Here is a 144,179-nt window from a genome sequence, read left to right on the forward strand (position 1 = left end):
CTTAAATAAGTCTCAAACCAGGACAAATTATAGCAATATGTTTAGTAGTTAAAATTTGATTTACAGTTATGAAATTTCATCATCTTTTATCTTACATCCTAAGAAGAAGCTGGTTTTTTTTTAAAAAAAAAAAAAGTATCACATTCATTTTGCACGAACGTGGTTGGAGGCCAGTAAATTTCCAGTAGTCTCCCTCCTGGAGGTGAAGAGTAAGCCCTGGTGCAATCACAGAGCAATGAATGCTTCCAACTGGCTGTGTTTCAGTGTCAAAAAATAAGCTTGCCTTCAGGGACACAAGCAGACAATAAATCAAGTAGGAAAAATTCCACTTGGTACAGAGGGAAACATGCAATTAAAATGACTGAGACTACACCAACCAGGCAACACATACTAGCTATCTGAGGTCCCCAACACATATACGCAGAGGATCTGCCTGGTCTGGCCTCAGTGAGAGAAGCGGCAACTAAACCTGGAGAGACTTGAGGCACGAGGAAATGGGGAGGTCTAGTGTGGTGGGGTAGGGAGTGAAATGGAGACATCTTCAGGGAGGCAGACGTGAGGAGGAATGGGATGAGTCATTATCAGAGGGTGGACCAGGAGGGGGATAATGACTGGACTGTAAAAAGAAATTGAAGATAATAATAATAATAATAATAATAATAATAATAATAACAATTAAAATAAATTTTCGTGATCTACATGAAAACACCGAGAGCTCTTAATTTTGCACTCTCAGATCCCCAATATTGAGAATAATTAGGATCCCTGGCTGTTGGAATTCCCTGATTGGGATTCTCAATCCTATTCTCCCTCCAGTGACATACTCTCATTGTATACATTACTAACTTTCTTCCAGTCCATTATCCCAGCCATTGATGATGAAGACCTCTCCAGTGCCTCTCTGTTACCTCTGTCATCTGACTAAAACCACCTGTTAGCGTTCCCCCCAGCCCACAGCTCCAGACACATTCACACACTGTGCGAGTCACTCATTTAAAGTATCATCCTTGATAGTCTGTCTGCGATTTCAGGGGTGTACAGCCCACTGTGAACAGTTTTGATCCTGGAAAGAACTCCATTAGCAATGACCCTTCGTCTCTTCCCAAGCCAGCCCTAGGCAAACACTTTCTAGTTCTGCATATACATTTATCCATCCCACCTCTTGTTTTTTTGTTGTTTTGCTTGCTTTGTTTTCCTTTTTGAAACAAGGTCTTTTAGCCTCCAATTTACCGTTTCGAGGTCAACCTATGCTGTAGCTTTGATCAGTATTTTGCTTTTTATTATTGACTAAAAGTCCATTGCATTGATGTACTACACGTTCTTTACCACCACTCATCAGTTGATACACATTTTACTTAAAGTTGTTTTTTAGTTATTATATAATTGTTACTTCTTGACCTTATGACTAAGATCATATATGTTATAAGTAAAACTATAACCAACATATTGTTCAAGTTTCTGCTTCTGGATGTTTTGTTTTGTTTTTATGTGCTTGAGTGCCCTATCTGCATAAACACCGACAGGCTAGAAGAGGGCATCAAATCACACTCTAGATGGTTGTGAGCCACTGTGTGGTTGCTAGGGATTGAACTGGAGACCTCTAGAAGAGCAGACAGTGCTCTTAACTGCTAAGTCATCTCTCCCTCTCCTTTGTTCAAATTTTTGAGTGAGAGACTTTCATTTCTCTTAAACATATTACCTAAGTGTTGGGCTGTATCAGAACTCTTTTGATGTGCTGACAAACCGCCAGAGAGGCCATACCATTTTCTATGTCCATGAGCAGTGCATGAGGGTAGAACATCTCCACGTCTTTGTCCACACTTGCTAATGTCTGTTTTATTTTAGCCATATTAATGTGTGTTTGAAATGCTGTTATTACAGCTTCTGAAGGTTAATAATATTGAGGGGGTGTGTGTGTGTGTGTGTGTGTGTGTGTGTGTGTGTGTGTATACTGCTTTGATGTTCATTTATATATATTCAGAATATTTGTCCATTTTACATTTGGCCAGTCTTTTTTTTAATGAGGTTTCTGGAGTTCTAGAATTCTTTATATATAGCATATTAAGCTCTTCTACAAACAGCTTATTCCAATTTTATAGGTAGCCTTTCCATTCTGTTTCCATTTTGTGTCCTTGAAGCATGAGTGTTTAAATTTGTATTAAGTTAGATTTTTTCTTCTTGAGTTTTTGTTATCAAATAATTTTCCAATGAGGTTTCAGAGATTTAAATTTATATTCTTGAAGGGTTTGGTCATTTTAACCCTTACATTTAAGTCTTTGACCCAACTTGAGTTCATTTTTACATATGTTTTAAGGCAAGAGTCCAGCTTCATTACTTGGATAGCATGGGCTATCCAGTTGTCCCAGTACCATCTGTTAAAAAGATGATTCTGTTATCTCTGATACCAAATAGTCAGCCCTGAGACCATATACATACAAATAACTTTACACAGACTCAGTTGGTATGTATATATTTAAGAAGATAGATAGATAGATAGATAATAGATAGATAGAGGGATATGTAATAATTAAATAGAAGCCATGAGTTTGAGAAAGAATAAGAGGGTGCATAAGTATAGTTTGAGGGAGAAAAAAAAAACAGAACACAATGTAATTATATTTCTATTTCAAAAAATAAAAAAAAAACTATTTTTAAAGACAATAATTTTCCCAGTGAATTGCCACCCTTATTAAAAAGCAGTTGCTTGGAAAGATAACATTTATGTTTGGATGTTGGTTTCATTCTGTTGAATAATATGTCTACGCACTTGCTTGTGTTACAGTGTCTCGATGTTTGAAGCTTTGTGTATGCTTTTAGAAGCAAGGGTCCTTGGATTGACTGATTGACTTATAGCTTGTCAATGTTTGCAAAGTCAGTTGTAATCTTGGGGTGGGGTTATTATACCTGTAGATTAACTTGGAGTAAGTGATGGTTTTCGCTAATTATCAACTTGACAGGATCTAGAATCTCCTAAAAAAAAAAATCTGTGTATAGGCATGCTTATAGAGGACCATCTGTATACATTAACTGATGGAGGCAGACACATCTTAACTGTGGGCAGGGCCATTACCTGGGCAGGAGATCATGGACTTGAAAAAACGGTGAAAGTAGGCTGAACATGCATCCACTCTTCCATTCTCTGATTGTGGATGCCACATGGCCCACTCACTGCTCCACACTCCTACTGCCTGCTCCATGCCACCACCATAATGCCCTGTACCCTGAACTACAAGCTAAAACAATAACAACAACAACCCCTTCTCTTTTCCCCTTAAGTTCCTTTTGTCAAGGCATTGTATCATAGCAACAAGAAAAGAAACTAAGATAGAGGATGCTGTGCCTTTAACAATGTTAATATTTCAACTGAGTGTCTTTCAACCATATTGCAAAGTTTTCAGTGTCTTACATTGAGTTCATGAAGGATATCCTTAAGTACTTCCTTTTTATGATATTTCAAATGTTCATCTTCTTAATATCATAATCTTAATATGATATTCTTAATGTCATCTTCAAATTGTTCATGGTAAGCATATACAAAGAACTGAATTTCTTATATAATCTGATTGTAAATTCCAATAGGATTTACTGTTCTATTAGATTTCCTACACAGCAGGTCATATCATCTGCAAAGAATTAGATTTTATTACTTTCAATCTGAGTATCTTTTGTTTCATTTTCTTGCTCAATTAGGTGGAAACTGGCCCACGAGGTATCTTTTCCTTTTTCTATCTTAGTAGGAAAAGCTTTAGATTTTAACTACAAAGAATCATATCATTTATTGGTTTTTACTAGGTGACTTAACCTGACCAACTAATTCCCTTCTATTCTTAGTTTTGTGGTATATTTTTATCCATGAATAAGTGTCGAATTTTATCAAATGCTTTGTTTTATTTCCTTTAGACAACTGATATGGCATGTTACATGCTCAATCTTCATATGCTAAATATGCCTTCTATTCCTGGGATAAATTCTTAGATTAAAATTCTCATCTTGATATTGAATACATTTTGTATATTGCTGTAATCAATTTGTTAATATTTTTAAAGGATTTTTTATCTATATTTATAGCAAATACTTATCGATAGTAACTTATTTTGCTGTGTGTGTGTGTGCGTGCACACACACTTGAAAAGTACTCATCTCCCAGAATAAACTGTGAGATATACCTCCTCTTAAATTTTGCAGAACACTTTAACATTGGTGCTCAAGGTCTGCTAGAATTACGCTGGGCAGAGAAGCGCATAATCTTAACCTCAGCACTGGGGAGGCAGAGGCAGGTGGATCGCTGGGAATTCAAGTCCAGCCAGAACTACAGAGTGAGATCCAGGACAGCCAGGACAGAGAAAGCCTGTCTAGGGAAACAAACAAACAAACAATGTCTGCTAGAATTCCCTTGTGAAATCATCTGGTCCTGGGCTCTTCTGCAGGGCACTGTCTTCATTGCTCTTTCAATTATTATTATGTGTTATGATATTTTTTGTTTTATTTGGAGGGCAGGATTTTTGGTTGTTTTGGGGAAAAGACAGCATCTCTTTCTGTATCCTGGGTAGGTTTGGAACTTATGTAGCCAAGAGTAGCTTCACAGTTATGGTGCATCCTTCTCAGTCTCAGTCACTGAATGCAGAGTGTCCAGGCACCAGTCACCATGATCTACATAATTACTCAGAAGTCTATTTCTTTTGACTAAACTTGGTAGCCTGTGGATTCCTAAGAATTTTTACATTTTTACAGGTTTGCTAGAATGCAGTTATTAGTGGTATTCCCTTATAATCTTTATAATTTCTGGAATGTTTGGTAATAATGTGTCATTGTCCTTTCATCACTGATTTTAGAATCCTATTTTTTGATTGGTCAATCTAGCTAATGGTTTTAAAAATTTTGCTGACCCTCTCAAAGAACCAACTTTTGAACTCATTGATTTTTCTCTATTATTTCTCTATTTTTCCATTTCAATAATTTCAACCATAATCCTTATTTTTTCTTCTTTACGTTACTGTGGGTTTGGTCTGCTCTTCCTTCTCAGGAGTCTAAGGTTGGAAGGGTAGGATACTGACTGTGAATTCTTCCTCAGTGTTCTATAATTAAAGATATAAAGTGTCCTCTGGACAGCGTCTCCTCACTGTGTTCCACAGGTTGTAGTGAGACGTCTGTTTCATTCAGTTCACGGAATTTCAGTTTCCTGGGGCATTTCCAGCATTTCTCTGTTCTTTGATTACGAGTTATTCTTGGGGCATGAACCTATGTGGGAAACCTCTGTTGTTGAATTCTAAGTTCAACTCTGTTTCCAGAGGATATCCGTTGTACTGTTTGATTCCTCGTAAATGTATGGTAGTTGTTTTATGGTCTTCCTTGTTGCCTAAAAGGAATGTGTACAGCTTAAGTTGGATGACGCATCCCTGAGGTATCTGTTAGCTCTTAGTAGTTCATAAATAGTACTGGTCTGCTTGTTTGGCTTATTGATCTGCCTATTGATCAACTATCTCTGAAAATGAGTTGTTGATATCCCTGTCTCAATTAGTGTTTCTATTGCTACAAAACACCATAACCAAAAAGCAAGTTGGGAAGGAGAGGGTTTATCTAGTTTATATTTCCACGTTGCTGCTTATCACTGAAGGAAATCAGGACAGGAACTCAAGCAGGGCTGGAATCTGGTGCAGAGGCCATGGAATGATGTTTCTTACTGTCTTGCTTCACATGGTTTGCTCAGCCTGATTTTTTTTTTAAAACCCAGGACCATCAGCCAGGGACCGCACCACCCATAATGGGTTGGACCCTCCCACACTGATCACTAATTGAGAAGATGTCTTACAGCTGGATCTCATGGAAGGATTTCCTCCACTGAGGCTTCTTCCCCTCTGATGATTCTAGCTTATGTCAAGTTGACACAAATCCAGCCAGTACAATCTCTAAAACTTTTTTTCCATTTTTTCCTTTAAAAAAAAAGATTCATTTTATTCTATGTGTATGAATGTGTTGCCTGCAGTATGTACGTGCACCATTTTCATGCCTGGTGCCTGAGGAAGTCGGAAGTGGGTGCTAGATTCTTCCCTTACAGCTGGAATTACAGGTGATTGTGAACCACCATATGGATGCTGGGAATCGAGCCTTGGTATTCTACAAGAGCAACATGTACTCTAAACTTCTGAGTCATCTTTCCAGCTCCTTTACTTTAAAAAAAAATATTGGGGACATGAACCTTATGAATATTAGGCCAGCATTCTACCATTGAGCCACATTTTCCTTCCATGTGTCTTGGATTTCTCTTGCCGGACACATGCTTTCATAATGGTTATATATTTCTTATAGATTAAATTTGTACAACAAATAAGGAGGGAGCTTTACCACTATAAAAGATCAATCTTTTTTTCTATAGAAAAATTGCTTTAATGTCTCGTTCCTAAGATTGTATGGCCACTCCAGCTTCCTGCCTTCTTCCTGTCCTTTCTTCCTCCTCTTCTTCCTTCCTTCCTTCTTTTCTTTCTTTCTTTCTTTCTTTCTTTTGCTCATGAATGTAAACATATATACTTTATCTATCTTTTAATATATTTGTGTCTCTGATCCTAACATGTGTTTCCTGTGGACAACATATAACCTTCTTTTTTCCTATCCAGTCTGACATCTGTCTCTTGAGTGGGTTATTTCATCTAGATCGCTTAATTTTGTCATCCATGGACTTGGATTCCTATTAAATACATATTTTCTTCACGTAATATCTTATTTCCCTTAATAATACTCTTAAATAAGCCTATGAACTTAGGGTTGTTCTTGGCCTTACCACCTATGGACATTGTCATTTTCCAAACTCTGGGTTTGTGTCTTAGTTGCTATTCTATTGCTGGAAGAGAAACCACGACCAAGGCAACTAATAAAGGAAGTCATTTCCTTGGGGGCTTGCTTTCAGAACGTTAGTCCATGAACATCATGGTGGGAACTGTGGCAGCAAACAGTAGGACAGCACTGGACCAGTAGCTAAGAGTTTTATTTAATGATCAGCAGGCATCAGGCAGAGAGTGATTCTGGACCTGTCCTTGCTTTTGAAATGCAAAAGCCCACGCACAGTGATACCCTTTTTCCAACAAGGCCCCCTTTACAACAGTTCCACTGACTAGGAACTAAGTGTTCACATGTATGAGCCTATAGGGAATGTCTTAGTCAGTGTTCTATTGCTGTGAAGAGATACCACGGCAACTCTCATAAGGAGAGCATTTAACTGAGGCTTACTTGCACCTTCAGAGGTTTAATCCACTGTCATCATGGCAGGAAGAATGGAGTCATGCAGGCATAGACACGGTGCTGGAGAAGCAGCTCGACAGTTCTACATTTAAGGATCCCACAGGCAACAGGAAGTGAGAGAGCCATTGGGCCTGGTTTGAGCATTTGAAACCCCAAAGCCTACCCCCAACGACATTCCCTTCATCAAGACCATGCCCACTCCAACAAGGACACAGTTCTTCATAATCCCTGTCAAAGAGCTCCACTCACTAACGACCAAGCATTCAACTACATGAGCCGATGGGGGCCATTCCCATTCAAACCCCACAGTTAGATCTATACTAAATTTCAATTATATAAACAATTGTTGTGTATTTATATGTCCACTTACTCTTCTTTCTGTAATTTTGCTTTTATGTGCATTGCAATCATATATATTAAATCCAGAAATACATTGCTACAATTATTATGTATCATAATTTTGTGTGCATTAAGCATGAAATGGAGGACAAGTACATGTTCATATTTTGTGACTTTAATATTTTCATTGCTGTCGTTTTGTTTTGAGACAGAGTCTCATATAGCCCAGGCTGACCTCTAATTCAGATCTTCTGTCTCCGGCCACCTAGTGCTGTGACTATCGGAATGCAATACTATGCTTTATAGGGTGCTGGGAATCAATTCTAGGGCCTCATGGATTTAGACTAGCACCGTACCAACTGAACAACATCCCCAGCCCTAGTTCAACCATTATTTATCATTTCTTGTCCTCTTCACTTGTTCTGGTAAAGTCAAGGCTCAGCCTATGATGACTTCGTTGTTTCACAGCTCCCTTCCTACCCAGTCCTATTGTGCTATACCAGGTGTATTATCTCTCCTTATCTTTTAGGTGACAGTATAAAAATACACATGTTCTTAGATATGGTTTCCATTTACTTTTAAATTGGTGAAGAGTGGAAATAGGTAAATTATCTGTTTGTACTGTTTGGGGGTATATGAATATCTCAGTAGTACAGAGCCGTTGCTGCCTTTGCAGATGACTTGGGTTGGGTTCCCGGCCATGTCAGGTAGCTCACAACTGCCTGTCACTCTAGTCCTCCAGGTTTCAATGCACCCGTATGGGCTCCTGAGTAAACAAAAAGTTAAAAATCATGGTACTGAGGTCCAGCCTCAGCATGAGGAGGGTCCTGAGAGCGGGGATGTGGGGGTGGGAATGGGAGCAGCGCTGATTCGCAATGACTGGGAGTCAGTAGTGGACGCATCTGTCAGTTCGAGTGCTCTCTCTTTGCCCAACGATTCTCACCATCCTTCTTCTCATTCCTCGTTCTGACCTGAGAGCCTGACTCTAGTCTTATATTCACTGAAGCTACCCCATCAAGGCTTTGACCATATTGATCATTTTTCTTTAGAAATCCTTTAATTTACATAAATTTTAAAACTCTTGGATCATTAATCCCAACCCCCACTTCCTTAAGACAGAAACTAAACATTTCCTTATCGTCTCTGTTCTTCACGCCTGTTCTTCATGGGTATCTGGGTACAACTCTTGCGGTTTCCTGGTACAGCAGACAGTGCCTTTAGTAACTGTTTTCATGTAAGAACAGAAAGGTGACAGACTACTAAGGTTAAAATAATTTCTTACAAAGTTTTAAAATGTATGCAAGTAAAGCAGCCAGCTCTCTCTAATACTTCTCTAGGCATTGCTGTCTCCCAAACCTTCGAGGACCTAGGAGAATGAAGTACTAACTTCACATGTTTGTACATCATCTCTTCATTCTGACAACTGCTCTATGAACGTCAATTCACTAGCCCACCATTCTTTTCCATTAAACCATACTCTCCTTCTATACTATTTGTTTCTAGATCATATACATGCACCCCTCCTATAAGATAAACCCATCTGGTGTTTGCTTGTTTTCCATACATTCTTCCTTCTTTTCCTATTCATGCTTTTTCTTCTTGAGACATTTTAACTCTCTATCCATGATGTCCCTATACTGACTAGTTTTGTGTGTCAACTTGACACAAGCTGGAGTTATCACAGAAAAGGAACCTTAGTTGTGCAAATGCCTTCATGAGACCAAGTTGTAAGGCATTTTCTCAACTAGTGGTCAATGGGGGAGGACCCAGCCCATTGTGGGTGGTGCTGTCCCTGGGCTGGTGGTCTTGGGTTCTATAAGAAAGCAAGCTGAGCAAGCCAGTAAGTAACATCCCTCCATGGCCTCTGCATCAGCTCCTGCTTCCTGACCTGCTTGAGTTCCAGTCCTGACTTCCTTTGGTGATGAAATAGCAACGTAGAAGTAAGCTGAATAAACCCTTTCCTCCCCAACTTGCTTCTTGGTCATGATGTTTGTGCAGGAATAAAAACCCTGACTAAAACAGTCTCCAAGTTCACCCTGGCTAATAAATGCAGCAGTCATTGGACCAGAGGGTACACATATCTCCTCATGTAATTCAAGGTCAAGTCTCAAAATGAGCAATTTCTATAAAGAGACGTGTAGGATTGTATGGCCCTGGTGGCTATGTTGTCTAAATCCTTTCCCATGGTCCTAAGTGCCAAGCAGAAGGCCTGCTCCTCTTCCCCCACAGCCTCATGACCTGAAAACCCCATCTGTTTCATTTATTATGGAGTGATTAGTTCTGAGTAATGGGGGTGGGGTATATTCTCCAGGAAGAGATATTGAAAGTAAAACACACAGATAAGACAGCAGATCAGTTCCAGGCCAACAGCAGTCATCAGCACGCATGGGGAATCAACGGCCTGGCAATGCTTGAGAGGCAGGAACTGTGTCACACCTCCCGTTAAGCAGTCATGCCAGACCCGGCACCCTAGGTCCTACAGCTTCCGGGATACAGGAAGAGAGACACCCAAGCACCCACCCCAGGCTCTGTGGTCAGCCTCCACTAAGGTGAGAGAATGTGTGATGGAGAAATGGGGAGAAGGTAGCACATAGTAGGAAGAGGAGAGAGAAAGTGAAGCCAAGCAGTTCTGTACTGTAGAGGAAGGTGGAACTGGAGATGGACCGGCAGTGAGGAAAAGATGGATAAGAGAAATCTTTGCAACCACTTGGGGCCATAGTGATGTCTAGACATGGGCTACACCAAAGGCCATGTCTGGGTCCATGGCCATGACCCATGTAGCCATTGAAAGTCATCCAGATGTCAGTCGTTTGCGCTGCTGCCTGAGACCATGTTGATGTCCAAAAGCTGTACTGATGCTGGAGGCCAAACATCTGAGTGACCTGTGCTGCCACCTGAGACCACAATGATGTTCTGGCCTAGACTGGTGCTAAGGGCCATGTCTGCGTCCATGGTTCTGCTGCAGCTGGGATCTGTGTTGATATCTGTGGCTCCAGATACCACCAAAGATCATGAGGATGTCAGTGGTCTGGGCCGCTACCTGAGGCCATGATGAGAGGCAGGACTATACGAGGGGCCATCTCTGAGTCCGTTGTCTTTTGGCAGCCAGGGTCTGTGTTGATGTCCAAGGGCCTTGTTATCACCAAAGGCCATGTGGATGGCCATCGTTTGGGTTGCCCCTTGAGGCTATGTTGATATGCAAGGGCTGTGCAGACTTGGTCCCCTCTCTCAATGGCTGTAGCACTTGGGATAGCAGTTCCTCTGCCTCTCCTGGGCAGCACAGTAAAGCTGACACTGGTAGCCGGAGCAGAAAAGAGATGCCCCAGCTACTCTTCTTCAGAGCAGTGGTATGGGTGAGACAGAAATGCTCTCCCTCACCTCACCCCTCATCACACAGGCGGGAGAGATAGTCTTGAGGGCATGAGGGCTTGAGAGCTGTCCCTACCCCTTCCATCTGCAGCATTCGGGAGATCAGGCCCTGTATCTCTCCTGGGCAGCACCAGCTGGCCTTGGTGGCTTGGGCATGGGAGAAACAGCCCTGAGGGCATCAGAGTGGGAGAGCTGGCCAGGACCCTTACTTGAGCAAATCAAGACATTTGCTTGAGCAAAGGACAGGAAAGCCAGCCCTGTTGGCACAGGCATAGGAGAGCTGATGGACTGACCAACTCAGCTTCTGTCCAGCCCCAGATCCAGGGCTCACCCAAACAACCACCTCATCTATGTCCTGCTGGAGCTTGTGAAGGGGCCGGTCCTGCAGATGCAAAACTTCAGGATCTCCATGGCACAGGGCAACAACAGGATATCCAAGAGGAGTCCTGGTGAGGATCCAGTGTTGATTGAGTAGCAGAACCAAAGGCCTCCAACCAGACCAATGACTCACTGCAATGAACATTTGCAAGTAAAGCTGCTTGGGAGAAAGGGCATACGCTATGACACACTGTGACAAACCGCAGTTTCCATGGTGAAACTTGTTTTCTTTTGGTTTTGTTGTTGTTGCTATTTTTTTTTCTTTTCTGGGGGGAGGTTGTAAGGGCAGGAGGCAGATATGGAGGGATGGGGAAATGAGTGGGACTGGGGTACGTGATGTGAAATCCACAAAGAATCAATAAAAAGTAGATAAAGAGGGCTGGAGAGATGGACCACCGGTTAAGAGTATTGACTGCTCTTCCAGAGGTCCTGAGTTCAGTTCCCAGCAACCACACGGTGGCTCACAACCATCTGTAATGAAATCTGATGCCCTCTTCTGGTGTGTTTTTAAGACAGTGACAATGTACTCAAATATATAAAATAAATACATCTTTTTTAAAAAAAAGTAAATAAATACAATTTTAAATTTTAAATCATTTATATTGTCTTTTACAATTTCACAATTTTATTTTAAAATATCTCTGTATGGTTTTAGAGACAGTGTCTATCAGTCCTTAACCTCTCTGTGTAACAAAGGATGACCTTGAACTCCTGATCCTCTTGATTCTAACTCCCAGCACCGAGATCGTTAGTGAGCACCACCACTCTATTCTATGCTACTGATTGAACCCAGAGCTTTGCGCATGCTAGGCAACTGCTCTATGAACTAAGCTATACCCTGTGATCATTTACATGATTGACTTTGCCTGCATCTATTTCTTTGATTTGGTGAGAACTAATATTACTTTCTCTTGCCTTTGGTCTAAATTTTTTTTTCAATTGTTTCTATTAAGAAATGTCAGGCTGGAGAGATGGCTCAGCAGTTATGAGAACTGACTGCTCTTCCAGAGGTCCTGAGTTCAACTCCCACCACCACATGGTGGTTCGCAACCATCTGTAATGGGATCCGATGCTCCCTTCTGGTGTATCTGAAGACAGTGACAGTGTACTCAAATATATAAAGTAAATCTTTTTTTACAAAAGGAAATGTCTGAGAGAACAAATGCTTTCCATCTGTGTTTTCACACAGATGTCTTTATTTTGCTCTAATTTGTAAAAGATAGCTTTACTGGGCAAAAGATTCTTGGCTGGCTGTTCCCTTGACACCCTAATCACTCATTCCACCACACTGTGCTTCTGGCTCCACCGTTCTAACAAGAGGTTAGAGCTACGACTCTGTACGGTTACTGTATATGTAGGGGTTTCCTTCTCCTCCTACCACTTTCAGTATTTTCTTGTCTTTTGATTTTTTTAATTATATTTACCTGTGTGTGTGGGTGTGTGCAGAAGTGCATGTATGTGTGCTATTGCCCACACAGAGTGACCCCAGGACAGTGGTGGGAGTCAGTTCTCTCCTACTGTGAGGTTCCCAGGGATCGAACTCAGATCGTCAGGCTTAGTGGCAAGCACCCTTAACTCTTTGGTCCTCTTCTTGTCATTTACTTAAACGTTTTTAATGTGATGTATCACTTTGTCAAGCTCTTTGTTTCACTGTATTGACTCATCTAGATCGGCCATCATCAAATTCGATATATTTCCAACCACCGTATTTCAGGCATCTTCTCCTTCTCAGGTTATTTCCCCTCCCCTTCTGGTATTCCTGTCCTTCCTGTGTTCACATACACAATGCTGCTCCTGACTACGAGGCCATTGTGGAAAGCCTTTGGCAGTTGCTGCTACCCTGGGATGGTGGCAGCTTGAGTAGACCTCTTTGTCCCCTTCCCTGACTCTGTTTCTTCTTCCCTATTACCTCACAGCCCAGCTGTTGGGCTCCACCAACTGCCTGATGACTGTTCTCTTCTTTCCAACAATTCCCTAGGACATAAATTGCACCACAATTTGACCTAATTAAATTCAAGCAAGGTATTTTTTTTTTTAGGCCAGCCCCTTGAGAGGAGATTTTTTTCCCCCTCTACTTTAGGAAATGTCCTTAATTGTTATCTTTGACTAGTAGATTAGCTGGCCTGGGGTTTTAACTCGTCACTCACAAACATTGCTGTTTCCCTCCTCATTTCTTACCAATTCTCCATTGTTTTAGAGAAAAGCACGAACTTTTCCTTACTGTGTCAAACAAATCCATTTTGTGAGAGGAGAACATTACATCCTCTATCCCTCCTGGCTGCTTTTCCTCTGACACTGAGGTTGCTGGACAGTGTCCTTTCTCTCTTGGAGGGACACCTTTGCTTTATGAGCACAGATCTGAATGGTTCTCTTGCTTATGAGTAGGGACTGAATCAAGGTGCGGATCCCGATCTCCTGTCCGCACTAATCAGGAAACCAGTAAGACTCTGTGAATTAAGATTGTTGGGGATTTGAAATGTCTCCTCCAGGAGACACTGCATCCCTGGACTGAAGCCCAGGTCACTTTGTCTCTTGGCCATAACACCCTGTGTAGAGTTTTAATTAAGAGTCACTGATGCTTGCTGATCATGGATTTTGTTGAATAAATATTTGTTAGCTCATTGTGCATTCTTTGAACAATCTATGAAAGGTTCAAGTGGTTGTATTTTTACCCTTTCCAGCAGTTATGGCCGTTGCACTGGACAGTGGGTCTGTAAATCTCTTCGTACCTTCCCAGGGATCTCGAAAACAGCAAATTCCAAAAGTTACATCACTACCATCGCCTCCATTGTCCCCACTGTGCAGGTTAAGGTGCGGCATCAAGACTAGTTCATTTACATAATGCCACACAGTGCAGCCAGTGGTGGAGGTTGGCTCTGAACCGTGCATTTGAGTTTCCAGGGAACCTCTCCCATACATAAAACGTCATCTTTTTAATCCAAAGTGCATAGAGAGCCAGGTGTGATGTTGCAGGCCTATGCTCTCAGCTACTTAGGAAACTGAGACAGAAAGATCGAAGATTGATGATCTGAGTGCAGAGTGACTCGAAGCCCATAGGAAAAAGAAAATTCATGGAGGCTATGATGTCATTGACTAGTACAGAGCTTGCTTCGTGTGAGTGCGGCCCTACCTTCAATCCTCAGGACAGACAGACAGACACAGAGACACAAACAGCTAGACACACACACAAAGAGTAGAGATATACAGAAAAACAAACATACACACACATACAGAGAGAGAGAGAGAGAGAATTCCTAAGAGTGATGCTTTATAAAATTTTCCTTTTTTTAAAAGCTGAGGGTGAAACGTGAGGCCTTTTAAATTTTCATTTACTTACTATTATTACTATTACAGGGTATCTGTGTAGTAAGAGTAAAGAAATGGTCAATGCTAGTACTGTTTCGTGTTCTTGAGCACTAAGTGTCCACTTGAAGTGAAAGACATATTTAAAATAGAACTTTGTAGTTAAAGGAAAAATAGGCATGAAACTTGATTGTTCAATTAAGTACAGAAACCAAATACTGACCTTTTAGGATAATAGTAGGCCCCTCCTCCCAGAGTGGAAAATAACTGCTCGGGAATCAAATCCTGATGTGTGAACTATCCCCTCAAAGGAGGATATTCCAAAGATGTCCAAAGCTTTCACAGGCAGGATAAAGACATCTCTGTTTTTCACTCAGAAGTTACCATTGCTAATGAGAAGCACAACTTTCATGAGAAGTGCAAGTTTCAAGAAGCAATGCTCCTCCATGCCTACCACTGCATGAAAGGACCAGACCGTATTTGCAAGGTGTAAGGAAACTTCATACGAAACAACTCTGCATAAAACAACCGTGCACAGAAGTATCTGGAGAGCAGATTTTTAATCAATGCCAGAACAAGCCTGTATTCCATTAATAAAAATGTAGAACATATGCCTCCACGTCTGTTGGCTCAGCCACAAAATGAGCAGAGCGTTCGCCTCTGCGAGAGCGGAAGGTAAGTTTCATGAAGACGAAGCTGTTTCTGCCATGCCGTGGCCGCATGGTGACAAGACCTGGGAAACTCAGACCATTGGTCAGCTTGCACCTGGCCAAGAAGGAACATCAAAATAATAACTGTAACATCCACCAACTAACAGCAAACTACTTATGGCTACGATCCCCACTTCACTAGAGGACTCTTCAGAACACCGAGCAAATAGAACTGGCTTGCCTCCTCTCAAAGTCAAAGACTGTGTTTAGGTGTCAAGCCACCCTTGCAGTGTCTGTGGCTCACAGGATCAGACATTGTTCTCTCTTAGACCCACTTTCTGGACGCAGGATTTTTAAGAATGCCCTTGGTATGGGAGGCAGGACATAGAAGCTTTAAGATGTACAGAGTTAAGAGTTTCCCACTAGAGCTGGAGAGATTAAAGCCCCAACTCACAAGCCTGTTGACCTGATGATGCTTCTCCCTAGTTTCCTCTTATAGCAGGAGAGAAAAGACTCCTCCCCAAAGTTGTCCTCCAACTTCCACTAGCAAGCCTACACACTCTCTCACACACAAACTAACAAAATTAATAACTAAATAAATACCTAAGAAATCATTTGACCCATGCTCAGTGGCACATGTGAGCCCTGCAGGAGGGAAACAGGCAGGAAAATCAAAAGTTCAAAGCTCTTGGGATACCTAGTGAAAGCCTGTCTCAAAAGAAGAAACGAAACTTCACTAAAGCCAGGTATGTGTCACTGACCGAGAGTCCAGCACTCCGAAGGCAGATGAAGGAGGGTTACAGTGACTTTGAGGCCAGCTTAGTCCATACAGTGGATTGCTGGCCGGCTGGGGCTACAAAGGGAGACGCTGTCAAAAGCTGACAGAAAGGAAAGCAAACCATCAGTTGAAATTATCAGACGTGCAATTGGAACAGAGAAACTAAGAAGGCCTCTGTACACCCAGCATGGTCTGCCCTGATGTCTCATTGGTATAAGATTGGGTTCAGACTACAGGGTCGAGTTGCAGACGCACGCACACGCACACATGCGCATGCCCACAGAGACACACAGCCATCTGCTACTGGGCCTAGACTCCTTGAAAGCACGGCCATCTACCCTCCTACGGATGCCCCTTCACCAGCCATGGGTTGCTTTCTATCAACTCTACATGAGCTTTAATGACCGTTAAGACTGAAAATGATCTAGAACTCAGTGACAGCAGCTGATGAGAGGCAGTACTGTGCGGTGGTCTTGGTAGCAGGGACGGGATAGATGTGTTTGAAAGGTATGAAAACAGTTTATAGTAAATCAGGAACTTACCCATCTAACTACACAATAAGTCATCCATATTTTCAGAGTATATGCAGTCTTTTTCAAAAACTCAACTAAAACCAAGCAAGGCTGTCTTTAAGAGTCAAGGCAAAGATTTTTACCACCAGTCGCAACAGAACAGTTCTCGAAGTTTGGCAGCTGCTGAGACACCTTGAAACAATCTTTTTATTTTTCCATCTTTCAAAGAGTTCGGCCCCATTGAAATTGGGGGATTTCTTTCAGGCCACAACACAAGATAATCACAAAACCGGGGACCAGAACCCAACTTTCCTGTTTTATAGGACTTGATCCCTCTACATGGCTCTTTAACTGGTAAAACCAGCTTTGGGGCTGGAGAGATGGCTCAGTGGTTAAGAGCACTGAGTGCTCTTCCAGAGGTCCTGAGTTCAAATCCAGCAACCACATGGTGGCTCACAACCATCTGTAATGAGATACGATGTCCTCTTCTGGTGTGTCTGAAGACAGCGACAGTGTACTTATATAGAATAAATAAATAAATCTTAAAAAAACAGCTTCTGCTTTCATGTTCAATTCAATAAAAAGCAGAGACAATGCAGTGACTGATCACGGCGGCTAAATGGTTAAGGGAGAGTGTGTCTCATAAACAGGGTAATGGCGTGGTCTCTGCCCTTGGTGACTCATGATCAAATGGGAAGGGAAGGGCCCTTTACACACCCAAGTAACATGTTTTGGTGTAAAAGTTTATCTTGAGAAATAGCAAATTTTTTTTGAAAATTTCTGACTCATTAACTTGTGGCCACCCTTCCCTTCTCTGCCACCCTCATGAGAGCTAACATATATAATTACCAGGTTGTCTGGTATAGGAATCACTGGGGAGAAATAAAAATAAAAAAGTCCTCCCTCTGGAGGATGCTTTTCAATGATTAAAAGTACGAAAATGAGAAGAAATGCTTTAGCGCTCCTTTGTACAAAATCCAGTCCGGGAACTGTGCAGCATGGGCATATAAACTTGTAGTACTCACACCAAGCAAGAAAGACTATTAATAAGTAAATGCATATCATTGTTAATCCACCAATGTTTCACATCGTACCACAGTAACCAAAGAATAGACATAGGAAAACTATAATGGATATTCGCAATTGAGAACAGGGACTTTTTTTGCTGGCCACTGGGAAAGTGTGAGTTTTCAAAAACATTCTATGAGGGAGGGCTGGAGAGATGACTTCGTGGTTAAGAGCACTTACTACTCCTACAGAGGACCTGGGCTCCAATCCTGGCACTCACATGGTGGCCCTAAAGGAACAGAACTTATTGACTGAATACATGTATTAAAAGACAATTTATTAGGCTGGCTTACAGCATGCAATCACAATAGTTCAATAAGACTTTCTCACACTGAAGAGATTGAGAACCCAGAAGTTGCTCAGCGAGGCTGGACATGAGGCTGGACATTTTAGCAGTCCCAATCTGGCCCTATAGACCTGGATGATGTCTGGGGAAAATGCTCCTCGTTCAATCTACATTGGAAGCTGGAAGCAATAACAACAGCGAAATGATACTGCAGCAACAAGCTTGAGGGACTCCCAGAGAGAGTGAGGCCAACTAGGCCACGAGACAATTTTCTTTCTTCCATGCCCGTTTATCTGGGCTGCCAGAGAAGGTCTGTCCACACTGAAGACTGCTTTTCCTGCTTCAATCAGATGAAAACCTCCCACTCGGTAGAGGGTGTCAGTGGCCTGAGTTTTAGTTGATTTCGGTTCCAAGGGCTCCAACACCCTCTTCTGGCCTTTCCGGGTACTGCACACACGGTTGTGGTCCACATACCTACATGTGGGTAAAGCACTCATACACAAGGGATAAACATTAAAAATCACAATATTAGTGAGTGGGAGGGAGCAACAAATGGGAGAAGGAAAGAAGAGACAGAAAGAACGAAGGGAAAGGAAGAAATGATGGTTACTTGAAACCTGAAAGGTCCACACTGACGCAGGTGTCTGAGTGGAGTCTACACTCCGGCGAAATGCTCGCAAAGAGGAAACAGCCAGCAGCCTGAGGTCCTGCTTCTTTAAAGTCACGTAGCATAGGTTGTGCACCAGTGCTGATGTTTCCTTTAGCCCCTAGAAAGTGCTGGACGCACGGGCTGCAGCAGCCCCAAGGAGCAGCCAGACTGTCAAAGCGATTGCATAGTAGGAATGCCTTCTGAGCACCCCTACAGTTTGTTAATTATGATTAATTTGGATGATTAAATTTTTCCTGCAGATTATAATTCATGCAGAAGTAAGGGGCAATTTACCATTCTGGAAATAAAATATTCAAGTTTAAATCATTTAAAAGGGGGTTGGGGATTTAGCTCAGTGGTAGAGTGCTTGCCTAGGAAGCGCAAGGCCCTGGGTTCGGTCCCCAGCTCCGAAAAAAAGATCCAAAAAAAAAAAATCATTTAAAAGATTTGATTTGATTCTATAACCCTATGTGTGTGAAGGAGAAAACGAGCTAGAGGAGAGAGGGAGAGAGGAAGCCCAAGTGTCATCCGTGTGTGTGGAGGTCAAAGGATGACTTTCTTGGGTTGGTTCTCTCCTTTCATCTTTACCTGGATTCTAGGGATTGAACTGGGGTCACCAGGCTCAGTAAAAGGCTTCCCTGAGCTACAGTTCCACTTCCTTAGCTGGGCGACCTCTAGTTCTTTTGTCCCCTTCACGAGTTCACCTCAGCACCTACACATAGAATGTAAGTAATAAATGCTGGGTGGATTTTTAGTTACTTATTTCACATTGAGTTGTTCATGTGTACACAAGAAAATGCACACATAAAGTATGTAGCAGAGAGCCAGGCACACAATGGTTAGTGACCAGACAATGAGGCCACATGGGGAATGAGCCACAAGATGGCAGATGTGGAATCTCAGCACCTATGAGGCAGACACAGGAGGATGGCTGTGTTTGAGGCCTGTCTGGGATCCACAGATAGTTTGAGGCGAGTCAAGACTGTGTAATGAGACTATGTCTCAAACAGAAAAACAGATTTAAAAAAAAAAAGGTGAAAGGGAGGGAAGGAGGGAGAGAGGTTGGGAGGCTTCTCATAGTTGTTGGGATGGAAATACGTCAGTTTGTCACTTATGACGTGTGAATAGGTGGTCTCATTCACTGAAGGACAACAATGAAAGGTAGGTCACACCTAGCGCTTGTGAGCCCACTGCAGCAGCAGGGACACCTCAGACAGACAGAGAGCTTGCCATTGCTGTAGGGGCTGACATGACATCCAGTGGGTGGAGATCAGAAACCTTCAGCGTGCAGCGCAGTGTTGGACAGTCATATACAAAATGCTTCTCATGTGCTGCCCGGTTCACACACAGTCTTTAAGGTGCCATCTACAGTATCTTATCCTTTAAGTAGCCTTCAAGGTACAGCACCCGCAACAGTGTGGCTATTCAAACGTAACTGCAAGCGAATTCTCATTTACCTCCATTTTGTTCCGTCACAAATATGCAGAAAAATAAACATCAGGTTCCACCACGGTATAAAATAGGTTCAATTAAAATATCCTTATAGGGCCAGTGGGACACTTCAGTGAGTACCGTGGTGTAGCAGACTGACAGAATGAAAGATAAAAACAATACAATCAGCAGTCATCTCAACAAATTTCACAAAACTGAAACCCTTTCAAGATTGAAAAATAAACAAACAAAAAACAACCCTGGAGGGGCTGGAGAGCCAGCATGGTGGGTACAAACACTTCCTGCTCTTCCCAGAACCCATGTTAGGTGGCTCCCAGTGGCCATCTCAAGGAGCTCTGTCAGCCTCTTCTGGCCTCCACAGTACACATATACACACATAAATATTACAGGATAAATGTTTTTAAAAACACAAACTCTAACAAGAACACGAAGTATAGAAAGACTATGCTCTACACTCTAAAGACTTTGGGACAGAAGCCCACAGCTAATGGTGAATACTAGACACTTTCCTCTAAGACCTAGAGCAAGGTATGAATACTGGAGAGATTAAGAAAGGGAAAGAAGGTACCAAGAAGGAAAGACAAAATGAAATGTCACTGTTTGCTGCTCACATAAACCTAGATAGGGAAAGCGGTGATAAATATACATGTATGTGCACATGCATACATGGACACATGCCTGCATGTAAACACATGTGCACATACATGCATAATTAGAACATGCATAATTAATGAATAAACATAGTAAAACTGAAGGCTACACATTAACAGTGCTGTTTCTACACTAGCCATAAACTATCAAAAAAATATAAAAAGCCTCATTTATGACAATTACAAAAACAAAATGCTCAGCAATAAATTTACCCTAGGATATAAAAACCACTGATGAAGGAAGACAAAGACACAAATAAATGGTGATATTTCATGTCTATAGAAGTGTATTCATAGCTCAAATGTTCATGCTACTAAAATTGATGTCATGTGTGTTTTCTCATTCCCTAAGATTGATGGCTTTCTTTTGTGATTGATTCAAAGAGTGGTGTGTTTGTTTGAAAAGTGGTATTAGAATTTTGATGGGCATTTGTACACACACACACACACACACACACACACACACACACACACGATACACAAACACATCGCTGGGCCATCACATTACCCTTTAAACTATACTGCAAAGCTATGAATATTTAGTATATTCATATCAACCAACGGAACAGAACAGAAACCCAGAAATAAATGCATGCATATGTGGTCAATAGATTTCCAGCAAATATACCAGGAACACAGAATGACAGCCTCTTCAGTACATGGTAGTGAAAACTGGAATTCTACATGCAGAAGAATGAGAGAGGACTTACCAGTTCACACCATATGTAAAATTCAACTCAAGTCAGAATGAATTAAAGACTTAGAAGTCCGGAAACTGAAAGCACATCAGGAAACAGGAAAGAGGAGCTCACATGACACAGGTGTGAGCAATGATTTGTTTTTTTAAGACTACAAGAAACAAAAGCAGAACAAAAGAAAACCAAAACAAGGGTTGGGGATTTAGCTCAGAGGAAGAGCGCTTGCCTAGGAAGTGCAAGGCCCTGGGTTCGATCCCCAGCTCCGAAAAAAAAAACCAAAAAAAAAAAAAAAAAAAAGAAAACCAAAACAAACCAAACAAACTCAAACTCAAATACACACGTGGGATTAATAAAAGTGAAATGTCTCTTCACAGAAAAGGAAATTCAAAGAAACAGCCAATGGACTGGGAGAAAACATCTAAACAAGCCCTTTATGTGTCCAAAATACATAAAGGACTCAAACAATAATAGTAAAAAAAACAAAAACCCAACAACTTCAGAGCTGGTGGACCTAAGCCAATATTTGTCAATGTAAGATAGGCAAACTGTCAACAGATCTAAGAAAAAAATAGCCACTAAACTTTAAGGAAATGCAAATCAAAGTCATAGTAAGACAACATACCTGTTAGGCTGTCTAGTTACCAAACGGACAAGGCCAGTGCTGGCAGGAATGTGGGGTAAAGAGGGAAGGGAAATGACCTAGTGCACAAGGAACCGAGCCCAGGTCCTCAGGACTCATGCCAAAAGGCAGCCTTGGCTGTAGACACCTGCAGCACCAGTGCTGATGGTAGAGACAGGCAGGTCTGGGTCCCACTGATCAATCACTCTAACCAGAACAGTGAGCACCATGTCAGTGTCAAGAAAATGCCACCATGTCCAAGAATTGCTCCCGATTTCCAAGAAACTGCATATAGGCCAACCTGATGAAGCAATTCTTTAATTAATATTCCCTCTTCCTAGGGGGCCCAAGTTTGCATCAAGTTAACAAAAACTAACCACAGAGCCTTCAACTACTTTAGCTCTTCTTTAAAAGTTCTTTCAATTCTCTCTTCACAGTTTCTAAGTTTTAGGTCAATATTGCTGTACTTGATTTCTATAAGATTATATTCTTCTGCCAAGTATAAATAATTCCTGCAAGGTCTTGAAGTGAAGAATATGAATTGTCACCTCAAGGAATAAATAATTGGTCTGGCAAGATGGTTCTGTGGCTAAATATCCTGGCCACCAAGTCTTTGATCCCTAGAACCACCATGGTAGAAGAAACTATAAGTCATTCTCTAACAGGTCCACACACACACACACACACACACACACACACACACACACACACACACACAGAAACACACATACACACACACACAGAAACACACAGAAGCACACACACATGCGCACATGGGCTGAAATCAACAAAATAGAAACAAACAAACAAACAAACAAAAAACTATACAAAGAATCAACAAAACCAGGAGCTGGTTCTTTGAGAAATTCAACAGGATAGATAAACCCTTAGCCAGACTAACTAGAGGACACAGAGAGTGTGTCCAAATTAACAAAATCAGAAATGAAAAGGGACACTAACAACAGAAACCCTAGAAATTAAAAAATTATCAGATCCTACTACAAAAGCCTATACTCAACAAAACTGGAAAATCTAGATGAAATAACAATTTTCTAGACAGATACCAGGTACCAAAGTTAAATCAGAATCAGATAAACCATCTAAACTATCCCATAACTCCTAAAGAAATAGAAGCAGTCATTAAAAGTCTCCCAACCAAAAAAAAAAAAAAAAAAAGGCCCAGGAGCACATGGGTTTAGTGCAGAATTCTAGCAGACCTTCCAAGAAGACCTAATACCAATACTGTCCAAACTATTCCACAAAATAGAAACAGAGGGAACACTACCCAATTCGTTCTATGAAGCCACAATTACACTTATACCTAAACCACACAAAGACCCAACAAAGAAAGAGAACTTCAGACCAATTTCCCTTATGAATATTGATGCAAAAATATTCAATAAAATTCTCGCAAACCAAATCTAAGAGAACATCAAAATGGGCTCAATCCATCATGATCAAATAGGCTTCATTCCAGGGATGCAGGGATAGTTCAATATATGAAATTTCATCAATGTGATCCATGATATAAACAAACTCAAAGAAAAAAAACACATGATCATCTCATTAGATGCTAAGAAAGCTTTTGACGAAATTCAACACCTCTTCATGATAAATGTCTTGGAAAGATCAGAAATTCAATCAAGGCCCATACCTAAACATAGTGAAAGCAACATACAGCAAACCAGTAGCTAACATCAAACTAAATGGAGAGAAACTTGAAGCAATCCCACTACAATCAGGGACCAGACAAGGCTGCCCACTCTCTTTCTACTTATTCAATATAGTACTCGAAGTCCTAGCCAGAGCAGCTAGACAACAAAAGGAGGTCAAAGGGATACAAGGAAGGAAGAAGTCAAAATATCAATATTTGGAGATGATATGATAGTACACTTAAATAAGCCAAAAAATTCCACCAGAGAACTCCTAGACCTGATAAACAACTTCAGCAAAATAGCTGGATGTAAAATTAACTCAAACAAACCAGTAGCCTTCCTCTACTCAAAGGATAAACAGGCTGAGAAAGAAATTAAGGAAATGACACCCTTCACAATAACCCTAAATAATATAAAATACTTGGTGTGACTCTCACCAAGCTAGGGAAAGATCTGTATGATAAGAACTTCAAGTCTCTGAAGAAAGAAATTGAAGATCTCAGAAGATGGAAAGATCTTCCATGCTCATGGATTGGCAGGATTAATATAGTAAAAATGGCCATCTTGCCAAAAGCAATCTACAGATTCAATGCAAACCCCATCAAAATTCCAACTCGATTCTTCATAGAGTTAGAAGAATTTGCAAATTCATTTAGAATAACAAAAAACTGAGGATAGAGAAAACTATTCTCAACAATAAAAGAACTTCTGAGTGAATCATCCCTGACCTCAAGCAGTATTACAGAGCAATAGTGATAAAAACTGCATGGTATTAGTACAGAGACAGACAGATAGACCAATGGAATAGAATTGAAGACCCAGAAATGAACCCACAAACCTATGGTCACTTGATTTTTGACAAATGAGGTAAAATCATCCAGTGGAAAAAAGACAGCATTTTCAACAAATGGTGCTGGTTCAAACTGGCAGGCAGCATGTAGAAGAATGCAAATCAATCCATTCTTATCTGTGCAAAGCTCAAATTCAAGTAGATCAAGGACCTCCACATAAAACCCGATACACTGAAACTACTAGAAGAGAAAGTGGGGAAGAGCCTTGAACACATGGGTACAGGGGAAATTTTCCTGAACAGAACACCAATGGCTTATGCTCTTAGATCAAAAATGGACAAATGGGACCTCATAAAATTACAAAGCTTCTGTAAGGCAAAGGACACTGTCAATAGGACAAAATGGCAATTAACAGATTAGGAAAAGATCTCTACCAATCCTACATCCGATAGAAGGCTAATATCCAATATACACTCAAGAAGTTAAGACTCCAGAGAATCAAATAACTCTATTAAAAATGGGGTACAGAGCTAAACAAAGAATTCTCAACTGAGGAATATTGAATGGCTGAGACGGACCTAAAGAAATATTCAACATCCTTAGTAATTAGGGAAATGTAAATCAAAACAACCCTGAGATTCCACCTCACACCCGTTAGAATGGCTAAGATCAAAAACTCAGGTGACAGCAGATGCTGGCGGAGATGAAAAGAAAGAGGAACACTCCTCCATTGTTGGTGGGATTGCAAGTTGGTACAACCACTCTGGAAATCAGTCTGGCGATTCCTCAGAAAATTGGACATAATACTACCTGAGGACCCAGCTATACCACTCCTGGGCATATACCCATAAGATGCTCCAACTTATAACAAGGACACATGCTCTACTATGTTCATAGCAGCCTTATTTATAATAGCCAGAAGCTGGAAAGAACCCAGATAGATGCCCTTCAACAGAGGAATGGATACAGAAAATGTGGTAGATTTACACAAAGGAGAACTACTCAGCTATCAAAAACAATGACTTTATGAAATTCATAGGCAAGTGGAATGAACTAGAAAATATCCTGAGTGAGGTAACCAATCACAGAAAACCCAATCACACACTTGGTATGTACTCACTGATAAGTGGATATCAGCCCAAAAGCTTAGAATACACAAGATACAATTTACAGACCACATGAAGCTCAAGTAGAAGGAAGACCAAAGTGTGGATGCGTCAGTCCTTCTTAGAAGGGGAACAAAAATACTCACAGGAGGAAGTATACAGACAAAGTGTAGAGCAGAGACTGAAGGAAAGGCCATCCAGAGACTGCCCGACCTGGGGATCCATCCCATATGCAGCCACCAAACCCACTATTGGGAATGCCAAGAGGTGCATTCTGACAGGAGCCTGATATATTTGTCTCCTGAGAGGCTCTGCCAGAGCCTGACAAATACAGAGGTGGATGCTCACAGCCAACCATTGGACTGAGAACGGGATCCCCAATGGAGGAGTTAGAAAAAGGACTGAGGTAACTGAGGGGGTTTGTAACCCCGTAGGAACAACAACAATATTAACCAACCAGACCCTTTCCCCCCCCTCCCCCCGAGTTCCCAGGGACTAAACCACCAACCAAAGAGTACACATGGGACGACCCAAGATTCCAGCCGCATATGTAGCAGAGGATGGCCTTGTTGGACATCAATGGGAGGAGAGGCCCTTGGTTCTGTGAAGGCTTGATGCCCCAGTATAGGAGAATGCCAGGGCAGGAGGGAGGGGGTGGGTGAGTGGGGGAGAATCCTCATGGAGCAGGAGGTGGTGAGATGGGATGTGGGATTTCCAGAGGGGAAACTGGGAAAAGGGATAACATTTGATATGTAAATAAAGAAAATATCCAATAAAAGAAAAGAAAGAAAAAAGAATTTCTATATATCTTTTATCGAATTTTCCCCATTGTTAGCAACTTAAATTTCAACAGTATGTTTATCAAATCTAAGAAATTAAATTACTTAGTCCACACAGGTAGCTGCAGCAAATACAACAAGCTGGGTAACTTATAAACAATGAAACTAAAAATTTCCCACTGTGGATACTGGGGGATTCAAGACCAAGGTGCCAGGCAGGTTTTGTGTCTGACAAGAGCCTACTTCCTGGCTAATGGGTGGGGCCTTCTTCCTGAGCCTCCATAGCCCAAGCAGCAGCTAACTTCCTGGGGTCCCTCAAAGGGCTGAGCCCATGGGGATTCAACGCTCACGCCCTAATCACATCCCAAAGTTCCTGCTTGTTTTAAAGCATCATCATCTAGGAGGGAGCAGGATTTAATAATCAAATTTCCAGGTGGCACTGACTCTGCAGCCATAGCAGCAACAGGGGTACATCCAAGAAATTCTCGAACAGACTTGATTTTCAAATGCTTTCCCACTAAAGTCCTTTTCCTCTAGCAGGATCCACACCAGAAACAAACTGTATTGTTCTTACTCTACTGTAATTCCATTTCCTCCCTGCCCCCTTGTTCTTGTAGCAGCATTGAAAATGAACCTGCATCCAATTAGGTTTCTGTTTCCTCTTTAGACAAAACAGACTCAGAACAGGAGTTTTGTCTCCAAACAGAAGTGGTTTCTCTAACATCACAGTATGGAAGACACTTCAATTTTTTCTAGAGATTTATATATTTTTATCTTATGTATGGCTATTTTGCCTTCATGTATGTATGTGCACCACACGCGTGCAATGCCTGGTCAGAACTGGAGTTGCAGACAGGCATGAGCAATCATGTGTGTACTGTGACCTGAAGCCAGGTTGTCTGCGCCATTTCTCCAAACCCCATGAGAGGCACACAAATCCGTCTTACCACTGTTGTTTGCCATGGATGTGTGGTATCTGCCAGCATTCTGTATGGTGGACGGTTTTTTTGTTTTGTTTTGGTTTTGTTTTTTTGTTTTTTTGTTTTTTGTTTTTTGTTTTTTTTGGAGCTGAGGACCGAACCCAGGGCCTTGTGCTTGCTAGGCAAGTGCTCTACCACTGAGCAAAATCCCCAACCCCTGTATGGTGGAGTTAATATTTTTCCTTTTCCATATTTTATTCCTTGGAAGCAAGTCACTAGTGCTAGGCTAAAGTCGGTGGTGCCCAGCAGTTGAGAACTCTGAAACAGTTGTATGCGAGCACACATTTGACCTGAAGGGACAATGCAAACGGCAGACAGGAGATAAGCAGGAGGCAGCGGGGAAACTTATGGCCGTCTAGTTTTTCCCAGCAAGGATCTTGGTGCATTTGGATTACAACTGCCCTTTCAAGCCGTCTGTGAGACACTGATGACAATAGCTAGCCTTTCTTCTTCTTTTACAAAAAAACATCCAAACAAGAATGATAAACAAAACTGTAAATGTTAATTTCCCAGAAACAAAGAAAAAATGTGAAACTCCAACCCTCAGCCTCCAAGGATGGGCTGCCAAGTCCACAGAAGGAAAATGGCACCCACACCACTGAGTGGATGGCCAGCATGGCTGCTCTAGTTCAGCAAGAGGAAGAAGTCACACAAAAGGAGAAAATAGAAAATCACATGTATAAAAAGCCATAAAATTACCATTGTGTATAGAATAACGCCTTTGAGCAGCACAAATGAGCAACCGGTACAGCGGCCAGGCACAAAGCTAGCATAAGGAACAGAATAATCACACAGTGAGAGAGAGACGATTGTTGGTTATGAGCCTTAGCCATCTCTCCAGCCCATGGCTCAGTGGTTAAGAGCACTGACTGCTCTCCCAGAGGTCCTGAGTTCAAATCCCAGCAACCACATGGTGGCTCACAACCATCTGTAATGAGATCTGATTCCCTCTTCTGGTGTGTCTGGAGATAGCTACCGTGTACTTATATATAATAAATAAATAAATCTTTAAAATAACAGAGAGAGAGAGAGAGAGAGAGAGAGAGAGAGAGAGAGAGAGGGAGGGAGAGAGGTGTCGTTAGAATCTCTTCTGCCAGGGCTGGAGTGCAGCCATTCTCAACCCGTGGGCTGTGATCTCTTTGACAGTATGGTGAGGGTGTGGCTGACCTTTTCACCAGGGTCATGTAAGACCACTAGAAAACAGTTATTAATGATTTATAGCAGTAGCAAAATTACAGTTCTGAAGTAGCAACAAAAATAATCTTATGGAATAAGATTCCATGAAAATAATCCAAAATATAATCCAAAAATAGTCACATGGAACTGTATTAAAGGGTCTCGAAATTAGGAAGGTTAAAAACCACAGCTGTGGTAAAAGTGCCTGAGAAAAATAAATTGATACTTATTAAAAGGTAAAATTATAGCTAAAAAAATTAAGCCGTGGTAATTTATTAAAAGGTAAGAACACAGAGATAGAAAATTGGTCACTGGTAATTGGGGGTGAAGGGCATTTTGAGGGTGACTGGGCTGTGATGGCAGAATGTCATCTAAGTATCTGTTAAAGCTAAGAACTACTAGGAATTAATTTTATATATGTAAATTACAAGCTCAAAAAAATTGTTGGAGCTAAGGCTGAAAAGCAGAAAACAAATGGATCCAGCATGTCAAAACTTACACAGCAGACAGATGTAGTCTAAAAACACACCAGAATTTGTAAAGAAATTTAACAGGCAAATCTGAAATCCAGAAAGACTTAGTTCTCTTATGTTTTGTGATTTATTTACTTATTTTATTTATGAGTACACTGTAGCTGTCTTCAGACACACCAGAAGAGGGCATCTGATCCTATTACAGATGGTTGTGAGCCACCATGTGGTTGCTGGGAATTGAACCCAGGACCTCTGGAAGAGTAGTCAGTGCTCTTAACTGCTGAGCCATCTCTCCAGCCCCCAAAGACGTAAGTTCTTAATATGCTGTTCTGGGTAGCGTTCTGGAAGCAAAGAAAAACTGGACCTCTGTCTACTTTTCATCACAGTGAGTTCAAGGTAAATCCTTTCTAGATTAAAGAATGGAAACACTTAAAACATATTCTAAAACAAGAGACTTCTTCTAGAACCACAGAATTCTAAACCTTCTTACTATGACAGAAGACTTGAAGTATAAAAACAAACAACTTCTGCAAGTGTGTATGTATCGTCTGCTTTCATGAGTTTAAAAGTCTCCCGTGTGTATGGACAGACGTGTGTGTACATGATGAACTCCAAACAAGACACTTAAGAAATGCCTCTGGGGAAGGAGACTGAGAAACACTCAAGTTTGTACTGACCATGTATGATTAACTGTTTTTAAATCTAGAAATAATTTTTTTAATTGTCTACTTTGAATCAGTAGTATAACTTGTGGCCCACCAAGAAGGGTCTGATTCTCACAAATCACCCAGATAAGAATCAGAGTTACACAGACGGATCCAAGTCTTAGTACTGTATGTGCTGCCTAGGAGGGCCTTATGATAGCAGCGGGATATACAGCAGCAGGCCATGGCAGAAGTAATTGTTTTGCAATGTCAAGTCCCAGGGGCTATATAAAGGTGTTATTTGCACACTAAGATATAAAAATTCCCATTTTTCAAAACTAATTGAAGTTGGCCACCATTTAATTAATTTGAATTCGTAAGGGTCATTTAGGTGGATAAATACCTGATCACAGACCTAAATGTGGTGGTACACTCACTCGGCAGGCCAGATGATCTTGGAGTTCAGGCCCAGCCTGATCTATGCAGTGAGACCCCAGCTCCGGTCAGCAGCTCCTGACCACACGTCCTTTGTACTCACAGTTGAGGTCGAGTTCGCTGCACACGGCCTTCCTTGAAGGTGTTGTTCCTAACCTCATCTCCATCTACCGAAGTGCCCGGATACTGGCACAGTTCAAATCCCACTCATTTCAAAGCCCTCTGCAAATGCAACCTGGCATATCGGATAAACATGCTCAGGAAAGTAACAAAGGATAAAGAAAAACAAAGGCAGACTTAAAAAAGTTATTTACTAAACAAGTTAAATACAACTAAAAGTACATTTAAAAGTCCAGCATTGTTGGATCCCTTTTGAAATATTTATTCTGAGATCAAGAATTGAGTCAAACATTTAGTAACAAAAGAAATGATAAAACTGAATAGATATGAAAATATTTTTTAACACCAGAACCTGGGAAATTCAGAAAACCAAAAGCCAAAAAACAAAACCAAAACATACAACCACACAAACTGTTAAACTATGAACCCAAAGCATGGCACATGTGTTTTAAACTGCTGCTGGTCTACTCCAGTGTGGGCCAAATCAGCTGTGTCCAAGCTAGGAAACAACAAATAAAGACACTTTTTCAAAGTATCATGTTTTGTTATGTAGAGTGACTTTGTCATTTTGCTTTTGTGATACAGATTTTCATGTGTCTCAGGCAGGCCTTGAATGATCCTGACCTCTATCTCCCATCTGCTGGAATTACAGGCATGCACAACCACACCTGCCTTATATACAAAGTCATTTCAGAGAGAATATGTGTTATGTGTATAAACTGTCCACATTCAGCAAAACATATTTTACATCTGGACACATTCACCTGCATTTAATGGAAGACAAAACAAAACATAATTTAACATCTTGATTTGAGAATAATGTTGGATCTGCTACATTGCAATATCATAATCACCAAATGTACTATCAAAAGATAGTTACTTTAAATTGTTTAAAAAATAATTTCTTTCAAAACTTTTTGTATTTTAGGGTAAAAAGAACTATAGGATTCTTCACTCATAAATGATGGTGCTTAGTTTCAATGGCTAACACAAAAAGCAGTCGAGAGGGATTGGGCCCTACAGAAAAGCTTCTCTCCAGCAATTCCAAGTGGTGCTGTTTAGCACTTCATGGAAACGCTGGCTACCACAGATCTGGCAGTTGCTTTTGCTGACAATGTCCTCCTGTCCATCCAAGGCTGTCAAGCACACCTGACTTTGGCAGTCCATAGGAGACCAACATCTAAATAGGCCTGCAGTGGATACGAAGGCTTTTATAAACAGTCACTCTGTGTTTTCAGGAAGAACTGGGGGGGAACAGTTCCTCCAGAACCAACACACTCATTCCTATTTAAATCCCAGTTATACAAACACAGCCATCAAATGGGGACTTCAAGCATCCTCTTCAGCCTCGCCATAGTCCCTGCTGTGTCTCTGCACAGAGGACTGCGGAGCAGGCTTCAGTCTGAGAGTGAGGGGGAGCGCACAGACCTGCCACTGGCAGGGCTGGAGAAGGTGAAGGGCTCCTTATCCTTGTCCTTGTCCTTGCCGTCATGTTTGTGCTTGTGCTTGTGCTTGTGTTTGTGCTTCTTCTTCTTCTTCTTGTGCTCATGGTGATGGTGGTGGTGGTGCTCGCTGTGCCGGGCAGAGGACAGAGCCTCCTTAGCAAACACGGAGAGTGGGGCCGCCACAGGATGCACACCCATCTCCAATGACTGCTCTTTACCTTCAGGGTGAAAACAGAGTGAGTTTCTGTTGCTGGTAGGAAAGACAGCTTTCCTCAGAGGAAGCTCATGATAGTCTCACAGAGTATACGACAGCTAACTACTTTAACAGAACTGCCACCACCTTGGCCAGAAGTCAACTACTTTAGGTTCCTCTGGCCTATAAAAAATTATAACATGTGCTGTGCTAACGTATTAGCAAACTGTCCTTTGAATATTAATGTTCTGTAAATATTATGATTCAACAATCACTTCCTATGCGCTATACACTAAGATCTATACTGGCCAATGAAAAGAAAGCTCCTTCAAATACTGCTCTGCCCTGAGGAGAGGGCAGTACTTTATTGGGTTACTTAGAAAATTATTCATACACAAATATACTCTGCTAGTTAATGGTATCTTAGTGAAAATTAAATGCTCCTTTGGCTTCTTAGATGACTTCTGGGAATAGACAGGTAAAGGTAAACTCTCTGGAAGACTCTGTACACACAGTAAAGACTTGGAAGGGCAGAGGCTGTGAAGGCCAATGTTCCCAAAGGCAAGAGTCACGTCAGTAGAAAGGACAGGAACTGAAGCTTGTGAGCCCATGTTCTAGATCGCACTGTCCGCTGAGCCTCCAGTATAAAGTGTACTGTGTCTAAAAAGTGCCTCAATGTCCTCAAGGGCTCTCTTCAGTTCTAATGACCTGATGACCAAGGAAACTAACAAAATGTGCTATTATATGATCTTAATTTCCATCTCAAATGCCTAAATATGCTCCCCAGCTAGAAGTATAGAAAACCAGACTCATATCTCACAAAACCAAGCCAGGTAACAGGGAAAAGAAACAAAGTTAAAGCCATATAAGCAACTGCGCTCCCAGCTCATGGCCGGCCGCCCTGCATCCACTTTGTCTAACAACTGCCCACTCTAACTAGCTAACTATGCACAGCTATCTGCACTTCCTGGAGTCTTGGGGCCGGAGCTCGCAGGTCTCCTCATCGCTCCTAAACACTGGCCAAATCCAACACTGGCCATTGGACTTCAGAAAAGCCAATGGATATCCTGTGTTCTTCCCAGCAGAGGCAAAGACCAAATGAAGGTTTGTGGGTTTGCTCTTTTCCAGGGAATACCTACAACCACTTTGAAGATGAACCCATCTTTATCTGCAAGCTCCACAGCTCAGAATAGGATATCCTGCTTACAAATCTTGAATTTCGCCTGGCTTTTATGAGAACAGAGGAAGCTAAGTAGCTTTAAGAACCTGGGCGATAGTATCTACATGCAGCTCCTGTGGCGAGCACGGAGTCCAGTTTGAGTCAGAATGCTTACGTGATGAGCCTGAAGCATAGATATGGCAAGGAACTTAAAGTGGTGCCTAACTGACCCAGGAGGCTGCCTTTAAAGATACATCAATTCCAATACTAATCCTGATAACAAATACTATGAACAGAAACTGATCACCATTAAAGAATATGGTCAATAAATTCATTATTTTAAAAATTACTAAAGACAGAGAGAATTAGGCATTTATCTAGACTTTTGTACGTGGCTCACGCCAGTGAGTAATAATAAAAAGGGAATTTAGCTTTATAGAAATAATATATGCTATAAATAAAAATGGCAATATTAATTAGAATATTACTTTGTAATCCGCGATGAATTAATGCATCTACATCCTGAATATCCACAATAGTTAACATTGCAAAAAGAGTCAACTGGACCCTGGTACTTCCAAATGAAGACACATGGCACTGACAAACCTGCTCCAATTATGAGTCTAGACAGGACTGTAATTTTACCAGAGTTACAAGGAACTCTATCATGTTAACTTCACCACATACAAACATCTGAAAACTACAGATAAAGATATGACTAGCAAATATACTGCAGGGTGGAGGGAGAGAAGCTATGGACTAGAGCATAAATTTAAAGAGATAACCGAGAGAAGGACTGCAGTGTGGACTTCATGGGGCCACTGATGTAACAAGCACTGACACAAACAGCCAAGGAGGGGCTCCACAGCCAGCTCTTAGGCTGACAAAGCCCCTTCAGTTATCTGAAACACCTTCTCTGTGTTAGATATGGAGGCTCACATAATTCACAATATTGAGAGATGCTCCTTTGTGTTATGTAAAAGACATTTTGAATTGTTCTGCCCAACATAAAATCTTCCCTAACACCAAATTTAAACAAACAAACAAGCTGTAGTCAACAGATGGGAAACGCACAAATGTACTTAATAAAAGCCTAACTTGCGAGCTCTGCAGTCCATCTAATAAGAATGCTTAAGAAACAGTGAACAATCTACTAACTTATTGACTTCATTTATATTAGGTGTACACTCAGAGTTAACACAAAGTCTCTAGTTTGTTAGAAAAGATGTGAATTCTGCTCTTTGGTCCTTTAGATTAAATAAAAAATAAGATGTTTAAATACATCATTGTAATTTAAAGAAAAAAAGACAGTCAGTCTGTTTTTCATCATGAGTTTCAAAAAAAAAAAAGAGATCTCTAGGGAGAGCATACAAGCTTTTTAAAAGAAATTGTTTTAATTTCAAAGTAAGATTTCAAGTACTAGACTTGTGTTTTCTGAATTATGCAAGAAGGCATTACATAACCCAGCAGCCTGAGCGAGGCAGCTGCAGGACTCCTCTCCTCTCAGAAATCACTAGGGAGTTCCATCTGTTCCGCCATCACCCCTTCCCCTCTGTTCTTCATCCCTGCCATCACTAAATAAACCCAGGAGACAGTCCTGATGCCTCCAACCTTGCAGTGGAGGAAAGGGGGCTCAATGTTGGGAAAGAGGCTCTACGATGCTAACCTTCACTCACAGAACCACGTGGCCCTTCCTGCCTATTCTCCTTCCCTCAGGACAGAGGGAGGGAAAGGAAGTGGATGAAGGGGCCATTCTCACCTCTCCTTGGTTATCCCATAGCCTGACCTACCACCTCCACAAAATCATATGCATTTAACACATCTTCTCTACCCTCGTACACAGGAAAAAGAAGTGTGTGTGTGTGTGTGTGTGTGTGTGTGTGTGTGTGTGTGTGTGTGTGTGTGTGTGTACCTGTACCTGTGTGTTCTGTATGCATACATGTGTTATGTAGGAAGAGTTAAAAGTACATCATCATATCCCCTACTAACAAAATGTGCATCTTTCCTAGATGTAACACATTTCTGTTCTTGGGTACCATCTGGGTCCTTGGTGCTACGTCATTAAGACATTTGAGCTGTCACTTATTGTGTGAGTAGAGGAAGCAAGGGACCCACACTCAGTAGCTCTGAACGTGAGGAAAGAACAGAATGAGTAAGGAAACACTGCTAAAAGGGCCTTTATTTACTTAAGTACTCCGAGAAGAGCTGCAAGTCTACTAGATTCTAATATTCTATATTCTAGCCTCTCCATTTTTAGTCAACTAGAGCAAACGTTTTTAATACGTTTTAGCAAGCATGAATAAAAGAGACCTCAGCTGAACATGCCCTCACAAAGCCCACATGTGCTCCTTACTCTCGAGTCTGCAGATGGAAGGGAGGCCACAGCTTCCCTCATCACTCTTCTCTTTCTCTCAAGACCCTAACTCAGACACAGGCCAATCTTGCTCCCACCACGCCCAGCTCTGAGGGGAAGCAGAGAACTCCCCTTTACCTCCACCTCAGCTGATATTGCCTGGTTTAGGCTAACACTGAATTTCTGACATCCCACACGATGATTTCAGAGTAATGCTCCGACAGGATTATTGTCACCCCAGCTAGGAGTGACACTTCTACTCTAGGGTCAGCAGAATAGCTCAGCAGTTGGCAATGCTGACTACCAAGCCTGACAACCTGCGCTTGATCCTAGAACCCACATGGTGGAAGGAGAGGACTGAGTCCTGCAAACTGCCCTCTCCATGTGCACTGTGACAATGTGATAGGAAAAAGCTTTATTTGAAATTCAATACACACACACACACACACACACACACACACACACACACACGAGTGAATGGGGAAAGGACAAGCAGAAAGGTGAGAGAAGTGAGGAAGGGAGAAATGGGAGAAGGAGCCAAAGAAACAATCCCCTGAGCCAAAGTCCCAACTCAATTCCTTCTGAAACACTGTGTGAATCTACTTCAATGAATGTACACACTTCACAAAAGGCTTTTGGCAGCCAACAATCTATGTTCTTAACACTGAAGTATTCTGAGCTGTTGCTTTTGGCTGAAATCTACTTATTAATCACAGTTGGTCCCTGAGTTCCTTCCTCAAATCAGTAAGCATTAATCTTCTGTTTATATCATACAAAAAACCACATTATCAAAGCAAACTCCACCCACTGAAACATAAGCAGAAATCCATAGATGTGTAGGGTTTACTAAAGACTTTGGAAAGCCCAGCCTTCAGAAGTGGCTTCACTTAATGTGGCTTTCTTTCCTACTCCTTTTCCGTAAACGTCTGAAAACCTAATCTTTGTTTCCTGATAGCTCATAGCATCTGACAGGTGCCATTTATTTGGTCCTCATCTTTGCTTGATTAGCAATGAGGTACACAGCAAGCAGCAGCTGTAAAGTGGATGAATAAGTCAGATGAGCTGAACTGCTCAAGCAAGCCAGTCAGCATGGCATCACGTAAGCCTTGGTGTGTGTGTGTGTGTGTGTGTGTGTAGTTCACAAGACAACTTAACTCTCTCCTTCCATCATGTGGGTTCTGGGGCTCAAACTCAGCTGTCAGCCTTGGCAGAACCCACCTTTACCAGCACTGTATGGAATACTCTAAATACAAGTTTAGCACTAAATTTTCATGAATGAAACAGCAATCCTGAGCTCCGGGTGGTTTCTTTGTGGATTATGTGAAGGTGCAATGACAAAGACTCTAAGGTTTACATTCAAGTTAACTTCTGACTGCAAGGCAAGAGCAAGTGATTTCATTATTACAAGTAATTACAACAACATAATGAAGAATAACTTTCTTCCTCATTATTTTTTTGTTATTTATGAATTTTCTTTAACACAAACTTCTGAAACAGATAAACGCTAATCTGAAAGTCTTTAAATTACATAACATAAAACCAGTCAATACATTGCAAGAAAACTTGGTTCTCCACTTTCCCAGTATTTTTTAATTGATAAATTAACTCTGAATTTAGATTTTCTTGAGGCAAAACAGACAAACAAACAAACAAACAAAACTAAGTATACCTGCTCCCTTCCGGGACAGTTCCATACTCCACTGGGGTTTTGTGGTTGGTGTGATGTCACAGCCTAATGAATGCTGGGGCATTAAGGAAGATCTGGAGCTGGATGGTCGGTACTTAGAGAGCCCTAAAAGATCAAAAAGAGGAATTATAGTTCTTTGTTTCCTAAAAGCAGAAAAAAAGTTTAACAGATTTCACATGTTAGCTTTCAAACGAGAAATAGTTCAGCTCTAGTAAAAGTCTAATCATAAACGGAATACAATATTAAGGCTACTATAGATCAGAGTAATTTAATCCTTTGCCCTGTTGCCGCAGAGAAAATTCACACTTGAAAGACAATAAACTTGAAAGACTTGCCGAACACATAAACCAGAGCCTGTACTCTGCTACAGGAGCCACTTCATATATGTTAGTATTTATTTGGCATTTGCATATAGTTTGCACAATTTCCTAAAAACATTTCGATTATCAAATTTACAGAATACCTCTTAACCACTGAGCCATCTCTCCAGCCCCAAGAAGTAGTTTTAATGGTATAAGAGAAAATAGGATAATGGAATGCAGAGGTCAGATGCTGGTCCCAAAGGTATGCACAAATGTGGTAACAGCAGCACAGTGTCTCCCGTCCTCTTCTCTGGTCACTCAGTATCAGCAGCAGCTTTATGTGAGCCCGTGTCTGTCTCCTACAGTCTGTTGTTAGTGGGTCAGCAGCAGTTAGTGCTCTCTTCTGCGTGCAGTAGAGTCAACCCTCACGACTAGGCTGATCAATAGTAAAACCACAAGGGTCCAGACCAACAGAGGCATAAACTGCAACACGTTTCCAAAGAAATATGGAAAGCAAGGCAACATGGGTTCTCCAAAAGACCCGAACTCAACTACCGAACTCCAGACACCGAAATACCTAAAACATTAACTCATAAACATGATGAGTGGCCTCCAATATGTTATGATTCTGCAGATGGAGAAACTCAGCAACACAAAGAAAAAAATTCAGGAAAGAAATTAAGATTTGAGGAAAAAAGTTAGAACTGGCAAAAACTGAATTGAATATACTCTACAGTGACTTTTATCTTACAACAGATTTAACTAAGTAGAGGAATGAGTAACAGGAAGAAGTCCTGCTGCAGGGCCTAAAAACCTGACTACAGTTTCTGAGACCCACAGGGTGAAAGGGAGAGAACTGACTTTTTTTTCTTTTTTTAAAGATTTATTGTATTTATGAGTACACTGTAGCTGTCTTCAGACACACCAGAAGAGAGCATCAGATCCCATTACAGATGGTTGTGAGCCACTACGAGGTTGCTAGGAATTGAACTCGGGACCTCTGAAAGAGCAATCAGAGTTCTTAACTGCTGAGCCATCTCTCCAGCCTGAGATCTGACATCTACAAGTCGTCCTACAACTTGCACATGTGTACTGAGCCATAGATGTATACACACACACACACACACACACACACACACACATACCCACACACAGACACACACACAGACACACAATACTGAATTTAAATACTAATAAACAAGGAGAAAAATAACCAAAAAAGCAAAACAGCATGGCTACAATGTCTAAGAACTCTGGCATATGATTAGGAGATAAAACTTAAGAAGAATACCTACCCACAAGCTAGAAGAACTGAGACTAAATGCCAAAGACAGAATCTCAATGAAATTATAACAGAAAATCCCTCAGATCTAGAAAAAGACATACAAACACAAGAGGCATTTACAAGTTCAACTAGACGTGAGTGGAGAAGGACCTTTCCATGGTACGTAACAATGAAAATGTAAAAAACCCAGAGCAGAGGGAGGCCCTGGAAGCTATAACAGGGCTGGAAATGCAAGTCAGTTGTCAGAGTATTTGCTCAGAATGCATGAAGCCCTGGGTTTAGTCCCCAGCCTAGGATAAAACTAGCCACATGTACTGAACATTTATAATTCCAGGATTTAGGAGGTAAAGCACGAGGATAAGAAGTTCACCACTGGCTACACAGCAAGCTCAAGAACAGCTTCTGATACAGAAGATCTAGCATTAAAAAGTAGATGATAAAAAAACAAAAAAACAAAAAACAAAAACAAAAAAAAAACCTGTAAGGGATAATACAGCAACACATTTACAAAGATAAACAAATCAAATAACACCTGACCTCTCACCAGCAACCCTAGAAGCCAGAAAACCATAGAAAGATCCACTCAAGTCCTCAAAGTACAGAGCTGCTAATAAGACTGCTAAAGTCAATAAAGACATTTTCTAATTAATAAGGGGAAACAAACATTTCAAAATATGCCAAACCAAGGCTCATGATGAGCAGATTAAGATAATACCATAGGGGTATTTAGCTCAGTGGTTAGTGCTTGCCTAGAAAGCGCAAGGCCCTGGGTTCAGTCCTCAGCTCCAAAAAAAAAGAAAGAAGAAAGAAAAAAAAAAAAAAGAGAGAGAATACCATACACAGAAGAAAGTTCACAGACAGACAACACTCTCCTAGAAGTCATGGGCTTAAACAAGAACCCTGATGCCAAGGTCAGCATACCTGCCCATGAACTGTTTGCTACAGAGGCTGCAGACACCCCAAAAGTAAAGGCCATGGGAATGGAGGATGGCTCAGTAGATAGAGAAGCACTCACTGTACTTCCAAAGGACCTGCATTCAGTTCCAAGCACCCATGTTAAGAAGCTCACAACTTTTGTAACTCCAACTCAGAGGAATCCAACATGCTCTTTAGGCTTTCAGAAGGCACTTACTCCCCCTCCCCACACACTGATAGCAATAATAAAAATAAATCTTAGAGAGAGAGAGAGAGAGAGAGAGAGAGAGAGAGAGAGAGAGAATACAGTCTATTATCATTGTTCTAGCTTGCCTACATAGAATGAGAAGCCAAAGACAGATTCTCAGTGAAATTATAACAGAGGCCCTCTTACTAACACACCACACACTTTGGTCACAGGATACAAAGAAATGAAAACAGACCTGAACTGCAAACCCCCTCGATGCTTACTAGTGTTTGCAGTGCTGGAAGGCACAATGCAGGCTACAGCTTACCCTTAGTCCCTCCCAGCTGAAGACTGGAATAGGTGGCAATATTGGCCCGACAAGTAAACCTACTGAGGTAACGTGGCACAGCTATCTGCAGGACGACCAAGTGTTTCTGCGATTGATTTTGACGACAGGCTTCACATGAGGGAATACACATCTGACACTATAAACCTGGTCAAAGCCTACGGCTGGGAGGACATGGACCCAAGCAGGGAACACTTTACCATTGTTGAACATGTCAAACTGCCTTCTAAACATTCATGCTTGTTCCAAGACCGCTGTGGCTCCCAGCCAAGGGTGAGAGGCTCTAATGAATGTAGACTCACATCTGACAAAAGTGCAAAGAATCAATGACAGAGGCAGCTCAGCTTACAACAAGAGTGTTTCTATCCCTTCACTGCACTGAGACCCAGGCAGGGCACATCATAGAAAAGAGGGCAGAAAGAATTTAAGATCAAGAGTATCGTGAATCACTGCTGCTGTAACCATGAACAGCAGCAGCTAGAGACATCTGCACACTTCCCATCATGCATAGAGGTATCTGTAAGGTCCCATCTCTTCCTGTGGTAATTGCGTCATTAATGGTTGCTTGAGAAGGGATGTCATTAGCTAATGGCACAGCCACTGGAGGATGAGGTAGGAAACATAAAAGGTTCAGAGAGAAAGGAAAGGGGATGCCAAAAGGCAATGGGGTGAACATAATCACAATACATTGTACATATGCATAAAAATATCAAAAAAAAAAAAACCCTAAGAAGACTAGATGATTGGACCAGAAAATTTAGAGCCAGCAATTGTCTCCAAGATAAATTCTGCTCACTAGCAGAAACCCAGACTGAGAATCAGTGCAGAAATTATCTGGCGAGCACACAGGCTGAAAACAGTTTTTGTGACATCTGATTAAGTAGGCTTCCAACCAAAATGCATTAAGAGATACTGAGAGTCAGTAAAACATATTAATGAAGAGAACATAAAGACCATTAAATAAGTACAGGCCAGGATTAGGATTTGTATGTGTGTGTATGTGTGTGTGTGTGTGTTTGTGTGTGTGTGTGTGTGTGTGTGTGTTGGGGGGAGGAGGTGTGCACGAACAAGCATTTGTTTTTTGAGCCAGGGTTTCTCTATGCAGTCCTGGATGTCCTGGAATTCATTCCATTGACCAGGCTGGCCTTGAACTCAGATCCACTTAACTCTGCCTCCAGAGTTCCAGGATTAAAGGCGCTAAAGAAATGCTAAAAAATAAATCTAAGCTGAGAAAATGGCTTGGCCCATAAAATACTTGCTTGGTAGGCAGGAGAAACTCAGTTTGGACCACCAAACCCAAAGAAAGCATGGGTGCAGAGGTGCACGCTTTTATTCTAGCGATGGCTAGATGGGAGGTGGGGGCAGGCACCCCCATCTCTCACTGTCTCAACCAAAGGTGGACAGTGGTATAACACAATAAATTAAAAGAAGTACTTGTTACTTTTTTAGTTTGCATGCATGCGTGCGTGAACTTGAGCTGTTGGCACCCACAGCTGTGATCTCCATACATGTGTGCATCCGCCCATGAACACATACATATATACATACATACATATGGACATACTTGCACACACACAAACAGACATAAATTTATCATTTTGTAGTACTACAAAGGTGACACAACTAACCAAAATAGGGTAGTTAAGAAATAAATACAAGGAAATCTATGATACCAAATTATATGAGACAGACCAAAAAAGAGTGGCATTATGGAAAACACTGACTTTAGTTAAAAAAAAACAAAACCTATTTTAAATTTAACCACAGTCCTGTTATTAAGAGTAAACAAAGGTGGGTGTTGGAAGTTTATGCCGTTAATTCCAGCACTAGGGAGGAAGAGGCAAATGGCTCTTTGTGCGTTCAAGGCTAGCCTGGTCTACAGAACTGGTTTCAGGACAGCTGAACTATACAAAGAAACCCTGTCTCCTGTCTCAAAAAACCAAAAGGGGCGGAAATAAAAAGAGTAAATAAAGTATTTTTTTATGACAAATATCTTACACCCAAATCCAAATTTTTTAGGGGGAGGATGAGACAAGGTCTCACTATATAGCTCTGGCTGGCCTGGAACTCACTATGTAGAGAACCAATATAACACAATAAATTAAAAGAAATACTTGTTACTTTTTTAGTTTGCATGCATGCATGCATGCGTGCGTGAACTTGAGGTTGGTTTTCTCTTTCCACCTTTACAGGGTGCCAGGCATTGAACTCAGAGCGACAGGCTTGAACAACCAATGCCTTGACCCACTGTGCCATCTGGCCAAACCTCCAAAAAGTACTTTCTACCATTTATTATTTTGTCAATGTAAATTACACTGGTATAATTCAAGAATTTTACATTGGTTTCTCAATGCTACACTTGCTCTTCTAAATATAAAGTAACAGACCTGAGGAGGGACACCTGTGAGCACTGCCCCTCCCCCTAGGCTGTGCTGTGTTACCCTTACCTGGAGTGGACGGCCTTTCAAGCATGTTCAGATGATGGGAAATGAAGGCCTGACTATCGTGAACGGTGTCCATATCGACCTCCTCCTCATCCTGAGAACTTGAGAACTAGTGCACACACAACAGGACAGAGACACACAGCATTACTGTGTTCAGATATTATCTTTAAGGACAGTGGAAGAGAGGCCAAAGAACAGACCCTTTACAATCTTAAAAAGAAAAACAGTCTTGTCTTCAAAAAGCACTAAAACAAAAATTGGGTGGTCCAGCCTCCAAAAGCAGCTGATAAAGAATTTCTGTGAGCCAGGCGTGATGGTGCATGCCTTTAATACTAGCACTTGGGAGGCAAAGGCAAGTGATTTCTGAGTTTGAGGCTACCCTGGTTTACAAAGCGAGTTCCAAGAAAGCCAAGGCCACACGTTGAAACCATGTCTTAAAAAACCAACCAACCAAGATGGGGCAAGGATTATAAGCACTAATTCCTACCTTAGGGCACACTTTGCATCTTTAGTAAATGTGATTATATCCCAGATAATTCCAGGTAAATCATAAAGAGAATCTGAGTTTCAAGGGGAAGCACCAGTAGAGAATGGCCAAGAGAACAGTCTGCTCTGTATACTGCTGAAAACAGAAGGCTGTAGTAGGGCAGACACTGTGTCTTCAGTATGGAAATCATTCTAGAACATTCTTTTTAAAGTGAAATGATTCACATATGCTCTTTTTACAGAGTCTGGGAATTTATAATGCAGAGCTAGAAAGAAAAGGCTTTCTAAAGGCAAAACCCACAAATTTAAAAAAATTATAAAATGTAATGGAATGTACCATCCCTTCCCAAATTAGATTACTCCTCCAGTTGATTTTCACTCAAAACCATTGGCCAGCAAGCAACTTAAAGGCACGGTCTATAGTCCACAGGCTTCATCATACACACAGACAAGACAGCCTGATGTGTAAAAGGCTCTGTACTATGCACAGGAGACATCCTAGGGTCTGAAAGAGCCTTATTTCACCATATAAGTTGACTGGAGCACGTTTGTTTACAGGAGCTGGGGGTTAGACTGGCAGTGGCCTGGGGCTGGAGAACTCACTGAGTCTCAGAAGACACAGTCTTCTTGGGCGGTGCAGTATCAGTGTACACTGTACTGTGTACAGTGAAGCTCTGTCTTTTGAACTAACGGGATACTCACAGGGTTCTGAAATCCTGCTAGCTGAGTGTGACAGCCTGGGTTACTTGCAGTTTCCTGGTTGCCTACTCCCGATTCTGGAATTATGGTTGGATTCAAGACAGCTTTCTTCTCTTTTAGGTTAAGAACAAGCCCGAGCTCTGGCAAGGGTAAACAAGAAGGTCTACTGAGGCCGAAGAGCGTGAAGTACAAGTCCACAGCTCCACACCGTAACCTCCAGTCATGTGCAGTACCTAAGAGGCAGACAAAAACCAGCATCATTTATTACCACACCATTATTCTTATAAAATCAATTTCAGAAATTAAACCAATGCTAACTGAGTGAGTGTGTGTTGAAATCTGTGTGTGTGTGCGGGTGCTGTGGTGCGAGTGTGGAAGCCAGAGGACAATGTGCAAAAGCCAGTCTTTCTTTCATTCGCGTGGATTTTAAAGGACAAACTATCAGGCTACTGACATAACACAACTGTGCGTTATTGTTCTAACATACACAATTCTAGCTATGACAAACCTTTGAAAATTAAACATGAAGCAACGTCTTACATAAGGTTCATTCTATCCAGAGGTTAAGTCCAGCTTCCTGGTCATGTTCAGTTTTTTCCAAAACTATTTTGCAATCTTAAAGTATCATTCCTTTTGTTTAAAAACTCTTCCCAAGGGATAATAAGAGAATTCTTTATAATTTGCTATGTTTCTCTCAATTTTGTGAGCTATTCACATAGTCTTAGTAATATTTGACATGGCAATTTTGTGTAGATTTACTGCTGAATAAATCTTTATCAGTCTCTGAAGGATGTGCTTATCCCTTAGATCTAAGTAGAAGAGGCAATCATGTCTTCAAAGTAACAGGAGTGTAAAATATTAAAGCTGTACACAATAACAATCCCTGTGGTTAGGAAAGCTAGCCCACACCAACTAACAGAACCTTAGTTCACACTGGTTTACATGGTTCTTTTTGGTATTTGCTTTATTTTTTAAAGACAAAGGCTATTCATGTTTGTTTATTTCTTCAAAATATACTATACTAGTATATTTCCTATGGCCGCTACACTTTTATTATAAAATGAGAAGAGCAGTCTTTAACATTTCAGTAATAGTAAATTAGTAAAAAAAAGTTAAAACATTAAAATGTAGTCCTCGTGATTCAGTGAGTTAGTAATAGGCTAGCATGGTAAGCTATTTCACAATTCAACAGAGGAGATAAAGTAGCTCAAAAATGTTAAGTATTAGAAAATAAAAATTAAGTCCCTATCAACTTGCAACAACTGTTGAAGTATAATAGTTCTAGCCTAGCTTTTGACTAAACCTTCCTACCAAAAACAGTATTACAATTTCAAATTAAGAGATACAACAAAAACTGTCTTTCAAAATACAGGACATTTATAACTACACAGATTTAGTAGCCCAATTAAATAAAAATGACTTGCAAATAAGTGGCTACTAAGGCTGCTAAGGGTATAATTAATCAAGACCCTAAATTTGATTCCCCAACACAGAAGAAATCAAGCTCACACAAAGCTCAAACCTATGGGAATGACAGCACCGAGTATTTTTTTTTTTTAAATCCACCCACCCCAGCACTGAGTATTTAACGTGAGGCAGACACCGTGTTCACAAACACCAAGTTGTTTCTTTCTCTGGCTGTAGATACAGGTTTTACTCCCTGTCTTCTGTAAATGGCAGCATTTAGACGAGTTACACTGAGCTGGGGTGACCTTGGCACAGCGGCTCAGGAGCCGGTACTCCTCTACACTCTTATGTCCACTCCTTGATCTCACACCGATGTGATGGAAACTCACACCGCCATAAGATGGCACGCTCTGGGAGATGTGCAACAGTATGCAGTCTTTACAACTACAGGTTATCTGTTACTCTACATTTACTCACTGTCCTGGAAAAATAAAAAGGAGACCAGTTATCTCTGAACAAGGCCACTAGGAGGCCATGGACAAGATGTGGAAAGACTACAAAGGTTCATGTGTATAGCCCTTAACTACTTAAAACGCTTTACAACTTGTAATGCTTCGTTTCCATATGGAGCAAAGTGAACACATCCTTAACAAATAACCTCAATGTGAAAATATGACAGCCTGTTTTAAAGGAGGATGATGGGAGGAGGAACTAGCGTGAGTCACACAGTATACTACATGCGATTTACACATGAGGACTTGAGTTTGATCCCAGGGCCCATGGAAAAGCCAGGCACAGGGACAACACCTGTAGTTCCTACACTAAGGAGTTGGAAAGAGATGCCACTGCACCTTCCGGCCAGCCAGTCTGGCCAATCAGTAAGCTCCAGGTTACCAACATGCGTGCACTCACGCACACGCTGCTCCCTCCCCACCCCTTATCCTTGAAAATCTGATATAAAATGAAAATAAGTAATAATTTTTAAAAGTCACTGGTATCCTTAAATCGGACCAATGACTCATTAAAATCAACATTTGCGAGAAAGGATGTGTGGACAAAGAGGTGTACCGTGGGACACAATGTGTTACAGTTTCCATGACTGGATATCTTCTATGCTTTGTTTATTTTTCGTTTGTTTGTGGTTTTTGTTTTCTTTTGTGGGGGAGGCTGCATGGGTGGAGGGCAGATACGAGGGGGCGAGGAGATGAGTGGGACTGGAGTGCATGATGTCAAATCCACAAAGAATCAATAAAAAGTTAAAAAAGAAAAAGTCACTGCTCTCTTACCAGAATTCATCAGCTTCCAGAGCTGATCTACCAGGGCCTCGTTGCATAAAGGAGATTCCATGTTCTTTGTGAATGGCGGATTTTTAGTCAGCATGTTTAGAATCTTATGCCTATAAGAATAAAAGCTAAATAAATGAACTTTTACTGACCATTTGCTGATTGGTACTATGAATAAGAAGCACTACAAAGAATATCAAAACCTTTCTCCTTTCCCATTATGTGTAATTTTATGTTTAGTTCTATTTCTAAATGCTTTATGCTGAATCCAAAATGTTTTCTCACTAAAAATGTCTTATGGGTTTGTTTTCAATTATCTGAACTGTATGACAAGGTCTTCTACAATCTGACTATATAACCTTAACCATCGCATTCTTTTCTTTGGGGAAGGCTCAAGGTTTCTCTTTAAACATTTCATTCTTTATGAGGGCCATATTATCACGAGTTTTAAAACCTATAAAAACAATGTTTATGTTTAGAACAAGGCAGGAGAATGCTCATGACCTGTACAGAGACAGACACCGGAGTATCTAGTTCTTAGGATTAGAAATTCTAATGCTTAGCAGTCCCATTATGATGCTTACTCAATAAGTGGTAAAAGAGTAATAGCAATGAGAATGAAGGAGACAAGACATACTAAATGTATAAAAATAATAAAGTAAAAACAAGAAGGAAACATAAAACTCCTAAGAAACTAAAACTCCATTTGCAGGGCATCATGGTACACACCTGCAGGACAAGTACTCGAGGCAGAGGCAGAAGCCAGCCTGGATCATAGAACAAAACGGACTCAGAGAGAGCAAAACAAGATCAAGATAAATGAGCTAATGACTTAAAGCTGACAGCCAGGCATGGAGGCAAACATCTTTTAATGGCAGCACTCAGGAGGCAGGCCGGGCAGATAGGTCCCTGTGAATTTGAGGCCAGTCTGGTCTACAAAGTGAGACCCTGCCTAAAACAAGAGAAAATACCAATAAGAAAGCAATCACTGTGTGGTGACCATTCACTACCATAATGCCTTTTTTAAAAATGTGATCTTAAAAACAAGGTATATTTACTTTGTGTGGGCTTGAGGTAGTGGTGTGTGTGCCATGCCATGTGTACAAGGTCAGAAGACAGCTTGCATGTGAGCTCTCCTTCTGCCATGGGGTTAAGCACACCTCTAAACAGACGTCAGTCCAGACTCTGAATATGGCTGTTCACATTTAAATGAACCAAACAGCTCAAAAACTACATCCCAAAAGCACTCAGTACAGATACAATGTGTAATAACTTCATTCAGCTATTATATAGCAATCTGTTATATTATACATCAATGTGTAATACAGTAACAACCATGACAATCTGCCCAAAGTGCTCTCTGAAACAGAACTTAAATACCTAGTATTTAAAACAAGCTCTGAAAAATAGAGACGTTAAGTTTTTATTCATGTAAACTGAAAACAAATGGTTAAGCTTTAAATAAAGGTTCAAAACAAATGGTCAAACTTTATTTATATTGCATTTATAGCTTCCGAAGCTATAAATAGCTTCTTATATGCTACTAAAGACTTTTAAGTGCATACTCCATTTTAGACAGAGTAATTAGGCTCTACTCCTTGCTCTGGACTTTAAAATGGGAAGCTATTAAATTTTTTTTCTACATTTCAACTTTGTATCACTCAATCTGAAATATAGATCACAAATCAAGTACATTAAAATCTTTAAAGTTCATATAAATATTTATATAAGAAGCATTACTAAAGACACTGAAATATATAGTTACTAACCAAAGGTCACTGCTATAAAGCACCCAAGCTCTTGAGACTGCTCACACCTTGGGGCATTCCAAAGATGAGCAGGCAGTTTATGTCATTTTAAAGGAGCATCATCTGCCAAGTGATGTGGAAAGGTGAACAAGGTGTTTGTCTACATCCTTGCCCGTAGCTGAAATGGTTACGAGTTATTCAACTGTAAAATTATGATCTATGAAGTCTGAATGTTAAATCAAATAAAAACCTGAGTGTCCACTATGTCGACTTAAAAGAAAGGAAGACAGAAATGGTTAACAAAAACAAACCAAACATCCAAAAAGCCAGGAGCAATCAAAGCAGTCACCAGAGGAAAGCACAATACGAAGGCAAATGGCACGTGACGACTGCAGCTCCTGAGCATCTAAAGAGTCTAAAAAGAATCAACTCTAGCACATGTGCATGCATACACACCGACAAAATAAAGAAATGTAATAAGCTCTTTTAAATAATCAAAAAAAGGATGCCCTGAAATAAGTTCCCAAATGACATAAAAATAGTGAAATCAATTATAAGTTGGAAGACAAGTGACTATCTCTACTTACTTAGTATAAACTATAAAACTTTAGGTCAAAACATAATAGTTAAACTTAAGAGAAACTACTAATAATGTGTTTTCAAAATGTTTTTCTAATATCAAATAGAAAAAAAGGCTTAAAAATGCATAACCTATTCCTATACTTTAGAAAATCTTTTCCATGTACAATTTTTGGCCATGATCTAACCCATTTCAGGTCTATATCAAGATATTAAATATATAAACTAACCTCACATAGGGGACAGGGTCAGTCTGAATCATATTAAGTAGCCATTGAAGTTCTTCATAACTCCTGTCCACTGAAAATAAAAACCAGGAAGTATTTGTAAGGTTAACTAACAAATCAAATAACAAGTGATTATTATTAGGAATTAAAGAAGCAGAATTCTTAGCTGGATTGTCATGCAGTTGAAGGGTCCAATTAAGCAATTAAAATTCATTTTTAAAACTTGTATACAGGAGGTCAGTAGTAACTTTCACAAGCATTATGCCATATGAAACCAGGACCAAAAAACAGAACCTCGTATACATTCAGCCAAACATCAATACAAAACAGTGCCAAAGAATAGTGCCCAGTACATAGTTCATAGTAAAATTCAACCAAACACCACGAAGCAAATTCTAATCATTAAAAGTCCTAAATGAGACACAATTAGTTGGACAAAATCTGCCCAACTTTTTAGATGCTTAAATCCTTTAGAGGCTTGATATACAACAGTAACAAATAAAAACAAAAGGAGTTTCTGCCCACACAGCTCCTTCTACTAAGATGCAAGGCAGTCAGAAAGGTAGTCATAGTCACATGTTATGACTGTAACTAACAAAAGATGACTCGCTTCTGTCGTTCACCTTGTCAGCATACAAAAATCGAGAAGCTGTAATTACACAATCTTATACACAATAGTTCTCAGTCTTTCATCTCCAAATATTTTAGCCTACAGAATTCATGGCTCATACATAAGCACCATTCACTTTTCAAAATTATTCTTATTATTTTAGTATTCTTTTGGAAATATATTAGTATTCCATTTCATCTTGGGTAATATTAACTCATGAATTCTTCCTATTTCTGAGGCACATACACTTTATCTTAGAAAGGAATGTTAGGCTTACTAAGAAAGTGCATGAGCTCAGTAAGTCTAGATTTTAAGGAACAGGTGTAGGCTTCAACAGAGTCCCACATACTATCTTTGTATTCTGTACAACACCATGGTTCTGATCTATCTAGGAAGTTAATCAAAGGTAGCTCATGTCACTTGAATTTACACTTTTCAGAGTATTCTACTGTGTCTACCTTAATTTTATTCAGTCACACTTTTCATTTCTTTAAATCTGAGGTATAACCTAACTTTCCTGATGAAAGTTACTGTCTCTGTTTGCATAGTTACAAATTTTTATATACTTGTAACATATTTCCCTGAACCCCTAAGTATTTTTCCCAAATATCTTATTTTTAAAATAACAATGTTATTTTGTAGAATTTGCTGGCTTCTCCCAGGAGTTAAAGACATCTATAATTTAATTTTTTCCCTGTTGTTAACAAACCAACTAAGTCAGTGAGCCAAGAGTCTAACAATAAGGACTGATCTGTATGAAAATATCACTGTGTAAAAAGTAACTGAAAGCAATGAGACCCCCTGTACTGCCTGCACTACAAAGGTGCAGAAGGGGCTTTCCAACATCTCTTGAAAACTGGGAAAGGCACTACCTGACAGCACTACCTTTAGTGTAATCGACAACGGCTTCCAGAGCCGCTATCCTGATGTCCACGAAGTGGCCATATTCAGCATAGGATTTGAAAAGAGATGCATCACTTGGCACGTGTCCATTCTTCTGAAGCACTCTTATGGCTCTCAAGCAACTAGTGAGAAAAAAAGTGAATTACTTCCTCTGAAGTATCATGAGTACTATAGAAATTCATTTGTCAATCAATTAAAATCTTCATTGATCAGGGTTGGAGACATGGCTCAGTAGTTAGAAACATTGCTGCTCTTCCAGAGGACCCAGATTTGATTCCCAGTACCCACGTGGTGACTCACAACTGTCTCCAACTCCAGTCAACGTGCACAGACATACATGCAGGCAAAGCACCCAAACACATAACATCAAATAAAGATAATTTAAAAACCTTGTAATTTGAATACATATCCAATTCTGTGATGTTTAATTTTTCTGATAAAATTTCAATATTAATATCTAAATAATATAAAAACAAATTTCAAAAGGTGTTTGGAAACTCAGATCCACATACATGTCAACAAAAACATACTTCAGAAAAAAGTAAGTACTCAGCAATAAGAACATAATTTAAATCGAGTCGTGTCTCCAGAAACCCTATATTCATTCACAATAAAAATGGTACACTAGCTGGGCATGGTGGTGCAAGCTTTAATCCCGGCACCTGGCTGGGGAGCAGAGTTTGGGGGCAGTGGGGTTAAGGAGACCGACAGAGGCAGGCAGATCTCTTGAGTTTGAGGCCAACCTAATCTACAGAGTGAGTTTCAGGACAGCCCAAAAGGCTTACTGAGACCCTGTCTCAAAAACACTAAAAACAAAACAAATACAATAAAACAAAAATTGAAAAATAAAAGTAGGAGGGCTCAAAGTGGCAGTGCACTTCAGCACTTGGAGGTCAGGGGTTAGGTCAAGGTGACCCTTGGCCACAGGGACGGACCTACAGTTAAGCTTGTCACAAAACACAACAGTGACTGATATAAAAAATGACCCTAACATCAAAATAATTACTAAGAAGACTTTCTAGGATCGGTGAGATAGCTCAGCAGGCAAAAGCACTTGACATATGTAAGCCTGGGAGTCTGAGTTTCATCCTGAGCCCACCCACATATAAAGGGGGAAGAGAGGAGCCACTCCACAAAGCTGGTCTCTGTGTTCTCTGACCTCCACATGGATCACAGCACAGGGGGTTTCCCACCATGTGTTTGTGTTTGTGCACGCATGTATGTGTATGTACAAAAATACAAAATCATATACCTTTTAGAAAATTAGAACATGATAGAAATTAATCATAAAACTATATATAGTATCATAAATATAAAAATTTCATTACAAAGGGGGAAAGTTTCAAGGATATTTTCCAAATATTAATAATTTATCTGGAGAAGATAGTATCAGAAAATTTAAATTTCTTATTTTTACTTTAATTTTTCCCAATTTAATCTAATAGAAATAAATAAACTTAAAAAAGCAGCAAAGAAATGAGTGACACCTGACAGTGATAGTATGTCTGTAACTTGGGAGAAGTTTTTCCATATTCAAAAACCGGGTAATTTCTTCAAGTATTAGTCGCACATCAGGATTTAAGTTATCCAAAGTTCTGACTTCATTATTCACACTGACAGCAGGTGTGACAGAGTTAGCCAAGGCATCAATCATTTCTGCACGGTAATAGTTATCTGAAAACTAAGAATAATTAAAAGAAAATAATTAGCCTTTTCATGACACATAGAACTTTAAATAACTTATGTAACTTTAAATCATTTCAGCTCAGAAGTAAAGCACACCTTTAGAATGCACAAAGCCCTGAGTTCATCACTAGGATATCACACACACACACACACACACACACACACACACACACACACACACACACACACACACACACACAGTGAAAACATTGTTTATGTAACTGCAAAGTTTCTAGTAAATACCAACCTGTCCTTTGTATAGAATTATTCTTTGGAAAACAATGAAAATGCCGCCCTCATCAGCCTATTAGAGTATTACACACTCACTCTGTGTAAAATCTCCCTACAGTTATCCAACTGAACCATCTATAGTCCAAGAAAGGAAGAAAGAAACAACAAAAATTATATTCCACTAGGAGCCAGTGGGATGGTTCAATGGAGAAGGTTCTTGCCATCAAGTATGAGGACCTGAACTTAGGTGCCCAATCTCTATAAAACCCAGCAGGGACGGGAGTTCACACATATGCCTAACTCTCAGGGGAAGAGACAGAAGCCCTGAAGCAAGCTCACTAGGTCAGCCAAAACTGGTAAGCTCTGGATCCAAGTGAGGACAATGCCCCAGTACGTAAGGTGGAGAGAATAAGAGAGTCACCTGAGGTGCTGGAGCAGGCAGGAGGATCTCTTTGAGTTTGAGGCTAGCCTGGTCTACAGAGTGAGTTCCAGGACAACCAGAGCTACATGGTAAAACCCTGTCTTAGAAAAAAAGAAACAAAGAAATGAAGAGAGAAAGTCACCTGAGATTAACCTAGGTCTCTGCATACAGAGGGACACATGTGCAACCCCACATGCAAGTGCTCTTAAGACACATATGCACACCATAGACACAGACACACAAAAAAAGAAAAATATTACAGTCTACAAATCCCGTTATTAATACAAAGCACAAGAGACTGAGCTCAGATGGCTCGGTGTTTACGAGCACTTCCTGCTCTCACAGAGGACTTGGGTTTGATTCCCAGAACCTAAGTGGAGGCTCACGACCACCTCTAAACATAGGTGCAGGGGATCTGTCGCTCTCTTTGGGCCTCATGGGCTCCTGCACATGATACACATCCAGACAAGCTGCACATGATACACATACAGACAAGCTGCACATGATACACATACAGACAAGCTGCACATGATACACATCCAGACAAGCTGCACATGATACATATACAGACAAGCCGCACATGATACACAATACAGACAAGCCGCACATGATACACATACAGACAAGCCGCACATGATACACATACAGACAAGCTGCACATGATACACATACAGACAAGCTGCACATGATACACATACAGACAAGCTGCACATGATACACATACAGACAAGCTGCACACTCATATCCATATAGAATAAAAAAGAGAAAAGTAAGAAAAAAGAGTAACAACGAGAAAGAAAGAACTCAACTTAAAGAAAAGGAACTTGGACAAAGGATGTATTTCAAAGAACAGAGCATCCCAGTAGAGGACAAAAAAAAAAAAAAAAAAAAAATCTAAGCTATCAGTAAGATCAAATTATTTCCAAAAGCATAACACTATTTAAAAAAGGAAAAGGAACAAGCGCAGAATCACGACAACAGCTGCTGCTCATTTGCATTTAATTTACATTCCTCCTCTTCCTTTTCCACTCTTCAGACGGCAGCTCCCTCAATATTCCAAGTCCCTTCAGAAGCTTTCTGCCCCATCCCCTACCCAGAGGCACGCAGGCATGGTGTAAGCCCAACACACACACACACACATGCACACACACACACACATGCACACACACACACACACACACACACATGCACACACACACACACACGCACACACATGCACACACACACACACACACACACACACACACATGCACACACACACACGCAGCACACACACACACACATGCACACATGCACACACACACACACACACACACACATGACACACATGCACACAGCACACACATATTTAAAAAGAAGCATGCTGTTAGATTTCATAAAGCCAAGTTTCAGCTGGCTCCCCCAAACTGATGCATTAGTCTCTCTATAAGAGTTTCAAGAAACATTTAAGAACCAATTAATTTTGGTTTCATCTACTGATTATTCCAATAAGCTATGCTGCGTGCCTCTAACTCCAGAAGGTACTGTGGACTTATGAAGGACTCTACAAACACAAGTATTTCCTTTTTTAATGCAGTCCTGAGGACTGAGGCTCCCACAGATTATCAAGTGGTACTTTACAATACTCATTGAGAGAAGCACCTTACCTTATTTTTTCTGTTGTCATTGTACTTGATTAAGTCTAAAATAAATGTTAAAACTTCTTTGGGACAAAGATTATGTACATCTCTTAACAAAGCCATTGCAACCGGCATAGTCTACAAAAGAGGAAAAGAGTTTTAAGCACACAACCCGACTTATTCGTTACTATGGTAATTTGTCCTCTGAAGAGAATTACACTGCAGTTAACACAGATGTCTAGATGGAGCCTAATCCCCGATCTCCCATGTCCTCCTACTACAGACACATCTAAAAGCATTGGTACTGAAATTCGGAATCCAGGGATCCAGGGAGTATTTTCATTACTGGACACAGTCTACAGGCTATGAGCCTGTGCTCTCTCTCACTTGCTGGAAGAAAGTACACATAATGTAAGTTATACCAATTGATTTCTAAGTGATATAGTGGAGAGAGGACACAATTTCAGCATTGGCTCACCTTTAACCCGCACCATCTACTCTGGGTATCTGTGTATTGCTTACTGCCTTGCTTCCTACACAATCATGTGTAAGGCTCAAGGATCCACTGGTGATAGGCACGAAAGGAACGGCTCACCAACCCTCAGACTAAGGACAGATAGTAGTCTAAAATTCAGCATACCTTTCTTTTTTCTAAAATTTCATAAGCAATTTTCCGTTAGTTTCAGCATGACAGAACAGTAAATTCTGCTAGTGACATAAAGCCAATTAAGCCCTAGACAGAACCGTAGATACACTTGGAGCATGTCTCCGAGGGTACTTCAGAGGTTTTGCTGCATGATAGGAAGGTCCTCCCACAGGAGAGCTAAGAACCAGTGCTCATATTTCTCTGCCTCCCGACTGCAGATGCAATGCAGCCTCGTGTTCGGTGTCACGTTTGCCTTGCAATGGTGGACTAGATCCTCTCCAGCTAGGAGGCAAAACAAGGACCACTCCCCCTTCCTTCCTTCTTTTCTTCCCTCCCTCCCCTCTCCCTCCCTCCCTCCCTCCTATGCCTTTGTCCCAGCAATGAGGACAGGACCTGAGGCGGGCAGTGTGAGGTGTATAAGAAAAACAGGAAAGCTCCTTTCCCCACACAAAGATCTGTTCTCTCTGCCTGGTCTGTACTTTTACAAGACAAGTTTAAATGTTTGATTAAGTCAAATTTTTTCTTCTGCCAACTAGAAATGTTATGTAGAAGTCATTTGGACTAAAAGCATCATCCTCCCAAGGATACGTCAACTCATAGTAAGGAATAAACAAGTTAATACACACACAAATACATTTTGGAAGCAATACATACAAGCAACGAAACAGTAAAAAGAAAGAGCCTTATAATTATCTTTATAATACACATATGCTAGCCTTCTGTCCAGTCTATCTTCTTTCATTAGGGAAAAAAAGCAAAAGAAAACCTCTAACCTTCACATTGCCTTCTCTTCCCTTTTTTTACCCCATAACCAGAGCCCACTACCCACCCCTGCCAGTCCTCTTCCTCTTTCCAGCCAGGTACGTTTCCTCCCCTGTCCTGTCTTCCTTCTCCCTTGACTGTTTTAGTTTTGGTTGGCCCACAGAGTTTAGTTAGAATTGCTTATGGAAACATGGGCACCTGACCAGTTGCTACACCAAGGAGGGTGGAGCCTTGTAAGTCCTTCTCCCCTCCATGACAGAGGGTGAAGGTGCAATCTGGAGTGGGTCTTGGGTTGATAATCAATGCTGCTGAGACAGCAAATTGCAGCAGCCACACCCTGCCCTAAGGAAAGTGTCCCACAAGGTTCTTTGGGCTCTAATATTGATTGGAGCTACTCCACAATCTTCTGAGCTATTGCACGAGTTTCACTTAAAAGAAAATCCTTTCTACTTGCTTAAGAAAAGCAATTATGTTCTTACCACTTAATTTCTATGTTCTCCCTTCTCCTGTTCAAAGCCTGACCTGTCTTTTATACTGGCTTTCTCCTCTAGCTTTCCTTTCTATCAAACACACCCTGAGGATCCTAATCTTCCACCTGACAGCAAACAAAGCACAGTGATTCTTTCCCACACTGCTCGGCCTCACAACAGCTCCCTCTGCTAAGATGGGACATCACTTCCCTTCCTTCCCTCTTCCTTTTTAACATCACAATTCCTAGTTGATCTAGTCAATCTAGGTTTGCCTTCACTCTTATGACTAACAAACCATGCAAATGATTCGCAAACCACTCAGCAACTAGTCGTCTTCCCATACTCCAGGGTACTCACACTTCCACTCTCCCTCTAACTTATCATTTTGCAGAGAGCCTCCTGTAAGTAACATTAAACACACTCTATGCCCTTGGTCTAATTTCTTCATTTTGAGACCAGAGCTGCAACTAGCACTGCTGGCTGGCACTGCCTGCCCTGCGCAGCACCTTGCCTGCAGTCAAGGTTACATGACTCCTGCCTTCAAGCAAGCAAGCAAAGCTGGCACTGTGAGCTGGGCAACTTCTGGTTCAAAATATATCGTCCCCATTCTAGCAGGCTGGCTATGAGAAAGGCCTGCACACACTCCATACCTCTGCCCCCTAGCAAACAATCAAAGGCCGCTCATTTCTCTGCATGTTATGAACAATGTAGATACGATGTTTATAAAGTTGATAAAAAACAGTGATCAGTGAAAACTGTAGAAAAGTTTAGAGCAGAGGTACTTATAAGAAATATACACCTATCATAGGCAGTTTCCAAGTTAAAGAGACACATAAGAATTTGTGACATCAAACAAATCCTAGAAGGTGAGCATTGGTAAAGTTATGTTAATATAAAAACATCGTAAGAACAGAGAGGGAGTACCTTCTGTAGAAAATAACTCTGAAAGCTCATGAAGTTGTTTGTTTTCACGATGTTGGGACAAGTTTTACAACAAAACATTCTAGTAAAGAGGGACTTCATGGCTGGTGGTCCTGTCCATGTGCTCACCATTGAGTTTGCAATCTGTAAACAGTCAGAAGATGAAGAACTTTCTGTCACCATTATAAATACACTTTGAAGGCCAAATGGCTTTCTAAAAGTCAACACTACAGTTCTTGAAAATTAATTTGGTCTTTTATCACCCATTTCCAAGAAAATATACAAGTCACCCACCAAAAACCCAACCCAAGATGAACTAAAAGCCCCATATGTCCATTTACAGTCGGTTTGCACAAGTCAATTTCTAAGTACCAGCATCCTCTTGTGTTTAATTTTCATGTTCTTTCAAAGGCTTCTCTGAGTTTCTCCCTATCCACTTACGTAGACATTTTAAGCTCATCAAAATTAAATATTATCATGAGTTTGGACCGTTCCTTAGACTACTCAAGTGGAAAAACAAGTCAATGATGCTGCCCAGAACGCAATGGCCAAGTGCTCCCCGCTGTTTATCCCTGATCTGGGCACACAGAGAGAAACACAGGCTACACGGATAAAGAATATGTAAATACCTCAATTTTAATTGCAAGAAAAAAGGTACAAAGATAAAAAGGAAAAGAAACACAGACCTATATGTACCAAGCAAATGCTATATTTAAGTTAAGCAAAGCTAGCTCTAGGTTACTTGATGCAAAACAACAAATTCACAAAATTAAATATAAAAATAAATTAAGTGTATTAGAGACTCTCGGGAAAAAAGACTTTCATCAAAGTACAAAACTTTAAATCTAACAGAACTGATAGCTTATCAAGGACATATAAGGATGTAAAATATCTTGCTTTAATAAAAATTAAATAGTGAAGAAAAATCCTTTAGAAAAAATTCCTATACTAGTGAAATTTTAAGGGCATATAAAAAGTACCTGAGATAAAGGAAATAATGATTAAATGCTTTATGCCATAGTTTTATGGCTCTGCTATGATTTTAACAAAACTCACAAGACACTTTGGAACGCAGTGAAATACATCCCTAGCAAACAGTCCCACTTTCTCTCTAGTATCTGGGAGCACAGAAAGCCAGCTGCCTGTCATCTCTAAAGCCAATATACAGCTTAGCATTTGCTGAAATGGGGTAAAGCTATCTAGGTAGGCAGTGTCTCTGCTCTGCTCTGTCTGCAGTCCTCTGCACCCGCTCTTCTTTAATCTAAACACAGCTTAGAGCTGAGCGGCAGTGAAGAACGCATTCATCCAGCACTCAGGAGGAGAGGAGGAGCATCTGTGAGGTCCAGGCCAGCCTGATCTATACAGTGAGCTCTAGAACAGCCAAGGCATATACACACGAAAAAACATACCTGTCCTAAAAAGCCAAAGATTGAGAGAGAGAGAGAGAGAGAGAGAGAGAGAGAGAGAGAGAGAGACTGTTTACTGTTAAATTAACTTTCTAGAATGTTAAAACATAGAGCCAATTATTATAGATTATCACTAATTTTAATTCTGAAACCAAAATAAAATAACTACCACAATTAAGATTTGTTAATTTTATATATTTTCGTGTAAAAACAGAAATCATTACAATCACAATTTCTTTTCATTATTTAAAGATTTACTTAATTATGAGTGCTCTGTTGTTGGCAGGCACGCCTGCAGGCCAGAAGAGGGCATGGATTTCATTACGGAGGGGTGTGAGAAACCATGTGGCTACTGCAAATTGAACTCAGGACCTGACTCTTGACCCCTGAGCCGCCTCTCGAGCCCCCAATCATTGAGTTGCTAGCCAAAATTTTTTTAGCATAAAAATATAGTTGGCAATTTAAAAATGGAAAATTTCTCCTTGGTTTTCAGTTTGACAATCATGATATTTTGGTACATAACCATTTTATGTCAAACATGTTTCTTTCAACTCAGTGCTGTTAGAAGCATATGGTACAAGATTTCAAAGGAACAGGTACCAAGAAAAACTCTCTGGTGAGTTTTAACTCATTCTTGGAGCCTCAGTGTCAAGTGCACAGCAGTCTCTGGCAATCTTCGTTCTCCTGGTAACCTCCTCACCTTTGCAAGGCAGAAGCACGCTGACATCCTCACTCGGTAGAAACACTGCTCTTGCTCTAGTATATCAGTGAGCGCGAGGCGCGATGCGGGCGTGGGGAACTTTTCCAAGGCCAAGATGGATTCCTGCTGAGCAACAACATCTCTCTCATAGCGGAGCTCATACTGCCACATAAAGTCAGCCTGCTCGAACTCCACCTTCCTCAGGACAGACATATCTGGGTCTATCCTTATCCACAGCAAAGGGGAGTCCGCACTAAGAGAAAGTACAATTTTAACACTTACCTTTGGGAAAGAGAAACAAGCAGACACCGCTCAGACTCTGCTCTAGACACACTATATTCACGCTGGTGAAATTTATTATAGCTATATCTTAAAACCTCAACCAGCTTTTCACTACGTTATGCTAACTTTCTCACAATCTTTCTAACAAGATCTTCAAGGATATGAAGAGTTGTCACATAGAATACCAAATAAATTTTCCACTGAAAATATTTTTCTGGGCATTCTTATCTGCAATTATGAAACATGAAAACACAAACAATATGAACCGTCTTTTTTTAACTTTCTATAACTTAAAAATGCCTACAGTGTAAACATCCCTTATTGGAAATTTAAAATATAGATATAGATATATAGATCGATACATAGATAGATATAAAAGAAAGCATTTATTCTGCTGGACTAACTTTAGTTGATACTTAAATGCTTGGCACAGGGCTACTTTTCTCAAGAAAGCTCTAAAATTATAATTTGAAGGACCACTGGTTTATTCTCATTTATTTAATATGCAAAGTAAAGCTGAAGTTTATATAATATTTTAATCAAAATAATACCACTTGTAATACTAATTCAGTTTAATACTTACTGGGTAGAGGGAATTGGAAGCAGGAGAATCAATTCAAGTCCAGAGTCTAGAGCCACAGCTCAGTGTTAAGAACTCACATTGATCTTACAGAGGACACAGGTTCGATTTTCGGCACCCACAGACCCAGGCATGCACATCATGCACAGACACATGCGCAAACAAAACACACACGTGTATAAAATCAATTTAAAAAATTTAAAAGGAGGGGGGCTGGCTAAGGAAAACCACCTGGGTTATGAAGACCTTGTCTCAAGAAACCAAAAGTCAATACACAATTTAGAGGCATAGCACTCAAACGGTCTGCAAACACAGACAGCCTCAACGTGCTGTGGAGCACTGTCCCAAACACAACCAACAGCCCACAAAGAACGGAGGGAAGCAAAAATGGCATTTTAAGATTGCCCCCACGAGTCACATGCATATCAATGTGAGAAATACTCAAGGAAGCAAGAGAGGGCCAAGGGTGAGGCTGTGCCCACACCTCCACTCCTGCATTTCCTCTTCATGTCTCATCCAGTCTGAACATAATTTTATATATTTAAAGAGTTACAATTTTATTTAGATTTTTTCTAACAGTTTCTCTTGGCTATAAATAGTTTTTAAAACATACATTTCAAAAGTAATCACATACTTTTAAGTAACTTACTCCATTGCAGAAAGATCCATATCAACTTCTTCCCCATTCATCAGTGGGATTTTCTTCTTCTTATTCCTGTATTTAAAGAAAAGTAAAACTGAAAACTGAGAGATGTCCAAATATGAATGGAGATACTGAGCAGGCAGACTTCAAATAAATGGCTTCATGAAACACTAAAAGATAAGTCAAAGAAGAGTGAACACTGACATGGAGTTTAAAAACAACAATCTACCTTGAAGCTAGAAAAAATGGATGCTGAATTTTTTTATTATTATTAAAGGTTAATGGAAAGCAAACCAGCCTGGAATACATAAGGCTCTCAAAAATTACAGCGAGACATGGTGTCATAAGCATATGACTGCAGTACTTGGGAGGCAGAGGCAGTATGCAGTTCTAGAGCAGCCCAGAAAACAGTGTGAGACTCTGTCCTAAACATAAGTTAAATAAATATAAGAATACTCAATTGCAAAGTTAAATAAATATAAGAATACTCAATTGCAAAGTTAAATAAATATAAGAGATACTCAATTGCAAAGTCAAAGGTTCCAACAACAGAAAGCAAGAGCTGGCGCGTGCGCTGGGGCGCAGGCCTGTAATTCTGACACTTGGGAGGCAGGAGTATAATCAAGGATGGTAGAGTGGCTCCGGTCTCAGAAACAAGAAAGTATGCATGGCTTTGCTGCTTTGATGCGGCCCAGGAGCACACGCTAGCAGGTAAGACGTCCTCCCTGTACTGTGTAACTGGACTTTTACTTTGGCGTTTTCACACGCGGGATTCGCGGTTCATCTCCAGCGTACAGTTAGGACTCACTGCCTACCTTCTGCTTTTGGAGTGGCAGGGTATGTCATGTTTAAGGCTGTTTTCTTCAATTTGCAAGGTATGGTTGAAGGAGCCGTCTAACTCTTGCACTGTCACTTTAAGTGGTCCCTTTAAAAAAAAACAACAGCAACAACATACCATTTAAAGACTGCTGGAAAATGGCCAATGCATAGCCTTACATTTAAAGACAGCTAAGATATAAAATGATGCTATATAAAATACGTACTGCCAGAAGTACAATGGCAGCTGGCGTCAAGGACGGGGAAGCGAGGGGAGACGCAAGCTCTGAAGTCTGTCCATGCTCTTCCCTAAGCACATGCTCACTGCAGATCCACCTGTCACCCCAGCGTGAGAGTCCCTCCACCCCTGGACCTGGAGACAACAAGGCAGCATGCTCCCCTAGAAAAGCACTTACCACATACTTCTGGGTGCCAGGAGATGTGTAATCTTGTTTTATTTCTAGTTCTAAAACATTTCGTTTTCTATTAAATGCAAAACTTCCATAAAACTTTACCACTCCACTCTGGTCTCTAAAGGATTGTAAAGGAAATTTTACATACTGAAATAAAAATGTGCAAAAAACAAAATGAAACAAAAAACCCAAAAAACTATTATATTAATAATTTTCAAATGTATTCCCACTAGATCAAAGTCTCAAAGTAAGCTTCATTATATCCCAGGTGGCAAAATATTCAAAACTCTTTTGAAAAATGTTTCCCAGATTAAAGAAAATTTCTGAAACATTGACAAGATTGTATTTTGAAAGTAATGCCACTCTACTGAATTCTTAATAGTACCTTGAAGTGAAAAATTTAAGAATTGCCCAAGTCCTAAGATACCATTCAAGTTGTGCCAAGCCCAAGCATATTTCAAAGTCACCAGACCATTTCACCTCATAAGTAATGCTATAAGGCAGCCTGCTGGAGTATTTACCTTAGGCACCAAGGAACCTACTTTCTGCCCAAAAGGAGTATAAAATATGCCAAAATTTACAAATGGAGACACCAGTGTTTACATACGAATACATTCAATTCCTTTGAACGGTCTTTAGAAGATACAAGTCACAGCTCGTTATTTCTATTTTTTAAAGAAATAACAATGGACTGCCACTCTCTTTCCGTCTTCCACACAGCTTATTCCCTCCCCATGTTGTTGAGCTGGTTCTGAAAAGGATACACCCACTGCTTTATTAAGGGCTGGATGTCTTTGCCAGAGACATTGGAAATGGACTTCAAAAACCCGTAGGTGGAAACCAGCATCTGGCTCCACATATGTGACTGGAACTTCTGGGATGAAGCGGTACTGGCCAGACTTAATAGTTTATTGAAAACCTGCAAAGACAGAAGGGCATATAACACTGTTTCCAACTGCACACTGCACCCAGTCTGCACTGGCATTCATGTGATCATTTACAGAAGGTTAACAATTATATAACATACATTTTTCAGGTTAGATACTATAAAGAAGAGGAACACACAAATATTTAAATAGGATATAAGAACACTGCTCATAGGAACATTACTGAATGCTATCAGTGTGCTAGACACAATACCATTTATTAAGAACTACAAGTACAATATGTAATACCTGCCAAATCTTACACAGGAATTCAAATAAGAATACTCATTAGGAGAGAGCACGGTACTCTCAAGTCAGACATGTCATTTCATGTGTTCTACTTTAAAAGTGGGGATTGGGAGAGGAGTGGACCTGAGGCTCAGCGGGATAGCATTTATCTAGCACATGTGAGAGCATCATGGCTCACCAGCATTATAAGAGGAAATTCATCAATGGCAATACTAGTTAACACCTATACCATTCTAAAAAGGACAAATGCCCTTTCACGGCACACTTTTCTCATTTTACATTTCTGTTCTTCAATCTTTAGAAATAACTTATATTTCTATCTTTATATCAGGAATTAAATCCAAGGCCCCATCCACATTAAGCCCCTCAGCAAAAATGATTTTTTTTTTTTTAAGTTTTTGCTTTAAGCCTGTCTTTAAGAATGTTATCAAGGGGGCTGGTGAGATGGCTCAGAGGATAAGAGCACTGGCTGCTCTTCCAGAGTTTCTGAGTTCAACTCCCACCAACCATATGGTGGCTCATAACCATCTGTAATGGGATCTGATTCTCTCTTCTGGTATGCAAGTGTACCTGCAGGTAGAACTCTGTATACATAATAAATAAATCTTTAAAAAAATCATAAATAAATCATTGGAAGAGGAAGCTAGCTGATATTTTTAATATCAATTTGGGAGTTGTGATGGTTTGTATGTGCTTGGCCCAGGGTGTGGCACTATTAGGAGGTGTAACCTTGTTGGAGTACATGTGGCCTTGGAGTAGATGTGTCACCATGGGCGTGGGCTTCAAGACCCTTGTCCTAGCTGTCTGGAAGACAGTCTTCTGCTAGCTGCCTTCAGAACAAGAGGTGGAACTCTCAGCTCCTCCAGCCCCAGGTCTGCCTGGATGCTGCCTTGCTCCTGCCTTGATGATAACGGACTGAACCTCTGAATCTGTAAGCCAGGTTCCTTGTTCCAGGCCAAATGTTTCCTTTGTAAGAGTTGCCTTGGAGGGTTGGGGATTTAGCTCAGAGGTAGAGTGCTTGCCTAGCAAGAACAAGGCCCTGGGTTTGTTACCCAGCTCCAAAAAAAGAAAAAAAAAAAAAAAAAAAAGAGTTGCCTTGGTCATGGTGTCTGTTCACAGCGTAAAACCCTAACTACGACAAGAATGCACCTCAGTGATAAAGCATTTGCCTAATGGATACAAGGTCATATTTGATCCTCAGCATCTCAAAAAATAAGAAAAATAAGAAAGGGAAGGGAAGGGACGGGAAGGGACGGGACGGGACAAAATGGGGAAGGAGGGAGAAGGTGCCAAAAAGCAAAAAGATAAATATTTACACGAGTAATCCATCTATCTTGATTCTACTACTTCATTTCCTTTACTGTAAGTACTTACACTAAAACTTACTTTAAAACAGAGCAACATTTAACAGTAGCAATAAAGTAATGTGTTGTAGCATCTTCCTCTGGGGTTAAGTAGAGCATCTGAAGGCAGGTGTGTGGCAAAGGAGTCCCTCCCTGTACGGAGGCCTTCAGAAGCCATTTTATGAAGCTGTCAGTATGAAACCTGAGTTGTGCCAGAGCCATGGACAGCCACCAAGGTGAGCTGCACTCACGAGTGGAACGAGCTCAAGAGACAGAAGTGTGTTGAAGGCAGCAAAGCTGACGGGGCGGAGCCAACTAAGCCCTTTAACACTAGGCCTCAATTTCTCCTTTTTAGAGTGTCACTGTGTATTCTATGCTACTGTCTGTGAGAAGTGTGCATTTGCTTTTGACTTTAGAGGGTTATAAATAAGATTGCCTTGAGTCTCAGAAGACCTTTTGGACGCAGAGACAGTGTTTTGACTCTAACAGACTTTTGAAGTTGGACTGGATGTATTTTGCATGATGACAGGGCCACAAGACTATGAGAGACAGGGAGGAGGATGTGGTGATTTAAATGAAATGTCCTCCACGAGTCTCAGTCATCCGAACACTTGGTCAACTGCTGGTGGCTGCTTGAGGACTAGGTGTGGCCTTGCTGGAGGAGGTGTGCCACTAGGAACAGGCTCTGAGGTTTCAGAAGACTCCAATCCCTTTAATGTTGTTAAGTTCTTAGTGTCAGCACTTACTTGCAGCATAAATTCCATGCTGATTCTGTTTTCAATCAGTCTCATCACGAGGTGAGCTTTACACTGAAACATAGTGTAGTATTCCCAGGACAGTGTATGTGGATGCTTTATTGAAAAGTGGAGGTGAGATGCGGGGCTGAAAAAAAATAACAACGCTCACTAGTAAAGAAAAAAGTAGACAAGACACTTTACATTTAACATAAACGATTTAAGCTGTTCATAACTTTCCACGATTCTAAATTGCTACGTTAAATTTTACACAAGTATTTTTGCACAACAAATACCAAAAAGTAGTTTCTTTATGGTTCTATACATAGACTAGAGTACTGAGTTGATCAACTTATACTCCCATACTCAGTATCTGTGTGGCATTCCTTCCAAATTCAGTTTCACCCATACACACAAAACAAGTTTAAAAAAAGAAAAACCCAAGCACAAGGCAGGGATACAGCTCAATTGATAATGTATACAAGAATCCCTAGGTTTGATACTGAGCACTAACCACGTATTGAAAAGGATGCTGATTTATGACTTTGTTTTGTTAACATAAACTTCACGGAACAGCTCCCACACTGGACTACTGTATTTGTGGAAACCTTCATCCGTCTGTGTTCCTAGACCATGACCACTGCCATGGCTGAATAAGCATGGGTACTCCTCAGCAGACACAGAATAGCAGAACGAAAGGAGCAAAAGAAAAATCCCACCCAGAGCAGAAAACGTGGCCATTATCATGCCAGGTCCAGCGCCTAGCATGGACAGATGGACAGACCAGACGATAGGAGTCAGGCATGGGTTTTAAGTTCTTATGCAGCATGGCACTGCCTGCCTCCCTTTGATGGCACACACACTTCTGTCTTGGGATGGTCTGGCTGCTTGCAGCTTTCCCTTGCAGGTTTCTCACATCTCCAGCTTCCTGAGTCTGATGCCACCCATGGCTTCAATCCCACATCCTTACGCCCTGCTGTCTCAGAGACTACTGGAGGGATCCAAATCTTGCCTCCCAAGTCTTCCACTGAAATCTGGGTTGAGGCCTCCATACCTATAAGCCATCATGCAGCTGACAAGAAAGCCTGCTACCAGCTCAATCACTAGCCAAGCCTTCTTGGACTTCAGTCATATGGCCTGTGGGTATCCACATGCCTGAACTCAGACAAACATGTCCTGAAGAGCCAGATGTAATCAGGGGGCTCTAACGCTTTCTCCTCAAAGCAAACTCTTTCCAGTCAATTATAATCTTTTTCCTTACACCCATGGCAGGTTGGGTACAGGCACTTCCTAAGATGGCCTCCAGGGGTCTTTTCTATTCTCTAGGGGCAAAGTACTTTCCTCTTTTAATGGTCTTAATCTCTTTGGCTACCACCTCCCTTTATGTGTTTCTTTTCTGAGCAAACAAGGTTTTTTGCTCATTATTTTCACAGGAAATCTGTCTAAAAGCAGCCAGCAAAATCTGTACCAAAGCTTACTAACTGGGCTCCCTTGCAATCTCAGGCAGGCAAATGTAGACCTGTTCTTTGCTATAATGTGCCGTGCATGGCCCCTCACCCAATTCCAAGTAGAGTTCTTAATCATATCGTAAACCTCCTGAGTTGGTCTTCACTGCCCGTATTTCCCTCAGCATCTGATCTTCTGAGCTCCTAACAGAATCGTCCACTCAACTCAGCAGTCTAGAGATACTGACACCTACGTCTCCAAGCTGTTCTGAATTCCTGTCAAAATTCAGTTCCCAAATGCTTAAGAAACACAGTTAAGATTAGAGACTGTAACAGCTCTACCTCTGGTACAGATTTTCTGTGTTAAAACTTTTTTTTATCTGGAACAAAAACCTGAGCAAAATGCCTGGGAGACGGAAGGATTTACTATGTCTCAGCTTAGTCCTCCTGATGGAAGAACATGGCTGAGCACAGCTCCTGTCTCACAGGAAGCAGGGGAAACTGCAGGGTTCCATCTCTCTTTCACTTCATCTGGCCCTGTACCTCCAAAAGCTACAGCACACTGTGCCCACATCCAAGGAGCTTCTTGCCTGTTCGATCCTCCTGCGACATCTTCTCTCCTGGGTGTTCCTCAGTTGAATCAGGTTGACAATTCAGGTTAACCAGAGCAATAAGCAAAATAACTACTTCCATAGATTTGTTTAAGTTTTATCAAAGCTAGCATGACAACAATTAACTAGAAAACTCAGCATATCAAACAGAAAAGCCTCCCATTTCTAGGCTTAAATTCAGCTACAGTCATCTCATGTGATGCAACAAAAATGCAGAGAGGGATGACAAACGCAGTCTACGGCATCACACTATCACTACGGTTCTGGCCTCAGCCGGCCTTAAGGGACACACATGCGCCTGCGAGAGGCAGCCCATAACGAGGTTTTTAGTATCACACATACTTATCCTTTTCTTTTCCACCACCAAATATGGGATGCAGTAAAACTCCCCCGGTTTTCAGTTCATATGCCACTATTTTATCAAGTTCCTAAAAAAGACACAAAAGCAAGAGTCAGGGAAAACTTCTTCATGCAACGATCATTAGGACTAGGCCACAAATTCTCTTTCCTGGAATCAGATGAAATGTAAGATAAGCAAACTGTATCTGGAGAACAGCTCGTTGTTTTATAAACAGACCAAGCTACACACGCTGGCTGAATGCTAAGATTCGAAAATCTCCCTGTAGTTTGTGACTTCAGGGCTCGCCAGCAGCTCAGCAACTTTTCCTAATGACTCTTCTCAGCCTCTCTGATGTGTCCTCTAAACTGATTTATTCCTTCTCAGTATTTTACATCTGAGGACTAAGGCAACCAAAAGCAAGTTAATTGAGTGATGTTAATAATATGTCAACTTAAAATGACTCTGTTCTTCTCTAACGTATAATAACCATTAAAGTTGAAAGAAAAAAAGGAAGAAAGAAAAGCTGAAAAAGACAACATCAAAACTATTCTGGACATTCACAGAGTTTAAATGATATAGACAGCAGAGAAAAGTGGCAGGCAGCATCGTGAGATGGTTAAAGGTAACTGGATGCTGACAATGCAGCAGCTGACTAGCCAGTACTTTATACTAAGTAATAACTATGTGCCTTAGTTTCTTCACATGGGAAGTGGGGCAGTAAGAGAAGTGAGAGTCAGTACTATGTTTAATCACAGCACTACTGTATTACACAGTGTAAGGGTTATTCCCTTCGTCTGAAACGAAGAGTAATAGGTTCTACCAGTGCTAAGTGTATGAACCCTCTAACAACTGTTTGGACAGAGTATTAATTTAATAATGATATTAAGGTGGGGATCTTCTACTTGAAAACAATGAATTTAAGAATCTAATCAAATCCAATGATACCATTGAACTCTCTATGTTCTTTCTCTTCATCTTTAAATAACAAGAAAATATGTGCCAATGACAGAGAGCATACGGTAGGTACTGAAGCTTACTTGACACATAAGGAGCTACTGTGCGCATGACGCCCTTCACACTGCTTGAGCCTCTGTCTCCAGTGAAGCAGATGCTGCCACTACACCACCCCTCCTCAGTAAGACTTGGAAACAAGCGTGGGAAGCTCAGTTATAACCATTTTTTCCATGATATAATTTCCATTTTACTTGAAAAGAGTTAGCTATTTTTCAAGTGATATTTTAAAAGCACTTTACAATCAGGAAAACAGAGGACAAGGGGGCTAGCAAGATGGCTCAGTGGGTAAACGAGTTTGCCAAAAAGCCTGAGCACTTGAGCCTGATTTCCAGAACTCAGTGTAAGGAGAGGAGCAACTCCAGGAAATTGTCTTCTGAGCACACAAGCACCCTAGCATGTGCACTGCCCCTACACACAAAGTAAGTGAATAAATGGAATAAAATAAAAGACAGAAGGTGTGGAAATCAGCAAACATTATCATCTATTACTGACTTACGAGTGGAAAACAAACCCCTCTCTTGTTTACCTCTTTAATCCAATGGTGGTACTCATTGACACCAAACGTTTTCTTCATCCACAGTCCATAAATATAGCCTGAAATTCCCTTCAGCACCCACTCATCAGACCTAAGGAAAGACAATAAAACTATTAATTTCACTTTAGCGAAAGTCTATATAAGCAGGGACAAAAAGACCAGTGTGATACGGGCCACTGCTATCTTTAGGCAACTGCAGGGTATTAACAAATTATCAAGTTCCTCACATCCTTTAGGCTGAGTTGCTCATCCAGCCTTCTTCACGTCTGGCTAGATCTTTAATTTTAAGATTGCTAAAAATTAAATGCATATTATAAGGCCTGTATGTAGTCAGTAGTCTTCCTCTGAATCCCCTAACAGGAAACTGTTCCGGACAGAGCTTGTGTCTATGTGGGCTGGGATAGTGTAGCTCAATGATAGCGATGTCCCAGTATGTTTGCAGTTCTGAGTTTGAAGAAAAGCAAAGCTCACGATGCTTTTGAACTTAGCAGTGTGATCACTCAGATAGTGGTACATCTCTTCACACACTGTTCAGATTGACTGCCACTAAAGAAGTACTTGCCCACACTCAGGGCTGCTTAATTCCAAAGTTCACTTTTACTAGGTGTTCTGGCACATTCTCTGCACTTGGAGGGAGAGGTAGACTAGTCAAGAATTCAAGGTTACCCTCAGTGTTATAGGTGAGTTCAAGAACATCTTAGACTACGTAGGATGTTATCTCAAAGATCAAAACAAAATGCACACTCTTGGACTGGAAATGTTTATCAGTGACAGGGTGCTTGGCTGGCATGTGTAAGCTCTCTGGCAACTCCAATCCCATGTTCTTTATTGTGACATGTAGGCATACTTTTCATATCCTGGATTTTACAGTATCCTTAAGCTGAACTATTTAATGGTTGTACTTTTTCCAGGGAAACGGCAATCGGTATCAACCATTCATTTACTGACATACATCTATCACACACACACAAAAATAACATTACATTTGTAAAAATAAAATAAGTAGACTCTTACATTTTTAAAATATAAAAGAAATTACAATCTCAAGGAAGGTTTGTACAGAGCTTTAAATTAACCCCAAGTGGCCAAGTGTCTGACTTCCATTGCAATCCCAGCAGGCAGCAGGCAGACAGGCAGATGTCTTTGAGTTTGATGCCAGCCTATTCTACGCTGCAAGTCCTAAGCCAGGCAGAGGGACAGTGTAAGTCCTTCTCAAAAAACAGACAGACAATAACACAAAAGTCATCTCAAGTTAAAGAAAATAACGATCTCTTTTTTTTTTTTAGTGTTGGGGCTGCACAGGAGAGCCCAGCACCTACATGACATCACTGTACCTCTGAGCTGCACCCCAGCTCCAAATGGGCTTCCCCTTCTCCGCTTTCTAGAAAACTGGCAAAAATCTAAACTAAAAGGCAAATTCCTACATCATTAACACTTTGTTGGAGATAATTATTCTGCTTTAAAAATCACCTCAAAGATTTTTCTATATTCTACACTGACATTAGAATTATAATTAGTTTTCTATACATCCAAATCTGCACTGTATACAACTAAGACATTTTTCAGAATTTTTATTTTTATGGTAAATTATGTAAGTAACTCCCCTGTTTTGTTCTGTTTTTAAACAGGGTCTCACCATGCAGTGGGAACTTCATCTCAACTTGCCACAGAGATCAGAACGGCCTTAACTCTCGGAGATCTACCAGTTGAGGCCTGAAGTTAAAGGCCAGGGCCTCCATGTCCTGCTACTTGTACTGATTTTAAAGCCCAAACAAACAAATTAAGATAAGATTGTACTAATTGTTTTCTTCTTCAGACAGCCTCTCAAAATAATCCCAGCATTTACAAATTGTGGGCAACAGTCAGCTTACAATGCAAGACAAGAAGGAAAGTAAGTAAGAGTGAAGCAAGTGGTGTACACCGGCGATCACCTTGGGTGGGGGTGGGAGCAGGAGTGTCAGCATCAGTTCAAGGGCAGACTTAGACACACAGTGAGGTTGGGGACAACAGGGGCCACAAGAGGCTGTCAAAGAACAAGACGAGAGGAAAAGGGGAGAAAGGGGAGGGGAGGAAAGAGGAGGGAAGGAGAGGGAGGGGAGGCCAGCCTTCCTGGTCCTTCGGATCAGACTGTATCTCTGAAATTACTCACCAAGACATTCTGGAGATGAAACATCCGAAGAACTGCTGTGCTAGAGACTGTGCGAGGCACCGCCTGGTGAGCGGCGTCTCATCTATAATCATGGCGCTGTGCAGGAGATTTGTGCTGAAAGCCAAAGACGTCAAGTCACTCAGACCAAGAGATGCAGTCAGTCAGTCAAAACACAGTAACGACACTAACGCAATACAATTTTAGGTTCAAGTTCAATACAGAAGTAAAAAGAATATCTGCCTTAAAAATTTTCTAATCTTTTCAAAATTTATCTGACATTCAGTCTACCTAAAGCAGGCAACACAGAGTTTTGTACTGATTTTAATAAAAAATATAAATCAGTATTTTGAGGAGTGAGGAAGAAACCAGTGTTAATCAGAAATGCATCCCAATACAATGGGGTTAACTTAATTTCAAAAATCTCTGCCCAGGCTGCATGCAGAGGCACACTCCAGTTAACCAGCATTCAGTCTGGGCACGGATGGCCCGAAACATGTGGTGGGGAGACACTGTGTCCAGAAACCAGAAAGTGAATCTCCCTGTGATTTACTTCTAAATACACTGCTCCATTCAATTCTTCCAACTGTGTTCTGAAGAATGCATGGAATTAGTGTCTGACATTACACACGAAAGCCTTTAGAGACAGGAAAAGTGAACAATGGCCCTGACACATAAAACTTACAAATTTGGAAGTTTTCCCTGAAAAAACAGACAGAAAAGGAGGGCTAAAACAAAGGGGAAAATGGTATTTTGATAACAAATTGGTGATAGCAGTACAGTCTTGTGGTGCTACCAAGAAGGCACATCAATCACCTACAACGTGTAAGGTAAACATTCACAAACATTAAGAACTAAACAGAAATGTGAATGAATGCTAACTGTGGAAGAAGGCACTACACTGGTACATTTTTAAAGTACCACAAACTCAACCACACCTTACGTTCAGAACCAGTCTGGATCAAACCTGATGAGCAGTAGCCTTTCCGTTTATCGTTACTCTTAGTTATAAGAGACACTAACCTGAAAATGCTCATAGATGCATAAGCGGCCACTTCCACGTAAGCCTCATCAATGAAGACCGTCTTAAAACAGGAGTATGGATAGCGACAAGTCAAAATTTCTTCATAAAATTCAAAAACTTCGTGAAGGTATGATGTAGTATGTTTAAGTAACGGAAGAAGTTGAGGCAAACAAAAATGGGTAACCTGAAAATGAAAGAATAGCCAACTCAAAGAGAGGCGTACTTAGTTCATAACAGATTTCATAATGCTGAAAATAGCTATTGCAAAACTAGGAGGCTTTTCAGATCAGTTTACACATGTTCACTGTACTAAAAAATTAAATTTAAAATGGATTATGTTAAAAGCTTACACACAATGAAAATAAAACTGTCCTGAATTAAATTTTTTCTCCTATGCATAAACCTAGAAAGAATTAAATGTTAAGGCTTAACATAATCTCTCATGTGTCTACACCTAGCAAATGTTAAGTATTTTATAGTACTATTTTCGTTATTTTTATGTATGTACAATGTTGAAGACTGAACCCAATGGCTTTCACACACCAGGCAGCAAGAATCACTAAGCTGAATCTAGAAATTAATCGTTTATGTTGCCCTGCAATGCCAGCTCCTGACAGTAATTCTAACTCTGCCCTACACAGTACCTCAGCATAAACTAGTGAATGCGGATCAGTACTATGGGCACACCAGGAACAACGGCTCCCGTCATCCTCTGATACTTCAGCTACAGCCAAATACCGGTGCACTGGTAACAGGCAAGGCATACTGGTAGTAAGGAGGTTAAAAATATTAACAGTAGAATTAATAGTCAGGGTTTTCGTATTAAGTTAAATTCAAAACAAGTATCATCTATGCCAATGAATGAAGAAGCCAGGGACAGTGGCCACATCTGTAATCCCAGCGCTTCATGTTGCAAGAATGGAGTCCTGTGAAGAGAATTCTGAGTGCTTGTGAGAAAACTTACAAGAAACCAGTACAAGAATCTCGTGACCCTAGTCAGTTCCTTTGAAAACATGGAAATGTTTTTGGAATACGCTTTTGTGACCCTCCCAGGTGTAGCAGACAGAAGTAAGTTTACTTCAGATTATTCACTATACCTGGCTATCGTTTATACGCCGCTATGGAAAAACTTGTTCTTGCCAGGTGGAGCCAACAATGGCTTGTTTCCCACGTGTGGCTCGCCCCTGTAACTGCACTCATACTTTACTCGTGACTCTATTTAACCCTCAGAATATACAGCTGGCTGTAGAGTACGTTGTAGTCCTCATTCAGCAGCTCCATTCTCCCAGGCCCCACCACCTGTACAACAGCAAGCAGAGCTACAGTGAGACTGTCTCAAGACAAACAGTGACCTAGGAACGTTTCATCCAATGATATCGTAGGCAATCATATCATGATAAATAAGAACCAGATGCAGGAGCGCATGCCTCACTGGTCAGGAAGGAGAGGCAGGAAGATTCATAAGAGTTTGAGGAAAGCCTGGGCCACATAGCAAGATTGTTGAAGAAAAAAACAAAAACAAAAACAAGACAAAATAAATCTAAAATAGTTTGAAACTATTTTAAATATATGAAAACTGTGATTTTTTTTCTAATACATTGCTTAGCATTAAAAAACAAAAAACAAAACAACAACAACAACAACAAACCCCGTACATCCTGGCTAGAGAGTAAGTTGGTTTCTGAAATGAACTGTTATTACTAATTTCATCTACGTCCCATCTCTGGGGGCTAAAAACTACAATTTGGAAATTAAAGCACGGGCACAGTATCATGGAACACATGGCTTCAAGGGCTATACAGAGAGACCTTAATGCTAAAGAAAAAAGTAATAAATAAGATGATTTATTCTCATTTCAGCATACTGAGGTATGGACAGAATCCCGGTCAACAAACTCATCAAAATGTTTTTAATTCCAAATAAATGTGATGTGAAATGTTTTCTTTTTAGTGATAGTGTTAAAGTATTTAGTTAAACACTAAAAATAGCTTATTTATCTGTGCCTTTCTTTTCATAAGGAGTGAAAGTACAGAGAAGAAAAGGACAAGTGAAATGCATCTCTCCGTACCTCGTGCATATACGGATCTACAAGTATTTCAAATGGCCCAATGGCCAAGGAGATATTGGACGCTGCTGTAGGAATAGCAAGCACATAATGGAAGGTCTTCTTTCTCATGTCGTGAGTGTACACTGTCTCCACCAAATCTCCATTGGACACGGCCACCATCGCAGCATCGACTGTAAATTCTAATTTCCAGGTACACAACTCAGAGTATGAATCAACACAAGGGAACCAAAATCTACAAAAAGATTAACAGTACAAAATATACAGGTCAAGTCTTACTGCATAATAGAATCAGTACATAGCACAAAATATCAGTAATTCTAAAACACAGCCTTCGAAGAATTAATAATGTGAGGGACACACAAAATATTTCAGTACCGTAGTAAAAGTACAGAGCATGAGAAAGAGTGGACTACAATGCTAAACATCAGCAGAGAGCTAGCTATAAAGAGCACAACATGAATGAGCCATTACGTAAAGTCCAAAACCAAGCACGATCAATGCTGTCTCGGGAACGGAGCAGACAGAATGCCAGGTGAGAGCTCTGCCACTCTCTGTGTTGGTCTGAGTGTGAGCTTGATAGGATGTTCACTTGTGAAAACTTATTATCTTTCTACATTTAAATGCGGCAGTTTTCGGTCTGCATTTTAAACTTCACTGTAAAGGTAAAGAATGGAGCTGGTAGGTTACTTCAAAACTCTTCCCCTAAGAAGATGAAGATGACAAGACGGAGAAGGAATACTCAGTAGGCATGACTCAGAAGCAGCTTGCGGGTGAGGGGCCAAGCTTACACCTGCCATTCTAAAAAACACATTACATATTCAATACTTAAAAATGCAACTAGAAAAATTAAATTAATTGAAAGATATGAATGTATAATCTACCTTGTAGAATTCTGATACCCACAAGAGAAGACATGAGCACCTCTCTCTGCCATACTCCCCTCTACACTGGGTACCACAAAATGAAGACCTCCTTTTGGCTGATCCAAAGAAAAATTAATATGTATCTTCAGGACCTTTAACTCTGCAATAAATGAATATATGCATTCACTGACACATAAATAAGCAACAGTAACCTGTATCATGAATATACTACATGAGAACCACATCCTGAGCACTGTACTGCGAAACCAAAGGGCTGCTTGGGAGGCAGCGCCAATGACAGTGCACTTGTCTAGATGCCAGAGACCTGGAATCAATGCCAGCACAGAAAATACCTACCACTTGCCAGGCACAGGCTCTTCGTGTTCACCTACACTAGTTACCGCTTGCCTCCACCCTCTCTAGCTGCTGCTTGTAATCTCTCACAAAGCACACCACTAGCCATAGTGAATTCTCTTTTCAATATTCCTGACATGTGATGTTTTCAGAAAAATTTCAAAAGCCCTAATATGGATGCTGTAAGGCCTGTTGAATCCAATTCTACTTTTTGAGCTTTTTTTCCTTTTGTTATTTTTCTCCCAAACTGTTAGTTCTACTTGACTTTGGAAAAGAAGTAGGTGGAGAGGGTTAACTGAAGAAACTGCATCATCTAGTATGTTCTTCAACTATACTCTACTTCTGTATAGTAAAAGCACCTTGTGTTAAAGGGAGTTATTTTAACTTCCCCCAGATATCACAAGTGCTTGGCCACGCAATGATAACCTTCTACATGTGCCCTAAGCTGAGTAATACCACCATTCCTCACCACTGAAAACAAACTGTTTTCTTTCTCCTTTGACTTTCATTAAGACTAAATAAAGGTAAAAAGACTTCTCAAACAATAATTGTACTGGATAAATCTTTAGAGAATGGATCATGAAGATTCAGAAAGGATAAATTCAAAGTATATAGGACATGTGGAGAAAGCCACATTCCAGCATCTGCTCAACCTCAAAGTAGCTCAGTGAACTAATTGTGGAACTTGAGAATGCTACACTGTAGTAAGGAAAAACTAGGACTGTTAATGCTGCAAAATGCTACTATTCCAAACAGGTCTGTCCATAGGACTTTTAAAGTATCTTTCATTAAAAAGACAAAAAAAAATAAACCAAAAGACAAAACAGTTGGGTGTGGTTGGTCCAAGGAGGGTCTCTGGATGAGGCCAGCTTGGTCTAGAGTGAGTTCTAGAACAGCCAGAAAACAAAAAGCAAAAAAAAAAAAAAAAAAAAAAGCCAAAAACAAAAATAAATAAATAAATAAAACAACAACAACAACAACAAAAAAAAAACCAGTGAAAGGAGCTGGTGGCATAGCTCCTTTGACAGAGAACATTCCTAGCATCTACAAAGCGGTGTCCCTACACCGAAACCAGGTAATTTTGTAACAGCCCGTGGCAAACATTTGTATTAATCCAGGACCCTAAAGAAGAAAAGAATTTTCCAACTCCTTTCACACATTTGCACTGGTTACTTTATAGGTCAGGTATAGCTAACTTTCTGGCCTATAAATGTAGCAGGATTTATTTCGCTGTACTGTAACACATTCCTGGTGCTTTACCATCGACGTGCTTCCAGAGCTCTGAGGGGACCTTAATGCAGAGTTCTCCGTTCCCCGCATCAGGGTCCACAGCACTGACTGCAGCTGCATACGCATTGGAAAAATAATTGAGGTTTCTCCTAGGGAGATAAAAAGCCAACTTGTAATAACAATAAGCCACACATTTCATCAGATCTTCCTAAATATCAATGGTATGAGTCATTTCTAAGTATTATGTCTTCTTACACAATTCTTAAGAATACTTTTTTAGACAAGTTAACTAATCCAGATACTATTCACCATGTTAAGAAGTACTAACATGAAAGACATGGTGGTACATGCCTCTCATCCCAGGACTCTGGAGGCAGAGGCAGGAGGATCTCTCTGAGTTCAAGGACAGCCTAAGCTCATAATGGGAAGGAAGGAAAGAAGGAAGGAGGAGGGAGGGAGGAGGGAGGGAGGGGGGGAGGGGAGGGAGGGGGGGAGGGAGGGAGGGAGGAAGAGAAGACAATAACTAAAAGTTAAACTCATAACTATGTTCACATCCTTCATTAACTCTAGAATGCCAAGATCACTACTTGTCTAATATCAGTGTAAATTAGCTTCAGGCCCCATGAGAATCCCCTAGAAGGCTTGCTAGGGTGGGACCCTATCCTGTATGATTCAGTACGATTGGGCTAACTACTTGAGATTTGCAGAACTAAATAGTTCCTAGGTAATATTGATGTTGTTTGTCTGGGATCACCCTTTAACGCAATATGACCCATCCTACTTAAAACACTGTCCTCATTGAAGAGTTTGTAACTCTGCTTGGCATCTCACTGCAAAACACCAAGAATCACAGAAATATGACCTAGTGCTAGCAACGCTTTTTAAAATGCCCTCCCATATAGTTGACAGTGGATATTGTATTTCATACAATACTTTAAAACAGTGAAACCATTTAATAGAGTATTTTACAGTGTCTCTGGTCTGAAGATGACCATCCAATTCAAACAATTTCTAGGTATTTATGAAGTAAACATGTATGATAACATTAAATGAGAAACATGGTTAAGATCACTGAACAAAAATAAATGTACTGAAAATTCCCAGCTAATACTTCTTTAAAGCTGTAGTATGAAGCAGGGAAATTTAATAACTCACTATGTTGGACAAAGGTGGGGAAACCCTTGAGCAAAATTTGCAAGACAGCAAAAGCAACAGAAATTATGCAACATATAACCCTATTATAATAGGAATGGAAACGTTTATTGAAAAACATTAACCCAATCTCCAAAAACAATGACAGAATGACTTAGAAACACCAGCTTCTTAATGTGTCCAACTTACTGTTTTGATTCGCTGTGACAAACTTCTAAGGTTGGATCATTATAAATAAAAGCAGCCTCCAAGTCATTGATCCTGACTCGGTATATTCTACACTGTTTACTGTTCAGCTTGATTCTATTCAAGTTTGCAACCGTAGGAAATATAGTCAGCTCCACAAACCCCTGTAAAAATAAAGAACTACTATTATAAATGCTAGAATATTTCTTCAATTACTACTAATATAGGCTATCTCCAGAAATAAAATCCCAAAGAGCTAAGTACACATTGAGTATTCTCCAAGAATCTTAATTTTAAACATTAATTGTACCAGTGACCGACCGAGTACAATTTATCTAGTCTTTACATCCTTTATCTGTGCAATTTGTGGTGAAGTAAGGAACTGCTGACTGGAAAGGCAAAAACATTTACTAGTCTCAAATACAAGAATTTCAGGGTAGACTGAAACCAAAATAGGCTAGAGGACCAGAAACTGATAGAGGAGAAAGACAATCAGGAGGTTGACGTCAAAGTATCTGATGGTACAAAGAACTTGGGCTTTAAAAACTACAACAGTGAAGCTACCAAGTGTGAGTCTCCTCATGGGAGATAAACAAGGAAACAGTGGCAAGTGCTGCCAGAGACAAAGGTAGGACAGCAGTACTCCAAACACTGAACGATTTCCTGCCAAGCCGCCCCATGTCATGTACACTTCTACCATGCTATCTGAGGGGTGTGTCGTCCACCTAAAGAAACCATCTGCTACAACTGGCAGCTAAATACTTTCTCCAACATCCTTCGTTAACTCGAATGGGAAAGACAGGTGAAATATGGAATGCAAGCCCAGGGATTTCCGTAAGCTTGACTGAAAACTGTTATTCTGACACATGAACCCCGGGAGGGCATAAATGTTTCAGATGTTATGTGGTGAGTATGAGGATTTCAGAGCTCCAACTGGAGTCAAACAATCAGCACAGAGGACTAGATACAGCAGCTACTGTTACAGGTCAGGTACCGTTTCACCTTCTTAGACACTCTCTAATCCTGACACCAGCTCTGAGGACAAAAAGTGCTACTTGAAACATTTTACCCAAAATCCCTAGAAGACGTAAGTACTATTAGAAATTATTTCAAGGTTAGCTCTTTTACATAAATTAATAAAGTTAACAGAATGCTAGCTAGATCTAGACCTATCAGTTTCTACTAGTTTATAATCCTCTGGCAACAAGGGCTTTATACAATGCCCATGAATATTTTCTATATAACCTTTATAACAACCACTCAAAAAACATGCAACTCTACAGCCACGATGCTCCCAATTCCGAAATGAGAAACACATAGTCTTTTTTTTTTTTAATAAAGGACAACATTTAATTGGGACTGGCTTACAGGTTCAGAGGCTCAGTTCATGAGAAACACATAGTCTTAATTGAAATCATTAGCATGGATCAACAGCTTATTTAGATCAGAAAGAGCAAAGGCCAAAATACTTCGAAGAAAAGCTTTGTATTTAAAAGTGCAAATTAAAGAGTTAGAAAGAACAATTTGCAAATTCATTTGGAATAACAAAAAAACCCAGGATATCGAAAACTATTCTCAACAATAAAAGAACTTCTGGGGGGTAATCAATATCCCTACCTCCAGCTGTATTACAGAGCAATAGCATGGTAGTGGTACAAAGAGGGCAGGTAGATCAATGGAGTAAAACTAAAGACCCAGAAATGAATCCACATACCTATGGTCACTTGATCTTTGACAAAGGAGCTAAAACCATCCAATGAAAAAATGACAGCATTTTCAACAAATGGTGCTGGTTGAACTGGAGGTCAGCATGGAGAAGAATGCAAATGGATCCATTCTTATCTCCTTGTACAAAGCTCAAGTCTAAGTGAATCAAGGACCTCCAAATAAAACCAGATTGAAACTAATAGAGAAAGTAGGGAAGAGTCTCAGACATGTGGGCATTGGGGAAAATTTCCTGAACAGAACTCCAATGGCTTATGCTCTAAGATCAAGAACCAACAAATGGGACCTCATAAAACTGCAAAGCTTCTGTAAGGCAAAGGACACTATCATTAGGACAAAACGGCAACCAACAGATTGGGAAAATATCTTTACCAATCCTACATCTGATAGAGGGCTAATATCCAATGTATACAAAGAACTCAAGAAGTTAAGACTCCAGTTAGCCAAATAACCCTATTAAAAAATGGGGTACAGAGCTAAACAAAGAATTCTCAGCTGAGGAATATCGAATGGCTGAGAAGTACCTAAAGAAATGTTCAATATCCTTAGTCATCAGGGAAATGCAAATCAAAACAATCCTGAGATTCCACCTCACACCAGTCAGAATGGCTAAGATCAAAAACTCAGGTGACAGCAGATGGGGGAGGATGTGAAGAAAGAGGAACACCCCTCCATTGTTGGTAGGATTGCAGACTGGTACAACCATTCTGGAAATCAGTCTGGAGGTCCCTCAGAAAATTGGACATTGAACTACCTGACCCAGCTATACCACTCCTGGGCATATACCCAAAAGATGCCCCAACATATAACAAAGACATGCTGCACTGTTCATAGCAGCCTTATTTATAATAGCCAGAAGCTGGAAAGAACCCAGTTGTCCTTCAATGGAGTACTACTTCTTTGAAGGGGGAACAAAAATACTCACAGGAGGAAATATGGAGACAAAGTGTGGAAAAGAGACTGAAGGAAAGGCCATCCAGAGACTGCCCTACCAGGGCATCCATCCCATATACAGCCACCAAACCCAGACACTATGCTGATGCCAAGAAGCGCTTGCTGACAGGAGCCTGATATGGATGTCTCCTGAGAGGCTCTGCCAGAGCATGACAAATACATAGGCAGATGCTCCCAGCCAACCATTGGACTGAGAACGGGGTCCCCAGTGAAGGAGTTAGAGAAAGGACTGAAGTAGCAGAAGGAGTTTGCAACCCCATAAGAACAATAATACTAACCAACCAGACCCCCAGAGCTCCCAGGGACAAAACCGCCATCCCAAGAGTACCCAGGGATGGACCTATGGCTCCAGCTGAATTTGTAGCAGAGGATGGCCTTTGTGGTGCCATCAGTGGGAGGAGATGCCCTTGGTCCTGTCAGGGTTCAATGCCCCAGTGTAGGGGAATGCCAGGGCGGGGAGAGGGGAGGGAGGGAGGGAAGAGTGGGTAAGTGAGTGGGTAGGTGGGTGAGTGGGTGGGGGAGCACCCTCATAGAAGCAGGGGGTGGGGAATGGGATAGGGGGTTTCTTGATGGGAAACCAGGAAAGCAGATAACATTTGAAATGTAAATAAAAAAAATATCCAATAAAAGAAAAGTGCAAATCAAACTGGTGGTGATACATGCTTATAACATTTGGACTTGAGAAGTGAAGGCAGGAGGATGGCTACAAGTTTGAAGGTACCCTTGCCCACGTAACAAAATCCTCGCTGGAAAGAGAAAAGTTGTAAACCACAAGGTAGTGTAACAGAAGTCCAAAATTCACAGATTCCTCCCTTCCTCCTTTCCTCCCTCCCCCCACAGAGTCTCAGCTAGGCTGGAAGTCTCCATGGAGATCCAGTTGGCCTTGAACACAGATGTCTGCCTCTGCCTCTGAGCTGGGATTAAAGCTGAATGATACCATGCCAGGCCCCAACTTGTCTCAGACTACTCTGTCAATCACCCAATGACCACCCTACATAAATGAGCTTAGATTGAGTGAAAAAACACCCAAGTATAACCAAATGAACTTGGTGGTGGGAGTGGTGGCACACGCCTTTAATTCTGGTGCTCAGAAGCTGAGGCATAGAGATCTCTGTTAGTTCAAGGCCAGTCTGATCTACATAGTGAGTTCCAGGACAGCTAGAGCTGCACAGTGAGTGTTGAAGTCCAGGACAGTAAATCCAAGCAACCAACCATATATCTCTGTGGATTACAGAAAATAATTGCACAACACTGTGAACAATGCCCACCAGAGGTTCTTCTGCTGGACTACACAGAGGCAGTAGCTTTGTTCTGTCAATACTTTTATTCACCCTGTACACTCATTTATAAAACTGGGACTGAAATCTTATCTACCCCAAGAGACTACTGTGAAAAGTCGATGAATTAATATACACACACCTTAAGGAATGTCTTACAGACAAGAGCGATTCAACCAACATTCACTCTAATTCCATCAATCATGTTGACTCTACTCTTAGTAATGCTAAGCTTCACTGAGAGCTACAGCACAAGTTTCCTATACTGGTGGAGTAAAAGCTTAAGTAAAAAATACTCCCTAATTCCTTCACGTTACCTATGTAATCCACCTAACACGGTCTATCGCCAAACTCAAGGTAAATAGCAATGTGTGGCAAACCTTACAAAAGAAAATTCCAAAAATGAGCAGCTGAATCTAAGACTGCTAGAACTACAGTCTTACTCTTGTCTAAGGCACAACGTGAAAAGTGCTTGGTTATAAAGACTTCCTATTCCACAACACACTTAACACAGTGAACATTTTAATCAGGAAAGGGGAGGAGGAGGGGAGAAAAGAGACAGCATGCATAGCAAAAGGATACGATAACCAAACACACTTAAATTCTAATTTCTTATTCTGAGGCACCATATATAATGTAGAAGACTACAGAATCCCCAAGAACTGTGAAAGAATGACTTAAACTGTTTATGATGACCGGGAATGATCTTACCACAACAGACTTTCTCTGGAAGTTTATGTTGTTGATGCAGACGACCTGATGGGTTGTATATATAAAAAAGAAAGAAACTATATTACTTCATGAAAGCATAACTCTATCCAAGCACAAATAGGGGCTATTTTCTGAGCGGCTCAGAAACCACACAGCAAGTTTTGTCTTCGAATTCTTCAAAATGAGTAATCTGCTTATTTTAAATCTAGCAACAGACATGAAAAGTTTTGTCTTGACAAAAATATAGCAGTACTTTAAGGTTTATGAGTCCGTGGAGAGGAGGGGAAAATAAACGGAACAATACTGTTATTCAAGACATTTTCACCCGACAAACAGCATGTCCCCTGGAATGGTCCCACTAGTTTCCCAGACTCAAGTCACTCACAGAATCAATGAAAACAAAAATCAAAAAAGGGCGAGAAACGAAGTAGGGGAAAAGGTACTTATAATTTGTACGGCCGTGGGCTTTCGAAGCCCTTGTCTCCTTTCTTCCTGTTCATCCTGGAGGACTCTAAGCCGGTGGGCGGCATGAAGAGCTCCTGCGGGGCTCGCCTTTCAGGCTGCTCCGGAGGCTGCAGCGCATTCCCGGTAGCGGCCTGTGCACTCTGAGGGCCCAGCCACCCTTCCTCCGCCTCGTGTCCCCTCCCCTGGCCACTCTCAGTCTCCTACGCCCGAACCCTGTCACACAGATGAGCCGCTTTACAAGAGCTCAAAGCCACAGACGCCGCCTGCCGACATCTTGCTCGTCACCTCTGACCGGTGATGTCAGAGGAAGTGGAACCACCGCGGAGGTAGAACCGGAAGTCTTCTCCGGGCGCCAGGGGGTAGGGTTTGCGCGATCAAGTAAGGGTTTTTCGTTTGGTTCCTACTTTTCTCGTTTGTCTCTAAAATATTTCTAAAATTTAGGAGAGCAGAGGAAAGGGTGAGAAGGAAAGATCAAGAAGGAAGGAAGGAAGGAAGGAAGGAAGGAAGGAAGGAAGGAAGGAAGGAAGGAAGGAAGGAAGGAAGGAAGGAAGGAAGGACGTTAAATGTTGGGAAATCGTGCTTGTGTAAATGTGGAAGACAAGAAGCCAGGTGTAACCGAGGTAAGCGGCGAGGGGCTGGTAATAGTCCCGAAACCAAGATGTTTGCTGTGTCAAGAACAAACTCACCCATTCGGACTCTGTGATTTAAACTGAAAATGTGTAATTAAACCGCAGGGAACTCTCAAGCCTCGAAGTCCCAAGGCCTCAGTATTTATCTTATGAATTAACAAATAAAAAAAAATCAAATCATACCCATAAACACAGAAAACTTTATTAAAAGACACTTTGAAACTTTTGTATGTGCATTTCCTGTTCTGGAGGGTCAAAGACACAAACAAATATCCGTTAATTCTGTTAATTGAGGATTGTCCATTAACGTTTTGTCCACCTTTACTCCTGACAAGGTCATTAGCTGATCTTAAATTAATTTGAACTTTGGTCTAAGCAAAACCAGTTAGGAAAATAAAGTCATAACTTTACTAAACATTCCAAAACTAGAAATTATTTTTCCCAATGAGCATTTATTAAACCCACATAAAGTAAAGGCAGAGCTCATAACTGGCTTACACAGCTATCTTTGTGCAAAATCACTTCCTCATTCAGTCTCCTTTGCTGGGAGCAAACCCAGACTTACACATTTTCTACAATTATATAATACCCACAGGGTAGCAATAGGCTTGTTCCAAGTTGGAGTCTTCTCAGAAATGCAGAACAGTGCAGTGATAATCAGTTGGTGTACACTTTGATACACTGAGGTAAACTCGATTTTTTTCCAGGAAGGTGCCTGTCTGCACCTTTGCTCAGGAAGCTGGAAAGTAATATAACCATCTGTGGTCTCACCAGCTTCTTCTTGAAAGGTGGATGCAACTGTGTCAGCATCAGTACAGGACATAGAAGTCTGTATCTTTGAGATACACATCTGTGTGATTGACAGGTCTGTGGTCTGGTTGAATTGCTGTTGGTGTCAATCCCCAGGCCGGTGGCTCTCAGTTTGTGGATCTTGACCTTGGGGTTTGGGGAGGTATCAAAGGACCCTTTCACAGGGTCATGTAAGATGTACAGATGTGTACATCAGATATTTACATTACAATTCATAACAGTAGCAAAATTAGTTATGAAGTAGCACTGAAAAAAATTTTATGATGGGGTCACCACAGCATGAGGAACTGTATTAATGGGTTGCAACATTAGGGTGAGAACCACTGCTCTAAGCCAACGGTTAGCATGATTCAATTGATTCCCATTGGCCACTGGTTGAGCTTAGTAGGTCAATAGTTGAATCTGGTAGGTCTTCACTGGTTGGGTCTGGTGAGCCATCACTGATTTCTTCTATGTATGGACTGGGGAAAGTCATAGCTGGGGCACACAAGACAGAAAGTGCCAGGACTTTGCAGAGCATAGCACCTCGTTAGGAGTGGGAGCAACCAGTGAACAAGACGGACTTGCCAAAACTAGAAATGATGGATAGTTCTCTAGTGAGTTCTACCCAAGCAGGGGAATACTGCTAGTATTCTTTGCACAGCATGCAGAATTAAGTCCACTTTATCACTAGTGCATAGTCAAGTAAACAGAGGCCAGTGTTAAGCCCATTTCAGCAATGTAAACAACTGATACAGATTCCAACTGGTGATGGCTATTCTTGGTTGTCACCTCGATTACATCTGGAATTAACTAAAATCTAAGCCGCTCAGTATACCTAGGAGAGATTTTTCTTAATTAAATGTTTGAAGTGGGAAGCTTTTGCTCTTTACTTGTTTGTTTTCGATCTTGCTGGCAAGTTTATTTCTTCACTGGCATAGAGCCTACTTCTTTGGGATTCTGGTGGACACCTCAGACCACCTCAGACATACAGCCTCATAGACTGAACAACTACTGAATTCCTGGACTTTCCATTGGTAGATAGCCATTGTTGGAGTAAGTGGACCACAGCCTGTAAGCCACTCTAATAAATCGTGTGTGTGTGTGTGTGTGTGTGTGTAGATAGATAGTATATATATAGTTGATATATATATAATATATATATATATATTATATATATATAAACTGCTTTTTAACAAAATAAAGCTCTGAATGAGACTATTACTAATAGTTCTTCAGGAAACTTTTAAAATGTATTAATAACTAGGGTACCAAATCATAAAGATATGGAATTTTATATATAAAAAACAGAACTTTCTACATATAGAATTCTTACAGACTTCAAGATATAATAAATACAGATTTTTTTTTTTTACAAGACGGGGTTTCTCTGTGTAATCCTGGCTGTCCTGGAACTTGATCTGTGAACCAGACAAACCTTAAACTTAGAGATTCATCTGCCTCTGTCTTCTAAGTGATGGGATTAAAGGTGTGCACCACCACCGCTGCCACTAACTGGATTTTTTTTTTTTCATCCTTGTATATAGTGAACATTTTACAAATGTAACCTGAAGGATATGGAAATATCCTATTAAACTGAAGAAATTTAAAAAAGGGGGTGGGGGAGCAGTTACAAGAAGCTGAAGAGGAGAAAAAGGTATTCAAAGACTTGGTTTTAAAAGCCAATAAGGCCAGAAAGATGGTTGAGCAGGTAATGAGGCTTGCTGGTAAACCTGGTAATCTAGGTTTGATCCCTGAACTTGAAAGGCAGAAGCTGAAAAATGGCTCCACAGGAAGTCCTTAGATGTGTACATGCCTGCTGTGGCACATGTAGCCATGAACACAAACAGCACGTATATATATATAATAATCATAGGAAAACCAAAACTTTAAAGAAGTCAGGGATAAAAATAGCCAAAAGAATTGTTTTTATTGTACCCAGCAACTTTATAAAGCAATTCAGTATGTCCTTTTAAGAAATGAGTCTCCTTGAATTATAAACTTTCACGCCATTTTGCATTGAAGACCGAGAATATTTAGTAAGCAACGCACCTATAGTTTGCTTCTCTCCGCACAAATCTCTGTGGAATAAAAATAAATGAATACCATGAACATTTGCAGGAATGTAATATGATACAATGCGGCTCACTTCACTACTACCCGCTAAAGCCATCTTTCCAATGTGTGAGAACAGTGGCAACTGCTTCTGAATCTTAACTGAGGTGGGCAGATTACACGTGTCATTTCACTTGACATGAGGCAACACGATCAGGTAGTAAATGAGGGTCAAACGTGTCCACCCTGCCTGTATGACTTCTAAGTCCCAGATACTTTCCAGTATATCTTTACATGACAAATAGAAGAATGTGATATGGAGGAGCCCACGGTCAAGAACCTGCATCCTAGGCTTGCCAAGTATGAGCCTGTCTAGATTGTCCGCTCTTCTTGGACTTTTTATGCGCCTCAAAAAGAAGACTGCTGGAAGCAGTCTTCTTCTATTGAGAAGGCAGCCAATGACACGAGAGACAGAGCAAAGGGCCATGACGTACACAGAAGGGCTTGTGATTTAAGTGTAAAAGGGAGCTAGCGGCAGCATTTAGAAAGTAGTCAAAGCATCTGCCCTGAGCTTTAAACAGTGAAGGCAGTGAGCTGACTCTGGAAGCTGGGCGGTGAGATCCGTGGAGGACTCATCATGCCGTTACTTTTTAAGGTTTAACAATTGGTAGGTCATAGAAAGCATCAACCTTGAAGCTAGAATAAGGACGTCAGTTCATTTATTCAGGCCTGGATGAAGGTACCGAGAAACCCATGAACAAAAGAGAGGACATAGCTGGCCTGGTGGCACAGGTTTGTAAGTCTGTAAAGTTAGCTTGCTGGGAGTCTGAGGCAGAAGGAATTGAGTGAGCTCCAGGCCTCCCCAAGCAACCTAGTAAGAGCCTGTCTCAAGAGGGAGAGGGAAAGGGGGAGAGAGGGGAGGGAGGAAGGGAACAAAGAAAGAATGGTAGGGAGGAAGGAAGACAGAGAGATTGGTTGGATGGTTGGTTGAGTGATTGAAAAGGTTGTGGGTGAGATGGCTCAGCAGATGAAGTCATTTGCCACCAAGCTGACATCCTGAGTTCAGACCCTGGGGCTGAACATCGTAAAGAGAAAGACCCAACTATTAAACGTTCTCATCTGCTTCCACATACGAGCCATGGCACACTCTTCTCCCTCTCCCACAAATACACAAACAAACAAGTAGGGCTGAAGACAAAGTTCAGTGGTGGAGAACTTGCCTAGTTCAATCACGAATTCTCTTACGATGGAGAGAAAAAGAGCATGAGGTTGCTTTGCAGGCTGGGTGGTGACACTAGAATGTATCGAGGGGATAACCCAGAATGGGAGAAAAGAGATAACTTGGCCACGTCTTAGAAAAGGCCAGAGGAGATGAATCCAGTGCAAAGGGAGGACTGGTATGGAGAGGAGGGACAATGGAACTGGGGAGATGGCTCAGTAGTTAGGAGCACTTGTTCCACAATCATAAGGACTAGAATTTAGATCCCAGAACTCATGGTGTCAAACGGATTGTTCTGCAAACATCCCAGCTCCAAGAGAGGCAGATCCGGGAAGATGGCTAGCCATGTGTTATGGCTAGAGAAGCCGCAGGCTATGCCATGTGCCCATCTTGGTAGACACCAACTGTTCATCTCTGATCCAGGCCCCAGCTGGAAGATAAGTTCCCAGTAACCCTGGCTCAGTGACTCCCACCCCAAAACATACAGCCATGACTACTTGTTAGATGACTAACTACTTTTTTGCTTCTGTAACTTGCTAACACAGACATTCAAAGATTGTTTTGAGTTGCCGTAATCCCTTAACCTGGCAGAACAGGTTTTTTACTTGCTTGCATAGATTTTGAAGATCTTCCTGTGGTTTTCTCCTTTAAAAGGCCTTGCCCTCCTACATGGCAATCTCAAATTTGGCTCAGAGATTGTTCATCCTCCAAGCAGCTAATCAATAAATCTTTTAATTATAATTGGATTGAGTCTATGTCTTTTCCCAAGGGTCACAAACCACATAACACGTGCTAGCTTCAAGCCTAGCAAAGACAAGTCCTAGGTTTGTGAAAAGGCACAGCCTCAGAGAAACAGGCAGAGGGACGGAAAAGACATCTGATTCTTCTGGCCTCCATGTGCATGGGCATCCTCCCCCCTCACACAGGTACCCATACTCACTCACAGATACACACAAATACACCCGAGGACAAAAAGAGGAGGTACAATACTCTGCAAGGAGGAACCTAAAGGAAAGGAAAAGGTGCAGACGTGAGGGGGTCGAAGGCTTGGCCAGGGGGAAAAAGGTGGTTCTTGTTTAGTTGTTCCCATTTCCTCAAGGAATGAGATCATAAGCTGGGCTTGAAGACAAAATGAGGTGGCAGTGATGTGTGAAGATAAAAGGTTTGATGACGCCATAAGGGTAGAAAGGTTCCCTGAGATAGAGTGACAGGCCAGGCCTGGGCTAAATTCTATATAATTCTGGTGATCCCCTTGGAGACTTTTCTCCAGAAACTTAGGCTACTGATGTCGGTCATAGAACCAGCAGAATGTTGGGTTTCATTGAGAGGGAGAGAAGTGAGGAAGAACATGTGCAGAGCAGGAGCCAGAGAGAACCCAGAACAAAAACCGCAGGGAAAAGAGGGACGGCCTACAAGGTATGCCCCAACGGTGATGGCGGTGTTAACGGATTTCAAGGGTTGGCAGACTTGAGACATCAAGGCTAACTTGCTCTTTTGGAATCTGGCCTCTATCATGATATTAAAGAATAATTCAAGAGTCAGGTGTAGTAGTAGATTCCTATAATCCCAGCATCTGAGAAAGTGAGGAAGAAAGATCATGAATTGCAGACCAGCCCTAACCTACATAATGTGTTTGAGGCTAACCTGGGCTATCAAATGAGACCCTGTCTCAAAACTAAAGTAAAATAATAAAATTTATACTAAGTTAAGACAGTTGATGGGCATGGTGACTCATAACTGCAACCCCAGCATGGGTAGGAGGGACAGGGGCTCAAGGTCATCCTCGGCTACAGAGTGAGCTGAAGGCCAGCCTGAGCTATCTGGGACTGAGCTTCACAAAACCAAAGCAAGGCTAAGGAGCAGATGGCCCAGTAGGTGAGGCACTTGCTATGCACATGTGAGGACCTGAGCTCTAATCTCTAGAAGCTACATAAAGCTGGATGCAATAGCATGGGTCTGCATCTCAATACTCCATGATGGAGACAGAAGACGGAGACAAGAGAACAAAAGACAAAACAGAACAAACGAAAAAGAACAACAACAGGAGAACCTGTCTCAAATAAAGTAAAACGGGAAGGGGGAATACCCAAGGTTGTCCTCTGACCTCCTCATATGCATCTGTCTTCACACACACACACACACTCCCAGATTAAATAAATAAATCTAACCAAAGAAGAAAATAACAACAATGATAAAAGTAACAGCTGAGGCAGCAAGCAAGACGGGAGCTGGCAATCAGTAAGAGGCATTTACTCAGTGAGACGTGAGTATATCTTCTCTCCCCCAAGGAACTGTGATTTTGCAGAGAGGAGAGCAGAGAGATGATAGTGGCAGGAATGTTAAGTGGAAAAGACCGCATACTCCACCTTCAGAATGAGATGTCAAACTATGAGAGAGGAGACCACCTAAGAAATTTTCCAGGCACACTGCATCTTCAGAGAATACACAACCGTGACGTGTTTGGGTCATAAATCTAAAACCCTATGCGGTATTTTAAAGAACTACTGTCACAACCCATTCTGGATGAATTACTTACTGGATATATGGAGCGATGTCTTCTTCCGTCCACTTTTCTCTTAGAGAGAATAGACTGTTAAAACGATCCTGTGTTCCCTCAGGCAAAGCATCTACTTTGAACAAAAATATGATTTCTGGTCTTGAGCTTCTATCCACCAGTGCTAAACCCTACCAGAGACAAGAAGTTTGGGCAAAGGGGAAAAAGTCCGTTAAAGTAATGGTCTCATATTTGAATACTTCTTTTCCATTACATTTAACCCTGGCATTTAAAATACCATCTACAGAGACTTTACAGGAAGTCTATCCAGAGGTTTACATGAAGCAGTTTTCATAAAGAGTCCCTCTAATCTGTGATGTCTTTGCCAAGACAGCTTTAGTGTCACCAGTGGTCAGTCACTGTCAAATGTAGCCATTCCTTTCCTGGGCTTCTTGGAGTCACCTTCCCAGCTCTTGCTAATGCCCATCTCTTTCCTCTTTTCTTCTCCCTCCACCTCTGACATCACGGTCTTCTTTTCCGTCTTATTTAATATGTCGTTTCCCAGACCTCTACCCAATCCTCTTACCTGTTTCTCCACCTGTCCTGGGTCACCTCATCCTTCCCCACAGCCTCTGATGCCCTTGCTCATGACTGAAACATTTGCATCTTTTACTCAGATCTCTCTTCTGAGCCCCAGACCCACACATCCCCATTACAGACGATACCGGCTCCGTCCCCACTGCCTTGGAGAGGCAGGAAGCCTAGGTAACTGAGGTTCTGGTATTCAACCTGATATCTAAGTGGTCAGAAGTGGCAATATATGCTAAAGCCTCAAGATTTCCCTCCCCATCACCCAATATCTATTTCTGTTTGTTCATTTTTTTTTACACTGTGTGTGTGTGTGTAGGATAGAGGGAACATGTGCACACAGCAACTCATGTGTAGAAATCAGAGGACAAATGAAGAGAATCCATCATGTAATTCTTTTTTTTTTTTTTTTTTTTTTTTTCCAGAGCTGAGAACCGAGGCCCAGGGCCTTGTGCTTACTAGGCAAGTGCTCTACCACTGAGCTAAATCCCCAACCCCCCATCATGTAATTCTTAAAGATTAAACTGGGGTTGTTAGGTTTGATGGGAAGCATTTTTACCTAAGAGCCAGTTCATTTCTCCTCCCTATTATCTGTTTCTTTGACCAGTGCACTGGCTGGCTCTGTGTGTCAACTTGACACAAGCTGGAGTTATCACAGAGAAAGGAGCCTCAGTTGAGGAAATGCCTCCATGAGACCCAGCTGTAAGGCATTTTCTCAACTAGTGGTCAAGGTGAGAGGACCCAGTCCATTGTGGGTGGTGCCATCCCTGGGCTGGTATAAGAAAGCAGACTGAGCAAGCCAAGGGAAGCAAGCCAGTAAGTAACATCCCTCCATGGCCTCTGCATCAGCTCCTGCTTCCTGCCCTGCTTGAGTTCCAGTCCTGACTTCCTTTGGTGATGAATAGCAATGCGGAAGTGTAAGCTCAATAAACCCTTTCCTCCCCAACTTGCTTCTTGGTCATGGTGTTCTGTGCAGGAATAGAAACCCTGACTAAAACATTCTTTGGGGTTTGTTTCCTTGTTTTTGAGACAGGGTTTTCTCTAGGCTGACAAATACTCACTGTGTAGCCAAAGGTGATTTTGAACTTCTGATCCTCTGGCCTCTACCCTAAATGCTGGGTTATAGGCATACATCACCATGCTTAATTTTTTAGAGTTGCTGGGATTGAACTCTGGGTTTTGTGGGTACTAGGTAAGTACTAGTACATGCTACATTGGCACCCCAGCAACAATCCATTTCTTTAGCTCCACGCTCTCATTTTTCCCTTTCCCTCCTTCCCTTCCCACCTGTACTTTGTCTATTTGCATGCCTTTCCTTCAAAAGCCCCTAACTTGTGATAGAGAGACTGCTTATGTGGCCTTCACACAGCCCTACACTCAATCCCCAGCACTGCTTAAAACCAGGAGGAGTTTCACATGCCTATGATCCCGTGCATGCACGGTAGAGCTAAGGAGATCAGATGTTTAAGGCTGTCTCTGGTTACACAAAGAGCTCAAGGCTAACCTGGAACATACACGGTTCTGCCTTATAAATAAATAAATACATAAATGAAGGAAGGAAGTGAATGTGTATGCATAATAAACTCCAACTTTTCTTTAAAAAAATGTAAGTGGTAGTATTCTAAATAAATTATTTCTCTGTAAATCCTGGGGGAGTTAAAGGAGTCTGGTGGAGTAAATGAAGACTGTACACCTAATGGGTATCTAGGAAAATAAAATAGCTCCCAATTCAACTCCAGGACAAGAATCACCTCCCCTAGTCAGAGATCATCCAAAGAATCCCAGGCGCAGCGTCCAGCAACCTCACCTTGAGCTGATCCAGCCGAGTTGTCATCCCCTCGGGAACACTCTGCTGCCAAACTTCCTGAAACTCAGCGAGGTTAAACTTCACGGCATTCTGCAGCAGCATCTCCGCGGTCGCTCTGCATACTTTGTCAGCATTCAATTCAAAATAGACTTCACCTAAGGAAATGGTCAGACATCGTCGGCTACGTGGCATTTACTGAGGTACTGTTTGAGTGTATGTACACGTGTGGGCTTGCGTGTGCCCCCAAATGACAACGATCAGGAGTCACCTCGTAGTAGGGCTAAAGCTCAGGTCACTGGGCAGGCTTGGCTCAGCCATCTCACTGCCACTGTATTAGCTTCTTATTATGGTTTGTATATGCTCGGCTCAGAGAGTGGCACTATTAGAAGGAAGGTGTGGTCTTGGTGGAGTAGGTGCACCCCTTGGGTATGGGCTTTAAGACCCTCATCCTAGCTGCCTGGGAGCCAGTATTCTACTAGCAGCTTCCAGATGAAGATGTAGCACTCTCAGCTCCTCCTGCCTAGACGCTGCCATGTTCCCACCTTGATGATAATGGACTGAACCTCTGAACCTGTAAGCCAGCCCCAATTAAATGTTGTCCTTGTGAGAGTTGCCTTGGTCATGGTGTCTGTTCACAGCAGTAAAACCCTAACAAAGACACTTATCATCCAGTACAATACCAGCACTTCCTTTAACTCAACAAAATGCTGTGGAAGGAATCACGATCTCTGCTTACCTCACACAGTCCCACAGTTCTTATTAACACCAACATACTTGTCCATCACACAAGTTAGAGTGCCCACCAGGACACTGTCCACTCCTCACCTTTGTCCACGTACTTCTTTCCGTAGCATTTAAGACAGTGCTCAATCATTTCCCTGAAAATTTAAAGCATACAAGAGAACTTATGAACATTTAAAAGATATGTGTCATACTAAAAACTTACATATCAATTAAGGATTTCAAATATTAAATTCCTTTGGTGACAAGTAAGACTTAAGAACTTACTTAAGGGGTTGGGGATTTAGCTCAGTAGTAGAGTGCTTGCCTAGCAAGCACAAGGCCCTGGGTTCGGTCCCCAGCTCCGGAAAAAAAAAAAGAACTTACTTAAATATTCTGGGAACTGCTACATGCGAAGGCCTGTTCTACAAAAATTAGCATGAATTACAACCATTAATTTTTTTCAGTGACTGAAATAAAAAGTAGAGAAGATGATGCAGATGTACTCACCCCAGTGGCCAAAAGTCCCAAATCCTTTCTAGTTGTATATTTTCAATTTCTCCCCCCGCGGCTCCAGAGCAACTCAGCAGCTAAGAGCACTTGCTGTTTTACACAGAAGCCAGGTTCAGTTCCCAGCACCCACCTGGTGCCTCAGAACCACCAGTTAACTCCAGTTCAAGGAGATCTGATGCCCTCTTCTGACCCGTGCAGGCAGCGTAATATATAGTGCATGTGCATACATGCAGGCAAAGAAAACTCATACACGTAAAATAAAAATAAACATCTTTAAAACTCTCTATCATATCAGAATGTAAATGCCATGCCCTCAGTTTACGTCTAGTCTGAAAAAAAAAATGTTCATTGTCTTAAAGAAATCTGCAGAGACAAATAATGAAAATACTGGGGCTGGAGGACGGCTCAGCGGTCAAGAGCACTGACTGCTCTTCCCGAGGTCCTGAGTTCAAATCCCAGCAACCACATGGTGGCTCACAACCATCTGTAAAGGGATCTGGCGCCCTCTTCTGGTGTGTCTGGAGACAGCTTCAGTGTACTTATATACATAAAATAAATAAATACAAATTTTTTTTAAAAATTAAAAAAAGAAAATACTCACTCTGGCTCCAAAGGTCCAAGTTCCTGCAGGCATACATTCAAGGGAACTTTATTAAAAGACCAAGATTCAGAATCCACAAGCTGAGTTACATGATTTAGAAGTTTGATCTCGTAATCAAATTCAAGAATCCTCCAGTAACCTACAAATTCCAAATGCCAAACTCACCAAAGAGCATTTTAAGTAAAGTTACTAGATAATCAACAAAAAGAGCAGTAACACCCTGTTACCCATAAGGCACTGCAGCAGTGACTGTTAATTGTCAACTAGGTACAACCTTGAGTCACCTGAGAAGAGACTGTCTAAGAGGGACAGCCTGAGTAATCTGTGTGGTGTCATGCTGTTGGTCACAACTCTCTGACCACAGCTATGTGAAAACAATGAGTTCTCACAGCACAGAGAAGTCCAGTTCATTACAGAAGTGACAATTCTGTCAAGGTGTACACAAGAAAAATAACCACTGGCAATCAAGATGGCGTCCCCATTTGTAAAGAAACTACATATATACACAGTGAGATTTTCTTCAGCAACAAAGAAGGAAATGAAGGCATTTGAAGGAAAACGGATGGATGTGGAGAACGGTATGTTAAGAGAAATGAACAAGACAGAAAAGACAAGTCTCATGTTTTCTCCAATAAATAGAATTTAGACATAAAGTGCGTGTGTGTGTGTGTGTGTGTGTGTGTGTGTGTGTGTGTGTGTGTGTGTAGATACACATTTGTATGTAGGATATAAAAGCAGAAACAGGATTATAAGGAAGAAGTCTAATGGAAAGGGAGAAGGAAAAGAAGTTAAGGGAATATATATGTCCATTAGCCAGAAGGAAACCTCTGCAGGGGAGGTGATGGGAGGGGCAGTGGGAGAGTGGCTAAGAGCAAGGCATAATGACACATACACATGAAAATGTCACAGTGGGATCTGTATCTCAGTATGCTAACCATAAAGTTAATTTGAAAAAGGACACCCCATTTCAGAAGGAATCTGACGTGCCACTGGATGTGATAGTGTGGACCAATGATCCCAGCATTCTGCGAGCCGAGGCAGAAGAATCTCATAATAGCTGGGTAATGCCAGCTCATAATATCATTACCTTTGAAGATAAAAGGAAATTAAACAAGCATGCACCATGGGGAAGGGGCCCAAAGCATCTCTCTTGCATACCATACAGGTCCACCATCATGAATGGTACTCGTTATACTACCTCCAATCTCACAGGCATTTAGGACTTGTAGCTGGGCCATTATCTCTTCCTCACTTGCCTGAATTTGATTAAGCAAATCTTCAGTTGTATACTGAAACAAACAGAACAGACACACACTTCCATGATTTGGCAACAGCGGCTTTCCTAATCTTCTTGTTGAGTTTTGGAGAGGATGTAACAGGAGCCTGAGGCCCACAGTGGTACCACGTGGTTTCCCGTCCAAGTACTAACGGTGCCCCATCCTGCTCCGTTTCTTTTCTTCTCTATTCTAATCCAATCAAAGCCATATCGTGGGACCGGGATTAGGCCTGTGCCAGCAGGCTGGGCTCCTCTTCCCTTCAGAGGTCACATGAAATCAAGCACATTGACATGGCAGCATCCTCCACAGCATGCCACTTTCTACCTAGTCAGACTGCTTTATGTTCAAGACTTTTATTGCACAAGGTTTAAAGAAGTGAGACAGCCATCCATGGTAACGAGGTATGGGAGCACATACCTACAATCCTAGCACATGAAGAAGCAGAGGCAGGGGGATGGCTGCGAGTCCCGGCCAGCCAAGTCTACAGAGCGAGATTCTTAACCTTCCCCCTGTTCCCCACCTCCCTTCAAAATTTTAAATTTTTTAAAAAATTAATTACATTTTAAAATTTCAAGTAAAACCAGGAAATATAATTCTTACTTTTGAGCGGCTTGGATCCTCCTCTTTCTGACTGTCAGGGCCTTCATAGGTATTTTCCATTAGAAGTTTCTTTAGCTTTTTTAACTTAGGTCTGCATCTTCTTAATTCCCAATAATTATTAGAGAAACCAAAGATCTGGAAATCACAATGTAGCATAAGCCTTCAGTGGCCTTTCTAAAGATAAAACATTCCCCACAGAACCTTCCTTGTTCAAGAACACACAAAAGGCAGCGTGGACCCTTCCCGGCATCTCAGCCACTCTGGAGAGCCCATTAGGAGGAGCTCTGCCGGCCAAATGACAGCCAATACCTGAACATCACGTCTCAGGAATACTCTAGAAACCAGAATACCACCAGAAGAAGAATGACAGGGATGGTGACAATCCCACGACAGAAGTGCCAAGCACGGTGATGTGCACAATGGCACACAGAATACATGAAGACCAAACACCCATACACATAAAATAAAAATAATTCAAACCTCCAAAAAGAAAAAACAGGGATTGGCATGGTAGCACCTGCTTTTAATTCCAGCTCTCAGGAGACAAAGCTCTCTATGAATTCCAGGCCAGCCTGATCTATACATGAGTTCCAGGCCAGCCTGGGGTACATAGTGAGACCCTGTCTCAAATAGACAAAACAAGTGAACAAAGACAGCCAACCACAGTGGGGGATCTAAGGTACTTGCCTGGTCCGAGCCTTAGGAGGAGGAGAGAAGAGGAGCTCAAGATCAGCCTGGGCTACAGTGAAAGACGGCCTCAAAAAGGAACAACCTGGAAAAGTAGCTTGGTGGTAGAGTGCTTGCCCAGAGTGCAAGAAAGCCACGGGTTTGACCCTGAGCACTACTGTATAAACCAGGTATGGGGACATAAGCTTGAGATCCCAACACTTGGGAGTTGGTAACAGGAAGATCTGAAGTTCAGGGTCATCCTCAGATATATAGCAAGTTCAAGACTAGCCTGGGCTACATTGTTTCACACACTGTGTTTCTCGCATGCGTGCACACACAGGTGCGCACATGCACCCATACCCATGCACGCGCACACACACACACACACACACACACACACACACACACACACACACAACCACAGATATACATGAAATTTACTGCGAGTTCCTCTACCCTAACACCACATAAATCACTACAACTTCCCAGCGCGTTCCCTTCTTTCTCTCCAATCCTGTTTTTAAGGAAACAGCTAGCCCGAGTCATCACTAGGGCTTTGCTTCAACTGTGGTATGTGTGACTGACACCCAGGACAGGTTGGAGACTATTGTTTGATAACCACCATCAGCTCTATATTAACAAACTAACCTAACCTCAAGGCCAAAATACCACATTCACTTCCAACCTCAAGTTCCTTCATTTCCCTACCTCATAAATATTACAAACATTAGGGCTCAAGGGATTCAGTTTTCAAAACGTATTGTGGTGGTTTGAATATATTTGGCCCAGGGAGTGGCACTATTTGGAGGTGTGGCCTTGGTGGAGTAGGTGTGGCCTTGTTGAAGGAAGTGTCACTGTGGGCATGGGCTTTAAAACCATCATCCTAGCTGCCTGGAAGCCAGTCTTCTCTTCAGATGAAGATGAGCAGCCTTCAGATGAAGATGTTGAACTCTCAGCTCCTCCTGCACCAGGCCTGCCTGGATGCTGCCATGCTTCCTGCCAGGATGATAATGGATTGAACCTCTGAGACTGTAAGCCAGCCCCAATTAAATGTTGTTCTTACGAGAGTTGCCTTGGTCATATTCACAGCAGTAAAACCCTAAGACACTATCTCCAGCATAATTTACTAAAAATAAGTAAAACGTTAAGAATGAGACATTTAGGGGGCTGGAGAGATGGCTCAGTGGTTAAGAGCACTGACTGCTCTTCCAAAGGTCCTGAGTTCAAATCCCAGTAACCACATGGTGGCTCACAACCATCTGTAATGAGATCGGATACCCTCTTCTGGTGTGTCTGAAGACAGCTACAGTGTACTTATATATAATAAATAAATAAATCTATAAAAAAAAAAAAAAAAAAGAATGAGACATTTAGGTTAGAGAGATGACTCAGTGGTTAAAGAACTGGTTGGTCTTCCTGAGGACCCAGGTTCTATTCCCAACACACAGACACACAGACACACAGACACACAGGCACAGACACATACACACACACCACCAGCAGCAGCTAATGACTATTTGTAACTCCAGTTCCAAGTGGATCTGACGCCCTCTCCAGGTCACCATGGGCACTGCATGCACATGGTTCACAGACATACAACACGTAGGCAAGACATCTGTCCCCTACCCTAAACACACACACAATTTTTACAAAATAAATAAATTAAATTAAATATCTTTTTTTTAAAAAAAATGAGTTATCTAGTAAAAGAGAAAGACCAGATGTGTGTGTGGGGGGAGGGGTGGAAATATAAAGAGAATTCACAAATTCAAACCTAACTCAACGAATACTGAGGAATTTCAAACTCTAGTAAAGACAGTTTTAGAACCCCTGCGACAACACACACCTTATACCCAAAGTTTTTAGCCAAAGGCAAGCTTGGAACACAAACTGAGCTCTCAGACTCTGGTACAGGACAAAGCGGTACCTCTGTGTGAACGATGTTACTCGGTGTTTCCTCCCCCTTCAGCTGGTCTGGAGTTTTGCAACCAGGGATGAAAAGCAGCATGTTGGATGTGTCTGCAACCTTCAAGTCGTAGGTTTTGTCTTTACTGCACAACACAGCCTGTTCATCCTTATCTCCTCGAATCACAAAACTACGGGTAAATGGAGGGGGGAGAGACGTGGCTTACTGAGACTCCAGTGGATAACTCACTTTAAATAACTCCCAAATCCTCTGGCTTCTACATTTAAAATTAAGCCAGGGAGTGTGGTGCTTGGAAGGAGAACCCCATCCCCAAACACAGGCCCCAGCATCCCCAAACACAGGCCCCAGCATCCCCAAACACAGGCCCGGCATCCCCAAACACAGGCTCCGTCCCTTGAACACTTGGTCCCCAGTTGGCATCACTATTTGAGGGGGACTTGGGAGGTGGAGCCTTGCTGGAGGAAATGTGTCACTAACAGGGAGCTCTGACAGTATAGAGCCTTGCCTACTTCCACTTCACTCACTCAGCTTTGTGATGGCCATTAAAGACATGATCTCAGTTTCCTCCTCCCACTGCATGCAGCAGCTGCCATGAGGGATTCCTACCTCCTTGGAACCCTGAGCCCAAATACACTTTTCCCTCTATAAGCTGCCTTGGTCAAGGTATGTAAAAACTGCAAAGAAAATGATACAGGTCCCTATGGTACAATGATAGAGTCCATAAAATACATGGACTGGAACATGGGGGCCAGAGGGATGGGGGCTGGAGAGAGCACTGGCTGCTCTCCCAGAGGTCCTGAGTTCAATTCCCAGCAACCACATGGTGGCTCACAACCATCTGTAATAATATCTGACGCTGTCTTCTGGTGTGTAGGAAGACAGATACAGCATACTTATATACATAAAATAAATACATAATTCCTTAAAAAAAATATTCTGGGACATGTGAGAGCTAGCTAGCTTTCAGGTACCTAAGCAAAGAAAAATAACTAATACAGACCAGAAAGATTCAAAGAGACCTGAAGGTCAAATATCACCAAAAACATGCTGAGAAAAATCAGAAGATAATTCATCAAGATGCTGTGGTATTCAGTTGGCTGACGGGCCAACAGTCATACTCACTTGTGACCTAGCAATTAGGAGGTGGGGGCAGGAGGATCAGGAGTTTCAAGGCTACGAAATAAGATGGCAGGCGGTGGGTCTGAGGTGAGCCTGATCTACTTAGGATCCTTTCTAAAACCAAAACAATGACAAAACCAAAGCACCAGACAAGCCGAAAAGCAAAAGAAAGAAGTCTTCTAAAGCAGGCTAACGTGGTACTTCACTTCTCACGTAGAGATGTGGTAGGGAATGCTGACAGGAAGCAGGCTCCGATATGATGGGTGTGGATCAGACCTAGGACTCTGCATCTCTAACAAGTTCCCAGAGCAGACAGCTGGTAGCACTCAAGTCATCCATGCTTTATTCTGCATAATCAAAGGCACACAGCATGGCCTAGTCGTCAGCTATATGGCAGAGAAACTGGGACCTAAGGAGAGACTGCAGCACTATGCGAGAACTATGTCTACAAAGGAAAGTTTGCCATAGCTGAAGGGAAGATGAAGGTGAGGAGGGAAGAGAGCAAAGACAAAGATGGTAGGGTGTTGGCTCTGCACTTTAAACTGTGTACAACTCACTTCCCTTAACTAAATAACAATAAATAATCTAAAATATAAGACTCGAGTTATACTAAAACTTAACTTTAGTATAAAGAGTAAAAGGGTTTTTGGTTTGGTTTTGGTTTTTTTAGACTCTTAGTGCCAATAATGTTTATTGGGTCCAAGTACCTACTCTTTAACAGTCATTTCTACATCCTATTACTCCCACTTGGAAATATTTTGTTAATAGAAAGGTAAGATCAAGAGTTCAAGGTCATCCCAGGCTAGTTAAGGCCAGCATTGGATACATGAGACCCTATCTCAAAAAAAGAAAAGAAAAGAAAAAGAAAAACTAAAAGTGAGGGGTACGTTGAGTTCCAATTCTAGAAGCCTATAACGTAAATACTCTACCACTCAACCCAGACTAGCCCAGCCAAAGGCCCAGATTTTAAAATCCAAGGTCTTGCCAGCAACTTTGTAGTTGACCCGGAATTAAAAACAGTTCCAGATCCTCAGTAAGCGATCCCAAACAACTCCGGGTCACGAGCAACAGCAGTCTGTTAGGCTTTAAACTTCTGTCTCTTTTGTCCTACTTTTTTTTGTTCAAGTAAAAGAAACCCAAGTGCAAGCCAGGAACTCTCTACATAGGTACTGCCGCTATACTCTGAGATAGCACGAGTGTTCGGTAGAATCCTTGGCATCACCACTAAGCCCTTCAAAACCCCCTGATCTTCCTTCTTGACATTCTCCCGCTGGCATCCATCTCCAAGTTCAGTGCAGTCCTGCTACCAAGTCAGTCTAGCCGCACAGAAGACAGCAGCTGAGGACCCGCCCACCGGCCTGAAAGGGCCCAATCAAAGCAACTCTCTGGACCAGTTCCTCCTCCGGAGTTCCCCCGGCTACACGCAGCAAGTGGGAGGCCTCTCTGAAGCGGGGGAATCGGTGCACCCCGACCCCACCATCCCCGCTCACCTGTCCCCGGCCTCCAGCTGCTGGCACAGTGCTGGTTCCAGCTCCAGCAGGCAGAAGTCGCCGGTGGCCGCGCCACCGGTCCCGGAGCCGAAGCTCAGGCAGTGCACAGTGGGCAGCAACTCGGCGGCATTTAGCTTGGCGACCTGCAGCGTCGCGTCCACTTCTTCGCGGGTCCTCCGTGGAGCGGTCGGTCCGGGCATCCCGCAGCACGGAGAAGGGCGTGTCATCCACCCGAACTCCCGAGACTTCGAAAGCGCGCCAAAACCCGCTGGAGTCAACTTCCGGGGCGGGGCAAAGTGGAGTGGGGCGTGTCCCGAGAAAGTCGGAAAGCATCCAGACTCGCGTGTCCCAAAGCAGTTTGCTCAAAATGTGCAAGCCCTAGATTGCTTAGGGGAGAGCACGGTTTCCCGGAGGAGACCAGAAAGGTTGTGTTAGCAATTCTGTGCCCCCGTGGGGCCAAGCATGGAACTTGCACCCACCTCTTCCTCCACCCTGTGCCCGCCCCCTTCCTTCCCGCCAAAACTCCTTTCCTCACCTGCTGCTGTGGGTTCTGTGATGAGCTATTTGTGTGCAGAATTTCATTAAGCCGTTACCACAACCCAGTGATCCCGTCATGCAGAAGCGAGCAGGATGCTTGCCAATAGTGGCACAGCCTTGAGATGGCAAAGTCTGAATCCAGCTTGGTCTATGGTGGCTCAAAAATAGCCCTGCCCGGGCTGGAGAGATGGCTCAGTGGTTAAGAGCGTTAACTGCTCTTTCAGAGGTCCTGAGTTCAATTCCCAGTAACCACATGGTGGCTCACAACCATCTGTAATGGGATCTGATGCCCTCTTCTCCTGTGCATGAAGACAGCTACAGTGTACTTGTATAAATAAAATAAATAAATCTTTAAAGAAAAAAAAAATAGCCCTGCCCAGTGTTGTGCAGATAGATAGTCCAGGACCAGGAACCAGATCCTGGCAGCATCAAATGCAGCATCTCATTTGTTTGGGCTTGGAGACCACCTTAGATAATTTGAGGTAATTTTCCTCCCGTTGATTAAATACTTCATTTGTGCTAAGTGGTGCTTGAGACTTCTATCCGCAGAAACAGCCTGCCTGGTATACTCCTGGGAGAGGCTGGCTAACTCAGCACCGCACGGTGTGATGTTTTCTTTGCTAAAGCTTACAATGACCTGAAACTGTTTTAAAATGAAAACTCATTCATAGACTCGCATCCATGCACTTGAAACTGATGTGGGAGCTCTCTAAGGGATGCCGTAAGACTCTTGTGGACTGGCTGTTGGTTTCAACTGAAAGTTGAAAGAGTAAGAGGAATAATTGTTTTTAGAGAGGGTGGCTTCCCACTCCCTTCCTGTAAAATAAATATATAAGGAAGTAAATAAGGGAGGCCAAGATGATCCCATCAGGTTAAAAACCGACATGAGCCAGGTGGTGCTGGCGCCATACCTTTAATCCCAGCATTTGGGAGGCAAAGGGAGGATCTCTTGAGTTCGAGATCAGCCTAGACTGTAGAATAAATTCCAGGACAGCCAAGGCTACACAGAGAAACATTGTTTCAAAACACAAAAACAACAGACAAAAACATCTGAACCACCAGGCAGGGTAGTTAAGTCCCAGCACTCATAAGACAGAGGCTGGGGGAATCTCTGAGTTCTAGGCCATTCTGGTCTACATAGGGAGCTCCAAGCTAGCCAAGGCTAGATGATCTCATCACAAAAACACAACAAAAATCAGACCCCATAAGAAAAATGATGGAAAGTGTCAAGAATTTATTACTGGTTATCACTGAGATGGCTCAAGGTTAAAAGTGCTTGCCATGCAAGCAGGATGAACTGACTTCAGGCCCCAGAAGATACAGTTGAAGGAGAGACCCACCTTCCCAGAGTTGTCCTCTGACCTGAACACATGCCCCATGGCACACATGCACACATACCTTCACATACACTTAAAAACACAGTGATACTAAATAAAATGATATTATTTGGAAGATAACCAGCCAGCCACTGAAAGTGTGTTTAAAAGGACACATTCATGCTGGTAAGGTGGCTCAGAAGTTAAAGGAGCTCACTGCCAAGCCTGATGTCCTGAGTTCAAACCCCAGAACCTACAGTAGAAGGAGAAAAACTGCTCCTGAAAGTTGTCCTCTGACCAACACACGTGCCATAACACGTGTGCACCCACGCACACAATCATCACATTTTAAAGTTAAGGATTCTGTAGGATATTCTGTAGTTGGGGTTTTATTGCTATGAAACGACATCATGACCAAGGCAACTCTTATTAAGGAAAACACTTAATCGGGGACAGTTTACAGTTTCAGAGGTTCAGTTCATTATCATCATGGCAGGAGGATTGGCAGTGTGCAGGGAGACATGGTGCTAGAAGAGCCAAGAGTTCTACATCTTGATCCACAGGTAGCAGAAGGAGCTGTGTATCACACTGGGTGTAGCCTGAGCGTATGAGACCTCAAAGCCACAGCGACATAGTTCCTTCAAGTAGGCCACACCTCCTACTAGTGCAGCTCTCTATGGACCAAGGATCCAAACAGGAGTCTATGGGGGCCATTCCTATTCAAACCACCACATATAGAGAGAGAACAGGGACATTTTCCAGTCGACAAATCAGGCTTGGGAACCTTCCTGTCTTCAGGGCTTTGTGACCTCCAGCAATTTACTTATTTTTCCTAGCTTCAACCTCTTGTTCTGAAGTGAGGAAAGCTTAATAAGAGGCAGCTAAGGTTTTATTCTTACTTATCATTAATAATTGATTTAATGAGACCAAATTGAGTGTCTTATTGCTGCAACAAAAATACCCTGACAAGAGCAACTTCAGGAAGGGTCTATTTTGGCTTGAAATTCAAGTCAGTCTGTCTCCTTAGGAGAAGGCATGGTGGCAGGAGCTAGCAACTCCAGGAAGGGTTTATTTTGGCTTGAAATTCCAAGGGGATGCAGTCTGTCTCCTTGGGGGAAGGCATGGTGACAGAGCAAGCAGTGCCTGACCACATTGCACCACGGTTAGGAAATGGAAAGAAAGGGATGCTGGTGCTTAGCCTGCCACATCCTTGCAGACGTAAGACATTCTCTCTACAAATGCTAGTGAAACTCACCGGGTCACAGGAGTAAGAGGAGCATGAAATAGAAGAGAGGCTAGTTAGGAAGTTTCGGGGGAGGGGTCAGTGAGAGTGGGTAAGGGTGGAGAGACAGTATATTTATTCATCATAATAATGATGATACCGGTTGACCACAGCAGCTTACAGAAGAGTTTATTTGGCCTGAGGATTCCAGAAGGCTAATAGTCTATGACGGCAAGGATAGCCGTGAGGCGAGGCACCTGGATCAGGAAGCTAAGAGATCATGTCTTAAAGCAGAGCGACCAAACTGCAGGTAAGCGAGGCTTCTTACTCCCAAACTTCTTACTCCAGCAAAGCTGCAACTCCTAAACTTCCCCAAACAGTGCCATCAACTGTTGGAATGCCCAAGATGGTGGAGAACATTTCTCATTCAAACCACCACAGAAGGTAATGAGGAGGGTTAAGTATAATCAAACTACATTATGTACATGCATGAAAATATCATAGTGAAACCCATTATCGTCGGTAATCAATATATACTAGTAAATGTCAGGAGCCATCATAGAACAAGTTAATAACTAGCAGGTGATCTTCTTGAGATGCTCTGCTTTGAATTATAATCTGAGAATGATTTGCTCTATAGGAAAGGCCCAAGGGAATTCATTTTAGGAAAGATTCCTGCTATTAAAATCATTAAGTAATAACCCATCCCTTTGGAGCAGATCTCTGCAGATCTATGAAGATGCACTGTCTTGTAGTGATGCTATATAGACAAATAGATGACTTCGTAAGCCTTGATGATGATCCTATAAGAATTCCTAAAATTATACCAGCGATTATTAAGCTCTTTTATAGTGGGACTGCTATTAGGTTCCTTTCTGATAGTCAAAACTGCAGTGAGAACTCTGCCAGTCTCACAAGTGTCACCAGTTAATTGCCTCTTAGATAGTAACCAGGCTTTCTCCTACTCAGAGCACATTCCAAAAGGTTGTAAAACAGTTAACCAAAGGTCATAAAAAGGGAACTAACGATTTGTTATACGTGCTAGGACAGAAGATAAGATATTGACTGGGTTTATCTATATAAAACTTCACTAATAACTTAGTTTTGCTTTTTAACTTTCAGTGAACTGTTGGAACTGTGATAGGTGATGAATGTTTAGCCAGATAATTACTCTAATAGATGTGCATGCAAACATTATGTTGTAAACTTCTTATTTGATTTGTGATTTGATTTTATGAGTAAACTTGTGGTGAACTTTTTAACATGTGATCATGTATTCTGAAAGATGTATAAGTGCTGAGGACAAAGGGAATCGTCAGAACTGAACTGGGGAGAACTTTTTTGGACAGACACTTCTTAGACAGAGAGAAGAAGTTTTCCTTATCCCCTTTTTCCCATTCATTCTGTCTTTCCCCCTTTTTCTTTGATTGCTTTCATAGGAAACTGTTTACAACTTAGAAATAAATGTTATAATTGCTTTTCAAAGTGTCCCTTCTTTTTCCTGTGACTTCCTCTAGCAGGCTAAAAGTCAGAATCGTGCAGTTCCTGCTGAGATGGAGCAAAGGCCACATCAGTGTCAATCATCTGAGCCAGCAGTTTTTTACCCTCAGTAAGAGCAAGCAAGGTTTTAGGACATTTTAGAAGTTATCATCAGGGGGTTGGGGATTTAGCTCAGTGATAGAGCGCTTGCCTAGCAAGCACAAGGCCCTGGGTTCGGTCCTCAGCTCCGGGAAAAAAAAGAAGAAGAAGAAGAAGTTATCATCAGCATTTCAGTACAGTTAGAGAGCTAGAACATCTGGAGACCCTCAGACTTTAAAGCCACACCAGAGTCCTACTCTGTGCCCCTGCCACTACCCTCTCCAGGCCAGGAGATTCCCAGCAAATAAAATATAATTTCTAAAAATGAATAACAGGCTTGGGTATGTATTGTCATGATGGAAAGATTGCCTAGCATGAGAAGGCTCTGGCAGTAATCCCCAGAACAGAGAGAGAGAGAAAAACTGTCAGTGGCAAGAATTACAAGCACCAGGAGAAATAGACTCAAGTAGTGTCTTAATATCTTGGAATCTGCCCCACCAGTGTTGACCTCGAATGACTTCACACAGGGAAGTTCCAGTTTGCAACAAGACTAATTCATTTTTAGGAAATACAATAGCTTAACTGTATCTTCTGCCAAACATGATTAGGAATTTTGCTTGTCAAAATTAAATAAAATAAAATAAAAATAAAATAAAATAAAATAAAATATTGCTTGTAAAACTATTAAACTTTTACCACTAGATGGTGGTATTGCTTCATTCACAGATGAATCTGCTTCATTCTTTGTAACGGTTTGAATAAGCTTGGCCCAGGGAATGGCACTAGTAGGTGGTATGGCCTTTAAGACCTTTGTCCTAGCTGCCTGGAAGCCAGTCTTCTCCTAACATCGTTTGGATGAAGAAGTAGAATTCTCAGCTCCTCCTGCACCATGCCTGCCTGGATGCTGCCCCAATTAAATGTTGTCTTTTGTCTTGGACATGGTATCTCGTCACGGCAATGCAAACCCTAATACTGTTGTTCTCCGTCATCATAAAAGGAAAAGCCAAGGTCACCATGTACTGAGAATAATGACTGTTGCTGCTCAGCCATAAAGAAAACATCTGTATCACTCCGTCTAAAACGCAGATTATCACAGGAGATGGAGTCTCCTGAATATGACGTGACCATCATAATCATGACCATCAAACTAACGAGTCCATAGCAGCTACCTGCACAAAGCCTGGGCCAACCACCACCACCAACACAAAAAAGAGATGGGGGAAGAAGAAGGGGGTGAGCAGGGGTTGGAGACAGCAGGGAGGATAGTGGGAGTCACGGATTGCAGACTTGTCCCATCATGCATGGCTCTAACCTCTTCGTCACTTCTGACTTAGCTCTGATTCTACTGTTGTGAAGAGACAGCATGGCCAAGTTTATAGAAGAGGTTATGGGGGCTTGTTTCCAGTTTCAGAGGGTGAGCTCATGGCCATCATGGTAGGCAGGCAGGCATGGCCCTGGAGCTGAGAGTTCATGTCTTGAGTTAATGACCATGAAGTAGAGAAAAAGGGAGGGAGGGAGAGGGAAAATGCTAACTGGGAATGATATGGACTTTTGAAACCTCAAGCCCCACCCCCAGTGGCCCAACTCCTCCAGCAAAGCCACACCTCCCAGTCAGTTTCACTAAGTCAGGACCAAGTATTCAAATATATTATGTGGGGCAGGGTGGGGAAGCATTCTCATTGAAAATACCATACTTTCTCATTTCTCACCAAGGCCTCTGTGGTGGTTTAAATGAGGGGTCACCCACAGTTGCTGATGCTGATTGGAGAGGCTTAGAACTGCCTCCTTGTTAGAGAAGTGTGCCACTCACTGGAGATGGGCTTTGAGAACTTAAAAGATTTTCACTGTTTCTAGTTCGCCTTCCCACCTTCCTAGCTGAGGTTCAGGATGTGAGCGCTCAGCTTCTACTCCTGCAGTTGTACCTACCGCTTGCTACCATCATGGACTCTTAAAACACCCTGGAAATTTAAGCTCCAATATACCCTTTTTTCTACAGTCTTAGTCATAGTATTTAACCACAGCAATATAAAAGTAACCAATGTAGTCTCTTTTTTACTGAATCTATGTGACATAGTGAAAGGAAAATTATACGAATTTAAGGTTTAAAAATATAAAATTAAAAGAGTAAGCCCCAAAAGTCACAGACTCAGGGCTAAGCCCTGCCGCCAGGAATAGCAGGCCATAAAGATAAAGAAAAGGAATGCAGGATCCAGCCCAGGCTATCGGAACTGATTCATGGGCCATCCGGCAAGAAGACATCCCCTCCCAGTTTACTCAGGGCCATACTTTAACTAGATGTCCTCCGGACCCTGATAAGCCCCTGACTTTTAGCACGTACTCTTCTTCTTTGTAACCTCACTGCTATGTTTAAATGAGCCAATTGTATGACCGCGCCAAAGCCCCCTAGCTTTCCCTATATAAACCCCTGACTTTTGAGTTTCGGGGTGACTCCCCTGTCTCTTGCGTGAGATACGTGTCGGCCCGAAGCTTCGTTGTTATTAAATGGCCTCTTGCTTTTACATCAAGACCGGTCTCTCATGTTTCCTGGGGCGCGCCATCCCGTGACTTGAGCGAGGGTCTTTCAATAGGAGTTTGAGAAATGCAACCTTCGATCTCAAACCACTTATGATACATAGCACAGTGACAAAGGAATCTGGGAATTAGAGAATAAACAGATGATAAAAGACAAACCCACGGTCTTGGAGGAAGGAGGTAAGGTTTGAGGCCTTTCCGTACCATCGGGACTGCCGCTCAAATTCTTATACTAAAATGTCAGTCAACAACTGAAAACGTGATGTACTTATTTTAAAAGCATTTTACATGACATGGGGGCCTGTTGTCAGTGCAAAAACACAGCTCTCACTTCAAAAGCAATAAAAGATAGTTCGTTCTAGAGCTAAATATGAGTGACTGCAGCCCAGAATACAGATTTAGGCGCCCCAAGTTCCATGTCTGTATTGGCTGGTTTTGTGTCAACTTGACACAAGCTGGAATCATCGGAGAAGAAGGAGCCCCAGTTGAGGAGCTGCCTCAGTGAGAGTCAGCTGTGAGGCATTTTCTCAATTAGTGAAATACAGGAGGGCCCAGAAGATGGTAGGTGGTACCTTCTCTGGGCTGGTGGTCCTGGATTCTATAAGAAAGCAGGATGAGCAAGCCAAGGGTAGCAAGCCAGTAAGCAACATCCCTACGTAGTTTCTGCATCAGCACCTGCCTCCTGACCTGTTTGAGTTCCTACTTATCCTGACGTCCTTCAATGATGACCAGAACTATGGAATTGTAAGCCAAATAAACGCTTTCCTCCCTAACTTGCTTTTTGGCCATGGTGTTTCATCATAGCCATAGGAACCCTAAGACAATATCCCAATATGGAAGCAATTTTATGAAGTTTGTATAACAGAACAAAGAAAGAAAGAAATCAAGACTCTTAAAATATTCTGGCAGACACATTAAGTAAGTGACTACAGCATAACATGGTAATCTTGGCTATAGGCCTCAGATGTTATCTGATGCCTTTTAACCTTTTGGTTGGAAAATTAAGAGTTTTGTTAATATATTCCAAAAGACTTTTTATCCATAGTAAGGTCCAACACAGAGAAGCACAAGGAGTAGCTCTTGGGAGGGCTAAGATAGCCCAAGATAAACTGTAGCAGGTTCTGGACCTGCAACATTCTAAATCTCCAAGGTCACTGAAATTCTGATCAGCAAATCGGCATTTGTAGACAATCTTCCCAGGAATCCTCATTCGCACTATGAAACAAAAGACCCAAGGAACAGTGTGAACCACCCACTTTTATGCTGATGAAGTATACACAGACATTTTGCAATATAAGTTATCAATAGGGTATAATAGCCCAGTCTATCTGAGCACATTCTTCCTGGCCTCTTAATGTACTTCCTTCCTCCCAGATACTGATGTATTGATGTGTGCCTGTTCTCTCTCTCTCTCTCTCTCTCTCTCTCTCTCTCTCTCTCTCTCCCTCCCTCCCTCCCTCCCTCCCTCTTTCCCTCCCCCCTCTCACTCCCACCCCTCTCTCCTTGATGTGTTTCTGTCTATGTCTATGTCTGTGTATGTGTGTGCGTGCGTGTGTGTGTCTGTGTGTGTCTATGTCTGTGTGTGTGTGTGCGCGCGCGCGCACGTGTGTGTGTGTCTATATGCACAGACCAGAGATTAATGTTGAGTTGTTGAGTATCTTCTCAATTATTCTCCACTTTATTTCCCCACAGGGTCTGTCACTAAATCTGGGTGCTGGGGACCAAAACTTGGTCCCTCACACGTACACAGCAAAGACTTTACCAATGAAGCCATGCTCCAGCCTGCTAGAATGGTGGCTTTGCAGCCTACAATGGAACAAGTAAGATCAGAGAATGTCTGTCTGTCTTTCTTTATTTTTATATTTTTAATTTTAAAGAATTGTTAGAGAAAGGAGCCTTATTTTATGTGTGTTGCCTGCATGTATGTCTGTGTGTCAGATCTGGAACTGGAGTTACAGACAGTTGTGAGTTGCCGTGTAGGTGCTGGGAATTGAACCCAGGCCCTCTGGAAGAGCAGCCAGTGCTTTTAATCACCGAGCCGTCTCTTCAACATCAGAAAATTTCTTTATAGGCAGCTGTCACTCAGATAGGGCAGAGTTAGAGCTGTGTTCCCAGGTTTTATGGCTGGCTTTGGGGGGAAAAGGGATTTTGGTTTCTATGACATGCCTGGGAGGAGAATAATTCTGGTTTCCCAGTTCTAAGTGAGAGAAGATGAGAAGTAATCGCCAGGAGGCCAGAGACGGTCAGATTCTGAGCCCATCCCTTTGGGTTATGTTCTATCGTGTTGGTTCATCCTTTTGTTTTGTTTCTGAGTAAACCCAACATTTCACACATGTTGGCAGCTATTCCACCACTGGGCTATATCCCCAGTCCTCATGAGATTGTTTTAATTAATTTAACTTAATCGGTTAATTATAAACCACATATAGTACAATGCCACGGTGCCTGTTAAAACAAAGGCAGTATTACTTTCAGATGTTACACTCATGAGACTGCTCTTACATTTGTTTAGTTTTAAATATTAGGACAGGATTAGCCCAGAATACCCTCAGACTCTTTATGTGGACAACGATGACTGTAGATTACTTATTCTCCTGCCTCTACCTCCCTAGTTGCCGGGTGCCTCGACCTGGCCTTAGGGTAAGGGGCTGAAGAGGGCACACATGTCAGACATACACAGGTCAAAAGGTTGATGATTTTAACTCTCTAACTATGCTTGATGCTCAAGTTGATGGCTTCTAAAAGTATTAACTTTCTTGCCTATTCTGTGGCTGAAAACCACTGGCCTCTTTTCTCTGTAACTCTCTATGTCGTATTTTACTACTTGACTCTATGTTACTGTTCTGTGCTTCATTAAGTGCTGGGGACTTTATCGGTCTACTATTTACATTTTAAATCTCTGTGCTTGATTAGCGCTGGAAAACTTAACTCTTGCTTACTTTATAATTCTCTGTGCTTGTTACATGCTACAAAACTCAATTCTTAACTCCTTTTTAAACTTACTACATGTCTTAGTTAGGGTTTTACTGCCTTGAATAGACACCATGACCAAGACAACTCTGGCTCAGCGATTCAGCTCATTATCATCAAGGCAGGAGCATGGCTGCATTCAGGCAGGCATGGTGCAGGAGGAGCTCGGAGTTCTACATCTTCACCTGAAGGCTGCTAGCAGAATACTCACTTCCGGGCAGCTAGGATGAGGTTATTATAGCCACAGTGACACACCTACTCCAACAAGGCCACACCATCTAATAGTTCCACTCCCTGGGCCACGCATATTCAAACCACCACACTAATAATTCTCTGGCAAGTAACGTATGCTGTATAGCAAGGCCAAATTTAGAGGAGGATTAATTGCTAAGGTTCCTTCTCTATTGCCCAGAGAAGCTTTGCCTCTCACTGGCCAGGCAAGAGGGAGATTTGGAGCAATTAAGTTTTTAAACCAGGAGAAGAGAGTCATTCTTACAAAAAAGGGAAGCTTTTTTTTTTTTTTTTTTGCCAAGCTATGACTGTTTATTAACTGACCAGATTATAAAAATACTATGGGCAATACCTTAGTCCATCCGTCTAATAAGCCTGTTTATCTGGTCTTCCCTGTTGCCAGCATCTACACCTTCAACAAAGTGAGTTGTCTTTTTCTTCATTCCACCTCGTGGGGAAGATAGTTTGAAGGGCCATAGGAAGTTATTTGCTTCCTTGAAGCGTTTCCCAACTGTATAGATCTCATGAATTAGATCCTCCATGCAGATGATGCCACATTTACCAAGAGATCGAACAATAAGGAATTATTTGTCAAGGCAATGCTCTTTTTATTGATTTTGCCAGAGCCTCGCTTGTAGACGAGCTCATTTACTGACTTCAGGCTGGGGTATCCCCATGCAATGTGCGGTTCCGCAATCCTCAGCACGTTAACTGAAGCCTTGTGGAGCTTCACAAAGGTGCCATGGAGGATCTGCCAAGGATGTAGCAGCTGCAGCACCTTGTACACCTTTGGGCTTACTCCACTGGTACCTCAGATTCTGATGACAAAGGCCAATGTTGGTTCTGTGAGCACATAGAAGTTCCCAGCACTCCTTGCCATCCTCGCCATGGAATCTCAGTCCAGTCCGTCTGCCTGCACTCCTTGTGAGAGTGCTTTGCCTTCTCGTAGATGAGCTTCCTCCTTGCCTTTCGCAGTGTCTTCAGGGCAAATTTCTTCCTCAGGCACCGCACCTTCAACTCTGCGAAATTCCGTTGCCTTTTCTTAAAGGTTCCTGGTGCGGCCACAGCCTTCTTTTTCTTCTTTGGTACAGCCTCCATGATTCCAGCCGGAAAAGGAAAGCTTTTACACAAGCAAATATGCATAAATGCATACACACTCATATATACACATTCATTATCACATATTTATTAGGCCCAAATAATCTGTCTCATCAACTTACATACTTACACACGCACGCACATGCTTTAACATAGCTGTAATCTTGGTGCATGCTACAGCCATCACATGCAAATGGCAAAAAGAATCATTTACCCCAAAAAGCAAACCTTTGTTGATTAAGACTGGAACAACATAAGATACAGTTGTTTGTCAATATATATAATAGTCATATTCATGACCATTCTGTATTATGTTAAAATTTCTCAAAACCTATCTCCTAAGAAAGACAGTTGAGATTAGTATAATCCAGTCCTTTTAGAGTTATTGTCCTAAGGAAATGTGATGTATAACATACCTAGTCCTGGGTCATTAAAAGCCAGGTATCACCCCCTAATAAATGTAATAGACTGTAAACATTCCCAATAACCTCTGGGAAGTAGCCATTTCTCTATAGTATTCAGTGTCATTGCAAAAGTAAACAGTAGATGGCAGCACATACCAATATGTTAAACGACCTGGGGCCTAAAGGAAGGCAGAACTGGAGAGATCAGCTTCCTTTGTAATGTTTTCTTACAAAAAGACAAAAGCATCACAATACAATATTAAGATGAGTCTGAATTATGAAGTCATGAATGTCTTATCTTCACTATCTTTACAATTAGTTTTTATCTCTTGCCATTTGTTTGTTTGTTGTCAAATACAGTTTTCAGGTCTCACATAGAGCTTGTTCAGTTAGTTTGTTGACAGGGCCAGGGATAAAACCCAAGTCCTTAGCCATGTCAGGTAAGTGCTCTGTAACTGAGATACACTCCTAGACCTTACAATTAGTTTGTTAAAGACTAGTCTCCTCCCGACAATTCTAGCAACAAAAATATTTGGCTAGGAATAACACTAAATCCTAAATGGGATGGCTCCATCAAATTCCTCCCTTCAGAGCTCAGGGAGCCCTGGAGAAGAGAAAGCAGAAAGAGTGCTCATATGAAGTCAGAGAAACTGAGGCAGCATGCACAGGGCCTGCAAGGGTCTGTACCTGGTCCTCTGCATTGGATAATATATTCTAAACCATTGGCTTCATCTACTCACAAAACCAATAACAAGTATAATGGCTAAAGAATCAGGAATCCATTAATATTTGAAAACAGCCTAACTCTTTTATAAGATGATAAAAATTCGGGGGGTGGGGAGGTAAATGCACTGGACGCCAAGGCTGAGAACCTGAGGTCAGTCCCAGAACCAACATGGTGGAAGGAGAGAACGAACTCCAGCAAGTTTCATGTGCACCACAACCAAGGTAACTCTTATAAGGGACAACTTTTAATTGGGGCTGGCTTACAGGTTCAGAGGTTTGGTCCATTATCATCGTGGCAGGAAACATGGCAGCATCCAGGCAAACAAAGTGCTGGAGGAGTTGAGAGTTCTACATCTTCATCCAAAGGAAGACTGAAGCAGACTGTCTTCCAGGCAGCTAGGAGGAAGGTCTCAAAGCCCACCTCCACAGTGAAACACTTCCTCCAACAAGGCCACGCCCACTCCAACAAGGCCACACCTCCTAATAGTGGTACTTCCAGGGCCGACTGTATTCAAACCACCACAGACGCTGACCTTCCTTCCGTCTTCCAAATGCTGCAATTTGGTGTGTGGTACCCATCCCAGCTAACACCCACCCTGTCAGGAAGCTTTGTGGCTGACACTATACTTTCACACTTTTAGTAATTAAGTTCATCTCTTCACCTTGTGACTAATCTTTAGGAAGAGTTCATTGCACCGGCACTGCTCAAAATACGGCTGGCTAGGGAGTGGCTGGGAACCTAAACAAAAGGAGGAGACAAACAGTTTGTTACTGAGAGGATTCACTGAGAAACACTCACAGCAACTCTACAGAGTATTTTTGTCTCTTGACTCTCTAAGACTTGGGTACATGTTAAGCATGCCTTTTTTGTGTGTAGCTTGTCCTGTATTTCATCAAAACATCACACTTTGATCACCTGGAAGTACAGACAAACACCTGCCCGGATCTTCCCCATTTGATTTTGGCCTCTAAGTACCAAAGCATCCAGGAGGCACTCCCGGGGTGAGTCAGCAGAGCTGCGAATGGTGCCTTCACTTCTAGTTGCCACCTGTAAGGATTCGTGAAATTTCAGCCAATCCACTCAATAACCAATGAGTCTGATGCTATATAACCTTTCCCTCCGAGAACAAACAGAACATTCTGAGAAGATAACCGGCTTGCAAGTGGAAGTCTGTCAGGATTTTCAGCTCTTCTGAAACCTTGCTGTGGGATTAATTGCCACAACAGCGCCATCCTGTCTTCTGTCATCAGTCAAAGGGACAGTTTCTTCAGGACCAGTTGTTCCAGGACCTTTGTGGCCATTGATGCCTGTATGTCCTTAGCAGGCAGTTCTACCACATCTCTGTCAGAAGGGTGACTTAAGCAGTGTGTAATGATGTGTTTGCTGTATCACATGCGAGCTGGAAGTTTAATATGTAACAGCAGCAAATCAGCTCTCATTAGCTGCGGTATCTTCACATTCACACAAAGACACACACACACACACACACACCACCACCACCAATACACACACACACACACACACACACACAAACCACCACCACCAATACACACACACACACACACACACACACACAAACACCACTACCACTATCAATGCATATACACATAACACACATACACATACACACCCCACACAAACACACACCACAACCACTACCAATACCAATGTACACACACACACACACACACACACGCACACACACATGAGGGGCTTTCAAGAAAAATATCCAGACACACTCATAGGAGAGGCTTTCAAGAAAAAATATCTAGGCCCAGTGACCTTTGGAACATGGAGGCAAGAGAAATCAGGAGTTCAAGGCCAGCTTTGGCTACATGAGATATTCTGTGTCAAAAAGCTAAAACTAAAAATAAAATTAAAAGTTACTTTCCCTTTCAAATCAGGCATTTTCCTAACCTGACATTTTTTTAGCCTTAAATTGTGATTTTTTTGTCACAAATGTACAAAATTTTGTTATTAAAATGGATCTTCAAAACTTTATTTAATTGAACCGTTATTTCACAACTGTCACAGACCATCCCTAGAAAGTAAAAAAAAAAAAAAAAATCCCTTTTCATTTTATCAATAGAAAATTGAAATCCAAAGAGCTTTAGTGACTGACATAAAATTATGAATTTAGCCAATGGTAGCCGAGGACCAAGGTTGCATGGTTGAATGACATACTGATGCCCCGCCTCACATCTCAATAATCTGTTGAATAAGTGTATGATTTAAAGTCTGAGAACCAACGGCTGGGTGTGGTAGTGCATACCTATAATCCCAGCACTCTGGGGGCAGAGACAGGCAGAGCTCTGAGTTTGATGTCAGCCTGGTCTCCAGAGTGAGTTCCAGGATGGCTGGGCTGCACAAAGAAACCTTACCTCGACAAACCAAACAAAAACCAGAACCCAGACAGCTGTTAGTCTCATCTCCCTGTCACTTTATGTTTTTATATCAGAATGGGGCTCTTAGATCATACTGACCTAAAAACTTTCTCTCTCTCAGTGCACCTTTTAAAATATCGTCTGCTTATTGAAGTTACTAAGCTTAAATAATTTCTACTGGCAAAGGAATTGCCTAAGATATTCTGTTAGAGGAAGTTATTTCCTTTCTGGAATGTGGCTGAGCATATCTTGAAAATCTATACCAATAAGCACTGAAGAGCTGTTTAACTCTCTAGTTATGAAACTTAGGCAAACTATTTCACTTTTCAGATTTGTATTTGAAAACACTGATACCTAAGAGGGTTCTGTGCGGATCAATTAACCGATATTAAAAAAGGTTCACGGTGTCATGTAAAGCACAAACAAAATAACTTCCACCAATTTTCATAACGCTCCAGCGAGCCTTAGAAGTGGCTTCTTCGATTGTAAGACAAACGAATAGTGTGAGTTTACCTTGGGGGAAAAATAGTACAGAGCATGGTGTTCAGAGATTATAATCCCAGCACTTGGGAGACTGAGGCAGGGGGATCTTGAGTTTGTGCCAGCCTGGGCAACACAGTAAGATTCTATCCCAAACAATAGTTTTGATTACCAGGGAGTGAGCCTTTGCAAAGTGCTAAATGTTCTACTTTTGTGACCCAAGCAGGGTTAGACCCCAGTCTTCAGGAACACTAAGTAACATTTGCAGCAGCATATGTCTTATTATATATTGACAACTTTCTGAAGACTGTGACAGTTATCATAGACACAAGTCTCTGTATCTTCCAATAGGGAAATTCAAAGATACTTCCACCAACTTATATGACTGTGGAAGACATAACCTCTCAATTAAGCTATGTAGAAGTTTACAAACTAAAAATGAAGGGAAATGATGGTGACTTTTAATGAGCGATTGGGCTCTGCTATTCAAATGTGTTTAACCCACTCTTCTAAAGGCTTATTGTATTGCTCCCTTTAGTCAGGTGAGCTGTTTTTGGTTTTAGTTTGTTTTGTGAGACAAGGTATCTTTTTATCCCCATCTGGTTCGAACTCATGACCCCCCTGCTCCAACCACTGGAGTTGTGGGAACACAGGTATGTCATCATACCTGGCAAGATACAGTTGTTTCAAAACACAACCTAAAGTTGAGAATAATCCTGCCTGCTTGCCTGAGAGAAGTTACCTCACTCGTGGAAGTCTCCTTCCCGATGTAAAAGGAAAGTAATACTCTGATTATGATATGGGAAAAATAAGAAGGTAACAATTTATCTAAAACATCATTAATGCAGCAGGTGTGGGCAGGTGACAACTACAATTAGAGTAAAGAAGGGATTAAGAGCATATAGATAGGAAATAAATAGTAGTAATGAAGCCATGTTCTTAGTCGTTAGGCACCCCAGGACAGGATGCTTTACTGACTCCACCATCAGGTAGTAGTAGTAGGGGGTGGTCTATAGGGAAAGGGGTCAGGAAGCCTGAAATGCCCTTCAGCAATATCAATTGCTTAATTTTTTTCAGTAAACTGTTCTCATTTCTGTTCTCTACACCTCTGGTATGAAAACTAGAGAAAAACTGTAAAATTCCACAGCATGAGTTTGGGGGTGAAAAGGGAAATATAAAAGAGGAAAGAAATGCTCAACCTCCTGCAAAAACACGGGGCTCAGCGCTCCGCCCCGATGTTTATATTTTGCTCCTTGTCCCCGCCCCCGACCATGAGAGAGCCCAGGCCACGCCCCCCACGCCAAAGTTCTAGGGCTGGACTCGCCGACCTCTTCTGCTTACCCGCAGGGATTCCCTCACCAGCCAATCGCGTCTGAGCCACGGGACCGCCCGGAACAAAGATGGCCGGAGCGGCCTCGGTGAGGGCACACTGATCCAAACGCCAGGCGCACCCGCCGCCAGGACAGCAAAGGCAGAGTGGCAACCGCGCGGTCGGGAGCATGGAGGAGGGCAGCAGCGGCGGCAGTGGTGGCAGCGACAGCAACGCCGGCGGGAGTGGCGGGGCCCAGCAGAGAGAACTGGAACGCATGGCTGAAGTCCTAGTTACGGGAGAGCAGCTCCGGTAAGGAAAGGCACTCAGTTGGTGGGCTATCGATTGCACTATGCCCCGCGGTCCGGAGCGCACACGCGGTCTGGTTCGTGGCAGGCGTGTCGCGCGGGACACAGGGACAGTTGCGGGCGCGTGGGATGGTTGGTTCGCGCCGCGCGTGTGCCTGGCTACTGCAGCTGGGAGGCTAGCAGCTTCAGCAAGGCTGCGGGGAACGGTGCCGGGAACGCGCGGTGCAGGCTGCGCCCTAGCTGGACTGCTGCAGCCACGCGTCCCGCCGACTTGCCACCACTCAGTACGCGCAATCCCCTAGTCAGGTGTCCCTGCTCACTCCAAAAAGAAGAGATATCGGATGGGACCCCCCAGCCCCTGCACTTCCAGATAAAAGACACCAGCTCCCCGTGGTTGCCTTCGGTTCGGCTTTCCTTTTTGTTAGCAAAGCATGCTTCCCTTCTTTGATCTTCAATTTACTTTTATGTAAAACCTGGCGGATTACTGCGAGTCCCTTGAAGGGTCGCTTCTCTTCGAGAACCTTTCCCAGCTCTTTACCTATCCCTTAATTGGCACACGGTCAGGTGTCACTTGGGTCCGCAAGGGGGCGTGAAAGTACCTTGTTCAGTGCCCACGTTTGGGACCCCGGAGTTGGCCCATCGCAGCGCACTTATCTTAGAATTAAGCCCATTTTACAAATCCGGGAGCAAGCACTACCCCTAGGGCTCCCATGATATTCCTATTGCTTCCTGTTCCCTTTTCTTGGGCATATGTCTAAGACTTGTGCTTCCGCAGCTGCCGATATTGGGGGTTGTAAATCAGATTGCCACTTAGAATGAATCCGGCTCTGCTAGAATTTGGATCACGAGCCGAGCCCGGGTCCCACCTGAAAGAGGTGTGCTAGTTCCCTCTAGTTCTTGGCTTGATTTTTCCGGCTTATTTCGGTTTCTAGGTGGCTGTTTCAAGAAGACTTGAAGGAGATTGTTACAAAGGTTCCTGGAGGTCTGGTAAAGCACTGGGCTTTGCAAGGCTCCGTTTGAGGAAGTAGCTGTTTGACAGTCAGGACCTAGCTTCCAGTGTAACAGAAGGAAAAAATCATGCATTTCGGTTCCTCGTTGAATCTCAAGTTTGTGGCCAAAATTGAAGGGAATTAGAAACCTGTTTTCCTCCATCAAGAGTATTTTGTAATCAAGGTGACATAAAGTTCTTCTGATTTAATCTGACCTTCTTAATAGTTTAGTGCTTTGTTCTTCACTATATGAAAAGGCTTCGCTTGGGTGAGATTTCTTGCTTCTTATTTCTTTTACAAACTTCATTATGACCCCAAATCACTTTCTTCTTCAAGATACTGCCCCTGTAATGCACCTTCTCCAGCCTCCCCAAAGTGCTCCCACGCTTTCTCACCACAAATCTGCAGACCTGGGAGTTGGACCCAGGCTTGATTTTCTGTTCCTCCACCATGTAGCCAAGTGTTACCACGATTCTGTTTTGAAGAAGGCTTTGAGCCTGACAGAATCCCAGCCTTGCCCTTGACTTAGCTAGTGTAGAGCCCTGGACAAGGATGAGTAACAGTAAATTTTACCCAGTAGGACTGTTATGAGGATTATGTGGAGTTAGTGCCCACACCAGTGAGTGTTGCTACACACCATATGATCTCTAGGCAGGATAGCCGTGTTTGGACAAATTAATTTACTTGTCTGAGCTGCTTCTTTCTCTGTGAAGTAGCCAGGAAGATAAGAGTTTTTCAGGGTGCTTCTGAGATGCTTCCTGTATTAGTTAGCAATCTGCAAGGGCTTGCTGGAATTCGTGGGTATTCCTGGTCTCTCTGCACCACCACTTTTGACCTGCGCCTGGTAAGATGTGAGCAGAGGGCTGTGTGTTGTGAAGGGCACAGGATGTAAGACAGGCTGCCCAGGTTTTTCTTCCTTCTGTCTCCGACACGTGTTACTTCTGCAACGACTTGGGGACGATTGACTTACTCTTTTGCCTCAGTTCTTCCTTAGTAAAGGGAGATGTAAAAGACAATTCACTTTCCGTTTAGAGAAGGTTGAGATGTCACATCCGAGTTTGAGAATGATGCTATGCACCTGCAATCCCAGCATTTGGGAAGCAGGGACTAGAGAATTACAAGTTTGTGTTTAGCCTGGCCTGCATAGTAAGTACTAGGCTACCGAGGCCCTGTCTTTAAAAAAAAAAAAAGTCGGAGCAAATATTAACCATTTAAATTTGATTTGAATTTCACTTTTTGTTTCAATGATTTTAAAACAAAATTTAAAATCCTATTGTATGTGGGGAAGGGCAGGGGTTATGTGTGCCGATGTAAAGGTCAAAGGACAAATGTCAGGAACTGGTTCTCTCCTTCCGTGTTGACATAAGTTCCAAGATCAAATTCAGGTTGCCAGGAGTTCACAACAAGCACTTATGACTACTGGGCCATCCCTCGGGTTCAGCACAGTGGCTCATGCCTATAATCCCAGCACCCCCAGGGTTAAAGGCAGAGAGGTTAGGCGACAAAAGTCATCTTGGATTCATAGTGAGTTTGAGGCCAGCCTAGGTGGGCTTGTGGAACCCAGTCTCAAACTGACGACAGCAAACCAAGGCTACATGATACTTAGATTTTGGTGACTGCAGTGGCCATGTGCCTGGTGTTGGGTTCTGGTCATCCTCACTGTTCCTGCCAGAATGGATTCCTCCCTTCCAACTGTCTTCTTCTTGTCTGATTCCTGACATTTACTGATGCCCAGGCTTTCTGCCTCTGATGGCTTCACACCACCACAGTTTACTGCTGCCCTGGCTACATTTCCGTGACTTCACAGTGAGCAACAGGTGATAAAAAATGGGGAAACTCAAGACTAGCGTGTGAAAGAAGTTTCACTTCCAGCTTGAGCTATGCCCACCTTCTTTCCCACTTTTTGGAGACTGGGCTGTACTCTCTATGTGGTCTACTCTGGCCTAGAACTTATGGCCGTCCTTCTGCCTCGGCCTCCAAACTACAGGAGTCATGGGTCGGGAGCTACCACACCTAGTCCTTCTTTTCTGTTTTTGGAGTTTGTTCTCTTGGGGAAAGCCAGTGAACCCAGAACTCTTGGCCTTTTTCCCTCGGGAATGGAGGGAGAGTACCCTCCAGTGTCAAATTGGCCGAAGTGGGCTCCAAGCTGGAAAGAGCTCAGTATAAGAGCTAGGACAAATGTTCAGACCGTTGTTGCCTCCAGCTGTGGGGCTGGCTTGCTGCACAGCGCTGGCACATTATTGCAGCTGGCTGCATAAGGACCACAGAAGTCACACATACATAGTCTCTTTCTTTCCCAGCAGGAGCTGTTCCTAATTCTCCTCACATTTTTCCCTCATCTTAAAAGAGTTTGCTTCCATGCCCAGAACTAAAACAATAACAACAACAAAACAACAACAAAAAAAAAAAACCCAGAATTTCATACAAGCATATATTATGTTTTGATTAAACCCATCTCTACTTCTCTTAACTTCCCATAGATTTCCCATGTATTTATTTATTTATTTACTTATTTATTTATTTTATATATGTGAGTACACTGTCCCTCTTTTCATACACATCTGAAGAGAGCATCGGATCACACGACAGATGGTTGCGAGCCACTATGTGGGTGGTAGGAATTGAACTCTGGAAGAACAGGCAGGGCTCTTAACCTCTGAGCCATCTCTCCAGCCCTCATTTATTTTTTTACTTCATGATTGCAAGTATTCTTTTTTAAACTGAATCCACTTACTACAGTCAGTATTTGCATGAGCATAGGGCAATCTACTGGAGCATGGGTAATCTCCCAGGGGCTGCATCACTGAAGACAACTGATTCTCCCTCTCTAAGCAGCCTTCTCCGACATATTGCCAGTAGCTCTTCAGGGATTGATGGGATTCCTTGCTGAATTTTAGGTAACCTGAGCTTGTGTAGGTCTTGAACAGTCAGAGTGGCTGTGAGCTCACGAGTCACATCTGGAAAAGCCTCTTTTGTAACAAGTTATTTTTTCTCTGGCTCTTACAGTCTTTCTGCCCCCTCTTCCGCCATAATACCTGAACCATGGGAGTAGGGGGCATGATTCAGATGTCCCATTTCAGCTGAGCATTCCCCAGCCTCTCTTTCTCTGCACATTGACCAGTTGTGAGTCTATATTGATCACCATCTACTGTAAAAGCACTGAAAAGGGTTGAGAACAGCATTGCTCTATGGGTATTAAGATGAGTACTTAGTTGGGTATTTTACTACTATGTCTGTTTAGCACAATAATAATAGTAGGTTCTTCCCTAGGGCTTGTAACCTAGCCACCCTGTTCTCTGCCCAAGCACCGGACTTGAGTTCGACTGGTGGATCATCTTGCCCAATCATTTTCCAGGCTTTTGCATCTTAAACACACACACACACACACACACACACACACACACACACACACGTTTTGCGTACATGCTTACAATCCCAGCACTTGGGAAGTGGAAACAGGATATGATGTAGCTAGCTGTGTGGCTTTAAAGAGAGAGGAAAGAAGCTAGCATTGCCGGAGAAAGCATGCTTAGAACAGAGGTATAGAAAAGAAAAGGGGGCTGGAGAGATGGCTCAGTGGTTAAGAGCACTGACTGCTCTTCCAGAGGTCCTGAGTTCAAATCCCACCAACCATGTGTTGGCTCACAACCATCTGTAATGGGATCTAATGCTCTCTGCTGGTGTGTCTGAAGACAGCGACACTGTACTCATATATAATAAATAAGTCTAAAACAAGGAAAGGAAAGAGTATGCCTCTCTGAGAAATGAGAAAAGCAGACCATTGTAAAGCTGAATGCCTACACTCTGTAAGAGATGAACACTTTAAAAACCATGGTGTGTTTTATTTTTCACTGTGTATGTGTTTGTGCAGGCACACTCAGAGGTGTTGAATCCTCCTGGAACTGGACTTACAGGTAGTTGTGACCTGCCAGAAGTAGATGCTGGGAACCAAACTCTGCACGAGTTTCAAGCACACTTCACCCCTGAACCATCACTCAGTCCCTGCTTAAAATTTTCAAACTAGCCAAAGAGTGTAATACTTAACACTAATTCAAAAATGTGACACTATTGACAGGCTAGATCAGAGGTTCTCAACCATGCCATGCCTCCTTTGGAGGTCAAGTGAGCCTATCACAGGGGTTGTATATCAGGTATCCTGCATACCAGATGTTTACATTACAGTTCATAACAGTAGCAAAATTACAGTTATGAAGTAACAATGAAAATAATTTTATGCTCGGGGATCTCCGCGTTATGAGGAACTGTATTAAAGTGTAGCAGCATGGGGAAGGTTGAGGACCACTGTGCTAGCTGGTGCTGACCGTTCACACACATATTTCAGTATCTTGTTGGTATCTGAACAGAGAAGAAGTAACTGAGGAAAAGGTGAAAGCATTTCTAATTTGAAGATAATCAGCCACACACAAATAATTCACATCTGTGGTGTTTATTCTATAACTTTTCAGATCCTTAGGTTTTTGCTTTTCGTTCTTGTTTGTATGTGAATCCATTGTCTCAACTCTGACACCAATTATGACATCTAAATTCCACCTCTCCCTTCTTTAATGAGCCGGTCCCAGAAGTACTCACACAGAAAGAGGTTTGCTACAGAATGTTGTCAAAGAAATCCACCAGAGCCAGCTCACGGTAGGAAGCGCAATAAAAATAATACAAGTCTATAAGTGTAGCACTAGAAGGTGAAGGCATGAGGACAGGGCATTCAAGAACTTGGCCACATACCAAATTCAAGACCAGCTAGGGCGACATGTGACTCCCACCTTAAGAACCAAAAATTAATAAGTAGATTAATAAGTAGAACAAAAATGATGAAAATGCTTTGTGGCACCTTTTCAAGGACTCTTCTTCTTAGTGCTTTGACTGTTAATGCTTTTGTATCGTTTTTTGTTGTTTGAGACCTGTAGCCCAAACTGGTCTTAAACACTCTTATAGCAATCTTTCTGTCTCTGCTTCCCACGTAATGGGATTGCAGGTGTGAGTCACCAAGCCTGACATATTAATGTCTCTAATAAGTCCTATTGCCTTTACTTCATAAATGAGAACACTGAACACTTTAACTGGCTACAGGTTCTTCTCTCAAGAAATGGTAGAGTTGAGAAACTGGGTCCTTATGAAACAGGCCAAACCCCTGTTTGTTTGCTGTTCCTAACTAGGATGAGGAGAATCAAAAATTATGTTTCTAGGGCTAACAAAGTCCCTCAGTAGGAAGATCATTTGTTGTTTAAGCATCAGGACCTTAGTTTGGATCTTTAGTATCTGTAGCTAGATGTGGCGGTATCCAAACTTGTAACCTCAGTGCTGTCCTGGTAGTCACAGAAGGGACTGTTGAGGCTTACTGGGTGCTACCTTAGTTTAGTGAGAGACACCATCTTGAAGGACTAAAGGGAGAACACACTTGATACACTCCTCTGACCTTACATGTGCCTGCACCACACACACCTATTTCACACCAAAAAATATGTGCATTACATTAAAACATTTTTAAGGAGTCGTGTGTCAGAGACTGTCACATCCTAGCATGACAACTTTTGCCAACAAAAAGTAGACAATTGTTTTGTCTGTGGGAAAATCTAATTTATCCCTGGAAGTATTCGTGGTTTTGATAAGGCAGATTGCTTGCTTTCTTTACACTGGAATCAAAATAAGTCTCCCATGCCACGTGATTTTCAAAGCCTGCTTTGGACTGCACAGATGCTAAGTCCTGTCATCATTTTAGTACAAAGACAAACTGCACGGGTTCCACTGCCCGTGAGCTTGGAAAGGGTAGAGAGGGAATTCCAACTGTCCTGAGGAACACTGAAGAAAGCAAGGAAGACATGTGCCAAGCTTTCCTGTTATTCTCTTCTCTCTGGAGCAAGCAGGTACTGTCCGTCACTAATGGCTGCTTCCCTAAGGTAACTGGCCACATGGTGAGCTTTATCCAAGTTGTAGGCGATTGTAGTTCTTTTAAACTGTGTAATATCGTTGCCATTTTTCTGCAACAGATTGCTTTCTCAGACTCTTACCATCTTGCTGTTGTCTACACACACACACACACACACACACACACACACACACACACACACACACTATCACTAAACACTTTTTTCCCTTATTTGTTCCTTTGTTTGAGAAAGGCTCTCACCGTGTAGTCCGGACTGACTTGAATCTTCTCCCCTTAACCTCCAGGGTCCTGGGACACCTGGCTTGTGTGTACAAAAGGATAGAGCCAAAGAGGTTTCTCAGATAGCACAAATAAGAGAGCTAGGAATCAGAGTACACAGACTAGGAAAAGGAGAACAAATGGTGGCCTAGGGTTATCATCAGCCATGACCCTGCTCATTGTACACTAGGAACCAGCCTGAGAGCTCACTTAGATTCCCTAGTATCCCCTTCAGATATAACCAGAACCCACCAAAGACACATATAGGGTGTTACAAAGGCATGCAGGCTGGCTCCTGAGAGTCCCACCGGCATGTTCTACGGGCCTTCCAAATCTCTTGAATTTGGAATTCGAGAACCTTGCAGCCAGCTTCCTTAGAACCTTCAGATCCCAAAGGAGCCCTCACAGCTGACCAGAAGCCCCAGTTCCAGATAATTTGATGCCTCTTGCTTCTGAGGGCACCTACTGTCGTGTGACATACCTACACACAAAGACACGCATTCACATACGTTTTTAAAAATTAAATTATTAAAATAAACCTTAAAAAAAACTAGCCATAACTAGTAAGCAGGAACGCTGAGAACACTGGGACTGTTTTTCTCAGTGCAAGCACCGGAAGGATAGACCATGCTAACAGGCATTCTGTTCTGTTTTCCCGTAGCCTACTGGCCTAGACCTTATTTTCCTGGCTCCACCCCCGGGGATCATGACCCCTGGTTAGGAAGGACATAAGGAAGGAATCCTTCTGGCCCAGAGAAGATAACTGCTATGGAGAAATTCAGCTCACAGCCCATAAAACTAGGATCCACACTGTGGGAAAGCAGTGCAATTTCTGTGGGGAAACCCGCATGTTCTGGGCTATTCTGACATTGAAGTCATGGCCTTACAAGTGTATGGCCCTCCTTGGCACGGTGTAAATATCTTCCTGGAACTTTGAGAGGAATTTGGAACAAGACGTGATCAACATCAATGTAGAGGCAGGGAGTAGATAAGAACTTTTTCTTTCAAAAAAATTTTTTATGGTGCCCTGTTTGCTTTTTCTTTTGCCTCCGTGTGTGTATGTGTAAATATTTACATGTGTGTGATGCATGTACACATGTGTGTGGATGTGGGCAGGGGGGGGACCCAAAGTTGACATCAGTGTCTTTCTCAGTCAGTCTCCACTTTATAGAGGCAGAGTCCCCCACTGAGCCCAGGATCTTGTCCTTTCAGATAGTCTAACCAGCTAGCATGCTTCAGGGATGTCCTGTCTCTGTTTTACAAGGGCCCCATGATGCCTGACATTGTATGTAGGTCCCAGAGATCTGAGTTTCATTCCTTACGCTTGCCACGGAAGCACCCTATCCTCTGAGGTAGGGCTGCAGAAACCTGCTCCCTCGCGCAGCTCAAGTGTACGTTCTTCTAGTTGTCTTGTAAAGAGATGGGTATCTGAACACGGAAAAACACAGCCATTTACTGAATGAGAAATGATAGCCAAGTGTCTGGCCCTAGTCTGCGCACTGTGCGTATATAGTTATGTCTTTGTTTCCTTATCATAGTTCAGTTATCTCTATCTGAACACATAAAGCTCCAACAGGTGAACAGTTTCCCCACATCTGTAGATTATACAAATGAAACCAGTTTCTTGGATTTAAACGCAAGGCCCTCTCAGTTTCCATCCTCTGGCATTTAACTGTGCCCTCGGCGCATTTGTAAACCGAATCTCCCCGAAACTGCCACACTGTTTTTGAGTGTTCTGCATGCCAGCGGATTGACCAGGACTTTGTGATTCTCCAGAGTTGGAATGACCTAGAACCAAAATTACCTTGGGCTTCCTTTTGCCTCTTTACTAGCCCCTTATCACTAATCTTTTTATCTGCCCTAACCTTTGGAGTGTTTTAACGTAACAGACTTTGCTTCTGTCAACCAAGAAGCTAAGAATGTTGTGAGATAGCATCTGAGACCTGTAGCACAGATTTCCCCACTTTGCTGCAACCTGATGTTCCCACCAGCACACCTACAAGTGCACTGGTTCATGACTTGTGCTGAGTGAGTGCTAAGGCTCATCTGACCTCAGACCGAAACACATCATCCAGGACAACCTGAAGCCACATTCTCTGCCCATGGTCACTCTTCTTTAGCTCATGATAAATCATCTCGTCCCTACCTTTGAGCAAGATGTATGGTTTACAGCCATATACATATGTGGCAGGTCATAATTTGTATGTAAGTAATTAGTAATACTATCAGAGGGACTATATGGAGACTGGTTTTCTTGGATGAGAGGACACTCAATTTCCTGAAAGACTTGGTTGGAATTCCTCTTTTGTTTCTTTTCCATGCTTTTGATTCTCTGCTTTGGGTATTAGCTTTGTCTTTTGAAGTCCTCCTACTGTCACCCAGTGGCCAGGCTGACAGCTGAAACTCACCTATACAAGCCTTGAGCATTGATCTCTTGGCCCATCTTAACTCATGGACATCAGTGTGACTGTCTGGCCACCTTCCATACCATGGCGAGGAAGATGTAGTTCTCTCATCCACCTTAGCTCAATCAGGATCTCGCTTCAGGACAGAGTTGGGGTTGTCCCTGCCCAGAGTAGCTGCACACTATAAAGCCAGGGCATGGCGGGATAATTATGTCCTCCACAGAGAGGTCATTTGGGTTCAGTGATGACAAACCGGATGTCCTCCTTTCACCTTGACCCACCCAGAGTATAATGTGATTAAGGTAAAATTCAGGGAAAACTCTGTAGCAGCAGCATCTATCCAGGGAAGAAAGTAGCCGTAGGAAAGATACAGGATGGGGGATATTGATGTGAACTTTTGAACTGCCTGATTTTAGCATCGTGCTCCCTGTACAGCTCCGTACAGTGACAGCCTGTCCCGAGGTACCCCCACTCTCTATCCCCCCAACCCCTACCTGCCTCTGATTTGGAAGATCTGCCATTCCATTCAAATCTGTTTAATAAAAGAAGTAAAATAAGCCATAGGTGGTAGCGCTTGCCTGTAATCCCAGTCCCCCAAAGGCCATAAGTTCAAGGCCACCCTGGGCTAAGTATCAGGGCAGTCAGGGCTGCATAGCACGACTCTCTCGCTATTCCTCTCCACACCCCAATATAAGAGAAGCAAAATTGTCAGCAAAAGGCAGGAACTGCAAACGGCTTCAGTTTAAGGTGCAAGGACTGATTTGGACCACTTGAATTGGGATGACTTTCTAAGAAATAACTTCCATCCAGAAAAGGCCCAGCCGGGGGTTGGGGATTTGGCTCAGTGGTAGAGCGCTTGCCTAGGAAGCGCAAGGTCCTGGGTTCGGTCCCCAGCCCCGAAAAAAAAAAAAAAAAAAAAAGAACCAAAAAAAAAAAAAAAAAAAAAAAAAAAAAAAAAAAAAGAACTTCCATCCAGAAAAGGCCCAGCCACGGTGTTGGTTATCTCTCTGTACAAGGAGAACTGTGTAAGGGGTAATTAAGGCACGAGGATGCCCTGAAAAGTTGACAGTGTACTTTTACTTGCACAATCTGCAGAAAGGTCTCGAAGGTCAGCCCTTTCAACTTATTTTGTCAAGTGCTTCCTTTCCATCTCTCTAATTTGGGAATTGAAGATAACCTCTGATACCAAGGGAGCATATTTCTCTCATTCATAAGTGTAAGCTTATGCCTAACTACACATTACAGTCACACTGGAACAGAAACCTTGGCACAGAATTTTTACTGCCTCCTCCCGAATGTTACTAAGAGATGAGTCCTAGTAAAAGTGGTTTTATTGCCTGATAACTGTGAGTCTAACCTTTTGTTTATGCGAGGTACTTGTCTGAAGTGCCCAGGAGTTGCCACTCTGCTGCTGGCAACGCCACTGCCCTATAAGAAGCACCATCTTTCTTCCACTGTGTTTACTACAGAAAGGAAATGACAGAGAAACACCCATGAAACCTAAGGAGTGGGGCCGGGAGCCAGCACATTTGTTGAATGTTCACCATTTGCTGACTTGCACCAACAGTGGCTTGGAGCCAAGAGGCACAGCGCCTGCTTACTGAGGACTTCATTTGTAACTTATCACTGTGTTTCCAGTGAAGATGGACCAGTTAGGGATAAGAATTAAATAGTCTAGGGTCACGGAGAAGGCTGGCTGGGTAAAGGCCCTTCCAGGTCTGACAGCCAGGTCTGACTTCTGCGAGTTGTCCTCTGATCTTCCCTTGTACCCCACCCCCCAGAAAAGTTAATTAAGGGAAGAGATACCACTGTTCTAGTCCGTGAGGACTTATTGAGTCACTGTTTATCCTGGAACAAAACAGTTGACTAATTTACATGCTTAATGAACCCGAGGGAATCTCCCCCACGTTCTTCCCGCCAGCCTCACTTGGGGTGGTTCTTTTGCTGTTAGATTATTTATCTTCCTGAAGGGGAACGCAGAGGCGTGGAAGTCGGTTTGGCTACCTATCAGCACTTCTGAAAGAATGCTTATCCGGGGAAGACTTGGAAATCTGTGAGGATTTGAGGATCATCTGGATGTTTCCAGTTCTGCCATCCTGTCCTGGTGCCCCTGTGTTCTCAGAATAATGCTTAGGAAGTGAGGAGTTAGTTCCTAAAGCTCCCTCTTCCTGGACCACCTAACTGGTGCTTGGGGAACCTCTAGCCTCTGCTAATAGCCAGGACTCCTCCCTATCTTCTCCCCCCCACCCCAATCTCCTCTTCATTCTCCTCTGACAGACCCTTAGTGAGCTCAGGCTGCTGTCAAACTCGTGGTCTTCTTGCCTTAACCTCCAAGGTGCTAGGATTGCAGGCGTACGCCACCATATGCAGTTTCTCAGTTTCTTCTTCATGAGCGTCTACATGTGCGGCGGACCGTGCAGGGAGGTCCTCATCACCGTAATGGTCACACGTACAGAATCCGTTTATCATTTAGTGAGATGGCAACTTACAGGAAAGGGAACAGTGCTACTGAATTTACACTAATAACCGTTTGCTCGCTTTTTTTTTTTTTTTTTTTTTTTTGCTCTTTTTTTCGGAGCTGGGGACCGAACCCAGGGCCTTGCGCTTCCTAGGCAAGTGCTCTACCACTGAGCTAAATCCCCAACCCCTGTTTGCTCGCTTTTAAAATGGCATCTCACTAGAGCTGCCCAGACAAGCCTGCAGCTTACCAACTAGCAATGCTCCCTTGAACTCACAGCCATCCTTCTGCATCAGCCTACCTGGTGCTGTAATTGCAGGGTCGCATCACTACTCCAGAACAGTTTCTGTTTCTTTTCCCTTTGTTTTTGAGACAGGGTTCATTATGTGGCCCTAGCTGGACTACAGTTTATTATGTAGACCAAACCGGCCTCAAGCCCCTAGAGTCCACCATCTTTGCCTCCTGAATACTGGGAATTAAAGGCACGTGCCACTATGCCTGGCAAGTTTGTATTGCTTAATAAATAAATAAACTATGCCACGGTGCCACGGAAATAAATGCCAGACATTGAATGGATGCCCCCTGGTACAAACAGAAACAAAAGCTAATTCTGCTTGGTAGGAGCAGTCTTTCATGTATGTGCAAGGTCAAGAGGGTGGAAATGTCTTACTTTTTTCCCCATTTTTAATTAATTAATTAATTTTACACTCCAGATTTTATTCCCCTCCTGGTTCATCCTCCGACTGTTCCACATCCCATACCTCCTCCCCCTGCCCTCCAGTCTCCACAAGGATGTCTCCCACCCCACCCAACCCACCTCTAAACTTCCTGGGCCTCCAATCTCTTGAGGCTTAGGTACATCTTCTCTGACTGAACCCAGACCCAGGAGTCCTCTGCTGTATACTTGTTGGGGGCCTCATCTCAGCTGGTGTACGCTGCCTGGTGGGTGATCCAGTGTCTGAGAGATCTCAGGGGTCCTCCTACAGGGTCGCCCTCCTCCTCAGCTTCCTCCAGCTTTTCCCTAATTCAACCAGAGGGGTCAGCAGCTTCTGTCCACTGGTTGGGTGCACATATCTGCATCTGACTCTTTCAGCTGCTTGCTGGGTCTCTTGGAGGGCAGTCACAGTCAGTCCCTTTTGTGAACGCCCCATAGCCTCAGTAATGATGTCAGGTGTTGGGGCCTCCCCTTGATCTGGATCCTACTTTAGACGTGTCGCTGGACCTTCTTTTCCTCAGGTTCTTCTCCATTTCCATCCCTGCATTTCTTTCAGACAGGAAGAATCATGGGTCAGAGCTTTGACTGTGGGATGGCAACCCCATCCCTCACTTGATGCCCTGTCTTCCTGCTGGAGGTGGGCTCTACAAGTTCTCTGCCCCCACTGTGGGACATTTCATCTAAGGCCCCTCCCTTTCAGTCCCAAGGTTCTCTCACTCCCCAGGTCTCTGGTGCGTTTTAGAGTCTCCTCCCAACCTCCTTCCTCCCGAGGTCACCTGTTTCCATTCTTTCTGCTGGCCCTCAGGGCTTCAGTCCTTTTTCCCTACCCAGTATCAGACCATGTTCCCCTCTCCCCCATCCCCATCCCCTTTCCCTCCACTGTCCCTCCCTCCTTTCCCACTTGTAGCTGCTCTCTTCTCCCTCCCTAGTGGGACTGAGGCGTCCTCACTTGGGCCCTTCAGCTTGTTGACCTTTATGAGTTCTGTGGACTGTGTTTTGGGTATTCTGTACTTTTTTTTATTGGAATTTTTTAAATTTACATTTTAAATGTTATCACTTTTCCCGGTTTCCCGTCCATAACCCCCCATCCCACCCTCCCCCTTCTTCTATGAGAGTAGCCACCTACCCAGCCACCACTTCCCGCTTTCCCACCCTGACTTTTAACCACCAGCTATATAGATGACTTTTGGTCATTCCACTTCTGTAACTAATGACATCCTCCCTATTCTAGGAATTGAGTCAAAATACACATAGATGCTTGTTGGTTAATCCCTGGTGGAAAGTGAAATTGCTTTTAGTTTGCAAGTAGTGAGACTCAATCCTCCTCTTTCCTTATTTCAAGCTAGAGGACCCCTAGGGTTTCTGGCATTGAACTTCTGTGCTTTGCAGTTCATTTGGGGATAGGAATCCAGTGTTTTTACTTAACTGAGTCCTCCTCCTCCTCCTCCTCCTCTTCCTCCTCCTCCTCCTCTTCCTCCTCCTCTTCCTCTCCCTCTCCTCCCTCTCCCTCTCCCTCTCCCTCTCTCCCCCTCTGCCCCTGCCTCTGTCTCTCCTCTCTCCCTCTCTGCCTCTCTCCCTCTCTCTCCCTCTCTCTCTCTCCCTCTCTCCCTCTCTGCCTCTCCTCTCTCTCTCTCTCTCTCTCTCTTTCTCTCTGCCTCTCTGCCTCCCTGCCTCTCTCCCTCCCTGCCCCTCTCCTCCCCTTCCTCCCTCTATCCCTCTCCCTCCCTCTCTCCCTCTCCCTCTCCCTCTCTCCCCCTCCCCCCTCCTCTCCCCCTCCCTCCCCCCCCCCCTCCCCCCCTCCCTCCCCCCCCTCCCCCCCCCCCCCCCCCCCCCTCCCCCTCCCCCCCCTCCCCCCCCCCCCCCCCCCCCCCCCCCCTCCCCCCCCCCCCCCCCCTCCCCCTTCCCCTCCTTCCCCTTCCCTTCTCCTTCTCCTTCTCCTTCTCCTTCTCCTTCTCCTTCTCCTTCTCCTTCTCCTTCTCCTTCTCCTTCCTTCTCCTTCTCCTTCTTCTTCTTCTTCTTCTTCTTCTTCTTCTTCTTCTTCTGTTTTTGTATCTAGGCAAGACAAAGACACTTGGCAGTTCTATCATGAGCCCCTTAACATTTATTTCTCTTTTGACAGTGTTGGAGTTGATAAATATTTAGTATGAACATAGCCTCCCACTTTCGAGTCAGCTGACGATGGGACTAGTTAAGGCATTAATGTTTAGCTCGCACAGCTTCATGCACTCCCAGCAGCTGTTAGAACACGGACAGCACGAATGCAGTCTGAAGAAAACAAGAGGTGATGTTGCTTATTAACCATTGGCCTGTATAATTGTATCGCACTCGCTAGCTGAGAGGAAAATATAAGGAGATGACATTGTTTCTGTACTAATTTTCCCTTTCTTTCCTCTTACTCTTGTGATAAATATTTGTGATACACTTAAGAACGGAAGCTAACATTTAAACAGCACCTTATAACTTAGGAAAGGATTTACATGCATTCTGTGGGTTCTGTAACTGTTGATCCTTAGACTTGTTCGCTAAGAAGGAGGATTGTGACCAATCATTAAGACTCCCTATCTGTTTAACAGTGTTTGGAGATAGCGTCTCATGGACACCGGGCGGCCTTCGAACTCACCATGTTAGCAGGGATGATCTTGAGCTCCTGATTGCATGGCCTCCACCTGCAGAGGTTATAATTGTCTACCAACTGTAGTGGTTTGAATATGCTAAGTAGCGCTATTAGGAGGTGTGACCTTGTTGGGGTAGGTGTGGCCTTGTTGGAAGAAGTGCATCACTGTGGGAGCGGGCTTTTGAGATCTCAGTCTCAAACTCTGCCCAGGGTGGAAGAGAGTCTATCCTGGTTGCCTTCAGGTCAAGACTCTTGGCTCCTTCTCCAGTACCATGTCTGCCTGGATGCTGCCATGCTTCCTGCCATGATGATAATGGATTGAACCTCCAAAACTAAGCCAGCCCCCAGTTAAATGCTTTCCTTTATAAAAGCTACCTTGCTTATGGTGTCTCTTCACAGCAGTGGAAACCCTAACTAAGACACTGCCATACCCAGTCTGCCATTTGGGAGATCGACCCCAGGGCTATATCCATGCTAGAGAATCACTCTATCCATTTGAGACACATCCCCTGCTCAAGTTCTATAAGTAGTTTAAAGTGCCTCCTGCCATTAACCAGTCCACCCAGGCAGGCCCTGGACAGGCAAACAGCTCCTCAGCTGCTTAAGCTTGCCCACAAGTATAGGCCAGAGACAAAACAGAAGGAACAAAGGCTGCTGGCCCGTGCTGAGAAGAAAGCTGCTGGAAGAGGGTATGTCCCAACTAAGAGACCGCCTGTCCTCCGAGCAGGGGTCAACACAGTCACCACCTTGGTGGAGAACAAGAAGGCTCAGCTGCTGGTGATTGCCCATGATGTAGACCCCATTGAACTGGTGGTTTTCCTGCCTGCCCTGTGTTGAAAGATGGGGGTCCCTACTGCATCATCAAGGGAAAGGCCAGGCTGGGGCACCTGGTCCACAGGAAGACAAACACCACTGTTGCCTTCACACAGGTTAACTCAGAAGACAAGGGTGCTCTGGCTAAGCTGGTGGAAGCTATTAGGACCAATTATAATGACAGATACGACAAGATCCGCAGCCACTAGGGAGGCAACGTCCTGGGTCCTAATTCTGTGACTCACACTGCCAAGCTGGAAAAGGCAAAGGCTAAAGAACTCACCACTAAACTGGGTTAAATGTACATTGCTAAGTTTTTTGAACATAAATATAATTACAAAATAACCTTCAAAATAAAAAAATAGGCAAATTAATAGATATCTACATGTATTTCTCTAATGTGTTGTAGGTTCAAAACCCTTCACAAAAAAAGAAATATTTAAATCTTCAGAATAATATAAATCAGTAATTAAATAAATACAAACATTTTCATATATTCTTGCCATCTTCAAAGGTTGGGCCTAGATTTTTCTTTTATAGCTCATATACTTGATTTTCTTTTCCATTTCTTCTTTCTTTCGTTCTCCCTCTTGTTTTTTGTTTGGGTTTTGTTTTGTTTTGTCATCTTGTTTTACAAAGCAGGGTCTTACTATGCAGCCCTGGCTGTCCTGGAGCTCACTAGGTAGACCAGACGGGCCTTGAACTCAGAGATGTGTCTGCCTCTGCCTCCTTAGTGCTGGGATTTAAGGCGTGCCCCACCATGCCCGGCCAGAGTTCACACTTCACCTCTCACTTCTATTTATTTCATATGTATACGTTGTGCCCCTGCATGTGTGGGGATGCCTGCTACAGGACACTATGGAGGTCAGAGAACTGTCAAGCTTGGCAGCAAGTCCCTTTAGCTTCTGAGTCATCTCCAACCCTAAAGGTCATACTTTAGACCCTAAACACCTATGACAGTGTGCATCAGAGTCAGTATAGTTCCTCCTGGCTGGCTGAGTCTAGTATTGCTGGGCATCCCAAAATGCTCGGGTTAAGTTGGTCTGCAGTGTTGCTGGACCAAGCCAAAAAGGATGAGCTGTTTCCCAGGCCTTGGTGAAGGAAGACCTCTCCAGGCTTTTCCAGGGCTTTGCTCTGGTCTTCTCAGATTGCCACTGTTTATGTTGGTGGTCAAATCCCTCATAGAGTTCTCCAGGTCTTCTGAGCCTGTGTTGATCTTCATCTGGGACAGCGATGTTTCTGTCACTTGTTGCTTGTGGCAAGCTACTGATGAAAGGGATATTGTGGTGCACTTGGCACAGAGAAAAGGCCACTCGAGGTGGAAAATAGCCCTTGTGTAAGCGGGAAGACAGAACGCGGCTGTTCTTCCTCCCTCCATTGCTCTTGTTGGGAGTGATAACAACATCAAAACCATATTTTTTTTCCCTGTTGACCTTTAAATCTCGGGATGGGTGATGTAGTTAACAGAACTGTCTTTTTCACGTGGCAACCAACAAGACACAACGTTAGAGAGAGCTTCCCTGTGGTCGGTGGATCTGAAAGCAGGGAATCCTGGAAGGATTCTTTTTCTTATTTTACTGTGAGAAGGATTTTCCGATAGATAGTTTATCTTTAATCATCTTATAAATATGGAGACCCTATGAGGCCTGCTTTTGATCACAGTGAACAAGATGGCAAAATGTGAGCAATCTAATTCTTGCCCCTGGGGAATGGCTGCTCCCCACAACCCCCAATCTACTCCCACTCTCGCTGCCCTTGTGTTGGCTGTTGAAGATGACTCTTTAAGTAGATAGAAATAACAAAAGTCCACATATCAGTGAAAGACAATTGAATAAAATAATTCCTTTGATAAAATGTGAATTTGGGGCTAGTGAGGTGGCTCTACAGGTAAGAGCACCAGCTGCTCTTCCAGAAGATCCAGGTTCGATTCCCAGCACCCACGTGGCAGCTCACAACCTTCTTTCTGTAACTTCAGCTCTAGGGGAGCTGATGTCCTCTTCTGGCCTCCGTGGGCAACAGGCTTGTATGTGGTACACATACATGACATACATGCAGGTTAAACACCCACACACAGAAAGCAAAAATAAATCAATTATAAATGAAAAAAAAAAACCCATAAAACCTTTAACTGTGAAGTTCCTTTGGTTTCATCCATGTTCCTCACAGACTCCAAATATGCTTCTGAGTGAGAATGTGTGGGGTCAACAGATACCTTCAGGGTGGAGCTAGTCACTCAAAAGCCCCAGTGACTAGGGGAGTAACAGGACAAAGCTTAGCCCTACCTAGCACCCTGTGGTGCAAGTCTGTTCGGAGGGCTTGAGCCAAAACTCTGTTGGAACTAGACTGATATTAACTGTAGAAATAACTCCCGTGCATATAACTAACTATAAGAAGCTTAGATTGACCTTGGGTTAGAAAAGAAACGCTTAAGAACAACAAGAAGAAAACACACAGGGCTTCAAGTACAATAAATGCTGTGTTATCAAGACTGAATTCATTTTCACTGAAGTATTTTCTTTCTTGTGTTTTTGCTATGAGGGTCTAGAGAGGTACTCCTCCTGCTTCATCCTCCAACAGTGATGGGATTGTGGGTGTCTCTCTCCCCATGCCATGCTTCAATCTAAAACTTTTGCCACTTTTTTTTTTTTAATAATAATGGTCACATTCAAACCCCTTAGGTCATGCATTCAAAGACTGCAGAAAAAGGATTGATTTAAAGGTTGAGCCTGGGCTGGAGAGATGGCTCAGTGGTTAAGAGCACCCGACTGCTCTTCCAGAGGTCCTGAGTTCAATTCCCAGCAACCACATGGTGGCTCACAACCATCTGTAATGGGATCTGATGACCTCTTCTGGTGTGTCTGAAGACAGCTACAGTGTAATTATATATAATAAATGAATAAATCTAAAAAAAAAAAAAAAAAAAGGTTGAGCCCTTCTATAGGATAATACTCAAACGATGCACTTCAGAAACAGTTTATTTTTTTCAGATCACGGTAGACACCATGGGCAGACATAAAAGAGCAATCTGCTGCTGGACAAGGTAGTACACATCTGTAATCCATCACTTTGGAGGCGGAAACAGGGAGACGAGGCACTCAGAACAGTGATACATATCGTTGACTAGATGGCAAGTCTGGGATACATGAGAACCTGTCTTACCAAACCAAAAGAACACAGCTCAACAAGCCAGCTAATTCTGTGTCCAACAAGATGTGTGGAACTCCCACCTTGGCTCATGATCCCCTGCGGAAAGTTTAGTGGGCTGAATTCGGTCTGGATTGAGCTTTTCCGTCAGTCACAGGTAACTCTTGTTCCTTGGCTTGCTAGGTTTTGTTGTTTTGGAGTCAACCCCAGAATCATGCACGTGCTAAGCAAATGCTCGACCACTGAGCCACATTCCCTTTGTTTGCTTTACTTCGTTAAAGTTCATGTTTCAGTCTGAACAACTCTTGTTCTGGACCAGTTCCATTTGCCACAGCTCCTCCCTTAAAATAAGGAAACTGTTTTTGAGGTTAGCTGCTCATCCCTGAATTCTGTGGCGTTATCTGTGGAAAATCTATTAGTTTCATAAATGTGGGCTGATCTGCAGGTGGTCTAAGTTTCTGGGAGCAACAGATGAGAGAGTTAGCTGATCAGCATCCTTCAGGACAGCTGTAACTGGGAAGCCAACAGGGATCACCAAGGAACAGACCCCCAAGGTTATGAAATCCATGCCTGAGCATCCTTGAGGATCCAGGACAGCCTGCTGCATCTCAGAACACCACTGTCATTTCTTTCCGGTGTGCAGCTTAAGGGCTTGTCGAGTTAGCCTTGCATCCTGGCATTTTGCTTGCAATAAAACCAATATGAAAAGAACTGGGGATGTGTACAGTAGTGGGATGATTGAGAAAAGCCTCTCAAAGGCCTGTTAGAATCTTAATGATTTCCCAGAGTCCCCGTCCAGCTTGCTGACTTTGCCTCTGCTAGCCTAATTAACAGACAGTGACTTTCTAGATCTCGCCAAATGTCACTTTAGGCCAAATGACAGCTGTCAGGAGAATGCGGCTGAGAGCCGATGAGATCTTTGCCTGGCTATCTTTAGAAGATACTGTCTTTGGCTTAATGAAGGCTGTTTTTGAAAAGTAGCCACAGGTGTTTAGAGGCATGCGAGGCATTCTTGGGGCTCTAAATAGGGCCTGGTAAGTTTCCAGGTTCTTTATATAATCACCAACAGGAATGAAAACCTACTCGTCCACAGTCAATTACTAGGGAATTATAGAGAAAAGGGAGTGTGTGGAATACTTAGAAAATAATGGAGAACTCGTGAAAGACATAAATGCATACAGCACACACATAGACAACCATTGGTATAACCAAGGCAAGCAGGCAGAAGTTCTTTGTGTGTTTTGTTTTGTTCTGAGACAGGATCTTATGTAGCCTAGGTTGACTTTGAACTCTGGATGTAGCAGGGGATAATCCTGAACTCCTGATCGTCCTGCCTCTGCCTCCTAAGAAATGGGAGTGCAGGTGGGAACCACCATGCCTGGCTTTGGAAATATTTTTACAAGGGCCAGTGTAACCAGTCCCCGTGGCACAGGCCTGAAATCTCAGCTACTTGGGAGGCTGAGGCAGGAGGAACACAAGGCCAGGGCCTGCCGAGGCAATGAAGTGACTTCAAAGCAAGTCTAGCTGACTTAGGGAGATTCTGTCTCGAAAGAGAAAGAACAAAATGGAGCTATAGTGGAGTACTTGAATCCGTGGACCAGGCCTTATGTTCAGCCTCCAGCACTGACAACAAAGCCAGTGAATGCATAGTTTTTAAAGTGAGTCAAGGACGGGCTTAGTGATACACACGTGTAACCCCATCATTTGGGAAGTGGATGTAGGAGGATCAGGAATTCAAGGTCTTCCTCAGCTACATAATGAGTTTGAAACCAGCCTGAGCTACATGAGATCCTATCACCAATAACAAACAAACACCAAGAAAGATTGAGTCTTGGTGAAGTCTTAAGTTCTCCATGGTCTGTGTCCTTTGCTCTTTGCAAAGCGTTAATGACTAATTCAATCACTTGACAACCCTTCCTCTCCATACACGGGGGTTTATCATGTCTGGGCTAAGTTCACCCAAATGTCTTTTAGACTAGGGGTTCTCAACATTCTGACCCCTTAATGCAGCTCCTCCTGTTGTAGTGACTCCCAACCATAAAATCCTTTTTGTTTCTGCTTCATAACTGTAATTTGGCTACTGTTGAGAATCATGACATAAATATCTGATATGGAGGATGTCTGATATACAACACTCTCCAAAGGGGTCACGAACCATGGCTGTAGATGCTTCTCAACATCTTTTCCAATCACTTTTCAACTTGTTTTGATCCCTTTTTGTGTGTTTGTGTCCCACCACTGTAGCTCGGACTAATATTCTCATCTCTGTGTGTTCTATGCCAGCTTTCCATGTCACCTTTTTAGACACTTAGTATGTAAATAGGGTTGTTTGCCTCTAAGGGTGCCTACCTTGCCTAACAACCGTTGGTGTAACCAAAGCAACCAATGTCCTTCTACCAATTTTTCTCAGATCTCCGGTCTGACTCTGGGCTGTGTGTTGCTTGCCCATAGGCCTTCTCTGCCAGCAGGGGTGCCTGATGTCTACACCACACAGGATCTTGACAGCAGGTAGAACCCAAGGAAAGCTGAGACCCTGCTGCAGGCACTCTGAGGAACAGAGGGGCTGCACTGAAGGAAGGATCACATGACCCTTCTCTGGGGTGTGGGGAGGGGACCAAGCTGACACTAAGGTGTTTGTCATCACAGAAAAATGGCACATGGGACCCCTCAAGGGGCTGCCTGTTTTCACCTGGGTGCATTATCAACCACAAAAAGGCTGGGCCTAGAGACTCGGCCTTGGCATAACTGTATTATATGGTTGGTTTCTTTCTGGGTTCAAAGGAACATGGCAGCCTGGACCTTCTTACCTTTAACCCTGCACTAGACGCTGAGACAAGGTGATAGAAGAATGAAATAGTGTTTCCCCCTTACTCCCTCTTTCTCCCACTTTCTTTCCTCACCTCCTCCCCTTCTTCTTCCCCTTTCTCCCCTTCCTCCTTTTCCTCTTCTATATTCCTATGTTTTTTGGGAAAGAAAAGACCTTATATAACCCAGGCAACCTTAAACTTGATTTGTAAACCCCGTGTAGCAGAGCTTAACCTTGAACCCATTCCTAATCCTCTGCTTCTACTTTCCAGTGCCATCCAATCATAGACAAGAGCCAGTATGGCTAGAGAGGTGGCTCTGTACTCACAGGTTTGGTAATAAGTTGATAAAAAGGAGAATTCATGCAAAGAAGAGCAAATATAGAGAGGTACATGGTCAAACATAAGCATTAGAGGAAGTAAGTCTGACATACGGGTCTCATCTGGTTGGTAAGCTACCAGGGAAGGAAGGAGAGGTAAGCTTGAGTGTGGCGAATTGATGGAGAACATTATCCTCCAAAAGGATGGAGATGAGCAGAAATGAGGGCAGCACATTCAGCTAAAAATAGACACTAGAAAGGGAAAATAATACCGGCTAGATTCGGTTTAACCTAGTCTAGAGAGACCTTGTGTGTACATCCTGTACACATTTTATTTGAAAGAAACACCCATTTCAGTTACAATGGCTGTCTTAGGGTTTCTACTGCTGTGAAGAGAAGCCATGACCACAACAACTCCTATAAAGGAAAACAGTTAAGTGGGCCTGGCTTACAGTTTAGAGGTCTCATCCATTATTTTCTTGGGAAGTATGGTGGTGGCATGCAGGCAGGCATGATGCTCAAGAGGTAGCCGAGAGTTCTACATCTGTATCACCAGGTAGTTGAGAATGGCACTGGGCCTGGTTTGAGCGTCTGAGACCTCCCAGCCCACTCCAAGTGATACACTTCCTTCCACAAGGCCACTCCTCCTCTAACAAGGCCACACCTTCTAATAGTAGTAGCACTGCCTATGGATCTTTGGGGGCCATTTTCATTCAAACCCCCACAGTGACTAGAGAAACTAGTCTCTCTAGTTGGCCTCTCTGCCAGGTATGGGTGTCAGATGCATATACACTGATGAAATTATTTTACTGCCCCGTAACCCAAAGCAACCATAGCTGCAAATGTTCCGGATATCACTTTCGAGGGTTTATGAAGTACTGTTTTTAATCCCAGAGAAGCCTAGTTAGGTATTCACATGGTATAGGTGTGTGACACTCAAGTGGCAGCCTCAGTGTCTGTCCTGTGACTGAAAATAGATAGATTGTGACTCTAGACGGTGGTTTGCAGCCTGCCGATTAGCACAAGCTTCCCTTTAAATTCTGTTCATCTGTGTTTGGAAGCCAAAGGAAATGTTTGTTGCTGCATGGTTCCCAGCCTTGTGGTTTGTGGTTGATCTTTTCAGTACAACATGTGCCCTAAATGGTCTGTTTTATTTTGATCGTGTGAGGGAAGACTTTTCCCTGGAGATTCAATGGGGAGTTCACAAAAACAGAGGTTGGAGAGTAGAAAGATCTGTGAAAGAAATCCAGTTAGCTTCCTTATTTTCTAGGTCAGGAAACTTGGGTCCTGACTGGGGCGAGGCCTCCCCGCCCCCAGTCTCTAGGCAGGAAGTGCCCACTACAGTTAGGTGCCCCAGTCCCTCCCAGAAATGACTGTACTTGGCTCCAGTTGTTCCAGGCACACTTCTCTGCAGCTTTTTTTTTTTTTTTTTTTTAACTTACTCACTTTACATCCCCCTCACTGCCGGCCTCCTGGTCACCCTGAAGCAGTATTTTCCCAGTGTTCGTCCTTTCCCTCCAGCAACACGTGTTCCCGCTTCTTCCTTTTAATTAACTAATTATCGAGTCATTGGTTTGTTTGCTCGTTTGAGAACATATGTCATTACCTATCCCAGGTTGGCCTCAGACTTGCCTTCCTCAACATCCCAAGCTGGGCTTCTAGGCATGAGCTCTCCGTGCTGCCTGCTAACCATTAGCAAGTCGGTGGAGAGATCCCTTTCAGGAAAGCAACAGTGTCGCTGAAATGCACACTAAGCCAGACCCTGTATTCAAGTTTACGAGTCAGCTTTCTGTGGTTTTTGCAAAGGTGTGAGCCTTAGACCCAGTGTTCCCTGCTGGTCTGTGGAAGGAGCCAAAGAACCTGGGAATATAAAGCAGGGTGTGGCGGCCGTGTCTTTCACCACACCCTGCCAGCCGAGATCTGCCTGCTCAGCCTCCCTTGTGGCCCGTGTTTCTCGGATTCCTTATCTTTTCTCATCTGTTTGACTTCAACCAGGTAGTTACAAACTATAGCTAAATCAGCAGCAGCAGCAGCACCAGGAGGTGTTTGTTAGAAATGTAAATACTGGAGCCAACCTGACCAATTTCGTTCGAGGAGTAGGCTAGGGGCCATGCTCCCTGTTTAAACAAGCTCTCTTGGTGGTTCTCAGGTATACAATCTCTGACGATCGACTTCCTTCTCTGAGCGTAATAATCTCAGCCTGCAGGGCATCCGGCATATATTAATTACAAGAGACAATGTTTTAACTGTCTAATGATGTTTCACAATATGTCTTCATATTTTTCTCTCGGCGAAAATTGTCAAGAGTCTCTTTCTTCCTAGGAAAGAGCTTCCCGGAACGAATAAGACTCCGGCTGGTGGTTGGATAGCTCGAGTCTTTCTCAAGGATGAATGGAGTCTGGTGTTATCAGAAATGACGTGCAGGGCTCTCTGCAGTCCAGACCAGCTTAGTCACCGGGGGCTTGCTCTGGGTAGAGTATTAGGGTAGCAGCTGCTGTTCCTATCATGTCGCTGGGTAGCACACTGAACCATTGTGTTAACAGACAGGAAGGCAAGGTTTATATCTCAACCAGGATAACAGGGCAAATAACAAATTCACTCAGTCTCCCTTTTCCCATCACTAAAAATTAACATGGGTGAAAGCTTGAACCAGATGGGCTGATGGTTCTCTCAGTGAAAGTAACTCATTGACTTTAGTTAATTGTTTGGGTGGTACCACAGAAGTGGAGAGATTGGTTAGAGTGGCCAAGGGGTGTCTAATAGGATTCTCTGGATTCAGCCTGGCATTCTCTCGTTCATTCTAATCCTTTAACAA

The 144,179-nt window shown here is 42.4% G+C and overlaps 3 protein-coding genes and 1 pseudogene across 7 annotated transcripts in view; 1 reads left to right on the plus strand and 3 right to left on the minus strand.

The window, feature by feature from the left end:
• Positions 1-30,315: 30,315 nt before the first annotated feature.
• Positions 30,316-83,641, minus strand: Taf2 (TATA-box binding protein associated factor 2). The gene is made up of 26 exons (XM_032915521.1): positions 83,332-83,641; positions 82,885-82,939; positions 78,221-78,381; positions 76,910-77,028; positions 75,314-75,455; positions 74,433-74,664; positions 72,364-72,548; positions 71,344-71,457; positions 69,186-69,285; positions 67,648-67,733; positions 65,262-65,397; positions 62,762-62,916; positions 62,001-62,115; positions 61,584-61,693; positions 60,775-60,840; positions 59,264-59,516; positions 57,161-57,301; positions 54,386-54,496; positions 51,889-52,082; positions 50,384-50,523; positions 48,892-48,961; positions 46,338-46,447; positions 43,648-43,877; positions 42,463-42,568; positions 36,963-37,085; positions 30,316-31,806 (listed from the first exon to the last, which is right to left on the minus strand). Exons 1-26 carry the CDS (start codon positions 83,412-83,414, stop codon positions 31,541-31,543), a joined length of 3,603 nt encoding a protein of 1,200 aa, XP_032771412.1. The 5' UTR covers positions 83,415-83,641; the 3' UTR covers positions 30,316-31,540.
• Positions 83,642-86,672: 3,031 nt separating this feature from the next.
• Positions 86,673-102,306, minus strand: Dscc1 (DNA replication and sister chromatid cohesion 1). 4 transcript variants are annotated; one of them, XM_032915543.1, is made up of 9 exons: positions 101,847-102,306; positions 99,238-99,406; positions 96,642-96,776; positions 95,963-96,053; positions 94,765-94,903; positions 93,756-93,808; positions 92,931-93,085; positions 90,578-90,668; positions 86,673-86,848 (listed from the first exon to the last, which is right to left on the minus strand). In XM_032915543.1, exons 1-8 carry the CDS (start codon positions 102,071-102,073, stop codon positions 90,618-90,620), a joined length of 1,020 nt encoding a protein of 339 aa, XP_032771434.1. In that variant the 5' UTR covers positions 102,074-102,306; the 3' UTR covers positions 86,673-86,848; positions 90,578-90,617. The 4 variants fall into 4 exon arrangements, with proteins under 4 accessions (XP_032771434.1, XP_032771428.1, XP_032771421.1 ...); XM_032915537.1 differs by having other exon boundaries at positions 90,578-90,726; XM_032915530.1 differs by lacking the exon at positions 86,673-86,848 and adding an exon at positions 90,267-90,427 and having other exon boundaries at positions 90,578-90,726.
• A 10,279-nt stretch (positions 102,307-112,585) lies between these two features.
• LOC116890092 lies at positions 112,586-113,372 on the minus strand (annotated as a pseudogene).
• Positions 113,373-118,675: 5,303 nt separating this feature from the next.
• Positions 118,676-144,179, plus strand: part of Deptor (DEP domain containing MTOR interacting protein) — a 138,556-nt gene continuing 113,052 nt past the window's right edge. Inside the window, exon 1 of one of the 2 annotated variants that reach the window (XM_032915560.1) lies at positions 118,676-118,946. In XM_032915560.1, coding sequence (XP_032771451.1) covers positions 118,825-118,946 — 122 coding nt within the window. In that variant the 5' untranslated portion in view covers positions 118,676-118,824. The remainder of the gene's footprint in view (positions 118,947-144,179) is intronic. The other variant, XM_032915557.1, reaches the window with a different exon arrangement.

Source organism: Rattus rattus, chromosome 1, assembly GCF_011064425.1.
Source record: "Rattus rattus isolate New Zealand chromosome 1, Rrattus_CSIRO_v1, whole genome shotgun sequence".
Classification (NCBI taxonomy): Eukaryota; Metazoa; Chordata; class Mammalia; order Rodentia; family Muridae; genus Rattus; species Rattus rattus.

Bases quoted from the DNA above. Each gene is read 5' to 3' on its own strand.
- Taf2 (XM_032915521.1), bottom strand. From the start codon at position 83,414: ATGCCGCCCACCGGCTTAGAGTCCTCCAGGATGAACAGGAAGAAAGGA. The intron at 65,398-67,647 runs GTATGTGTGATA...ATTTTTTTTCAG, and splicing joins GGTGGAAAAGAAAAGGATAA to CCCCGCATCTCACCTCCACT. The intron at 31,807-36,962 runs GTATACTTAGTT...TTCACCCTGAAG, and splicing joins ACTGTCCCGGAAGGGAGCAG to GTAAAGAGCAGTCATTGGAG.
- Dscc1 (XM_032915530.1), bottom strand. From the start codon at position 102,073: ATGACACGCCCTTCTCCGTGCTGCGGGATGCCCGGACCGACCGCTCCA. The intron at 93,809-94,764 runs GTGAGTATTTTC...TTAAATTTTCAG, and splicing joins CTTGGACCTTTGGAGCCAGA to GGAAATGATTGAGCACTGTC. The intron at 90,727-92,930 runs GTGAGGTTGCTG...TGTCTCTGGTAG, and splicing joins CTCGGCTGGATCAGCTCAAG to GGTTTAGCACTGGTGGATAG.